Source organism: Syngnathus typhle, linkage group LG11 (genome assembly GCF_033458585.1).
Source record: "Syngnathus typhle isolate RoL2023-S1 ecotype Sweden linkage group LG11, RoL_Styp_1.0, whole genome shotgun sequence".
Lineage (NCBI taxonomy): Eukaryota > Metazoa > Chordata > Actinopteri > Syngnathiformes > Syngnathidae > Syngnathus > Syngnathus typhle.
The window spans coordinates 6979790-7084382 of record NC_083748.1 but is presented as its reverse complement, the minus strand read 5'-3'; the positions used below and the strand labels follow the sequence as shown (position 1 = coordinate 7084382).

Sequence of the window (104593 nt, the reverse complement as noted above, 5' to 3'; positions counted from 1 at the left end):
TTTCCCTTGATCCCTTTTTTCTGTGAAAAGTGAGTAAAAAAAGTCTAGTCTGACATGTCACAGCCTAACAAGTGTGACGGGGCAGAAGCTGGAAGCCATTCTATTTATGCTTATTTATACTTCAGTGTAAAGATTAATAGCTGTAGTTTTTTTTTGACGTAGTCCAGTATTTACAAAAAAAAAACTACTCATGCCATTAAAGTAAAATATTACATTAGGTTCTTATGAAAGTTATTTTTTTTAGCTTCAGAACTAAGCTTACACTTGTTTGTTTTTTTCTGCTTTCAAACAAATCCACTTTTGAGAATGGAATACTTTTTCAATACATGACGAGCGTACGGATGAGTCTTTCTGTTTACCATTCATGGTTTAATTTGGTCAACACCCACACTGATTCTGGAGCGCTCATGCAGAAAGTGGACTATTTGCAGGACTCGGGTTAACGATCAATAAACAGGAAGTGACATCACTGCACAGTGCTAAAGCTCTGCTGCGGCACGTGTGCTCACAGCACCGTGAGATGCGTCCGGTGCTCTGGTAGTTATTTGGTATTGAATGCGGCGCGGAGAGGGTCGGTCGGAGCCTATGTTGTAAAAATCAGTGACATCACCTGCCAGTTTCGACTGAGGTGAATCGAGCTAACATGAAGGAAGAATTGGATTGAATGATTTCCATCTAAATGCAACCCACTACCAATTTAAGCGACACCTTTGCAAGCGAGAGCAAAACAATGGGCCTGTTTCATGCTTCTATAAGTCTACGTGTCATAAGCAGGAAGTTCTGCAACAAAACGGACCATGACTCCCACTGAAACGAGGCGGCCGGCTGAGATCGTTTCCCGTCATCATCATCAACATCATGGCATTGAACACAAAGGCGGAAAATGTGATTTAATAAATGCGGCCGTCACATTCACTTGCATTGTGTAGCAGAGCTCAACGAGTATAATATCTCCTGAGAAAAACGGGAGGATTTTTTTTTTCTTTTTTTTTTCCATCCAAGCATTGCATACAATTCTCGGGTCTCTGTTGAGAGCGAAATAAAATACCGTAATCCAAAAAGAAAATAGACATTTAGTCACAACCCCCCTTTCACTGATGAAGAACAACAAGGCAGATGTCTTTGGCTTCTTCACACACTCCAATGCTTACCTTTCTCATTACTGAAATCAGACAAACATGTTCCCCTCGACGTTTTCTTAAACGAGGCTTATAAAACGGGAAAAACAAAACGCGCACACACTTGCGTGAATAAGCTCAAGATCTCCTCTCAGCCCTTTCAGAAAAGAAATGCATCGCCAATAAAAAAAAAAAATTAAAAAAAAGGCCATACTTGTAAAATCCCCACTGACCACTACAAACAATAAAAGCAAATGGAGCATTACATAGGTGCATAGAAACGTTAAATATAAGCTTCTGATTTTACGTCCTTCATTCTTCTTTCTACATCTTTGAGAGCAGCAGATCCATATTCACATTACAACTGCAATCCACTAGTGTGTGTGTGTGTGTTTTAATATACCAGCATTTTCCATTCTTCTTTTTATAGAGGCAACAATTGTAATGTCTGGAGTGAGGGACAAGGTTTCCGTTTGGGGGATGATCGACCCTCGTTATCGCGCCACCGCAGTGTTAGTGTCTTGTGGACTATGAAAAGTTCATGCAAGAGTTCTGGTCAAAAACATGCCATCATGCAAATCATTTCTATGCATTGAACAAGCACAATTACCTATGTTTTTGTTTTGGAAACCGTTCGGAGTAAATGTACGGAAGCCCTTGGCCTGAGTTCACCCCCCGCAATAAACAAACCCTAAACAAATTGGTGTGAAAGCCCATGTTCCAACAGAAGAAGAAGAAGAAGAAGAAGTAGAAGAAGGAAAAAAAACAACAACATTCGGACGTGGCTATATAAATAATGGGAGTTAAGTGGCATGGGCAAAATGCTAAATAGTGTTCCTTTTATATTGGTTTGCATTTTTGCTGCTCACATCAACAATTTCTAGCTTGAATAACACCAAAATTCTCCCGATGCGCTCTATTATTTGTCTTTCTCTCATTTTGCTCTCCGAGACGTTTCAGTCCTTGCGCAGTGCAACTCTGGCAAGAGTTTCCTTATCTTTCCCGAAAGGCCGCCGTCTTCTTTTGGAATCCGTGAAGTCCTCCGTTTGAAGCTCCTTGTCTCCCCCGTGGACGTGACTCATCGAGATACAATGATGTCCCAGCTGATTATGAGAGGAGTTCGAGAGCCTTCGAGCCGTCGTCGACAGTGTGAGCGCTTCCCTCTGAAGGCTGGAACGAAAAACACTGAATCTTTTCTGACTTGCAAATGAAATAATCTGTACATCCGTGCGGGTGTGAGTTTCCTGGTGTTGTTATAATTTGTGGAGTTAATACCGTGATTATTATTATCCCATCGCCTTAACATTTGGATTCCCTGACGTCTTTTTGGTTTCTTCCTCTCTCGTTCCTCCCTCCCTTGCCCTCGTTGTCGTCCTCCTTCTCCTTGTCGGGTTTGGTGACGCTATCGTACGAGGGCAGGGAGGCGGTGGAGGGCGTGGCCTCCTTCTCTTGGTCCTGATTGTTCCCGCCGTTCTCCACTCTGTTGTTGGTCGGGACCCGCTTGCAAACGAAACCCCGCCTCGCCAAGTAGACGCGGTAGGCCCGTTGGATGATTCGGGAAGACACGTCCTCCTGCTTACGCCTCAGAGTGGTGGTGATGGGCTCATAAGAGACCTTGGAGGGATTGGCCGCCACAAATCGCTCCTCCATTTGCTGCCTCAACATGTCCAACTCACCGCTGTCGCCCAGCACGCGTTTGGTGAAGGCAAACAGGATGTCCAGGCAGTGTATGCGGTCCCCGCTCACCATCGGCATGTCCATAGCGATGAGTTCAATGGTGTTGGGCTTGGGGACACGCAACGGGTGTTCAAGTGCGTCCGCAAAGTCGGAAAGCTTGGCGTAGGTGATGAACTGCGAGGCAGTGGGGTCAAACTTCTCCCATATCTCATAGAAGGTCTCAAAGTCATCCTCGCTGAGCGGGTCAGCGCTCTCCTCCGTGGCCACGCTGAAGTTCTCCAGAATGATGGCGATGTACATGTTGACCACAATTAGGAAAGAAATGATGATGTACATAACAAAGAAGAAGATGCCCACAGATGGGTTGCCGCAGTCTCCGGTGGAAGGAGTGCCGGAATTCTCCAGCAAGGGATCGCAGTCCGGAGGGTAGTTCAGAATGGGCAGGAGCAGGCCGTCCCAGCCAGCTGACGTGGTGATCATAAACAAGATGATCATGCTGTTGCCAAAGGTCTCGAAGTTGTACATGTCGTCGATTCCGGCCCCGTGTTTTACGTAGCCAAAGTTGGACATGCCGAAGATGGAGAAAATGAACATGACCAGGAAAAGCAGCAGCCCGATGTTGAACAAGGCCGGGAGTGACATCATCAGGGCGAAGAGTAGAGTTCGGATGCCTTTGGCGCCCTTGATGAGGCGCAGGATTCGACCGATACGAGCCAGTCGAATCACCCTGAACAGCGTCGGCGACACAAAGTACTTCTCGATCAAGTCGGCGAGGAACATTCCTACAAATGAAGAGATCGAAAATCAGAGAGGCATCATACTAGGAAGTCATTCAAAACCGCACTCGAACTTCCTTCAATTGTAAAATCACAGTTCTTGTAAAATAACTTCAAACTGTATCTTCCATCAGTTGACATTATTAAGAATGCCATTTCACCAAATGCCATTTATTGAGATTCATCTTCATTTGTGTAATAGTATCACCACAGAAAGTATCAAAGGTCGTCAGATTGACCCCATATTTCTTCTAAGTACTGTAACAGGTTTGTGCATACTGTTTCTCATATACTGACCAGGGGGGGTTTATTCAATTTCGATTTGAGAGGAGGCCATAGATAAGTCATATATTTTTATCTACTGTTCAGTACTAAACGTACAATAAGAGTGACTCTTAAAAGCATAGAATGAAAAGTCTATTTGACAAATTCCAATCAAAATACTTCATAAGAACACTTGTGAATACTTGCCCACGATGGAGAGGATGACCACCACCACGTCAAAGATGTTCCAGCCGTTGGTGAAGTAGTAGTGACGCAGCGCAAAGAGCTTTAGTAAAAACTCGCCGGTGAAGACAACGATAAAGATGAAGTTGACCCAGTAGAGCACGTTCTCTGTCTCTTCTGACTGGTCGTCTGTCTCCACCATCATGGTGACCATGTTGAGGCAGATGAGGATCATGATGGAGATGTCAAACACTTGCTGGGTCACAAAGTCAAACACCATGCCCTGGACTTTGTTCTGAGAGGGAGAGAAAAAATGTTTTACAATGATGACGATGAAACTTTCGTTCATTTAAAAAATAAAAAATAAAAATTACCTGTGGTCTGGGTATAGGCTTTTGCGGTTTCTTTGAGCCAAGTTTCTTCATAGCATTGTAGTATTTCTTCTGTTCTTCCGTCATGAATATATCCTGACCTCCAAAGTAAAGGATCAAAAACAAAATGGTTACAATCGTCGAGTAGACGTCCCTCAAGAAGATGCACAAGCGAGGAAAATCAAACTTATCTTTTTCTTTTGCTGGTTGAAGTTATCAATGATGACACCAATGAAGAGGTTTAGGGTGAAGAATGAACCAAAGATAATGAAGATGACAAAGTAGATGTACATGTATAAGTTGTCTTCATACACCGGCTGATCCCCCACCTGGAAAAGAGCACGTAACAGGGTAACTATAATTAAAAAAACAAAATAAGCAAAACTAACATTTTTAAATACTTTTGTAAAGGAAATAAAATAAAAAGGAGTGCTTTTTATCAAAAACTAACTCAATTTCATATTTTAAAAAAGTCTTTCAAATTTCAAATTCACTTTCAAATTCAAAACAAAGCATGATCAGAAAAAAAATACTAACCTGTTTTAAAAACTTCAAGTGGAATTAAAAAGCATAAAAATCAAAACGAAATCAAAAGTACTACACATAATTAAAAAAGAAATCAGCCCTACCGATCGAGAATCAATTGCCGCATACATAATGTCCATCCAGCCTTTAAATGTTGCCTACAAGGTTGGGACACAACATGTGAGAAAACACTTTGCATCAAGCGGGACGACCCGTCGAAAACACTCCTCACCACTTGCAGGAGCGCCAGGTAGCCTGCCCCCACATTATCAAAGTTGATCTTGACATTTCTCCACCTGACTTCCGTGTGGTTATCATTGATGAGAGCAAAACACTCCGATCGGTTGTTAACCTCGCTGGGAAGGAACACGTACTCTTCTGTGTCATTGTAGCAGTAGTAGTACTTCCCAGCAAACAGGTTCACACCCATAATGCTAAAGATGAGCCAGAAGATGAGACACACCAGCAGCACGTTCATAATGGAAGGAATGGCCCCGACCAAGGCGTTCACCACAACCTGAAGAGGAGGAATAAATGCTCAAATCACATGTGGCTTGTTTTGACCAACATAACAAGCATTGACATCAACACAAGCAGAAACTGAAATGCACATTCGCTCTCTCCTCAAGAAAACTGTCTAAGCCTAATAAGAAAAGCAAATAGAAGGTAGATTTTTCCAAACTGCATTTTATTTGTACATACAGGTACCGACAAATTATTTTCTCAATTGCCATTATTCTATTGGAATGTGCATTTTAATAACAGGTTGTGTGATGATGACACAACCAAGGAGAATTAAGGCCGCACAAAACAACACCATGTTAGAGAAGAAAGTTGTAATTATTTGAGAATAAAGTCCAAAGTTTAGAAGAAAGACTTCTAATATGAGATGTGATTTTATGTCATGTGCCTCACTCCGAAAATGGCTTATAAGTTTGTCAAAAAAATTGTATAGTCAATCTTATGTCATAAAAATCATCAGTGATACATTTATTGTGCACAAAAAAGTCTTAAGAACTCTTCAGAAAAAAATTCTTCATAAATATTTAATGATCTTATATGATTAAAATATTCATTCTTTTATTCTTGCAATATTCCAACATTTTTTGCACTTCCATTAAAAATCTATCCTGGTAACAACTTTCTTCTCCTAATTTTCCTTTTGTCATTTCAATGTTGCCCTAATACTCCTTGTGAATTATATGAATGCAAAATGTGAGAAGAAAAGAAAAAAAAGAAAAAACAAGAGCTTGTCAAACGTGAGACGACGCAGCCAACAGATGGATGGCGAGCACGGATGTGTGGGAGAGGGGAGCATATGCAACCAGAAGTTTGGTGGTCTTCCAGTGTGACAATACCAAAGCCAAACTGCCATAAGATCAGTGAACAGCACATTTTGTGACGGCGCGACAGGCAGAAGCTTCTGAGCCTAACACATTTGCTTCCCCTTTGGCACCAACGAGAATGTGACAAGCCGCCTTTCATAACTGAATCAGGCTCAGAGCAGCTATCGAAACAATTGAGCGAGAATTGCCGTGTCATATTTTTGGGGAGCAGCAACCAAGTTCATGCACAAGCCAGTTTGAGGATCCTCATATTATGACCATTGGAGATGATCTGCATCCATGCAAATAAACAAAACATTTTTACAATTTGATCCATGTCTTTTTTTTTTTTTTAGTTTATCCTTTTGTCTTTAATCGGCATGCAGAAGCAGCAGCTGCCTGGTACGCATCTTGGGCCTTACCCTCATCCCTTCAAAACGTGACAGGGCCCTGAGGGGTCGCAAGGCCCTCAGTGTCCTGAGTGACTTAATCGGGCCGAGATCGGAGAAGCCCAAGGCATTAGCTATAAGGCTGACTATAGACACCTACACAGATAGGGACAGAGGGACAGACAGGGGACAGAAGCAAAGGAAGAGAGGACCCACATGGTTAGAGGGGACAGAGGGAGAAGGTCAGGCCCTACTCATCTTGGAATTGTCACAACATCAAATGAGGAACTGCAGCTTCTGTGTATCGTGAATCGTATAATCGTCGTCGTTTTGTCTTGTTTACTTCGGTCTGTTTTGGCTGTAGTTTGGCAAGCGAGTCGAGCGACGACCGGCTCGACAGCACACCTGGAAAGAAACTTGTGGTTGGCACAGTGAGCGGGAGAAAAGAGTCCGACGAAGGGAAAATAATCGGAGGAAAGGGGAGGATGTTGTCACAGACACCCAACCAATATGACACGATAACATATACGTAGACGAGTACAAAAGCAATACAGTTGCTAGATCTCACTTAAAAGAGGACAAACAGAAGAATGCAGAAGATTGAGGAGTGTCAGGGTGGGGACGGGAGAACCTGTGAAAGTGGTAGCAACAAAAGCCTTACCGCGGGCCCTCAAACAAGAGTCACGCTTAACTTAAAGTGCAAACCTGTTTGTGAGAGAGAAGACGTTAGAGCAGAGCGTTGCATGAAACCAGAGCAACCCTTCCTGCGATGACACGATTGAAAATGTTTTGGAGTGACAGAGCCAGCTTCCAAAGAAATATTCATAACATACATTGTCGGTTTGTGTAAGTAGAAGACAAATGTACTTACATCCACAATAAAGAAGTCCAACCAGCACCAGGCGTTAGTGAAGTACTTGACAAAACCATAAGCCACCCATTTGAGCAACATCTCCAGAATGAAAATGTAGGTGAAAACCCGATCGGCGTACTCCAGAATAATACGGATGGTCTTCCTTTGCTCAATGTAGACGTCCTCAAAGGCCTACAAAGAGGCAAAGACATTAATGACTTCAACCAAAATGGAAGACCGTTCATATTGTCACGTAAACACAACACAATCCAGTAATAAAAAGTTCAACCATTTTAGAATCGATTCTGAGAGTGGGATTGTGACAACAATTCATTGCAATATCTCACTGTTATTCAAAGGAAGACAATTTCCAGACACGTAATTTGCCTTTGCAGGCCACCTAAAATGATGTATCGGCCCCCGGACCTTGAGTTCAACACCGGTGCTCTAAACCATTACAATAATTCAAAATAGATAGTTGGAAAGTTTGTTTACATTCCCAAGGTGGGTTTGTTGCATATTACAGAGAAAGAGGAAGGAAGGCCAACATTTTGCAGCATTAAAGTGTTTTCGTTTGGCCACAGGCCTCCCTCGCACCGGAAAAGCTGCAACGCTAAGCTGGATTTTGTCGGATGAAAGGTTGGTGCATTAAAGCGCTTGGCTTTCCATTAGCAACAGTCATACGGCATAAGAAGCAGCTGCGGAAGAAAAGCAGGTGCAGGCCTTCCTTGTACGTCGCATATTAAGGATGATTTTCTCTTAATCTAATGAGAGCAGTTGGCTCTGCTCAACAGGTTAGCATTATTTAAAACGGCATTTGCAGTTTAAAAAAAAAAACCCGGTTAGGAAGCACAGTTATCTTACCAGGGCTCCACTGCTAAGTAAGATCATGAAGATGATGAGTGTTTCGAACCAGTTATGTTCCACTATCAGGTAGCATGTCTTCCTCAGGAACCACCAGTGCTTCCCCCAGCCATGAGTGATGGGAACATCACAGCATTTGTATTTGGCCACACATTCTGCATGACAGATCAGTAGGCCAACGATGTAATGTGAGTTCTCGAAATGGGCAATCAATCTTGCTGATGGTGCTCGTACCACGTACCATCTGTCCAGCAGGCCTCTGGGTCAAGGTACTCCTCCACAACCTCCACCACTGCCACCTCCTCCACGTCAGGCTTAATGTCTATTGTGCTGCCCTCAGATGAACTGGTATCATCCAGCTAGGAGACAAGCCCAAACGCTCGTTTAAATAAGGCCAATATGTGTTTGTATGAATCACTAGATTTACGACCGCGATGATCTAAGTGTTATCGTAATGTATACTCAAGTGGTTCATCCTCGCTATGACTCCCTTCCCCTGCAGCTTTTAGCATATAATCAAAAGGAAGCAATTAAACGTATGCTTTAATGCTGCTATTGTTATGCATTCATAAATAATATCCCGCGGGGGTGAACAGATTTTTGTTTGAATTGAGTTGAAGGTATGGACAAAATACATTTATCTCAAATTTCTCTAGAGATTTGAAATTAAAAACTAGCATACTCCCAATGTCAAAGTCAACATGTTTGTGAATTCAACTTATGAGCAAGTGATCCTGAGCTATGCTCCTGCGCTCGCTCTCATCTCGCTTTCTCTCCAAACATCCGGATGAGTCGTTGCTTTTCTGATTGGTTGGTGGTAGTTTTGTACGCCGTCGCTTCCTGCAGTGTATCCTTCGCCTGAGAACTAATGTAAGGCAGGTTCAGGGAGCCCGGCGGAACATAAACCTGGTGTAGGTGTTAGAACAGACTGCGCCATTAGCTTCTTTAAACGAGGCCCAGACAAAGACACCACCAACCTACTTCTTAGGCTTCGAGTTAAACTTCATAAAACTTAATGAGGAGATATGTCACAGTCAACTGTAACTGTTATTAAAGAGTATTTATCACACATGTTGGTCAGACTTTGCGAATATGAGGATGAAGCGATGTTGTGTCTCACGCTGGTAAAATTAAAACTTACTTATGCTTCAAAATGAGATGACTGAGGCGGGCTATTTGAGCTTCAAAAGACAACAACAAAAAGGAAAAACTAAATTGTACCGCAACAGGACTGTATTGATTTACAATGTTCTACAGGGCACAAATCAAACAAATGAATGAATGAATGGATGAATAAATTCCTCCATCGTACTTACATCCTTGCTGTTCTCCGCATCCGATTCACTGCTGAAGTCCTCAGTGTTAAGGTTTTCAAAGTCCGACTCTCCAACGGCAATTGGAACGCACACAGTCAGGTTTGGGTTGTGGATGAAGGACATGTAGTCTTCATCAATCATGTACTTTCCAACGCTGCTTCCAATGCCGCTGGTGGTACCGTTGCCGTTTTTAGCATAGTCCAGTTCACGGTTGATGTCCACTGAGTGGTTGGCAATGCAGTTGAGCTTTTTCTCGTACATTTCATCCAGAGGTTTTTGTTCATCCTCAACAGGCTGCAAGTAAAAAAATAAAAAATAAATAGATTATTGACTGTGTCAGGCATGTTGCTTAGGCCGCCGGTAACTGTTAAACGCACTTTGATTTTCATTTAATTAGCATACACAAAAGGTTTTTTTTAAACATTTTTTTTTAGTAAGTGCCAGTACAATTTCATTTGAGCTAACCTTAATATTGAAACCTGATTGATGATCCTGATCATCAATTATTAGGGGAAGCGGGGAGGGATCGATTTTGGTACACCACCACTTTGCTTACCTTCTTGAGCACCGTGGCGACAAAGAGACGCATGTGCACCTTGAACCAGGCAATGCCGATCTTAATGCGAGCAACAGCGAGCTGGAGATTGTTTGGCTCGCCATCGTCATCTGTGGCGGCGAGGTTGTCAGCGCTGAAAGAGCTCAGCAACAAAGCTAAGAATAAATTTAAAACCTATGGAGGATTGAAATTTTAGTGAGTTGCGTTCTTTCAAAACCTTCCACGTGTGACGTTTTGTTTTTTTCAACTCACCACCAAGTTCCCGATGACCATGACCATCATGAAGACAGTGAGGCACATTGTCTGTCCTGCCACCTCCATACAATCCCACATGGTCTCAATCCACTCCCCACACAACACTCTGAATACAATCAGGAAGGAGTGGAAGAAGTCATGCATGTGCCAGCGAGGCAGTTTACAGTCACTGGCGATCTTGCACACACAGTCCTTGTAGCTTTTGCCAAACAGTTGCATGCCCACCACAGCAAAGATGAAGACAATGATGGCCAGCACCAGGGTCAGATTACCCAGCGCCCCCACTGAATTACCAATAATCTTGATCAACATGTTGAGTGTGGGCCATGATTTGGCGAGTTTGAACACTCTCAACTATGAGAGATGGGGAAAAACAAAACAAAAAAATACTTCAATATTTGGATTATGCTGCATTGTTGAGGTGGTGGGGGAGAAAAAAGATTCTACTTACCAATCGGAAGGACCTGAGCACTGACAGACCCTCCACATCTTGGAGTCCCAGCTCCACTAAACTCAGTGTCACTATGAAACCATCAAAACAATTCCATCCTTCCTGAAAGTAGTAATAGGGATCCATGGCTACCAGTTTGGCAAACATCTCCCCAGCAAAGATCCCTGTGAAAACCTGAGGATACACAGAGGAAAAAAACAAATTGGTTTTTATTGGAAATGGGTAGTGCTGTACAAGACACACTCCCAGAGTCAAAAGCACACTAAAATGAAAAAATATATTATTATAAAAATATAATCCATCCATCCATTTTCTGTACCGCTTAGTCCCCACGGGGGTTGCGGGCGTGCTGGAGCTTATCCCAGCCGTCATCGGGCAGTAGGCGGGGGACACCCTGAACCGGTTGCCAGCCAATCGCAGGGCACACAGAGACAAACAACCATACGCACTCGCATTCGCACCTAGGGACAATTTGGAGTGCTCAATCGGCCTACCAAGCATGTTTTCGGGTTGTGGGAGGAAACCGGAGTGCCCGGAGAAAACCCACGCGGGCCCGGGGAGAACATGCAAACTCCACACAGGGAGGGCCCGAGGTGGAATCGAGCCCGCACCCTCCAAACTGTGAGGCGGACATTATTAAAAATTTGGATTTTGTATTAAAACTGCTGTCTTAAATACAACCCAATTTGGGTTAAAAATCAAATCCAAGTTTCTGGGTCATTTTGCATCAAACAGTCAATTTTTTGGGACGAAACAATCCAACATTTTTTTTTTTTTTGCAAAACAACACCAAGGTTATTCAAATTGACCCAATTTCCTCAATTTTTTAACCCAGCAGTTTTAAGGGTATGTTGTGAGAGTCCTGTCGAAAAACGCTGCAATCTGCAGTTGGTGGTGCACAAAAGAAAAAGTGAGTCCCGATTACAATGGTTTGTGAATTGATCAAACTCAGCAGCTAAGACAGCAATGTAACACTATGTTCACTTGTCACCGAACTCACACGATAGAATTAATACTCGGACCCTTAATCACATTTTACATGTGATGGAGAGAACACCCAATGAGTCATACTGCACCATCCTCTACCAATCTGACCTATTTTTTTTCCTGTACTGACACTGAGTCAGTATTTGGCAAAAGAAGGCTGCAATCTGACAGACAGATTCAGCCTGTGAGGCACAGGGAGTTTTTTTTTCCCCTCATTATTTTAAAGCTGTAGACTGAGTGCTTGGTGTATAACAAAGACATCGGAGCAGAAGTTGAGGTAAGCAAGACACAACGGAAATTGGAGCCTGACATGAGTGGAGGTGATGGGGAGTGGGAGAGAATGCGGACTGGCTACATTAAAACCGAACTAAATCTTTAATGAGCGCCCATCAAAGTCCTATATACAGTACGTATGTGCAGTCTTAAGTGCACGTATGCATAAAAGGGACACACTTGCAATATTTCTCGAACTGGGCGGTAAGCAACTTAAGAAGGAATACAAAACGTGGTTTTTCTCACCAGATTGCCTACAGAGAGGACGTGCTCAAATTGCTCCGTCATTGGGTAGTGCTCCATGGCCATGAAAAGGGTGTTGAGGACAATGCAGATGGTGATGGCCAAGTCAACAAAGGGGTCCATGACAATCAAGTAGACGATATGCTTGAGCTTCAGCCACTTGGGATGGCACTCCCAGATTAGAAAGGTGTTGGCGAATTTGTACCAACAGGGGGGGCACTTCCTCTGAGATTCCTCCAATTCTGCGAATTTAAAAAGATGGAAGAAGAGTTGAAAAGGGAGAAGACGCAGGAAGTAAAAATGCATGTATGTTTGACTTTTAATTATAATTGAGGCTACCATGAAGATAGCACAGCAAATTATATAACATTGTATATCTACCATCTAAGAGAGTGTTGGTGACTACGCTCATCTGACTGTTGGCGCGGTCTTTTCCTTTGAAGGAGGAGTTAAGCTGATCCACTGATACCATGAGAGAGCCAGAGTGCTTCTTCCTAATTTCCACATCTGTGGTCTGTACTCAGAAAAGAGACAAAAATAGGTACTCACGTAAACAAATGATGATGCCCTCAGTAATTGAAGCCAAAAACACTTGGTCTCAACCCTAACTGGTTTGAGGAATTTGTGTATTTTACGTGTTTGCAAGACACATCATGTGCCAAAGTGTAACATTTGCGTTTATTCATCCATTAATTTTTAAACCTTAACCTTTACTAAAGATACAAATTTGTAAGTAATCTGAACAAGCTAGCACCTCATAATCAGAAAATACAAAAGCATGAACTCAGGTTTTTCAGACTCCAAAATAAAAAGTGGGTCATGACAACATGATATTGTTTGACTTTGATTTGTAGGGTGAAGAATTGCTTGCAGTGCCTGAGACATAGTGATGCATCATTATCACTATATCAAGCATGATGAGGAGCACAGATGCAGCTCTCAAACGTAAACTACTGATGTCGAGAGTGGCACGCTAGCTTGTTCGAGTGACTACAAATGATACCTTTTTAGCACTGACATCCTCAACATACCCTAATTCAAAGCCCGAAGCTATTATTTACTGTGCATGACATACTGACAGTCTACATGCAACGGCATGCAGGTCATGTCAAGAGAGGAATTCAAGACATTATTTGCTGCTGTACCATGCTACATCCGGACAGAGGTCAAAATAAAAACAGGTTGGCTGACAATACAACGGCGCTCTTATCATGCTAGCGAGGGATATTCTCAGAATCAAATTGAATCTTGCACCATCCAGTGGTTTGGCAGCAGTGGATAACTGAAGAAAATGTAATGGAACTGCCCGCGGAACAAGAGGAGCATAGAAGGGGAAAGAAGGTAAAAAGACAGATATCAAAAGAAGGATAGCTTGAACTAACGTGACCCATACCAGGAAAGACGCTACAACTAAGCTAGCTAAAGTCAGCAACTGAACGATTGTATAAGCATCTGACGGGATTCACTTGAACAATTCTGAGGAAAGCAACAATAGATAGCTGATGCAGAAATTCCTGTAGTATTTGTTGAAAATTAATCTACCGAGCCTTTGGCGGTTGCAGCCAAGAAATGTACTCCATTTTTGCTAGTTTAGGACATCAAGAACCACAACCAATTACGCATAATAGTATTCTTAATTGATTCTTATGTCCTTCACTCAACCTAAAGCTTTAAGTTGTTGAAGAAACTACGAGGGCTTGCTAGATATCGCTTACTGGGACAGGTAGTTGCCAATCTACAACCTAATCAACCTTAAGAACTTAAGACAGCATTTACAGCTCGGCAATCTTCAACTTGCTCAGCTGAGTCTGGCTCTCAATATCGACAATCGGGTTCTATGATTATTCCAATTGTTGCCCATCCTGGACGTGCGACACTACATCAACACTATACAACCAAAATGGTCGTATATCACGACGTAGATGTACTAATTAATCACCGAGGAGACTGTTCTATATGGTTTATGCTTTGTCTATTAGAGGACACCCTGAAAAATGCATTCCATCAATGAGATTAAATAGATTCACAGGTTGGAAGTGGAAGAAAAAGAAACTACAGAGAGAGAGGAGCAATCGCCAAGGGGAAAGGAGGTTGTGAAGGAGAAGCTGCGGAGGAGACTGAGGCCGCCACCATCATGCCTAAACTGTACCGGTTGTCCCACGGACGTCCTTACACTGTCATCAGTGGCTGCCTTATCTATTTTCACCTCAGGCAGAAGCCGTCTGCCAGGCCCCGGGCCGCTGAGCGACACCACGCCATTGCAGTCCACGGTGCTGTTCCTCTTCCCTCCTGAGTGAGGCGCCAGCGGGTGGATGCGCGACGAGCCTTGGCTGTAGCCGCTGTAGCTGTTCCGGCGGAAAGGGATGAACAGGGAACCCCGGCGGTCCTCGCTCTCCTCCACCGTACTGTGCTCGTCGTCGGCAAACTCGTTTTCCGAGCCCATGTCCTTGGAGCGGCCTTTGAAGCTGAAGATGCTGCTGCGGCTGTTGTGGCGTGACATGAAGGGCGAGCCCGGGATGCTCAGGAGTGACTGGAGAGGGAAGACGGGAGTCCTTAAATATGCGAGTGTCTATAAAAGCTGTATTTCTATGTTTTCCTTGGTACTTCACCTGGTTCATGATGGAGGTCTTCCTGCCCAGACGGCTTCCCGGAAAACGAAGGGTACTTCTCTTGCTGCCGTCATCGGACTCAGACTTGACCACCTTCTCGCTGTCACCCTTCTCTTTCTCCTGCTCTTTCTGCCGCCATTTCTTCTTGCGATTACGACGCTCCTTGGCACTCTTGGAGCTCAGCTTAGAGACCTCCGAGGAGCTACGGGACAGATGACCCTCTCCCTCATCCTCCAACGCAACCTCCGATACAGTGCCTGCCGACGTCACCATGGCGGCAGCCTGAAAGGAAGAAAAGCGTATAAACTCGGGATCTCAGCAGACGCGTATAAGAAATACGTTACCGACCTGCGTTTCTTCCTGCTGCTTTCTGAGCTGCTCCAGCATGGCTTTAAATTCAGCCTCTTTTTGCTCAGCCTCTTCGATGGTGGCCTGGTTCTGCTCCTCGTAGGCCATGGCCACCACAGCCAAGATGAGGTTGACAAGATAGAAGGAACCCACAAAGATGACCAGCACAAAGAAGATCATGTAGGTCTTGCCTGCCGCTCGCAGAGTCTGACACAAAACACAGATGGAAAGATTTCCAAGATTAGAATAGCTGACAGCTTGAGGACTCTGGGTGGGATGAAGGTTAAAACTTGCTGAGGCACAGCCCCCCAAAATACATTTCGGTTAATTGAAGACACTATCTTTACACCGTCGCTGAGCAGAAACAGAGCCCCTCTTTATTACCAGCATGTAGAGATTTTCCCAGAAGTCTTGGGTCATTAGTCGAAAGAGGGTGAGGAAAGCCCATCCGAAGCTGTCAAAGCTGGTGTAACCATAGTTGGGGTTCCTTCCGGCTTTCATGCATGTAAACCCTTCAGGACATCGTCTGAAAAGAGAAGCTGATCATTTGAATCAGGTTGCAGGAGGGAAACATCTCAAACAGGCAGAATAATTGCCCTCGAGGACTGGAGTGTGACAAACGAAGCTCTTCGAATAACCGAGTTGCAGTATTTGTAATGTGGGGCAAAATACATACAATACAATACAGTGCACTTTGAAACCATTGTAAAGCACCGCAATAAGAAACACCAGTTACATTGAAATCGCTGGGAAAATGTTCTTTTGATAGGCTGACTTTTGTTAAAACTGCGTATTGTAACTGAATCGGTTTTGCAAGTCGCCAAGCATTAAATGAGTGAAACTCAAACTTACCCTGAGTCCGAACTATTTCCACATAACATTGCATCAACCTGACCGGGGTAAAAGTAGAAGTTAGCTGTAGGAAGACAAAAAAAAAGAAAAGAAAAAAAGAAATGCCGTCATTAGCTATGAATCAAAGTATGTGTGACCTAATTTGGACAATAAAATTAGGGAGAAGATAAATAAGCCATTGCTGTATTGTAATGTTATTTGATGAAGGAACAAGATCAAAATGGCTCACTGTCATTCATGATGTATTCATCCCAGTCAAAGCCCTTGGAGCCGTTGGACAGGTACATGTTGGTGGTATTGACGGGCCAAAAGACACACTTTTGCCGCAGGTTCCCCATGAAGAGTTGCAATCCGATCAGAGCAAAGACGCTGAGGCAGAAGACGGTCAGGATCATCACGTCGGAGAGTTTCTTCACAGACTGGATCAGGGCGCCCACGATAGTCTTCAGGCCTGACAATGAATAAAAAGCACACACATACACGCATGTGCACAAGTATTCATACGTAAAAATATGACAACTCACATACGTAGATGGAAAGAAAATCAAATAAAAAGATCACACTAGTTACATGAAGGAAAATGCTCTACTGAACACTAATGTGGATTTTATCTAAGTAAGCTAACATTTCGTTTCTTCTCACATTAATGGTCGCAGCCACAGGCGGAGCTAGGATTTTCTTCTTGAGGGGGCCATGGGAGGGTCAATGATATGAGTTCCATCTTATGTGATTATTTTGGTTCCTTATGTTTTTGGGTTTTTTAATGAAACACTTTTAATCCGTCTGTTTGTCAAGCTCACCAGATTTTAATCATGTAACAAGAACATTAAGACTGTAGCAAGTTGTTGTTTAGTCACTTTAGTAACATGCTGCTAGCCAAGAATGCAGCAGGGCAACAACAGGGAGTTTATTGAGGAAAGCTAAGAATCCTGTGTGGTTTGGAAACATATTTGGCATCCAAAGTGGAAATCTCTCATTTCTAGCCATAAATAATATAAACAGAACAATAAAAATGTAGCTTGTGGGTGTGATGGCTCGAAGGTTTCCTATTTTAATGTAGGTGTGACTGCATGCAGTCCTACTTCTCAACAATTCTGATAATAATAATTTCAGATTTCTCATTACAGTTAGTTTTTCCTTTTGGCTTTTTTTTCTTTTTTAAATCATTAACCTTACCAATATTCTTAGTGCACACTAGAAAACAACTTAGAACAAGATAAAACATGCTCAAAGATCCTGATACATTCACAGAGTGTTCACTTTCTATATTTACTGTATATAAACATTCAAACTATAGTATTTAGCTACTTTTAGGGTTAAAACATCAAAAAACAAATAACTGCATCTACATGGGATGTTTCCGTAACGGGAAAATAATATTTTTACATGAATAACAGTAGACAGGAATTTAGAACAGGTTATGTGTAGTTTTTCCTCATATTAATGTTTCTTTAAAAAGTGAGCAAGGAAAAAGACTGTTAAACATCATCCACTTATGAATGGCTGACGGTAGTCAACGCGACAGCTAAATCAGTAAATCGAGTTAGGAAACATCCCAAGTTAACAAAAATAAGCTTCATTCAACAAATCACAGCGAGGGGCACACAGCGGGGAGGTGAAGACAAGAAAGAGAGGAAAGGCGAGGAGGAGCAATGGAAGGTGCCATGCAGGTCATTTAAACGCCAAGGCTGAAGACACTCACTGGGTGTCATCTGTCTAGAAAGTCAAATTGGGACTGTGCCTTCCACTAACTGTTCCCACTCATGCAGAGGCTGATTGTGCTGTGTGCACTGGTGACATACAGTGGATATAAAAAGTCTACACACGTGTGTTCAAAAGCCAGCTTTTGGGATGTTTCAAAACAATTCCCACCATTAATGTGACCTTTCTATCTGCGATGATGTGATGGCACCTGGATCTATACTCAGAATTACATAATCACATTCAATGTATATTAAATGAGGGTCAGCACACACCAGCCACTGTTTAAAGTGCCTCTGATGACACAAAAGTCAGTAAAAGCCGACTAGAACCTCAAAACTTTATTTGGAGTTAATAGGAGGCACTTTAAACGGGAGCAGGTGTGTGCCGACTCCCATTTGACATACGTGTGATTGGCCACAGCCAGCAGTTATAAGAGGGTGTGCACACTTGTGCAACCACATTTTTCTTCCACTCCCTACATTTTTTTAATTGAATCCTGCAATCCCCAGGTCACACTATAGGTGGAAAAAGGTTTGAAGTCTTGGCATCACAACAAAGGGTGTGTAAACTTTATACATGCACTGTATGTGTGTGTGCCTCATGCTGAATTATTCTCATCTGTCATGACAATTTTTAAGAGCCTGCAGAAAAAGAAAGACAATGTTTGGCATCTTGTAAATGGCTAAATTAATTCTTCTGAAAGCCAAACCTGTAAAAAGCATGTGTCTCCAAGCGTCATGCAGCACTGATCTGCATTCACATTAGGCTTGGCAGTCTCAAGCAAAGTCTTTGGAAAGAAGATTTAAAAAAAAAAAAAAAAAATAATAATAATAATAATAATAATAATAATAATAATAATAATAATAATAATAAAGAAATAGATTTCAACTGAACAGCAATGGGGTCAGAGGAAGAGCGTGTTATGGGCAAAACATTTCTCATCATCTCCCAATGCTTGATTGAGCAACCAAAAAACTGGCATGGCTGGGAAAATTGGCTCCAGAAAAATGATCCCCGGGCCACTGGAGCTGAGATTAACATTGGAAATCACACAAAGGTGTAAAAATGTTCCGACTGCCGGTAGACTGCTAAGCCTATCAAAAATGTATAACTACCATTTTTGATTCGCTAAAAATAAATAAAAAAAGCAATCAAAAAGTTGTTCCATTCGCTTCTCATAAATAAGAAAATGAGAACATGAAGCTGGCTAATTGCTAAGCTCAGCCTTAGTGTTTAAATGGGAGTCTCACCTGGAATGACAGAAATAGTTTTCAATGCTCGGAGAACCCTGAACGTTCTGAGGGCCGACACATTCCCAAGGTCCACAAACTCTGTTATATATCTGTAACGAGGTAGGACGACACAAAGAGCAGAACTCCATGACACACGACACACCACACAAGAACGACACCACGCACGCACGCATGGACGTGCAGGAGCACGACAGCATCACCACCATCGAGGACCAGGAGGGGACACCACAGTGTGAAAGAAAGAAATAGAGCGGCCCGGTCCAACTTGCGGGAGGAGGAAGACGAATGAGAAAGAGGAAAGGATAGGCACCCAAACAAAACCACAGCTAACATCAACCCGGCGACTCGCCCTCCCGCCCACACAAACACCTGGTCTCTCTTACCTGGGATAACCGATATTGTTTTCAAAGCCCTCAGAACCCTGAACGTACGCAGAGCTGACACATTGCCTAGGTTTACAAACTCTGTTATATACCTGCAAGGTGGATCAGACACAGGCATTCAGCACTCGGCCCAGAAAGACCCGATCCACACTACTCACATCACATTTGGTCGCCTGGACATACTAAGTCCAGAAAAGACGCCTTTAGGGATCAAATATTGTGCACCTTATAAGTGCACTCCATTTACGACTTTTGTATTTATCGAATTGGATTTGTCATTTTTTGAACTATGGGATCTGTCATTCAGATTTTGGGCCCATATATGGATATGCATAAAACACAGTTAAACACTTTAATGACAAATGAGAAGTTTGTCATGTAAGTTGCATTACGGATGCAAATATTTTTAACATTAGCTGTCAATTTCAATCGATTTAATCGCTAACCTATGTAAAATGCTAACTCTGCTTAGGTGCATATAGCTGCCGGCTGTATAGTTGTTGGCTTCAAATACAGCTGAAACAAGGAGGCAACAAAACATAAACATAATAAATGAAGTGTTTTAAGGCTAGGAGTGTTTTTGAGGAGATGTTGTCATCATTCAAATGACTAAAAAGTTACTATTGAAAACTCCCCCACAGTTTCAAATTGTCTTTTATAACAACATAATACTTACGCCATAGAAATGACCATGAAATCCAGCCAGTTCCATGGATCTCTCAGAAAAGTGAATCCATCGATTGCGAAACCTCTGGCCACAATTTTTGTGAGTGACTCAAATGTATAGATACCAGTGAAGGTGTACCTGGAAAAATATAATATGAGAGTTATCGCAAAGAGACAAGATTAGTTTTATTTTTTTTTAATACAAATGCAAATAAACGGGGTACTCACTCCACTTGTTTGGACCACTCTGGAGGGTCGCTAAATGTCATGAATATACAGTTGGTCAAAATGGTGCACATGATGATCATGCTGAATAACGTGAGAGGGCGTTAAGGATCCATACATGTTTGTACGTGCCGTGTGCTAATTCATCACAGAGTTTTTATTTCAAACAACGGCAAACCTTGAAGTTGAAAGGATATGAATGTATCAAAATCTTAATTGCTATTCGCCTGAAAATATTAAAAGGGCTGATGATGTACAGGGAGGGCGTGGCACTAAAGCGGAAGATTGTTTTCCCCTTGTTTAGCACTATGAATGTCTGCAGAAAGAGAGAGAGAGAGAAAGAAAAAAGAGACATGGTAATTTGCAGAAACATATGGCATATATTACAATATTTAGATCCATTTTTTTGCTTAAACGACGATTGGTTGACTGGTTGGTGAGATTATATCTGAGTCATGGGCCTCTGCTGCATTGTGTTCGCCTACCAAATACAGAGCTGCTTCTCACGAGACACATGACAAGTCCATATCGGGTATGGATGAATTAAATCGAGATTCTTTTGATGAACCTCCCCCCCCCCCTACCCAAATGCTACTTGCTTTCCACATTGTCTTCTACCTCACCCCGGCTGCTGTGAGAAAACAGCGTGTGATGTAATGGCCCTCCCCTTCACGAAGGACGCGGCGCAAACACAGCACAGCGGTGCTGCTTGCATCAGTCCTGCAGTGCTTTCACCATGACAGAGGCAACAAACAGAGAGATGCATGTGAAGCTCCACTCTGCGCTTGCCAAATGAGGCTCTTCGGCCCAGGTTTAAAGCTTTTACTGGAAGAGAACTGCAAATGCTGTCATTGATCAGTGGCAGATCTGCTGACTCCATGCTCTCAGCAACCACTCCCCACCCATAAACGGCAGTGGGCCAAGTTGAGCTGGGCACTGGAGTGTGAGTGTGCATGCGCATGTTTTTGGGTGAGATATGACACGACGGGATAAAACATATGACCCTTATCATACATTTATTTAGATAAACAAATGCAGCAATGCCTTGAGCTATGAGTTCAATTGAATACGCATGTGAGACAAAAGACTCAAATCAGCTTCCTTAGCCCTCACCCAAAAGAAGAAATATCGGTGATGTGTATTTTCATGCGGAATAGGAGCTCTCTACATAAACATACAGTAATTGCACGATAAAAAAAGAATTACATAGAATTAAACCACATCAATAAAATGGTGCTTCATCTGGTCTGCCTGCTTTGGCCACTGGAGGGCAGTATAACTGTCCTCCTTAGCGGGATACATAATTATCTCCTCTTTGAGCTCATCGTTACGCCACTAATATAAATCAGTCGACATTGAGGATAAATAGATTATGATTGCATGCTCTTGTATTTTCCGTCAACATGTTGAACTATTTATGTTCTTCAATCTGTATCTTCAAGAGGTTAAAGCACCGCAACAGTAATGCTAATTTAGCACGGCGAGTTGTTAGGATGTGCTAAAAATACAATGTGCCACATCACGCCATCAATTTTGTCATTTTCAAGCTATATCTCTAACGCACACGACAAAGGCTGGCCAAACCATAAAATCCTCTGACGCACTGTCTGAGAGTAGAAATAAAAACTTTTGTTTTAATATGCAGCCAAAATCCCAAATCCAGAATTTCACTCTGAAGTGAAATGCACAACTTATAACGTCTCGGCACCTCTGTGCTCACCTTCAATATACTCTTCACATAATATCAATAATACACCACACAATCAACACCAGATGAAAGCACATGATCTAAATTCATGTCTCCCAGAGGTCAGAAGAAGAGTTTTGCTGACAAAGCAAATACAGTGTGTGCATGGAAGGAGATATGAATAATGAGCAATTTAAAAATGAGCAAGTTACCTCACAGTGACAGCCAATGGAATTAAGAGTAATGCCGTGCCACGTATGAACTGAAGGTGAGCATCTTTGGCATCACTAAACTAGCTTTCCTTTTAAACAATGCATTATTGGGTTTAATACAACAAGAATGTGGAAATTGGACTCACAAAATTCATACAGACTATTATTTTGTTTAAAGGGATTCCTGATTGGCTGTTTTTAACAACCCCGCTAAATCTGAGTGATTTGGGGAAAAAACAGCAAAGTATATAGTAACAAAATATCCTAACAAATTTTAAAGAATAGCTATCAAATGATTTTTGTATTAATAAGAAGCTGAAGCTACATAGTGCAGTTTAAACACGATACAAAAAAAAAAATATGACGCAAGCTTGCTTTGTCCCATCTCTCCCAACAATTGACACTGTGACTTTCTGGGTAATATTTAGCAGTAAGTGTCTATAAGTGATGAATTATGAACTTCTCATTTAAAGAATGTACCCTCAAACAAAGACATTGCAGAAGGGCAATCTTTATTGGCCTGATTTGAGGCAAAGCAGTCAGACGACATTTTGCGTTTATTAAAAAAGCCACGGTCAATCAATTAGGTGGCAGAATGCAGCAAGCAGGAGTGGAGAACGGAAACAAGCGTTCAAGGTGGGTGGGACAGCAGGAAAGATCTCAAGGAAGAGAAGAGGTGGGGCCGAGGTGAGGGGTTGTGATGCGGAAAGGAAAACCGAGGAGCTGTGACTCAAATGTGGGATGGAGGGAGGGATGGATGGACCGAGGGACGGACAGACAGATGGGTGGAAAGTGGGCCAAGGCTTTTCTAATCAGCCGACTATTCGCTGTTATTATCAGTGGATATTTCTTTGAAATGACTCAAAACGACCATTCAAATTTGCGTGCGTTTAGCTCGTCGTGACTTGCAGCATCAAGCGACCTTCACCAAAGAGTAACACAGTGCAAAAAAATGACACGAGAGGCCTCTTTGCAGAATTATAACATTGTGTATTGGAAAGCATTGACATGAGCTGGAGTGGCGCCCATGCTGTCATGAGTAGCTGACAGTGGTTCCTAAATCAATGGTGCAAGCCGCAAAAATACATGGTGGGCCAAGAATGCTTTAAACGCAGAGATGAATGCTTCTGACGCTCAGGCTGACTCTACGCCATGCCTGCAAATGATCTCGAAATGCATCGTTCCAAATCTTTACCTGAACAGTTTGATGCAAAACCCCACCCTCCTTCTTTATAGCAACCACCAAGCGCGCAGTCACAGTCACACACACACAGACACACACACCACCCCATCCCTCCCTCACTCTGTTCAGCAGGGTGCTGTGTCATCAGAGACTGAGGACTCAGACAGAGCACTAAAGCCAGGCCCCTCCTCTAATTTACTACACCCTGGAAAAAAGAACAGAGGTGGTGGAAAAAAGAGAGTAAGAGACAAAGACTTTTGGTTGTCATGTGTCGTGAGTAATGTGCTGCGAACCAAACCAAAACTGCCCTTTAAGAGCTGCGTCCTTTACAGGAAGCAACGCGAGCAGTGAGCTGCCATCGTCATTTTAATTCTGCATATCCAAATGCTCATGAGTAAAAACGCGCTGCCGCATCCATCCCATCCGAGTCCTTTTGCCGGATGACTCGAGCAGCTTGTTCTAATCACATGAGGCGGTTTGAAAAGCCCAGCCAGTCTACAAGGCATCACAGGGGAAAAGAAGAACTGCAACGCTGCATTTCTCCTCCTCACCAATGGCCCCTCTTCCTCTCTTTGTGATGCACGAGTGCTGTGATCAGGTTTCTTGCATCTGACCGACACACACACACACATGCACGCACGCACACACACAATGTAACAGAGTGATGCTATGTGATAGGACAACTGTCGGTCAAGTGTAGGGGATGGTCGCCCGTGGAGGTGTGAAAACAAAAGAGGAGTGGGTGCTAACATGAAGCCACGTTTTTATTTTCGTCCAATTCATTGTACTATTTTGGATGCCTCAAGGGGAAATGACATTTTACATGCTGCTGTATATTTTTGTTGCGCCATCATACAGAGCGATAGCTCAGTGATTGCATAAACAGTGGCGAAAACGATAGCCAATCACAGTCAAACAGGGAGAGGCGGGACTTAAATAGAAGCGCTAACCGCAGCAAAACTGAAGAATACATGCAAACTGATCATTTCTAGTTTTTGCATTTGATGTGAGTTAATGGCTGGAGAAGAAGTCATACTGCACATGACAATTTGTGCCAATGTTGTTTTCCATTTCTCGGTCTGGCTGTTTATATGAATTCATTTTGGTACAAATCTGGTGTGACTTGGAGAATTGTTTCCATTCTATTATTAAATTTAAAGAAATCTGTAAAAAATAATAATATTAAGAAATGGTGGCCCTTTATAGTGCAAGATAACAATAATCGATTTGAATCGGAAAATCGGTTTTAAAATGTTCTCTTCTAGAATCGTATCACACCTTTGCATCAAGGTACATATCGCATCATTTTTTCCGAGCGATGTATTCTAATTATAAATCGGTTGGTGTTGCTGATCATTTGTTGTTGCTTTGAGTTTATTTAACTTGAATATTTTGTCATTTCGAGACCTTTTGCATAGCGTGAATAAACATGGTGACACTGGGTTGAATTGTAATCCCAAAGAATGGAACCAAATTGAAATGAAATGAATTAGAATGAATTCATTTTCCAGGAATACAATGTAGCATTTGTGTTTCAGTTGGTAAACCAGAATAAATGACTTATTTCAGGTTGGGTACAATTTTGGGAGACTTTGTGAGCAGTTACAGTCATATTATTCATGTGCAGCAGGTCTTGAACGGGCAGCTCAAGAGTCGGCAAGCAAACAAGACTGAGCTGCTGCCCAACTTACTGCCGCCCACATACTGTAGGTGTGATAAAGTCAGTAGCAGCTGCAAAAATAGAGAAATATTAAACAACATCTTTTGATACCTCACCAGCACAACTGGCTCGACAAGTATTCGAGTGCTGCATGGAGCTTTACAGGATAGAACTCTGAGTAGATATTGATGAACATGTGATTTTAAACCGGATGTTCTGGTATCAATGACAAACACCAAAACAAAGTGGCTGCTAAAAATGTTCTCTTATTGGAAAACTTTCTAATGTGATTTTCCTATTAGCCTCAAAATCCTACTCAAAACAAGAGCGCTCACCTTTGTGCTTGACGAAGGTAATCAGACAAGCAATCTACGATACACAAAGACTAGTTCCTCCCGTGGCTCACCAGAACAAAACAAGGGTACAGGTACATTATGCTTCTGTCCTGACCTCTCCACTTCCATCTGCAAAAGTTGCTCTATCGAATTTCCCAGAAACAGGCACCAGAAGAACTGAATGACCGGGCCTCACATTGGTGTTTTACTTGACCATCATTGACAATGAAATGTGCTTGGAATGATTAAAGATTTTTATATCCTTGCTATTAAGGTTAAACAATAACTTCCATTAAAAAGTGTCTTCTAATTAAGGCTAAAACCCATCAAACTCAATATATCACACACCATTTTTTTTTTCGTCAATCATAGCCACATTTACACATGTGTGGAAATACAAGGAAAGGGCTACAGTGATTCTTTAGAAGTTAGACTTGAATGTAATTTTCCAAAGGTTGGTTAAAATAAAATCCTCGCCAGATGTCATTGAAGAGTAAATTATGGGTAACTCATGTGCATGTAAGGTAAATGCTAGTTGAGGTGACGGAGAACTGCTTAGCATGTTAGCAACCAGCCAAGTAGATTAATAGCTACAATTGTAGCGTGGTCATTTGCATCGCTGCTAATAAAACGAAAATCTCATCAGACACCATATTGGATGCTCTGAAGGTCGGTGGTTAAGAAAAAAAGACATTGTGTGAATGTTGCACGATGTGAGTGACTAACTTTCTGGTTGACATAGTAGGGGTCCAAATCCTCTAGCGGTGTGGCCCCCAAGCCCTTTGGAATATCGCCATAGATGAGGGGCAGGCTCTTGCCAGCCTCCAAGTCCCGGTTGGGCTTGGGCTCATTGTCGTCTGACGTGTCGCGATGACTGCTGTCCGACCGGGGCTTGGCTGGTTTCTTGTTCTTCTCTTCATTGATGCGCTTCTCGATGTTAGCGAGCGACTCCGGGGTAAACTTCTTGAAGCTGTGAGGTCCTGGGGGTGCAAGAATGGCTGCGGCCATGTTTTCATCCTGCAGCTAGTTCTTCTTTATTTGTTTTCTATAGCAGGCATCCAGCTCTGAAAGACAAAAGCATTTATGAATAAGACAATCATTTACATCAACGGAAAATATTTATTTTTGCATGTTTGCTTAACTCGTGACCCTGAATGGGAGCCACAGTAGAAAATGGATGGAAAATTCTTTTACACTCCGCGAGCTGCTTAAATTGCTCGGCTGAACAAATGCAATGTTACGGACGTGAAATTCAATAAGCAAGAAGGAAGTCCACGGGCGGATTGATCCAACAATTCAGTACCATCACCTCAGCACCACCCAGAAGAGGAATGAACTGCGCTTGAAGTAACCCAACCTCGCTCAACCTCCAAGTATCCTTCCACCCATTGATCTACTTTCAAGGTGATTGCAAGTGGGATGCAGAAGCACGGCCGTGTCACTGTACAAGACTGTGGAAGAGTGGAACACTCATCAATACACTCATGAGTCCACAGGACAACACGTCACAATGCAATTTGAGCGGGGCATTTTTTGATTACAACCTGGCCAGACACACTCCACATTGAATCATCAATAATAAGCAATCTCAAACAAAATGCATTAAGAGTCATGTGGGTCGGAGACGAGAAAAAAAAAAAATTGCTGAGTCTCGTTTGTCTCCCAAAAAGCTTGTCGATGTTCGGTGAGCCGCTGTGTCCTTTGTGCAGGGTAAGACACACGCACATACACACACAGCACTGTCTGCATCCCATCATTTGACACAAAGCCGCTTCATTCCTCTTCCTCGGTTTGTCTAATTACCTGACATCTGATTGGAGTTGGTTGGATTTTGGTCAAAAGAGGAAGAGGAGCCACAGTTACTTTGATTAGAGACACACGCACGCGCACACACACACACACGGCTTGCAATATAAAACGCTGATCTGTCATCCCCTGCAGTCATTTCTTATTGCTGCTACCACCAAAATGCAAGCAGTGAAGGGCAAACTTAATCCAAGATGTAGACTTGAGGTTTGTATAACTAAAGTTGATTTTGCATTCTATAAATTCAAGTAATTTCAAGTTGAATTTGACATCATAATGAGAAAAGTTATTCTCTTCTCATGAAAAGATTGAGAACATGGTTTGAGTGCTTGTGACTTTTGTACATTCCAGATATTGCATTGTTATTAGAGGTGTAAATCGCGGGTTTTGCCATGATACGATATAATATCGATATAAAGAACTACGATACGATATTTGCCGATATCTTAAAGCCTGCTGCGATTCATTCACGATATATCGCGATATAGTGCTCTACGATCGATTTTTTTTTTTTTTTAATAAAAAATATGGAACAATATCCTGATTTACAACAATTCATACGCAAAATCAACAAGGTACTGCAAACTCTTTATTTAGGAAATTACAAGAGTATTGTAGTATACAAATTGCTTACTTTAACACTGAACTTTGATGTCGTGTTTTTTCTTTAAATGTGCGGCGAGATTTGTGCTCCCTGAATATTTGATCACCGCACGGCAGGATTGACAAACTGCACGTGTCTTGTCCGTTGAGCCATCTTTTCTTTGGAATCCAAAGTGCTTCCAAACGAATGACTTGAAGCCTAAAGGGGAGCCAATTTCCTTCCTCGTCTTTTTAGACACTAGCCATAGCACCAGCCCAGGAGCCGCGTACTAGTTGTCGCCTCCCCTTCCTTTCACCTGCGGGCTCTGCTCACAACACAACAACGCCGGGCGCACTGCTCCCAGAAAGAGGAAGCAAGCAACAATGAACTGGATTTCAAAATAAAGTCGCGTCTAATGTCCGAGGTCAAACACGGCGATATAAATCGATGTTCACCTTTAGCATCGATGCCAATAAATCGTAGAGCATTATATCGATTAATCGATGTGTATCGATGTATCGTTACACCCCTAATTGTTATATACAATGGCAGCGTAAATTTTGAAAAAGCATAGGCCTTAAAATTTCAAACTCAACCAACAATTTATGGAAAATTTCCCTCTTCCTTTTTTAATGGGCCGTACGGTATAATGTTGTCTTGGTTTCAATGTGGGCCGTCTTTCAACCGCCAAATTGAAACTAAATAAATAGCGCCTCTGCTGCTGCGACCAGATGCTGCACTGAATTTGGCCTCATTTTCTTTCAAGGGGAAGTCAAGTACAACATTTTCCACACATTATGTTTTACGTGGCCCCCACTAGTCTAAACACTGAATTCTATTGAATATTGATTAGTATGATTAATATGAGCCCTTGGGCATTGTGTTGGCCTTTTCAGTCAAAAGCAAGAGGTAATATAAGGCAAAATGGCCGCCCTGCAAGATGGATAAAAACGGGTGGATTATTTTTTTTTTGCTTAATTCATATTCCGCAAACACCATATTATCCAAAATACTATTTCTGGGCACTTAGAACATATTAATGGACAGAATATTTTTGACTTGACTTTGGCCTTAAGGCCCAATTAATCACCTATTAAACCCAGACAGATGATAAAAATCAGCAGAATGACAAAATTGATTCATTGAATACAGTCTTTGTTTTGTTTTTTACATTCTGTTATTAAAAGTCATCAATGTTTCTTTTTCCTTCTACGACTTCAAGGAATGTAAAGATTTTAAACCTGTTGAAATTAGATCAAATCGACTGGCAGACCAGTGTCCCCTAACAGATTGTGTTTGACCTTGGAGGTTGTACCGAATTCATTAATTTTGGTAAACCAACAATTATAATAGCTTCCACAACATTCCCTCATTAGTAAATAATTAGATAATAACCAACGGGACCAAAGGAGTTCATAATTCGTTTCCATCACCCCCGCTCCTCCAGAAATGCATTTTTTCAAGTATTGCACTGCTGTATCTTACTTAAAATCGAATAGGCCCGTGTCCAGCCTCACTGATGAGAATGGCTGGCAAATAATAAAGGCCTCAAATAACCTCCCATACACACTCACCTATGTGTGCAATTTCATTCATGCACTGATCAGTTCGGAGCATCCACCAAAATCAATGCGCTAATGTCGGAACATATATGACGCGACGCTTTCGCCCTTCTTCTCATCATTAAGATGTATCCAAAATCATGTAAGAGGCATTCGGTAGCAGCAAAGTGTCGTACAGCCAAAGTCTAAAATGACCTACTGCAGTATGGAACAGTATATTGCTGCTATGGGACCACATTAACTCATATAGGGCACCGATTATATCCTGACAACTCAAAGCAGCCCAAATCAGCAGATCTCGGTCCATACCGCAGAGAGCATACATTTATAAATAATCCTCCTCTGGGCTATTTACCACACCCCAATGGAGCACACGAGGGGGGGAATGAACAATGAACGCGGGGTGACACCGCGAGTATTCCCAAAGTAAAGACGCATCTTTTCGGGGGGACAATGGTGCAAAGATGGGGGTGATGAAATGCATCAAAAGGAAAAAAAAAATCAAGATGGAAAGGCATCATCCGAAATGGAAACAGGATAGTCACTGCGGCCACTGGGAGAAGTTTGATCACACTTTGTATCTGCGTATGCTGTGTGGACCAGTCTCATGTGTTTCCGAACATGCAAGGCCAACACCCCAAACAAACATGCTGACTCTCGCTTTACCGACTTCCAAAAAATATATATAGATCACCAGCCAGCAAACGCACGTTCAGATTAGCGACAGTCTTGTCATTATTGTACAAAGCAGAATTTGGTGAGCCCGCGCCATCCCTCCGTGGGAGACAGGAAGGATGCTGAGAGGGGGAGCGTTCTGCGGCAACGGGATGCAGTCAGTGGCCAAAGTAGGACTGCGACCCGCGCGGCGACCGAACGATGACACAAAGCGCTAAAACAGGTCGACTACTTACTTTCCCGCGCCTCAACAAGAATCCGCACGGCGTTCGTAGGAATGCAGGTGTAGAAAAGAGTGCGGAGCAACTGCGGTTGTCGCCATATTGCTGCTGCCGATGCTCAAGCCGCAGCTGCTATCTTGGCTCGGCGTGCGCGCGGCTGCCCTGCATAATTGATGACTCTGGGCAAATTGTTAGGGAGTGTCGGCAAATGCCTGCAGTCTCAACAACGAATGGAAGACCGCAGCAACGCAGGTGATACGAGTTCTAAATGCGCTGGACAGCCTGGGCGCTGTCGGGAACGCTCAACGGAAACGATCAATTTGCTTCAAGCGCAGCCCTCAAAACGAGACTTGAAAATTTAACCATTAGAGTCAAATGTTCTATCACCGAGCATGAGCGTTACAAGGTTGCACCTCCCTGGATCAATGCATGGAGAAATCCCGTACAGCGAAGACTCCGCATTACCTCGGGGCGATGTCCCACCAGGTGGCGCTGTCGGTCTTATAATATGCATTTTCTATTTAATACAGTGTCCAACCCAATGTCAGATGAGATTACCAGTTCACCTTTGACGATAAGGGCTATAGAAAATGGAGGAAAAGAGAAAGGAAAATGCATAATAATGATAGTCATCATCATCATAATAATCATTGCATTATGAATTATCTTATGGAACACGGATACATGGGAGAACATAGAGACTGAGCTCTGATTGAGCAACACAAATCCAACATGGAAGTATGGAGTAAAAACAAACACTACAAATGGAGAGATGGTGTTGGGAATAAATGAATACAATTCTAGGGAACCAATATTACGCATACATAGGCCTACACCGATTTTGGTGGTGTCATTTCTGTGGCTGAAACGGCTTTTTACTGATTTCAACGGTGAAAGCTGATATGAATGACTTGAGTGACGAGCGTGTTCAAATCAAACTCGTATGTCAATGTCACCCATTCACCCATCACTAAAGTCAAGTTTGACCTCGCCGGCAACTTATGGTTATTGTTTTATGAGCTCTTCTGCTCTCTAGCGGCTATTGATCGCACTACAGCTAAAAAGTTGACGCTTGTCAGATGAGCTTCCGGTTGTAGTATTGGCGGTAATATTAGAATATATTAGCTATTAAATATAGTGTCGGTTGCTTCAACGTAGAACAAACGAATAGACCGGCCAGTAATTCTTTCATACTGTAAGCAAACTGTAGCAGTGAAAATGAACATTGCACGATTAGTTAATGAGTTATTGTGTTTTCTTTTGAAATGTCATAGGTATTTGCGACATTGATGGTGGTGTCCAACTTAACTTGCGCAGTTATCTTTTGACAGCCAAGACCGGATGGTCACATTCTGGTTCCAAATGTCTTTTCTGATGACATTTTGTACTTTAGTCGTCAGAGTATTATGTGTGCCCTTGAACTTGCTGGAAGCCGTGGGCTTGTACAAACTCTACAAACATGTCGCTCCGTTTTGCCTGTATCGTGTCTCCAAGCTGTACAACAAGAAGATGCACGAAAGGAAGAAGGAGCTGTTTGCGTGCCTGTCTGAGTTCAAGCAACCCGGACAGCAGCTCACCATCTTGGAGGTCGGCTGCGGCACCGGCTCCAATTTCAGATTTTACCCGGCTGGTTGCAAGGCAAGGCATCTTTACAACATAGCTCAATGTGCTTGCTTCACATAGTTCAAAATACAACATTTAAAGTACAAAAAAAAAGAATAATAATCCAAGCCATTAAAAGAAAATTTGGGAGGAATTATAGAATTTAAGACATTTGAAAGCAAAAGGTAGTTCACGAAAGAACGCTCGGTGCAAGAACAAGGTTTTCGAAATGTTGATTATAGAAAAGCTTTAAAGTTTTTTATTTTTTATTTATTTAATTTAAAAGCATTCCCACATAAACTCTCTTGACAGCTAAATGTGGATTCTTCACGTTTTGCTTTGAGCTCTGGGCGTCACTAATTGACCTGAGTATGCTGACCTTACAACCCTACCTAGTTTATTGGGAAAAAATGTTTTCAATGTATTCAGAACCTAAAACATTCAGTGACTTATTCACCAGTAGGAGGATTTAAAAATCCATTCTACAGCTGACTGGAATAATATGTTCTGATCTCTTTGTGCCAGGTGATCTGCACGGACAACAACGTGCACTATGTAAAGTACCTGCAAAGGAACATGCTCGAGAACCCCCACATGACGTACGAGAAGTTTGTGGAGGTCTCAGCGGAGGACATGCGCTCATTTGAGGATGGGTGCGTGGATGTCGTGGTCTGCACGTTGGTGCTCTGCTCGGTGGACAATGTCTCGCAAAGTCTGAGGGAGGTGCGTCGCGTTCTGAGGCCTGTAAGTCGAGTTTCTCTCATAGAATTTCCCTTGTTACATTTTATACTCCTAGAGAAGCTAACTTGTCCTAGTGGCACAAAACTAAGTACAAAAAAAATGCAACAATGTCCAGATAAATGTTTAACACCAACCGATATTTTCCTTGCAGCGTGGAGCCTTCTTTTTTCTCGAGCATGTTGTCGCAGAGCCGTCGACGTGGACGTATTTCTTCCAGCACGTCCTGAAGCCTGTGTGCTACTACATTGGTGATGGATGTCAGGTCACCCGGGCAACATGGAAACATCTGGAATCTGCCGGCTTCTCTGACCTCAAACTAAGACATATGAAAGCGCCACTCATCTTCTTCAACAAACCACACATCATGGGTTATGGAGTAAAATAGATTAATGGCCCACTCACCTGACACTTGAGGCCACCTCTGGGTCCATAGTGCTAATCGCCAAGGCACTTCTGATGCTCATTTCATTTTTCTAGTTAAGGGATTCACAGCACATTTCATTTTTAATAAGAACCCTGCTCAATAATTTGCGTCTAAGACAGGTCTTGATAAAGTATCATGTGTTGGAGCCTATCCCAGCTCACTTGCAGTACACCCATAGGTTAACAAGTATTTAAAATCTCACAATGAACTATTTAAAGTCTTGATGAACCCTACGCGAATGTTTTGGAAATGTTGGAGAAAATATTTCGTTTTGAAATGCAACAGCAGAAGACGATTTAAAAAAAAAAAATCTGGTGTTATCGACACTATCTAACTCGATTTCAGAAAGATCCTGGTTGCAATGCTCAGAGTTTGCATTTTCCTGAAACAGAGTGGCTAAGTGTCAAAAGAGATTATTTTATCGTTGCACTGATGTGCGTGCGTCATAACGCTTTTATTTTGAAGGCGCCCAACGCACCTCAATGGCGGCCTGTTAACGTCATACAATAGTGGGAGTAGCAGTGGTGCAAGAGCGCTCTCTTGTGGTAGACTATTGAAGCGCATCGAACATTATCAGGCGATTACTTCGTGCGTATAATCTTTCTACGAGGCGTGTTTTCTTTCGTTTTCAGAAGTCTGACCGGGATCGCCGAGTCCTACTAAGTATGAGTTCTTTTCTCCTAAAAGCGTGCAGGCTCCTTTGCTTGTTGTTGACTTTGCCTTTGCGTCTGGCGAAGACACTTGGTTTACTCGCCGCCTACAAACGCCTTTTTCCACTGCTAGTCTACAACATCACAATTTCGTACAACAACAAAATGCACCGCATGAAGAAAGAGCTCTTCCGGAACGTGCACGGCTTTGCAAACAGCGACGGTTCGCTCCGTCTGCTTGAGATCGGCAGCGGCACCGGGGCAAACTTTCAGTTCTACCCGTATGGGTGCACGGTGCTGTGCGTGGACCCCAATCCGCACTTCGAGACTTACTTGAAGAAGAGCATGTACGAAAATAAGCACCTGACGTATGAGGCCTTTCTGGTTGCCTCTGCCGAGGACATGAAGGAGCTGGATGACGAGTCTGTGGACGTTGTTGTATGTACGTTGGTGCTGTGTTCTGTCAAAGACGTGAAGATGGTCCTTCGGGAGGTTCGGCGTGTGCTGAAAACTGTGAGTGTCTTCATATGAAGGCTTGATTAAAAAAAAAAAAAAAGACAGAAGTTTGACTTTGCATTTTTGTTACAAAAACACAAATCAGGACTTTAATAGACAGAGCAGGTATGCAGGCCTGCCTGCACGATACATATGCATGTTTAAAATGCAATTATTCATTACATTTTAAATATTGTATACAATTTATCTGCATGTTGCAAAGGGAGGCTGTGGATGCACAAACCATACTATGGACATGCTATGAACACAACATGTGTGGCCATAAAATAGATGTGACCCAATTAGCACAATTAAAAAGAAAAATATTTCTCACTGCCCTCCAGACACAAGGCTAGGCTTCATTTAATTTGTTGATGGACTAAATTTTGTTTGTAGAAGTGGAGTCCTCCTTATACCTATATATAGCTCATGACAGGAGTGGGAAACATCTTCAATGTAACCAAATGCTGAGGGACCATGCAAGCACAATCTCCACACACTGAGCAAAATTAATTCAAACCAAGTCTGATGAATTAAATGTATAAACACTAACACTGTATTTGTCTTCTAGGGTGGAGCCTTCTATTTTATGGAACATGTGGTGTCAAAGCCCTCAACATGGACATACTTCTTCCAATATATAATCGACCCTTTGTGGTTCTATATCGGAGATGGGTGTAGCGTTACAAGAGCGACCTGGGAAGAGCTGGAGTCAGCTGGCTTTTCTGAGCTCCACCTCAAACACTTTGAGGCGCCAGTGACTTTAATGATACGGCCTCATATTATGGGCTATTCCATCAAGTAAAATTTTAGACAGACTGTTCTCATCAGTCTCATGATATAAATCAATTAACATACTGAGCACTTGCTCCAACATGCAATTCATAACAATTTGACTCAATTTATATTAATATCCTTATTTTGTTGTAGGAAAAAGTTGCCTATGCCACGCTGAAACGTTCACTCATGCCAAAAAATGATGAGTAAAGATAGAGTGAAAATATATATTATTTACTTACATCATCAGCAACATTTCATACACTGTTCCACAAGGCCGCCCTTTCCACCATGAAATAACATATTACCCTGACACTGTGCAATATTTTGTCCAGATTGTCTCAGAATGAACAATCACACTGTAATTCTGTTACCCTTTATATCCCTTTGCACAAAGTATGAAAATTGTAACATCTCCTTATTGGGAATAAGAGAAATTTCTGTGTAGCAAACGTGTTCACATAGAACTAATACAGTCGATTCTGTAAATGCTGCTGGTAGACCTAAAAAAACACCAAACAGCATTTTTTTTTTCTTTTTAAACAAGAACATTTAGAAATTGAGAGTCAAAAGGTAAAAAGCTCATCATTTCAAACCTCCCAGTTTAAAAAATATACACAACTATAAATGTTATAGCATTAGTAAATAAAAAAAATAGCTGGAAAAAAAGTCCAAATTCTTTTTGTTTCGATATATGTCTATATCATTGTTACATTGAGCGGAGTAAAAAGATTGTGGCTGTCAACCTGAAGCGTTCCCAGAAACACGGCGGTGTCCAAAAAAGCTGAGAGCTGTTCCCGCTAGCACACGAGTCTCTGCACTTGCACTTTTACCCTGTTTTGACGCAATAAAGTTCCTTTAAGCTTTTCAGTTCCTCTATCAGGGTTTTGTTTTGGTTCTCGAGCACCGCCACTCGATTCTCAAGGCATTTGACATATTCCTTTTTCTTCCGCCGACATTCCCGGGCCGCTTCCCTGTGACGAGGAGAAACGGGGCAAAGTGGTGAGAAAAGCAGTCACCGAATGTATTTTTCACCATTCCGCTCTAAGATAAAGATACTGCGATGCGATCACCTGTTTTTCGCAAGTCTTATTTCCCTCTTCATCGTCGGATCTTCACTTTTGCTCTGAGGCAATCCCAGAGACGAAGCCATAACTAAAGCCTGGGGCAGAGAGCCCGATGTCGGCGTTGAACGAATTTGATACGTCTGTACTTCTCCCCCTGCATCTTAGAAAAAGAGCACAATGACTGTGGTCATGTGTAATGGCTTTAGATCAGGTCACATTTTTGGTGTGCAAAGAGGGGGAAAAAACCCCCGAAAAGAAATCATCTCTCACCCTGTACAACCACCTGGTTACTTGGTACCAATATCTGCTGGCCGTCAGGGGTCTGAGCATACTGAAGGATGGTGGTGCCCTGCTGGCCTCCAGTCGGGTTGGCCATGGCAACCTGAAGCTCCTGGATTCCATCGGGGCCTGGATTTGTCAGCTGGATGGTTCCATTTGGAGTTACGGTGACTGGAACAAGCGGAGGAAATTTGGGGTCAAAATCATGTCAGAGCCCGTTTGTCGGATGTGCGTGGAGTCGAGGAGCATTGCGTACTGTACTGGCCGGTGGTGGTCTGATAGATGGGTGCGGGGATGGTGACGCCCGACACTCCTGTGGTTGTCGAACTGTCCTTGCCCTCACTGTGTGGAACGCCCTCAGATGAAAGCTCATTCAGGATTTTCCTAAAAAACAAACAAAAAAGGCATTAAGGCGCTTTGACCTCGAACCGATGGTGTTTTGAGTAAGCTTTTGGTTTCCTCACCTGTACGACGGTCGCCTGGCCAGAAGCTCTCTGGTCTTTTGTGGTGTGGTTCCACTTTCTGATGAATCCTGTGAATCCTCACTATCTGAACCCTTTACCATGAAAGTGTGGCAAATAGTTAGCACTAAGAATCATAAAAAAAACGATGATCTAGTTGAGAGTAGTGCCGTGCATAATGGCATATACAGTACATCGTAGTGCGAAAGAAAAAACGCAATTGTATAATGAGAGACTAAATCATTTGGATTAGGACCCAATTGATTCATCTATAGTAGGCCAAAAAGAGGAAACCGTGGTTTGGTTTGGTCTACAGCTTAAAGACAGAATGGAGTAGCAACAAAGTACCAAAGATATACGAAAACCACAAAGTGATGAAAAGGGGGGAAAACCCTTTTAACAGTAGTTTCACATAAGAGCTTGTTTTCTATCTCAGACTGTCAAAAGAAAACAAAATATAAAAGAGCAAATGACTTTTAAGAGGTTTCATTTTGTCACAAGCTGATGAATTTGTGTTCCTGAAACTCATTTACTCATTATTGTTTAAAAACTTTATTTACTTAATCTGATGTATCTTTAGTAATTTTCATTTGTTTTCTAAATAAAATGTTGTGTCTTATTTTAATATTTGTTTTATAAATAATGGAGGAAATACAAGAAAAACATGCCATTTACTTTCTTTAAATTGAAGTAAAAATACTATTTTGGGCTGTATACTATTATCGGGATAACGTTATTCATATCGCACAGCACTACTTGAAAATTGCCACTGGTTTGACCTGTGAAGTGTGCGTCTGCGGGGCCTGAATGACCGACGACTGTGGAGACTGGATCACTCCTTGAACCTGTAGCTGGCCCCCTGGCAGCTGGACGAGGGTCACAGGAGAACCACCAAGTGACATCTACATGAATAAAAACAAACACACACCTCCTTCAAAACTTGATTGCTAACCTTGACACTTTGTTCAAATGTGGTGATGAAACAACATTTTGCCGATGAACCAAGATAATGTTTCAGAATACTAGTGTGCCGTAAGGTTCAATTAGCATTACTAACGTCTTTGGCATCTCTGCCTGCAAATAAACTGAAATGAGGAAGAGGTGAGATGTTGAGTAAGATCGAGAAAGCAAAGAATATGCAATTGAGTCAGCAAAGACAGAAGCATATCACGTTTCTGAGAAACATGGCCGACGGAAACCAGAAACACGGAAATTATTCTCCCCTTTAGAGTAGAAGACCCCCGCTAGTCTAAATACAATAGTCCGACTAATATTGCATTTGTGGAATAAGAATTAAGCAGAAAAAAATCCATCTTGCATACATGAAAATTTATTTGTTATTCCACTTTATAATTTTTGATGTGCAGAATTTATGGATTTTGGTCTCAGTGGCCCTTGTCCATCTCATCCTTGTTTTTTGTATCTAAAGTTTTACATTGACTCACCCCACCATACCTTGCTAAGCTCCTACACCTCTATGTTAAACATTGAATAGACATTTTTTTTCCCTGTCGCGTTTCACTCAGCATTGTTTTAGCATTCTACTGTGTTTACTGTTTTTATTTTAATATTATAATGATGTATTTGTGTTTTTTGTATCCCTGATGTTTACTTAAAACACTTTGTATGCAGCTGTGAATGTTTTTAAGTGCTTTATAGAGCAAAATCTCCACTCACTTCAAAGCATGACAAATTATAAATGAATTTTTTTTTATAATTTAATAACCAAATTTGGGGAGAAACAAGATGGATGAATTATGAGTTACTTGTCTTTTTAGGGCAATAACGTTAGAGTGCTGCAATACTTTTGGCTCATAAAAAAAAATATATTATGCTGTTCTATTTTCAGATTTAATAAAAGCAACAGTAGAGGCAGTATTTTTCCGATTTGGCACGACGACAATTTTCCAGCCACTAAAATATGGTTTGAATATTGGCCGCCTTTTTTTTTTGGCTATCAATCAGATTTTATTCAAATGATGAAGTTGATGGATTCATCGTTTTGACCCACAAGCGTGACTTCCTCTTGCGGTATTGTAGTTAGTCGCTTTTGAAATGTTCAACTCTGGATCATTATTAAATCGGAAGTAGGCCCCGCACTCTGTGACGTCCTTAAACAAACCCCCTTCCTTCCGCACATCGCAAGTTGCTGTGTTTAACATTAAAAAAAAAAAAGGTGGACAACTCCAACTGAAAGAAACGTTGGCGAAATAGTCTTGTGCGTGCTTTTGGTTTTGCAAAAGCATCTAGTTTGCCTTGTTGGTTGCAAAAAAAAAAGAAAAAAAGAAAAAAAAACAATGACAAAAAGCGGATGTTGACTCTTTGCAGCGCTCAACTGTACAGTTTGGGGGGCATGCGTGAGCCAAGTGCCGCCGCTGTGCAACACAGCACGGACGAACTTGTGTAAGTCTCTGGTGAGCGAATGTGTGCAACTCTGTCACTGGCATTCGGTTGGCCGCGTCAAGAGACGTCAGCGACACGGGGGAGCCATTTAAGCGAACTCCACCTTACCTTCGTGAGGCGCGAACAGGAGTTAAACGAAGGAACAGCCGCCATTACGACCACGGTAGAGCAGGCAGCGACCTCGAACGCAACAGTCGGGGACAAACTTACCTTTCAAAGGCCGCCGTACAGCTCCCAATCACGGCGTGGGCTTGGGAGAACTCGTATTTAGACTTTTACGTAACAAATACTGTGGAAAGTTATTCCGCGGGTTTGGTGAAAAACCTTTGGAACTCAAATTTAGAAATACACCGGGAGGTGTCGGATAAAGTAGGCTAGTATCCAGCCCGAAAATGTTCACAAAATATCTATGATCGATAATGTCCGACAGAAAAAAAAACTGACGTCATAAATTTAGGCCTCGTACGGCAGAGTCTCTGTGACAAAGTACGTCACAGAGGATGGGGCACGTCACCCCGCCTTCCGCCCGCCTCCTTTTCTTGTTCTTGTGGTTGAACGGCAGCTTACGTCCATTCGGCTGCGCTAGCGCCTCTCTGGATGAAGTCGTCACTACACATGTCTCATGTCATAACACCAATGTTTCACCAAGTAAGCAAGGCATAATCATATTATGGGTTTTATTTCTTTCATTATAATTTGTTTTAATTTTCGTTTAGAGTTTTGTTGATTAAAACCAGTTAGATTTCGTATAGAAACGCTTTGTTTTGGTTTGGTTTATTTTAATATTAATTTTTGTTTTTCTTTAATTTATGGAGTATTTATGAAGTGTAATGTAAAAATGTCACCAAGTATTGCGTAGTTAAGTATACTACAATTCTTAAACGACTACTTGCTCTATACATTTTTTTGTATAATTTTAGTAAGCTATTTTTTTTATTTCTTTGATATTAAATATTTTTAAATGTCCTAAATTGACATGTTTTGCCTTTGAATTAGTCCCTCATACTGTAGGAGCAGTGTAGTGCGATGCCTTTGAGACGCATGTGACCCAGCAAACATGCTTTAATTTGCTGTACTAAAATAAAGTGAAATGCACATCAAACACCTGTGGTGAACTTTGCCCTTTAGCTGTTTAATGGGAGACTAACAAGTTGTGCAAATGAGATCATCTGATGCGCTTCTGGAAATGATCCCGTTACATAAAACACAAATGTAGGAGTGAACGCAAGTGCAAACCACTGCACAAGGTCATCAGAGATGATTCTTTTTTTTTTTATTTCTGTTCTGTATTACTTTTACAGTATAAAACAAAATACAACTGAGCAAATTATAAAATAAATGAGAACAAACAAGGGGTGTACCACCTGGATTTCATGGAGTTAAACTGCCTCCTTTTCGCGTAATCACATTTTCATGGACGAATGAATCAATACTTAATATTTACACAACATGCTGAGGTTGCATACACAATACCAACAGAACAACTCAAGAGAGATTAATATCGCCTCATGTACTTTTCAAACATGATCAGTGACTTCATAGTAATTAAAATGTATAATTATTGTTGAGCGGACTGTGCAAGCTTGAACAAAACCGCACTGTCATAAGGTTTGCATAGTGTGTTAGAACAGACAAAGAGCAGGAAGCCAAAATAAGATGGAGATTTCTTAGCAATGCAGGTCGAATGTACACAGACAGTATCTGCTCCTCTTTGTTCATTAGGTTTATTTGAAATATATTTGATGATTTGCACCACGACACCGCCTGGTCCATCCCTGTGTTAACTGAGTTTGGTTCCCTGAATATATACATGTCTATAAAGCAATACTATTTATATATATTTATATATATTGTTCCAACCTCTGCCTCAAAATGAGACACAGCTCATTATTTTGTTAGTCCCGTGCAAACATTCCGCTGCAAAAGTAGGACACGTTATTAAAGCAAAGAATGAATTGTGGAGTGTATTTTTTCCATGTGGACTTGAAAAGGGGATAAAACACATCTTGAGATGACTTACAGTACAGAATGTAACGACAGTGCAAAAGCGCTGCATTTTCCAAGAGTACATCTTGCAACATAGTGTTAGTCAGGTTGTAATGCGACAACGTCTAAAAGCTAAAAACATTATCTACACGTGGAAAGTAAAAGTTTCTCACCGAGATACTACTGTTCAGTATGAAGTCGTTACAAATGATAGCAAAGAGCACGAGAAAAGCACACAATTGCAGGTTATTTGCAAATGCCCCCCCCCCCTCCATGAGTTAAATGGATTTTAGTCCAGTTTTGCCACCAGCGCGTGCAGATCCAGATATTAAATACATGACTTGCTGCAGACCACCCCAACGACAAACAAAACTGCAAATAAACCTTTACAAAGCTCCATAAACACAACACATTCAAATGACCTTAAAGTGGAGGATAACCGATGTCATCCTAGACTACACCGATAAAACACATATCATGAATTTGGTGCACTAAATTTGAAAATAACAAAATGACCTGGCAGCCTAAAAACAGTCATTCGATTGTTTCTCTCATTGTCGTCATTACATGTACAAGCTCAAATTGCTAGTTAGTTTGTGACCTCGCTCATCGTCAGTGTGTGTGATTGGCTGAACGAGGCGACGGTGTAAAGCGCTTTCAGTGCCGGGAAGGTAGAAAGGCGCGTTTTTAGGGCTGCCCGTTTTCTTTTTTTTTTTTCTTTTTTTTCTTTTATTGGCCTTAAACAGCAACAGTCCTACTGGTAAACTCATGAGGCCCTCATGCCAGATAATGTTCCTGAAATGTTACTTAGAATGCCTTATTGTTGTAATAAAATAGATGCTTTTGAAGAAAGTGCAACATTACATGTATCATGTCTATTGATGATTTACAAGTATTTTTTTTTTTTACCCTCTGTCACACGACTAATATTGCAAGGACCATCATTGGTTCCTTTGTTATTTACAGTCTTCTTTCTGCTACCAAGCCAACCATCGAGGATTCGTTAGCTGATGAGTGTACAATTTTATACATTTATCCACTTAAAAATAGCTTTACAGTAATAGTATCGAAAATACAAAGAGGCTTTGAAGTGCAGTCTCTTATTTGAATCCTTTGGCTGTCTGTTGGGATTGCCAATAAAAGCCAAAAGAGGATAAACAGCCGTTAAAAATAGATTTATTAAAATCAATAAGAGGAATGTATGGCTGTAAGTCTATAAGGCAGGAAATCGAGTAAATCAGGGCAGGAAAGCTGTGAAAACATTTGGCTTCAATATCTTAGGACTTTTAAATAACAAAAAGCCAAGCGGCTCATTAGTTTCACACATACATACGCGCGCGCACGCATAAAACAAAAAATTGAGGGGAAACGACGCCGGCTCAGCACATGCATGTGTGTGCATTTGTTTGAAAGCTGCATGTAAAAAAGATTTCAAGTTGAGTAAGTAGCGCTTTGAATCAGTGTCACCACTAGGAGGAACGTGTTTCAAGAGGTTTGTTGGAATCTTTTTTTTTTGTTTTTTTAAAGGCAATAATAAGGAATTTCAAAAGTGGTCTTATGTCGTCGGCCAAACCAAACGTGTAAGTCAACGCAGACTTTTGTAATCAAAGACTTTCCGGCAGCTTGGTATTGCTGCTCCGGAATGATTTGCACAAATCTATCAATAAAACACAGTGAAAATCAAACATGACAGGTCCGGTCACAGACATGCAGTACGGGTTCTGTGACAGTACACGGCAACCGGGCCCTCACATATTGTAAGCAACGTAGATGGGATCCAGCTGGTCTGCCAGGAAGGAGTCACGAAGGTGCATGCGTTGCTTCTCCCCTCTGGAGTTAATGGGTATGACCCCGGGGTCCACAATGACAACCACGCCCACAATGAGGTGATGTTCCTCCAAGACCACGTTTGTTATCAGAGGCACCAGGTCCAGCGCGTCTTGCTCTGAGCCGCACAGCTCCGACACCACCACAAGAAGGTTGGTCCATGTAAACACAGCACTAGGAACAACAAGATCATACTGGTTTATTTCCTGCATGTATGTTAATCAACATATTTTACCCATATCAAGCTAATATTTGTCAAGTGTGCACAACAGGTTGCTAAACTCAAGAACCAAAAAACGTATGATTTTTGGTGGGGGTAATTCTCACCTCTCAGCGATACTGCGATGGGCACGAGACACCGACGTCTCAATGTCAATGGGGTGGTAGCGAAGCCCTCGAAGCTCCAAGGTCTCGTCCAGTGAGCCCACCACAAAAAGAGCATCGTGACGATCTGAGCGTGCAGATACATCAGTTTGGTATTATTTGATCATGTTTATAATCTAGGATTTTCCACGAGTTGCAGGAGCGCCTATTTTACCCCCACTGGCATCCAAAAGCTCCGTCCTCTTAACAAAGCCCAAGTAGCCAGTTCTGGCCCATAAGGTTTGTGGGTCACCAAAGCTGAGCTTGGTGTTAAAGTGGTCAGCCTGTAGACTCTCCTCTCCATAGATGGTGTAGTAGCCGCTGGCATTGTGAGGGCTATTCACCCAGATCTACAAGAAAAGAAAAAAAAAAAAAAGCAGACCACTTTAACTGATGCCCCAAAAATTAAAATGCAAGTTTGGGGGAGGCTGTTTACTTCTCCCAGATGAGAGTCTCCAAGCGGTCCTCTCGTCTCTGGATTTACGATTATGACTCGGACGCCTGGCAATATCTGGGGGAAGGGAGAAAAAAAAAAAAGGCGAGTTTGTGAGGTTTTTTTTTTTATGTAAAATTTGTTCCATGGCTCAACTAATGTACCTTGCCAGATTCCATCAAGGGAAGACTTTGAGGTGCTCCTCTCTCCACTAGCCTCACTCTGAAATGACAAGAGAGATAACATTTACGTTTGATTGCATTTGAACGTGTTTTGCTGTCAAAGTTATGCCTTTCAAAAAAATAAAACTAAATATGAAGAAAGCCTTTTTCCGTTCATTGCTGATGTTACCTGTCATGGCGGAGGGACTTCATGTCCACATAGACTGTGCAGGGATCAGGGCCAGTGGTACCCTAACACAAACACAAGCGTGTACACAGTGTTACATCATTTACACAATGCCCTAGATTGTTGTTTACTGAATCACTTTTCAAGCTGACCTACCTGCAAGCAGACAGCCAGGTTAACTCTGGAGCCAAAAGCAGTGCTGACAGCTCTGGTTGACAACCCTAGATCTTTAAACAACTTGGAGAAGGAATGCGTGAGGGCCAGGCGAGGGCGCTCCTCTGCAATCACTACACAACTGCGCACGCATGACAGGTTGACCCCACGGGCCTAGAAAAAAAAAACACACAAAGTATTCCTTTTATGAATACCAGCACAAAGTTGGACTCTATGACATAGATGACAGCCTGCACCTTGAGCAACTCTGTTTGCGTGCCCAGGCCTTTAGTACAAAACTCCATGACGGAGTAAGAGCAGAAGGTATCTCTGACGCGGTACTGACTGAGGCTGCTTAGCCACAGAGACAAACAGCTCTCCAACTCAAAAGGAGGTATGAGGATGGATTGGTGACCTGAGTAAACACTGCAAGACAAGAGAGAACAAAGCGGGTTGCCATTAGAGGATGGCAAAGTAAAGGTGACTGCAGGTTTAATTTATTGTACCTAGCGAGGCACCACAAGACAAAGCCCAGACCGCAGTAAGGATCCAGGCAGATGGCGATTTGGCGAGAAGAGTAAAGCTCACACTGCAGCTTGATAGAGCGGCACAGCGCACTCACGGCCGCATGCGAGATCTGAACAACAAAGTGGAAAACAGCACTTAGTGCATGTGTCTATTAATACCGATATCGATTTGATGGGCCGAGCAATAAAACCGCATCGATTGTTAAAATGAATGAACAATTGGACCACTAGACGCAAGCTTCAGTGTTTCGTGAAAACAAGGCACGGGTTTAATTCCTATAAACTAACATTTATATTATTGTAAGCCATTATAGACTATGCACAATTTTAACATTGACACTGCATTTAAATATAAGATAAAAACATGACTTAATGATTTGATGAAAATATATTTTATTTGCATATTTAAATACAACTGAACTCTACTTAAAAAAACAGGAACTGGATTAAAAGAAAAAGTCTATTGTTAAACATTTAAAGTGTGATTCTATTGTATACCGCCAGAGGGCGCCAACGCACAGCAACGTAGTGCCACACTTAGGGAATTATTGAAACTGGACAAACGTATCATTGATCTTGGACCAGAAGGGGACAAGCTGAGGCTTTAACTTGGATTTCCTCCAAACAAACCCTTTGAAACACATGTTTGTTCATATTTAGAAGAAAATCTTGTCTCATCTCACCTTGACCCCAGTGAGCATGCCTGTCGTGGAAACGCTGAAGTCCAGATACGCTATCATCTCCGCTGTGGGGGGTTTATAGATTTGAGGAGGTCGACGGCGAGGAAGGTCGTCTGAAAACAAATGGATTCAGCAAATATGATACGATATGAAACAGCTTAAATCTGGAAATGAATTATAGGTCGTGTAAAGAAAAGTTAAAAATATAATAATCGGGTATGTGTTTGAGTATGTTTGGAAAAAATTGCAAGTAGCTTACCAGTGTCGATGATTGTTGGCCACGTTTTAATGTTTACAGATGCAGCAGCCTCCTTGGAGCGCAGTATTCGCATGAGATTTTGAGTGGTGAGGATACATGCCGCTTTACTGACCTGGTGACAACAAGATGAGAACTAAATTCCTTCAAGAAACATCTTTTTGCAACATTGAGTCAAACTTTTGAAGTTTAGAACAAAAAGAAAAAAGCTGTCATGTAAATCTACTTTGCATGTTATTGTTATTCAGATATTTGAATTTCTTGAACGTAAGAAAAAATGAATAAATGATTATCGACCGTGCTACTGAAGTAAAATCATCACAAATAAACACGCGTGAAGAAACTTACATCAATGATCATACGGACAGTAGGCAGTGTGGCTCCCAGGTTCTGAGGGTGAGGAGGCCTGACGTTTACCGGGACACAGCCGGCGTATAGGCACCCGTAAAATGACGCGATCAAATCAATACCTTATCAAATGAGAGTTCAAAAAACAAAGTCAGCAAATCAATCAAACCAACTGGAATAACCGCAGCAGAACCCACCAGGAGGATAAAGAAGCACCACGTTCTCTCCAGTGTTGATGCTGCCTTTCTCCATGAGTGCGGCGGCAATCTTCTCAGCTCGCTTGTGAAGTTGAACGCAGGTCGCCGTGCTCACGGCCACACCCTGCAGGATATCGCGGAGGGATTGTAACGAAATGCTTTCACTCATATCAGTATGATTTGCCAGATCAACTAGTTACCTTAGCGTTAAGAAGAACATAGAGAACATGATCTGCATCCGTCTGCGCCCTCCACTGTAGAGCCTCTGTCAAGTATTGATGCTGGGGGGGAAACATTTTTGTTTCACTGGTAGGTCAACCTTATTATGTTCAATGCACAGTCACCAGCCACAATAATATAAGGTACACTCGCAAAATAACATAAGGTCAAATTAAATCCGACAAAGAAATAATGTTCACCGTTGAGTGGTCTGGATGGAACTAAACCTTAAACATCTACACAAAGCAAAAGCTGCTGCATTCCTAAACATACAGCTGCATAGCATGAAAACAAAAAATCCAGCTCATAAATAGCAAATTGAAAATATAAAACAAAGGGTAAAATAGCCTATGTGACATGAAAATGCACATAGTTCTGCATGTGTCAAACACAAGCAACCAAAATGAAAGCACAATACAGCACTAGTTAGAGCGTGAGCAAAATAAAAAAAAGGGTTGAAGGAAGATGCTGGAAGGGGCCAGAATTCTTACCATGACGGTGGGCCACATACAGAGCTACATCCACAAAGACAAGTAAAAACAGAGAGAATGTCGTTTTTTTTAACATTCCGATCTGACCTAAGGCCTACAAGAGAGTCTCCATACCGCACGCTTTAATCATGTACTCGATCCTTCCGAGTTGTGTAAAAGACGTTTAAGAGTAAGCAGCTGTTTACGAGCGGGAGGTCAAATTACCTTGCGGACGAGATCCTGGTCGTCGATCATACCGAGCTCTCGGCCTGCCGCCTGAGCAATCCTCTTCCCTGCCACTAGATTGCCCACCATCACAGATGCGGGACCAACACCAACTATAAGAAACATTTGAATAGTGTTATTTATTGTAAATGTTATTGCTGATTAAAAAAGAAAAAAGCAACTTTTCTTTTACTGGGATGTTGCTCAGCACACATACCAGGCTGCTTCTGACGGGGTTTAGGCAGGTTGGTGACACAAGTATGCGGACACATGAGGATATTGCAAGGGTGCAGGTTGCCCTCTAAGAAGAACTGCTTGGTATCGGAGATGTGGATGCCCCCCAGAGGTGTTTTGGGTAAAGTGTTGGCTGGGACCAGAGCCAGGCAGTAGAGGCCCACCTGGTGGATACTGTCAATTGCCTGAACAGGAAGAAGGTGGAGAATACTGATTGTTTGATTTGACAGAACGTGATAATCAAAAGACTAAAACATCTGGGCCAGTACCTGAAGGACTCGGCTCATCCATTGGAAGCTGTCCTCTTCGCTGGCGTCTGGCCTCTGCTCAGCCACAATCACAACTCTCTCGTCATAGAACACGGTGACTGAAAACACAGCGATCCTGACAACACACACACACATGAATAGTAAATTGATACTGTTTTCAAAATGACTCAATGTTGACAAGCCATCCACACACAGATATTGAAATGAGCAACATAGTGTCTTAGTGGAGCATCCACCCTCTCACCTCCCACGATACACAGTCTTGACCGGCTCCACGGCGAGTGCAGTCGCCACTAAGTCATCGGCATTGTGTCGGCGTCCGCTCACTTGGAGGAGACCCTCGATTTTGCCCACGACAAAAATCAGACTGCCCTGTGAATGCACAGCCGGGTTTGTTAGAACCTAAGGGAGGACGGCTCAGGTGATCAAATATCCAACTTACTGGCCCAACAAAGCCCAAGAGTCCTGAGCGCACGAATGGAATCTCTCCGATGGGAACTCCATTAGCATTGACCGGGATCACCTAAGCACCAGGATGGAGGGGGTGGTAAGATAGAATAAATGAAGCAATGTATGCAGGCGGAACTTTGAACTCCACGTTCATACCTCAAAAGTGTTTTTGGTGACCCCTGGCAGGCCGTAGTACATGGTGCCACCAGCCCGGGAGTTAATTATGATCTCACCAATCTCATCTGTTTTACACAACTGAGGAGGTCCGTCTGGTTTGACTATGCACATCAGAGCTGGATACACACAAAGTGGAGAGGGAAAGAAAGTTATTTCCTTGAGATCATTTTTTTTGTGTATTAAGCTCACCTCCTGGCATGACGTGCCCCACGTCTTGCACGGTGAGGGCAGAATTTTTGTCCTCCGTGTTGACCCTGATGACGCCATGGCTCAGGCCGCCCAGGGAAAGCACGGCACGGGCAGGAAGGGGTGCACCCGGTAATCCAGGTCTACATGAAAGATATGATAAAAAAATCTAAACTAATTCACTGACTGGAATTATTTTGATTTAAGAATGATTCAACTGAGCCAGGCTCCAATACTGAGAACAAGCGCTATCAAAAACGGATGGATGCAAAAGTAGGTCAATGAAAACACCTGCGTATTGCTACTGTCATGGCCTCAGGGGATGTGGCGCAAGGACAGATGACTTCTGGCTTCAGCCCGTGGGATTGGAAAACGTTCAGGAAGGCATCACAGGAAGAAACCGACCCTGCAAACAACAAGGATGAAATAGGCGGGGCTCAAGGTGTGACTTTGCAGATTGGAAGAAAAGTTCATAAGATTTTCTCACAAGGATTGGCGCCATCGGCGACGATCAGCATACGTAACGATACCAGGCTGATGTCTCTCTGCTCCCGGTGGGCCATCATGGCCCAGTGCAAGTCCCGACATTTCACCAAAGCTAATCGGGCTGTGGAAAAATAGTTTATATACTGTCGTGTCTCCAGCGAGTAATTCTCAAGGTGATCCTGAAGTGTTTTTACCTTTGTGGATGTGAACCCGCTGTACCCAGGAGAGCGGACACGCCTTCATCACTGCATAGGGAACACTTATGGTGTGGATCCTGTTCATCACAGCCTGTTACCAAACAACATGTGGTTAACAAAGCACCCAAAGGGAAAATAATAAACAGTGTAAAGAATTAGGCTGACATATATTGTGATGGGAAACCAAAAAAACAAAAAGAAATCAAAGAGGTGTGCCCCAAAATGTGCCTTCACAAAAATTAATATATATCTAAAATTAAGTTTAAACAAAATATTTATCTTATTTAGCAACATGACACAGCACTTGCATAATGTAGAGTGCACGATCAAACAGCACCAGGGAAGAACCGTATTGGAAACAAATTTATAATTTAGATATTAACAACAACAAGGGATTCATTGTTTATAATGAGACACTTTTCCATAACTAATCTTTTTGGCGCTACTGCTGTTTATGAATATGAAACTCACCGTGAGCACCCCATGCCAGAGACCCATGTCCTTCTTACAGTCTAAAACATTCACTAGCGTTTCACCTGCGACAGATATAGGACATCAAATTAATAACGACTGCCATGATCCAAACTCTAAGACAAAAGCACACCCTTCAAAAACTCACCCTCGCAGTAGTTGCAGGCCTGTGTCAGCGCCTGGCAGTGGGTTAGCATGGCAACCTTAGACACCGCCACGCCGACCACCGTGCCTTCTTTATTGGCCTTGTACTGTGCAAAGGAGGAGAAAAGGATCGTTTCAGATCAGGTGAACTGCTTTTTGAATCATTTTATTGTCAAGTCAGCAAAGTTTTAGCCCGGGGTCACCTCAATGTAGGCGGGGTCTGTGTTGGCCGTCGGAATGTGAGGCTGCCAATCTTTCGAAGGCTTGGTCAGGTACTTTGAGTCCGTAATAACCCACTTCATTCGAGGCCAGCCTACCAGAAAGGTAAATGCTTTATTTAAAAAAAGAAAAAAAATCCCAGATTGAGATTATCCCTATCTGGAGTCAATATGACACTGGCATAGAAACAGAGAATCTCACATCTGATGATAGCTAACATTTAATTGTTGCTCATTGAAATGTAGCCAAATGTTCATGACGTTATTGCCTTAACAACCTTTGAACTGCATTATTTCTCCAGTGGGGGTCTTGGGAAGACCCTTCAGACATATCTCGCTGGTCAGCGCAAGGCCCACACCACAGCTGCCGAGAAGAAAGCCCACTTGGCTGATGCCCGCATCCTACATGTCCAACACACAAATGTTAATTGTCTTCACCCCGAATAAACAAAAACATTTCCCGGAGAAAAAAACCCTCACCTTGCGAGAGAGTGGCACCTCTATCGGTACAGGTATGACCTCAGCGAGGAGGCAGCCATAGAAGGCCACCCAGAACATCCCTGGGTCACTGTTGGGGTACACGAGTGCCACCTACAAAGTCATTAAACGGACATTGTGTTGTTTTCAAAAACATAAAACACCAGTTTTGCTGCAAACTAACAGACTTTACAAAGGTAACAATATCATTTTGTGTCCTCACCCTGTCGCCGGGTTTAAGTATCTGCTCGTTTTTGTTGCCCAATTTATTTAGGAGCGTGTAGGCAAGTTTCACACTGCGACTCCAAAGTTTCCCTAAAACGGATGGAGAGTGACACGCAAAATCAATCTATCATATAGTCTCAGATTATGAGCCATCTTTGCTTGCACATTATTATTGAGATACGGATAGAATCAAGTCTCACCGTAAGTCAGCGTGTAGAGCGGTTTGCCCGTGATGTCGAGAGCTGTGAGGGCGGGGCTTTTCCCCTGCGTCGCCCCCCATCGGGCCAACGCGGCTTGCAGGGCAGGCGGCCAATTACTGACCACCCCTAGGGGCTCGCCTTTCACCGGGATGATCTGACGCCCTTCTGGTTTGGGTGTGTTGGGATCCGGCTGGGGCACTGAGATAGACAGAACATCAGGACGGTAAAAGTCCAAATAAGCGTGGTAGTGGAAAGCAGATGTGGGGAAAAAAGCAACAAAGAAATTAAACTGTAGTGTGTAGAATGGTCATTGTTTGTGTGTGAAATGATCAACAGCTATCATGTCTCACCTTCTACTATCTCCTCAGAGTCATCGGTGAAGAACTCACTGAGTGGTGGCCTCTTTGGTCTCTTCAGCGTGTTGAGAAGTTGCTGGATCTTTGTGGACACTCTGCTGTTCACCGGAACTCCTACAAGGCCAAGGGAGAGAAACGGTGGAGATTTGCACGACACGGTCACACACACTCGCGCACACACGAACAAAAGTGTCATTTGAGCGTCATATCTTCTCACTGTCTGCTGCTTCTCAACCCACAAAATGTGACTCATCAAACATTTGGAATGGCGTCATGGTTGGGAATGAGAAAGCAGCACACGTTGAGTGGGATCATCACGAGGAAAACGAGGTGAGAGTTGGGTCAAGAGTGTGTTTTTTTTGGACTGGGACTGCCATGTCCGCTGTGTGTTTTGATTTTTGTGTGCATTTCTTACAGACAATAGGGAGAAGTAGGGTCAAAACAGCAAAGACACAAGGCTGCGGACAATACACATGAAAGCGTGTTCTTACTCTGGAGATTAATTCTTCCTACCAGCCAGTCAAAAACATGTGACAGAGCAGAAAGAGTGAAAGCAGAAGTAAGCAGCACAGTACGATTAATGACACAAGTGGAATTTAATTGAGAGAAAGCCTTAAGAGGTTGCTAGAAGAAAATAAAAAGTCGCAGAGTGGACGATTACCGTCTGCAGTCTCCATCATGCTGGAGCGACTCTGCCCTCGACTCATTCCACGGGCCGTCGTGTTGGAGGGCAAGTCGACCCGCGGGCCTCTGGCTGGAAGGGCGACTGCCGTCACATCGGGAGGTGGGACGCTGTTCTCGTGGTGGGCTGCGGGTAGTGGGATGGTACAATGACCACATTTGATAAAAAAAAATATATATATATATATACTTTATACGTATGGAGAATTATTATTTCTTTTTTACAAATTGTATTTTGTATCTCACCAATGCGACTGTGAGCCATCATGTCGGTGATGGCGGCGGCCGTGTGCGGCGGTGGCGGTTCGTGCTGGGGCTGCGGCTGATACTGAGGCTTGTACAGAGGTTGGTACTGAGGCTTGTACTGAGGCTGAGGCTGGTTGTGAGGCTGCGGCTTGGCCTCTCCGTGGGACAAGGTGGAGGAAGCCGATGAGGATGTGGACGAGCCCTGGGCTGAGCGGTTGATCCAACAATCGGGGCTCTGTTGGTTGGGATTGAGCAAAGGGATGGGGACGACCACCGACGACTGCCTGCGCACCGACGTCTCATCCTCAGAGGCCGATGAGGAGTCTGAGAGAAACGATGTGCCGTTGGTATGAAAACTGGATTCTGCGAAGGCCTTCCTTTCCTACCTGGTGGCGTTCGTGTTTCGATGGGGGACGGCACATAAGTTGAACGTCGTTTTGTAGGCATGGGCAGTGCCATCTTTTCTTCTTTATGTTTTGCCAGAGCAGCTTGTACTGCTTCAGAGTGAATATCTGATAAAAAGGATATTGAAATGATAATGAACTCAAATATCTTTGCTGGATTGCAACTTTCAGACACATTTGCAAGAGTTCTCAACCAACAACAGATTAAATACAGCAGTGTTTGGTACAGAAAAACCTTTATAAAAACATCCTGTAACATTTGCCATCATTTTAGTTTTGCTAAATAATCAGTTGTCAAGGAAGGAACGGAAGAAAGGTTGCACTTCCTCTCTGGAAGCGTAATCACGACAAGAGGAGGCTAACTGTTCATTAGCCCACACACATAATTGCAGATGCTTTCACTTGATGACACCCACAGGCGCATCAGGAGGACTTAAATGGGCAGCCACGCGTTCGCAGCGTGTACGGAGGCAACCCACTCGGTGACACACAGCATCTCCTCGACTGACTTCACTCAGGCATCAAAAGAGCAAAACATCAAATGCAGCATCACAGTTACACAACTGCTGAGCGTTGTGGCTGCCACAGGATGATTCTTTTGGCATCTGAGAGGTTAAATAGGTTTCCATGGAGATAACATGCTGGGGGATCCCGACATGTTTTGTTTCAGAATCTGCTCTTTTTACAAACACTAGCTATGATCCAAGTCCAACATGCAAATAATTTCCCAATTGGACTTGAACAACTCTTAATATTCTGCTTGAACACTTATTGAGCACATTTTCAGTCTTAACCTAATAAGCTTATTGGGCTAATTGTGCCAGTCGGAGCTTTTTACACCCAAGTGGAAGTTAATAAATACCTTTATCCTATTGTTTCTGAACAAAAACGGGTCAGCGTGGTATTTAAAATGTCTTTTGGCCATGGGAGAGTTTCTAATAAGAATTAGATGAAAAGTATATTGAAGAAAGTGTGTGTCAATCCGGAGGGAGTTTTATTTTACAGTCTCACATCTTCTGCTTGCAACCCACTGCTGAGCTGTCTTTTCCCTCTTAGATAAACATTCCTGTGTTCTCTACAAGGCCTCCTCCTACATGGCCAGGGAGTGATGACATTTTGCAAAGGAGGGGGGGGGGTCTTACTGATGGGGTTCCCCAGCTGTTCAATAGTCTCCGAGGAGAAAAATGACTTTCGAAATTCTAAATTTGCATTCCGCACCTGATCTGTAACGGTCATCCCTGGTTCCGCCATTGCGATGCGTCTTTCGGGAGCGTCGTTCACGGTAGCGGGATGAACTAGAAGGGGGAGGACCGTGGCTGGAAGAAGAACTGGGAGCGGGTGGCTGCACATTGTTCTTCGGGGGTGGTTCGACTGCGGGGGGACAAAATATAATATTTACATTCAAGAGTGTAGTACATAACTTGCTTCTAAATGCTGAGTATCACTGCCAAGACTCCGGGCAAGAGTTCAAAAATGAGAAGGAACGCTCAATAGAAAGTCTCGACACGGTCGAGTGACGTTTTCTATGGCTTGGATCAATATCTTCTTGTTCCACTTATCTGCTCACTCAAGAATGAATGTCCATGTTAAATTCCAAGAACGTTCCTGCATTTTTGTAGCTGCAGCACACAATGTGCACAACTGCAATCTGCAGATAATTATTGAAGAACTTGGAAAAAGCATCGCCAATACATCCATTCACTACTTTTGCATCCAAACTGGTCGAAATTGGAATTTGTCATCTGATCAGCAAAAGTTCTTTTTCTGTCTGGCGTTGAAGAAGTTATGAGTCCTGACCTCAACCACGTTAAACAGTTTTGTGGTGGATTGCAAGGCAGGACTTCTTATCCAGCACCAGTAACCTCAGAAATGTTCTTCTGGATGCACGGACAAACATTCCCATAGACACGTGTTCTTCTGTGGCGGGTCAAAGCTGCTATAAAGCTGCAAACGACGAACCGACTCAATATCCACTTTTAATTTCATCGTGTTGGTTGGCATAATGTTCAAACTGGAAGTTCCTGCTGTGGTCGTGATCATAAATTATAATTCTATGGAAACCTCCCATAGTGGTTGGTAGTTTTGTGATGCCACTAGGGGGCAGCAATCACCACAGGCCTTGGGGATGATAGTGTTGAATTTCCGATTTTTAAAAATATACATACATGAAGCTGATCAATAAAATAAAAAGGCCAGTCACCTGGGGTGTGGATGATGTACGGTGCCAGGAGTTTGGTCCTTTTCTTCTCATAGCCCTTCTGTGTGATGTCACCTGAGGAAAGAAAAGACATGATTTCAAATTTTATTCAGTAACGTTTGTTCAACAGTGCGTGCAATGGTGACCAAAACAACAACAACAACAACAACAACAACAACAACAACAGATGGATGCCCATAGACAGATGCTGAAAACTCAAACATGCTCCACACTGCAACACAAGAGGAAACAAAACAACCCTCAATTTGGAAACGTGGAGAGTGAGCAAAAATAAGGATGATTCAGAGAGTTTCGATAAAATCACAAGGACAGCGATCCATGAAAATGAATAAAGGCCTAAAAGCAGTAAAGGTTGGAATCATGTTGGAAAATTCTAATCTTCAAGCACAACTTATCTATATCTTATCTATATAAACAAGTAGAACCAAATAATCAGCAATCTAGTAGAAACAATACCACGCTATCTGGACAGAACGTATTTGAAAAGATTGAACTCCCACTCCATTCGGAAATGTTGTGTTCACTGGGTTCAAGGGGGGAATGGGTCAAGAAATTCATGACTTTGTGTTCATTGATAAAAACACACAACTGTGACTTTGCATTTTACTGGTATCTCGATTTCTTGCGATGTGTGTCTCGTGGCTTGTTTTAACATGACATAAAACGCAACACACAAGCTCAGGTTGTGACAATCAAGACGAACAAGTTTGATTTTTGTTGTTGTACTCAAGCTGTTTAACCCTTCCAACCACATCATGGAGGTTCTGCTACGCTGACACCCGATTCACTGCCAGCCCAATCACAAATGGATCTTTGACGTCTACAGACGTCAATGGGAGTGAACAAGTTATAAAGGTCAGTCATGTCACATTTTTGAATACATCATTATCCCCAATATTCGAGGCAATAAATTAATAGTAATAAATCCTCTGCCTATTGTCTCTTGCACACAATTAAACTAAAGTTAAGCTTTGACTAATAATTTAAGTGTTCACACAAAGAGCCTGACAGCACAACTGTTTAAGGCATGTGGATCTTTTTTTTTTCCCTGGGGGCGGGGAATGGATAAAAAGTAAACACTGCCATAAGTAATGCATGAACAGAATGGTTGGCCTTACTCAGTCACATGATTTATTTTTAGCTCATGTGAATAGGCAGTTTCACTGCGGAAGGAGAGCGAGAGATGTCGTCTTTGTGGGGGGAGGGGTCTGGACAAGCATTAAATGAGTCTCTAAGTAATCACTCTTCCATCTGGATGATTTGAAATTCAGCTGCACTCTATGCCACTTCCATTACGCTCTCCTGGTTCCATCAAAGGCAGCTGAGGAGTTAAACCGATCGGCAAACTATTGAAAGGTTCCCACATGGTGATCAACCGCCAATTGGTATATTAGCGATGAAAAAATGTAATATCTGTGCAAGAAATGTAATAACATGAAGTATGCTGGTTGAATTAGCCATTGGCGGCTTCGTGCAAGGTAAGCAAAGCTGCACTGAGTTTTGGAGAATGCACAGCGGCACTTTGGCTTAGTCTTGATGTGTGGGACAGCCAAAAAAAAAAAAAAAACCCTCATTGAATGATTTAATAAAAGAATCTTGTGTCTACTTGGGAAGCAACACACTTCTCTGCTGAGGTTGACGAGGCCCCGTCCCGTTAACCCAAATTCCCACAAAGACCGTGCTGCATCCGCTCTCCGGTCAACAATCAAATGTTTCCGAGCTATAGCGTGCATTCATCGTAACAGCGAGGAGGACTGAGTTTAATTTTTAACAAGCAAAAAGAGAGAAGCGTGAAAGCGGTGCAGTTTCCCAAGGTTCACTCGTTGCTCAGCTCAGATGATTTAAATTGCAATGACTCCCTCTCCCTGCACCCTGCAGGCACTCAGTCTGAATTGTAATTATCTGCCGACTATTCCCCCCCCCACCCTATTGCTTTTTCCTTCATCACACACTCGCTTGCTTTGTCAGCAACATGACAAAAATCTCAACAGACACCCGCACAATGAAAAAGATCTGAACACATGCCTGAATTTTACAGCTGTTATTTCATAGAAAACGGAGCCTCCCGTTGGATGAGGAGATGCTCTGAGGCAGCGTGCAATAAAAGCAAAAACCTATCCATGTCTACAAACAGACTGTCTGACTTTGAATGTGCCCAAAAAAATGCAACAGCCTGAATTTTAAGGAACCAGAACACAACACTCTCTTCCCTGATTGTTGCTTATTTGCTAAACAAACCTCAACTTCCCAAAATGCAAAATTTGTAAGACCCAAAAAAGAGACCAAAGCAAATAGCTTCACACAGGCTACAAATAATGTTTTGTTTTTATCTTGGCTGGAGTCACTTTCCTGGAATTTGGAATCTATTGTAACAATAAAACGGTCTTTTTGGCTTTCTGTGTCCTGAACAGTGAAAAGTCCTCTTAATTCATATCTGTCACATTTAGGGACATAAAGCAACGGTTGAATTCAGGATAATAATTCATTCTTAAAAAAAAAAAAAACACACATCAGGCTTATCAGTGACATTGTGTATGTAAATAGACAGTATACAGAGCACGAAAATAAAATATTGCAAGAATAATAAGAGAAATACTGAATACCTTTAGAGAATTAAAAACTCATTTACAAAAAAAAAATATTCAAGCGGAAAAGGAAGGCTTTTTAAAAGCAACAGACGTGTGAGACAGAAGTGAGTGTGAAGGTGTGGCTATAAATTCAGGTGACTCAGGTTTCAGTCAGCATGCTAAGCTCAGCTCAGCTCAGGATGGCAATGCTGACACATCATGCGTAGTCACACATAGACTCCACACACACACAAATTCATGTAGAGGGCCTCGGGGGAGCAGGAAAGGAGTGGAGGGCGTTATCGGAAAATTAGACGTGACTCCACTTCAACCGTGCAAGGAGAGACAAGAGGTGTGGTTGACACACCTGACACACTACACTTCACACACATTAACACACACTATGCCGCTGCATAGTCTTGCTACAAATGCTTCACACAAAAAAAAAAGCATGCTACAAAAAAAAAAAGTCCACTCAAAAGTTTAGGGGCACAACTAGTTCAACTCTGGTCTGTTTTTTTTTTTTTTTGCCCATTCATTGAATGCTGATCTTCTCAAACAAGATTTTCGGTTGTGACTGATGTGTGAATAAAAATGTAATCTAATGCCAAGCTAGTCACTTCCAGGGAATTCCACAGCAAGCTTAGTTTGAGATTGAGAAATGATGGAAGAAAAATAATACTTTTTTTCCTGAACATTGAACAACTGTTTATAAAGAGGTGTGAATAGACTTTGAAAAAAGTACAGACTCAAGATGTGGGGTGAGTTAACATTTCCCCTATTAAGAGCCTAGCGAAGTCTTCAATTGCTTCAATCAAGGGCTTATAGGAAATTCTAAATAAGAGAGAGAGAAGCTGGGGGCTGGGCATGGGGTCCATAGTGACTAACACAATGTGGTGCTGACATGTCGGCCTGCATTACTCTATAATGATGTACACATATAATGCTCAATAAAGGGAGTCATCTTTATTTATATAAAAAAAAACAAAAAACTGATGTTCGCACACTCAGTCCCCACATATCAGAGTAATTATTAGTTTCAGTGTAAAGACAGGAATCTTATATATTGTATCTGTTGAGTTGTGTTTTGAAAAAGCATCGAGTCAGAGATGTGATGAGCCACAAGGAGAAGAGAAAAATGAGGAGGTCCGACTGTGAGTTTGCTAATCCTCCCCCAGTTCACTGTGGAGTTGAAAGCAAGAAATGTCCGTGACCCAGCTGACAGTGTGCGTTTGTGTGGAGCGTTCATTTAAATTATTCAGGCTTTCTTGTCCACAAAGCCTTCATGCGTATCCCTCCATAGTGCCTGTTGGTGCTGTGTTTACGTGTGGGAGCTCGCATTTATGCAAGATGAAAATAGACGGTTAAGATGTTAGGTAACACTTTGGATTCATTTTCCAAAAAATAGCATGTGCCTGTGTGACATACGGAGCGCAGCAGAGGTCCGCCTGGTGGCCTCGAGCGGCACAGGAACAGCCTGTGCACTGGCAGCTCTTAATGAGATTTTAAATGGATAGACGAAATCAGCTTCACTTCTGCCCATGCAAAAACTCATCTAAAGTCAAGTAAAAAAAAAAAAAAAAAAGGCAATGCTCAGGTCAGTGGACTATTTTTTGACAGTTATTGTATAAACAAATAACTCCAAACAAGACTGAGGCGAACAGAAAGAATGGTTTTGATTTGGGGTGGGAAAAGGTTAAAGGTGAAACAGAGGAGCAAATATAGACAAGGCCTCGGTGATGTCACGGTGGTAGCTGCGAGATATGCGTCGCATCCTGGCCCAGTGTGGCAGGATTGTTGCCCCCTGATGCTCTGTGACCTAGATTAAGAGACGCAGCCAGGACCGTAATCTCTCGCCCCCCCCCCCCCCCCCCCCTTCCACTATGGCTCGGGCTTCTAACGAGGAAGACTAGCCTTTCCGCCACAGTTTTCAACATGCTAACATGTGAAGCCTGTGACTGTACAGTATGTACTGTAGCAATTGATGCTGGATTAAGGGATTGTTCTTTTTTTTTTTCTTAGATAAGGAAAAAAAAAAAACATGAGTTCAGAGTACATCCTTTGTTTTTTTTCTTCACCGCTAAGCGTCACATTGCATCTGAAAAATTAAGTGATAGCGACCCTAAATAGATTCCAAACAGGGCTGCGCGCTAGCAAGTTGAGCAGCTCTAAATTGCGGCTCACAGCTCGAAATTCCAGTCCGACTCAATCACAAAGTCTTTGATCCCCTCAATGGCTTTCTTTGTGTCTTTGCAAAGACGTTAAAGTGGGTGGTGGTTCACTCGCACACACACAGGCTAATACGCGCGCACACACGCAAACTACTGAAAACAACCATTTCAGTGATGCAGATTTTTCCTCTGCTTGTTGCTAAGGGAGTCCCGCTTCAAACAACAATGGGAAGATTGTTGCCGGAAAAAGATATCCATGAGAGAGCTCTCGACGTTTTGTGAGGCCAGATGCTGCTCGGACCGGCCCGAGCAGAGCACACTACTGATCCAGACGGCCGACGCAATTGACGGTTGGGGAACATGTGGCAACGAGCAGAGGGCATCTGGACAGCGCAGAACCTTTGGTGTAAAGTTGCAAGCAAAGCCACAAGCGTCATCGTCCGAGAACTGGGACAACCCCAATCAGAAACAGTTACAAACTAGGCCTCGGTCTGACATGTTCAGATTTCTCTACACATGTGGAAGGTGATGATCTAATGATCCATGTTAAAACTACATTTGTGCATATATGACGCAATGATAATTAAGATTGCATTACGGTTAGTTTGGATCACGATTCCTCTTGGAGCTCAGTACCAGTGGGCTCCAGCGTTGGGCTCTTCATGCCAAACATGACATTACTCATCCACCCTCGGGCACCTGAGAGCTGCACAGCACCAATCAGGCTGCTGCACTGTGATTCACAGACTTGCATAACAGTCAGCACCATATTCCATTTTGTTTTCTCGCATTCAAACAACAAGTAAGCTTCTTGTGCTGCACATTCGGGGCAAAGATGGATTGTAGGTGCATGCAGCATCATGTCTTTAGCTGCATATAAAAATACTGCATGTAGGGATATGCCTTGCACACAGAAGCCCCCCCCCCGGTTAACTAACTTGACCCATTTTCTCTGACATAAGTGTATGCTCATGGAGCTGGGATTACACATCAACACAATAAGAGAACCGTGCCACAAACAACTAACGTGTCAAAGTCTAGCAATAATATTGATATACAGTCAGTCAACCATATTAATCAAAGATGATGTTGCAAAAGAAAGCTAATGCTTAAAAAAAAAATGTAAATGGAGGCCAGTGATAAGAGGGGGATTTGCAATCCTGTCCTGATCCAAAGGCAACACTACACCTGCTGGCAAAGCCGCCTTACCTTCGGACAGCTCCAGGTCCAACTCCGCCAGCTGGTCCCTGACCTCTTTTGGCAGAGCCGACAACTCGACGCCTCGATCGGCCATAGCAGGAAGCTTGAGCAGCCTGCGGGGTGTTCGTGATATCTCGGCCGATGGAGGATACAGTCCCGCATGAAGGTGGCAATGAAGACTCAAGAGGCTGCTGCTGCGGCGGCGGTGGTGGTGGTGATTACTCCATCCCGGAGACTCCCGGACACCGCCATGACTACTGAGGGACCAGGGGAACAAGTCGACGTCGGTGGTCACGTGACCGAGCACTGGAGTACGGCATTTGAGCGCTCTCTAGTGGTAGCTTTGTGTTACAGCAAGCACCGTGGGCACGATTCACCCGATTTGACTGTGCAACCGCGGATTGGTGACGTCATCAACAATTTAATGATATGCAAAATATAAATATTGGAACCACCCAAAATTAACAGAAAAATCATGTTGATCTGTATAACAATTTTATGGAATACAAGCATTCCACTAAAGTATTACACAATAATGCAGTAGCTGTTTCTCCAAGTTGCTGTCACTAACAGTCACTAACATAATTTATGACAACTGTGACTTTGTTTTGTAAACTGTAGAGGCCCTGAGTACAGAGAAACTAAAGCTGAATTAAAACATCATGGTGAATCTGTCTTTTTCGATTAAATTATTTTATTTGCCCAAGACAACGAATTATACACAAGTAGTTCTCCCACCTTGAGGCCTGAGTATTTGAGAAACTCCCTCTGAACAAATATTTACTGGAGACATGTGTATATGGTTCAACCTCTGTTAAATAAATGTAAGACTGGTAAAAAAAAAAACTAAAAAAAAACACACAAAGGGGAAAATACAGACAGTGCAATTTATATTTAAAAAAAAAAAAAAAAAACTGAACCGTATGACAGGTTGTTTTAAAGGCGACACAGTGACAAGGGGCAGGATAGGACAATGTTGGAAGTACAATGTGATATAAAATAAACTCCAATTAAAAACAACAATTCAAAAGAAGCACCTTGCACAACCACTTTTGTCTACTTCACAATATAAAACTACTTTCCAAATGTTGTGAAGCACTCAGGAAATCTGTAATGCTCCACAGACATGGATAAACAACCACCAAGGCTCACTCATTCAAAACAAGTTTCACATTTTCTCTGGTCAACCGCATTAGACCACACCCCTCTCAGTGGCTGGGCTAAACGCAAAAACATTGATAATCGATAGAAAAATATATTGCACTACTCGTTCCTCAACTGAAATGTCTGGCGAAAGGGTTAAATATTTGCTTGTTTGAATTCTTTTCCATTTGTAGAGGCCATCTAAAAGCTAACCATTAGAATTCCTTAATGTTATAAAATTCCTAAATTGCAGCTCAATAAACTGACACTGACAAAAAAGTGGTACACCTCAACTTTCAACAATCCATGCAGTCATCATTTTTACGTCTGGTTAAAAATGGCAAATTGCTTGTCACGCAATAACCTGTTCTGTCACAAACTAGCTACTACCTACCAAAAACTGCCTGACAAAAAAAAAAAAAAAAACATCAACTAGATTTAACTTGACAAACCGGTAAGTATCATCACCCATTGGATAATTACTACAGTGATTCAAAAGTTTCAGCTGGCTTCAACTTATTTAACCCTAACTAATGAGCAGTGTTGGGAGATATATCTTCATCCTAAATGGTAGTGGGGAAGCTTGCACTCTGTTTAAGAGAGAGTAAATGATTGACCTGGATAAAGAATAGTCAAACACAAAGTGAAACAATCATTGAGAATCGTCAGCTTCCAGAAAAAAAAACCTGGTGAAAGTACAATAATGTAAATATTTAGTGATTTCAAATATTTAAGGGGGGGGGGGGGGAACCAATTGTTATCTCTAGCAGTGAAAGAATGTTTTCACAAATGACGTGGAGAACTCTGGGGATTGTGACTTGGGGGGGAAAAACAACTACAGTAAAAATATTGTCAGTAGATTAATGCTACTTTGGGTCTGGACGGAAAATAATGTTCAGGACATTGCATAAGCTTATCAAATGCCACGGCGATGTATTTAAAGCAAGAGGCAATCGAGCTAACTTTGACGGTCACAGGAGGTCGGAGGGGGGGGCACGTAATTAAAGTGTCGGATAAAAAGATAAAACACAAGGAAGGTAGGAAGTCACAAAAGCTTGCAACATGTCACTGCATCAGTACCTACGTAGATTGTTTGAGCACAAAGGAGAGAGCCGAGCCAGGCCAGTGAATGATATCCCAGTCAAATATTTAACTCAAAACCTGCTTTGGGGGTCACGCACAGACAGGCACTGAATTTTGTGTGGGACTGAAGTGATCAAAGACTGATGACGATTTTGCATTCGTACTTTTCATTCAAACATGTCTCATGTGAGTGTTTTCCCTATTTACATACACACAGAGGGAGGAGGCCTGATGCTGTCTTTGTGTGATTATCATTGGCCGTGAGGGGAGGAGAGGGTCTTAATCTTGGGCGGGGGGGGTTAGGGGTACTCCCTTAGTTAAACACATGGCACCAGTCCAGCCTCCAAAATGCCACTCGAGTTTATACTGGCTTCCTGCGTCAGCGGATCATCTTGGGGTTGACTGGGACTGCGTCACCATGACAACCCCTCCCGGCTGGCCCGATCCCATGCCGGCCAAGACCGACATGGCCACCGCTTCTGCGGCGCGGACGCTCATGCCGTTGATGGTGGGTCCTGGGCTGGAGGGCGGGGCCAAGGGAGACGGTCCACGCTGGATGACCGCCGCCGGCGATCTGATGGACTCAGCTGAAATCTCCCGGGACGCTTCCTCTCCTCCTGCAGCTAAAGGCAGAGAAAGACATTCACCCTTAGAGAGGTGAGCGAGTAAGGACACATTAGATGGATGAGATGATGGATGGATGCTACAGAACATGTACATGTACACTGCATGACAAATGGTTTGGTTTAGTAGCAGGCTCACCTAAGAAAGCAGCTTTCTTCTGCATAAGAGTGACGGGGCAGTCTTTGTGGGCTAGGAGGAGCTGCTTCAGCTGAGCCACTTCATTCCTTAGGAGCGTTACTTCATTCTGGTAAATTCAAATTCAAAATTACTAAGATTGTGAAAAATGACTAACAAGTGACATTTGTTCTTTCCATTCCAGTAATCATTTGACCGCCCTGTTAACAATTTAGCCTTCAATGACTGAACGCTCACCGTTAGCGAGACATTCATGCTGGCAAGATCATCTGCCTTCTTTTCTAAAGAATTCACCCACAGCTTCCTCTTCTGCCTGCAGCGCGAGGCAGCTGCTCGGTTCCTTTCTAGAAAACGCTGCCTCCTCTCATCGGGATCCATCTCAGAAGCTCGCCGCCGCCGGCCTCCAGTTGGCTGCGCAGGGGATACCTGGGGATGGGGATTGCCTGCATAAGAACTGTGTCAAGAATTGAATGACCCACTCGTAGCCCAGCTGCAGCTGCAGCTGCTCCCCCAACAGTTCCTTTAACTAATCTAATACCAATGCGTCGTAATACAAAAGCTCCAAGAAGTACTCTGTCCCACATTGTTTGAAGAAGGTTGACTACCTGTGGTTGGGCCGGTGAGGGTGCATCTGAATTTTGAGTAGGCTGCTGGCTCTGTTCCTGCTTCTGGGGGACGGCTGGGAAGGATCCTGCCCCCCCGCCACCATCGTCATGTGCTCCAGAGCCTTGATTACTTAGGGCTGCTTTCAAGCGCTGCAGACACGCAAGCAATGAGTTGCGAGTTAACCCGAAAAACTGCTGATGAGGTCTAATGTGATGCATCTCATGTGAGTGGGCTCATCTTGACACTTCTCACCATCTTGGTCTCGGATTGCAGATGGCAACCTGATGGGGAGGATGAATTACTGCTGGCCCCGCCCAATGGGGGTCCTGGGATCCCAGGAATGTTGGGCACAGAGTTGCCAGGCCTTGCCAGCTTCACACAGCGTTAAATAACAACAACAACAAGGTGAGGAGCTTCAGACTGGATAAAGCACAGCATTAAAAGAATATGAATTAAAGGTTTACTCTTCCACGTTTACACTGAGAAAGACTCACAGATATGACTGAGGTGATCTGCAGAGGACTGGGCAGAAGAGGGACTGTTTGCCCATTCACGAGGTGCCTCATGAGGGGATAAGAGCTTGTCGGTGAGCTGTGGACAAAATAAGTCAGGGATTTGATCGATTAATGAAAATGACGATTTCTTTCAGAAGCAATTACGTTCAAAACATGAAAAATAATGCAATTTAATAACTATTTGGGGATGCCTTGTGGATCTATAGAGGACAACTTAGACTACCTGACTTTGATTACCTGAGTTGTCGGTTGGAGGGCGGCGCCTGCGTGATGACAGATGTTGGAGATGGCAGCGTAGGGTGTAGAGAATCATTGCTTATGTGTAGAGGCAGAGAACCTGGACGCACAATGGTTGGAGTCGGGGTAGAACTCACTACCGGCTTTGTCAGAATCTCCTGTTGTCAAATAAACAATGGCAATTAGTTGAGCGCAACACAATTTTTAGTCAGAAAGAAATGTCCATTTAGGATTGTATGGAAGCAGTGTTTGTGACTATTAAGTTTGCCCCTCCTCACCCTTGAATCTCTACTTATGTCTGACATGCTGGAGGAAGAGTCCGGACTATCGGGAGGAGAGGAATCCACTTCTAAAGGATCTTCATCTTCAACCTTTGCTGCACATTTTGTTTGTGAAGTTGCACATTGTGTTTGTAAAGTTGAAGCCTTCAAAGGAAAAAAAGCATATGAAAATTGCCTTAAAAATTATTCACTAAAATGATATCTTATTATATATATTATATATATTATATTTTATCTGACAATTTAGGTCAACTAAAGCTCATTATTTCAATGTATTTCCATTCTCACTGTGTTTTTTGTCCTGTGATCCTCTTCCTGTACTTTACAAAAGTCCTGTTCAAAGGAATTGGCCAGGTCATTGAATAGTCCAACTTCCTCGCAGTTCTTCAGGAAACGTGTGGGTGTGGGGGTCTGGTCTGAGGATGTTGAAGTAAAAATAAAAGTTAACTCTAAGTCAAGTTTCATAGCCTATATAATTGTGCAAGCCCAAATAATATTACCTGCTATAATAACAGAGTCTGTTCTAGCAGGACCAAATTTTAATGTCATTTCATGCTTGTGTTTATGCACAGAAAGGTGATCTTCATTGGTGAATCTCTGCAATAAATAGAAAAGCAAACTGGTAAAATGTGTATTAAAACGTGTATATTATGTACATGGATTAAAAAATAAACGAGCACATAAATGATCAAATTACCTGCCCACACCCAGGGGCAGTGCAGACGAATGGGCGGTCATCCCCCATTATTCATTGAAGTTCTGAAAAATATTTCAAGATAATGTATCAGTAATCCAAAATCATGTTTATTTAGAAGACATTTGCTTGGCAAGACGAATGAATTGTATCCCAAAGTGTCTTATTTAAGAAAATACAGCTTCAAATTGCTTAAATACTTGACAGATCATCTTCGGTCTATTTAACTACGGATGCCGAGGCGTCAATTAGCGCACGATGATACAGACTTTACCTCTCTGACATTACACATTCACAAAATATGATGACAAAATTGTTGTGGTAATATTTGTGACGAAGAGCTACCAGGCATTTAAAAATGGTGAGTAGTTTACAATCAAGTGCCAAACCCGGGAACGTTTGGGACAGGCCCAGGGCTAACATACGCTTCTTTGACAGCCATGTCGTTGCTACGTACGTGTAAATTAATATCATGGCTACTTCCAACGCACTGTGGGGACTAAAGTAGCAAATATAAGCACCAACATTGCCATTATTAATTCGCGGGTCTGCTCATGACAAAACGTCAGCTAAGAAATAGAACGACTAGCTTACGCTCGTTAGCTTCGGGCTCTCGTTTTAACACAGCAGCCAAGTGAACCACTTAACATTAGCACGCCTCTATGGTGAGACGATATTGAAGCACACCCACAAATCCATTACAACGTGTTGCTTATACAACACATGTCTGATGATCCAAAAAAGGGGCTCACCAGGCTCACCCGAAGTTCGAGCAGCCTCGTCTCTCCCCTCCCTGCTGTGTCCGGACACTAACGCTGCGGTGCTGTCGTCTCCTCGTTGTTGACACTTGACATTCCCATCCCCAAAATCTCGCGAGAGCTGGAACCCCAGCCCAGTGTTACGTAAAAGGATCGCCGCGGAGGCATGTAAACACCACCCATTGTCGGCATTTGCGGTTCAACGTAAAAAAAGTCAATTGACGTGAGACAGTTCAAACGTTATCCATTCATTGTTGATTAACCCAAAATCCGACAGTGTGGACGCACATACTGAATTTTAAAAAACCCAAACAAAAAAAAACAACAACACACAAGTGCGCAAGCGCGCGCGCACAAGGCGAACTCTAAAATAAAAACAATACATGCCATACCAGTACGGATATTTCACTTACAAATGCTTCAGTGATATGTCTAGAGACACTTAACAGACGACTTTAACCACCAGCAAACAATAATTGCTCAGAGATAATGGTACACTTCTAATGAAAAAATAAGGCACTTGAGGTTGCTTTCAATGTGATTCTAAAATAATAAACAGAAGACCAAAACTAGAGGAATTAAAGGATTTACATTTTTTTTAAATGTTCCAATTCCAAGTTTTCCATCTGTATTAATGCAAGCCCACTTAACTATCAGATTCATTGAAGTTAAAAAACAAAACTGCAAAAAAGCATTGATTTATCATGCCTAGAGATCAAAATAGTAAATGGACAGTTAAGTACATCAAAATATTTCTCTGCTAACATCCATATGACTATTTATAAATATTCAATACAATCTGAAGTTATACATTGGAACAACACACAATAGACATCTATTAGTCATAATTACAGTAAAAAATGGTCTTGGCTACTACCTAACGACAAAACTAAACTTAACAGTGGTACACCACTAAAGACATTCATTCAACAGTTTAAAAGAAAATCAGTGGCTAATTACATGAAGTTAAACCTGACAAAACGTGTGACGTGTCGATTACATTTACATTTGATGTTTCATGAATGTCTCATTCATCACCCAGGTTTTATGTTAGTCGAAATATTATTAGATCATACTATGTTCAAAACAAAGTCTGATCAATCAGGGTATCAATCTTGTGGTCTTTTGTCAAACAAGAGAACTGACATCGTATAGCCGTTGCGAAATACTGTGAAAATCACATGGGACTGTTAAGTGTGACAAAGGTATGTATATATTTTTTTATTGTGATAAGATTAGCTCCCTGTCATTTCTATTAAATGAAATGTTTTTTTTTTTTTTTCCCATAGTATTGCCTTAAATTGTTATCCTTGTCACTCAGAAAAAGTGGCAATCTTGCTATGTGCCGATCCCTAATGAACAGCCGGCTACCTCGAGAGTTATTTACTCTGCACTTGACCTTAATATTTTCCAGAGTGTTCCCTTAACTTGCCGTAAATGCGGTCCTCGTCACAAACTGAGGAAGACAATGTGATCGCTTGCAAATCAGCAACAAAGCGATCACTCACAATTCAACCGATATTGTAATGCAACACACAAAAGCTGCCATTAAAACTGCAAAACAACATAGCAAAATAGCCCAGTGGAAAGACCGCACCTGAGAGATGGGCAAAATACTTTGTCAAGTCTATAAACATTGTTTACATTTCAAAACACCTCATTTCAGAAGTTGACTGCTACCATTTCACTCTGAAACTGCACTACAACTCAAAGTGAAAGACACTCACAAAGGGCCACTAGACTTTGCAAATCAGACATAGTTGCACGTCTCTAACATCACACTGGCAGCAACAAATTACAACTTCTAAATTCAGTCACTCAAATCCTCACCTGTCGGGTCCCTATTTCAATTTTCTCTTTCTAGTTCAGTTGCACTTCATGTTGCCGACTTCAGACTTTATATGCCAGATTCAAGATACTGGAAGATCAGCAATGTATTTTTGGAGAAGTTATACATTTTTGGGATCACTGCAATGGTTCTACCAGTCACTCATACTACATAAATGACTAAACCTAGTTCACATGCCAGGATAATCAGCCCAATTTTAGCCCTCAATCTCCCTTCCCAACAATCGTAAAGATGTGCTGATTACCGTGATAGCTCAAAAATATCTTAAATTTGAGTGGGGATATTTAACTCAATGCCTCCTTCTCATTCCATTGTTTACTCCAAAGTATGAATATTCACGAATGAACCCTGGCGATAATTTTAATATCTTGTCATGTGAACCAGGCCTAATAAGGGCATATATAAAAATGTAGGTCGCCCATTCTTGCTAACCCAAAAACTGAGCACGGCTGACAACCATGGAGAACTAAAAAATAACTCGCATTAGCCATGAAAAACATTTGTCAGAAGCAACGTTAACCTAAAATATTCCTATTTACAGACTTTTTTTTTTTTTATATAAGATTAAATATTTACACAGGTGTCCCAGTTTGAGGATTGTTGTGTTATTTTGGTGACCTTGGGGGAATGTTCTGTTCCTTGCCACTCTTTCGAAATCCATGCTGCGGGGAACAGGTTTTGCCCGTGTACCCACCCATGTTTCTGGGATGCTCCCAACTCTTCATCCCCGCACCTCCACTTCGGCCGGCGCGATTATAGCCGTAAAATGTACGTGTGACTTGGCGAGGAGGGCAGCTGTCTCCACCTTTGTCTGATTTATTCACAGCATCCCTAGGATTGGCTCGTGGCTCCTCCCCTCTATTAGCCTTGAGCTCCTGAAGAGGCTGAACAGCCGTAGAGACAGGGGCCGGCGGAGAAGGTGTCTGTGCTGGTGGTCCATCTTTAGCAAGTCGCTGGCACACTTCGGCATAGCTGAGCTTTTTCGGCTCCTGGTTCAAGAGGTAAGAAAGGAGATGAATATCGACCATGATTACTTTGTACAGTATGTTCAGTAGACATCTAATGAACACTATGTGTGTGTGTGTGTGGGGGGGGGGGGGGGGGGGGCTGGGTTGTTAGGAGGTAATATTGCAACAAGCTGACCCAAGCAACCAGTGGCTCTTTACCTGTTCTGAGCTGTCAGCTGGTGGAGAGGCCACTTCAAGAACACCGCGGCTACACGAGGAAGATGCTTCTGTTGGACTAACAGGCTTGACGGTTGGTGACACTTTTTCATTTGTCATAATGTCAGCCTCACCCACATTCTCGATCGGTGAGGAACTGCTAAAGCACAAAGAAAACATAAGTACCTTGCAATTATCTGATTCGGATTGAATACTTGGTGTAGGGGGGAAATTGCACCTTCTAATAGGCTGGGCTGGTTTTTGCATCACCTCTGCGCTAGGTGTCACATCTGGACTAACAGGACTTGGAGCTGGAGGCTCTGAGACATTTGAAGGTTTTATTTCGTCTACCTTGTTGCATACAGCCTTAAAAAAAGTACAGAAGAGGGTGAATACAATATTGACAAGATTCTCCAGAAATCTTGGACATCTGGTTATCAGAGAGAATGATCAATTACCTTGCTGGTGACTTTTAGACCACGTACTACATCAGAGAGCCGCATCTCTGGTGTCTTCTCCTCTGTTAGACTAACCGCAGATCCCGGCAAAGGAGGGAAATTGGAAGCCGCCAGGTCAAACTTTGGTGGCGGGGGCACCTCGACTTCTGTCTGTTTCTGTTTTGGAATTTAGGTAAATGGTCACATTTTAGATGGGTAAAATATAAAGCGTTTCAAATCTGATTTAAAATAGTCCAAAGGTTGCTGACCATGGGATGTTCATCCTCTCTTTTCCTCCTCATGCCCCTGTAGTTGTTAGTTCTCCTGAAATAAAACCAAAATTGTTTATGGCGTTCCCCAGTTAAAGAGGTCACCTCAACATGAATTAACAAGAGATTTACACACCTTGTTCGGACATCCATACTCAAATCCCCGCTGGGCGTCGTGTCCTTCGGAGAAGTGCTTTTAGGTCTTAGGGAGGGAAGGCTAACTGAAGTGGTGGCCATCAAGGTCCCTGGTGTCTGAGGGGGTTGTGAGGTCAAAGGTCTCAACAGGCCATCCATCAATGCTGGGGGAGCCATTGATGGGGCTATTTGTGTGTCACAAGGCCTAAAGTGTCCCTTTAAATGATTCCTAGGAACACAGAAAGGATTCATTTTATTAACTGTACATCTGGATATGACTAATGTATGCGCACACAGTTATTAGGAGGAAAAACAAGACATGAACGGGATTAAACACAGTTGGAGTTGAACAAACTAAACCAATTAAAAGCGTTCTACTTGCTTTCCAATAAAATGTATATTTGACATCTTGTTTTCCATTTTATGATGGTAAAAAGACATTGTATAATCAACTTAACGTTTTTGACAGTCAGGGGAAGAATAAATAAATAAAAATCACAAAGTCATCAATGTGACCTACCGGGTCCTGCACAAAGGAGGATTACAGCTTGAAGTTGCTTTATAGTTCCCCACACTGTTGTAAGCAGTCATAAAGCCGTTGTTTGGGAAAGGTGCCTGGATGACACAGAGGAAAGGCAAAATAAAATTAAGATCAACAGTATTAAATTGTGACACGCTCTGTGTACTTTCAAGCGAGTGAAGAGTACTGTTACTGTACATAATTACTGCACCCCTATTACTACTAACCTGTTCTTCACAATGGTCTATGATGTCACATAATGTATTATGCAACTGTATATAAAACAGTACAATTTGTTGTCTATTTTATTTGCCAGGTCAGCATTGCAAATAGCAACATCAATTTAATCATTTGAAGAAAAGAAAAAAAAAAAAAGTTGAATAAAATAAACAGAAGTGGTAAATGCTCTCACCAGTGGCGTTTCAAAGTAAGGCATTGTTGTTGCATTCCAGGACTGGGCAAGAGCTGGATAGACTGGGTATTGCTGCTGAGCACTGTACACCTGCTGCATGTACACAGGGGAGCCAAATGCAATGTGAGGCTGGGCCTGCTGGTTGTACACACTTGGGTCCACGGTGCTGAAGCCCGGCTTACTAAAGAATGTGTTTATTGCCTTGATGCGGGCCTGGAAGGACAAAGCAGGAATGACATGACTTGAGGCTTTTTTTTTTTTTTTTTTTAATAAATAGCACAATTTCTGGTGATAGAAACATAATTGTCATCTTTATCCCCTCAGATCTCATAATCTCACGGTCATTAGGCCATAAAACACTGCCCTGACTAGAGAGGTGGGGTGGGGTGGAAAGCGGGATAAGGGAAATGATGGGAAGATGAAGATGAGAAGAGAAGAAGGAGCGAGAAGAAAACAGACAGAGAAAAGCAATGTTCCCTCCTAGCCAGCGTCAGTGCATCTGGGTCCTTCTAAGCGCGATACTGATCATCACTGGGGGTCATGGCAGTCCCACTCAAGGCAGAATTTTTTTTTTATTTCATCTGAAATGAGATCTACTTACCAACACTCCCATTTAACAAAATGTCAAAACACTTTTGCCAGGAGCAATAAGATCTATTTGCTTATCAACTTACCATTATTGGCTTGCCCTGAAACACTTTCACTTCCTCCCGTAAATATTTGTAAGCCTGAGGACAGAAAGGATTCTTGCACTTAACACAAGTTGAATAAAGTCCAATTTGAAATTGAAAATGCAATTGCATACCTTTAGCGCATCCATATCTGACTGGAACGTTATGTACCAGTTGCTGTTGTGGGCAAATTCGGCACTTATCATATTTGGGCACTCTTCACTTTTAAAGAGAGCCTCCACCTCCTGCAACAGTTGCAAAACACGTTTTACACACATCTTCACCGACTTTTTCCCAGAACAAATATTGACCGAGGCAAAATAATATCCTAAAAATATGTTAAGCTCTAGTCACATCTTCACCGACTTTTTCCCAGAACAAATACTGACCGAGGCAAAATACTATCCTAAAAATATGTTAAGTATCAAATGATCCTTTTTTGCAATTTTCATCTTTACCTCTACTGGTGTAGTCTCTGGAACCTCTCGCAGAATAATAATTGAGCGACTGTGATTTGGACGAACTTTCTCTCCGGCTTCATTGACGTGAACCAGTGGCAATTCTGTCAGAGAGAGAGAAAAGTTGAAAACCTCATCTGAAGCAATCGCTGACATACTTTGTTCAACAATCGGTGATGCAAGCGTCAGTTAATAATTTACAAAGTGAACCAAGCACTGCTTTTGATATGAAACGGGTACCTCGCAGTACATCCACGATGAGATCCATATCATTAGTGAGGGCTTTGATGTCCTCCATGCACGCTATGGTCCAGATTGGAATAAACTGCTCACTATCCATCTCTGATATCAGGTACTGGTCAATTGCTAAGTTCTCCCTGGAGGGGAAAAATTTTTTCTGAGTATGATCCGGGAGGAGAATTAGATCCATCTAATCTGTGACTACGCAGTCACACAACCCACCTTGAAAAGTAGAACTCCAGTTTTTTCTTCAAGGACTCCCTGAGACTCTCAGACATTGTTTGTTCTTTAGTTTCACACACAGTTGACTCGCTTTGGGGGTTAAGGGCTAAATACCCTACAGCAAAGGGGTCAGTATCGTTCACAATGCCCTCTGGAGGCACACAGGCGTAGTCAGTGTTATCAGCAAAGTCAGAATCGCATCCTTTCCCCCCGAAAGAGAGAACATCAGGGTACTCTGAAAGGAAAGGAGAGGAGAGACAGGCTAGATCAGTGCTTCTCAAATAGTGGGGCGGGCCCCCCTGGGGGGGCGTAGTGCGATACCAAAGGGGGCGCGGGAACATGTTTTTCTTTTGGCTGTATTAGATTAAAGGGTAATTACACATCCACTGCAGTAGGTGGGGGTGGCGGGATCACTGGAAGAGTATTTGCTCTACAGCAGCACTTTGAATCTGTTCTGTTACAGACTAAAAAACACTGTTATTAATAAAGTTATTCTTTATTGTAAGTTGATCTTTCTTTTTTATTTATTTTTTGTTTTTCCTTTAATGTTAATAACATGGGGGGGGGGGGGGGGCGCAAAATGTTTTCTTCTTCCTAGGGGGGGCGTCACAGGAAATAATTGAGAAGCACTGGGCTAGATCAACATTTTTTTTACAAATGCATAAATATTTAATTAGCTTTTTATGGTAAATAAAAATACGACATTTGTTCTGTCGGGGAGCTAAACTTGAAAGACTATAAGGTAGCTCATACCTTCAGTCATGACAGCGTTGTGAGGATAGGTCTGCAGCCAAGAGGAATTGTCTGTCCCCTCAGAGATATCATTCTGGTGGGCAGGAATCTCCTGCCACACTTTGGCATTGGGGTTCAGAACGGTTTCCTTGGTGGTGACCTACATTAGAAAAGGACATGCACTTTGTTATGAAGGTGAAAGCAATCGTGCGAAAAATCCAGTCTAAATTTGATGTCAATTTAAAAAATATGACTCCAGTGCATTTTTATCACCAAACTGCATCCTAACACTGGCAGTATAAAAATCTACTGCTTAACATCAAGCACATGGTGCTGCACAAAGTCAAGATTAAAAAACAATCTTCTATTACACCGACGTAACGCGACATACCATTCAAATGCTATCGAATTAACAACAAGCCTCAGTAAAATGACATGATCCACATTCCGATTCTGCCGTCCACGTAAAGAGACTGGTCGACTACTTAACCTGAGCTCCAATAAATCCGGTTTGGTTCACACACAAACTACGCAGTGACAAAGCTGAGCCTCATTGGTTTCCGCATGCCGGTTCAGCCGGCCTATCAGACGTTCCATTCAACACGCAAGTCTTTCATCCAGCCTGACTACAAGACGGGCGTGTGCATACGTCACTCAAATAAGCATTTGGATCATTTTGATATTTCGAAATGTATTCTAATTGACATTATAATAAAGACGAGGCTCAAACAGACGCCATTGTATGTTTAGCCATCGTCTTATTTAAAGCGCGGTGCGCGGCTGTTGTGGAGCGTGTGGGAGCACATGGCACTGACGTAAAAAAGGCTCCAAATGACTCCGCTAGGCCGTTCAAGTGAAGCCCGGTGGACATTTATCTGCAAATATTATAAAGGGCCCGGGTTCAATTCGAAACAAATGATCGGATCTTAATCCCGCTCCCATAGCACACCGTAACCTTCATATCTCAACTGCCTTTGATAGCCACTTAGCTCGCCACCTAGCTTGAGTTGTATAACAGCTAACACAGCAAGTCACGTGTAGGCCCGTAACACACTGAACATTATGCATGGATTCAAACTCGAAAGTTCAAAGAAAATGGTTTTCTGCCGAGGTCATGTCATCATAAACATACACGCTACGAGAGTAGAGTCGGTCCACAAATGACAATTTGATCAAGGCGCAGTTTACCGAGACTCGAGAACAACACGGAGCCGCCATGGTTAGCTAACTGTCTTGTTTACTAGTTGACCGTGACTTGTTGGTCACCTTTTAAAGGTTAAGCACCCGGCATTTGACTCGACCAACATCTTTAATAGATTCATCGCAATTTAAAACAAAAACGTCAGCAAACGATGAACGTTGATATCAAGTTACAAGAACCGTCTGGCAGTTTTAAGTGTGGTTGATGCATGCGGGTGATGTATTAGAAAGGAGGAACAGGTTGTTGCATGTTAGCTAGCGTCCTTGCTAGGCCAAAAAAAACTTACCATGTTTGGATATGATATTAAGACGACGTCCGCTTCAGTTTGTGGTTGTAAAATAACGTCCGAGTGCCTTGAGACTTGCGATTGAGGCTCTCGACCACACTTCTTTAGAGTGCGGCTTTTTCCTCAACTACCGTCTCCCCGGTAACACGCCAAACACGAGCACGATACACTTCAGACTACGACTTTAGTAACACGAACGGCTACCTTAGTTATTTAGTCAAAAAGAAATTGCCATTTTATGACGTTATCCTCATTCGAACCGATTGGCTTCGATGAACTCTTCGTGCAGCATGTGACAGCTATGCCCTGTGCGTGTCGTCCTCTGCTTGCAAGTAAGTACGTACGTACGTACAACGGTTCCGCAGAGGCGCACTGGCACTTCGGTTCAACAGCGACATCTACAGTCAAAGATGATGCTGCATTCGAGGAAAAATGGAACATTTGATTTTCCCACTTCCGACCGCTAAGAGTTCAGGGCGAATATTCATTATTTTCTTCCTTAATATAAATATAGAAACATTAATAGCATTTGATTCATTTCACCAAATAACTTAATACGGTCGGAAACAGATAATGCGGTGTTATTTTTTAAATGAATGTAATAACGCTAAATATGTTTCAAGTATTGTAAATTCCTTTAATCAATTCTCTGAACTGGTCGCTAACCAATCACAGGGCACACACACTCACAATCATACTTAGAGACAATTTGGGGTGGTCGATCGGCCTCCCATGTATGTTCTAGGAAAACCCATGCAGGCACGGGGAGAATATGCAGAATCAAAGCCTGCGCCTCTTAACATTGAGTTGGATGTGCTCTAATATGCCTGCATCCTACAAATGAAATTTCCGGTGAACTGAGAGTTCTTTTTTTTTCGCGACTTCGCAACTCGGACTTCCCAATTCAAATGGGTGTTCGACTGCACTTCGTTAGGAGTCGGAAAAGTCCGACTTCCCACTCTTCTCCAATGCAGCATAGTGTGTTTATTATGAAACACTTCAAGTAAAAAGCTTTCTCTACTATAAATAATGTGTTGCTGCCACCTTGTGTAACTTTCCACAGTAACGGAAAGGCACCTTTCCTGTCCACACTTATACCACATATAAGACAGATGAACACCGAATACTTCTGCACAATCCAAATTATACTTAACTCGCTCCCGATGCCTGAGATTGTGTATTCCGTCAAACACTTCTGTTGTTCCCGCAAGTAGAAAAAATAGGCCTTCACCTTGAAGACAAGACGTGCTCCCTCTGACGAACACGTCTAGTTAGTCACACCCCCACCAATCAAGCGTGCTTTCAGCTACTACGTCACCAAGTACTAAGCCCCTCCGTTGAATCGCATCACGGCCGTTCAAAGGCTGCGCAACTTTACATATTTACCTCTACCAAGGAGAATGTAGGTGCGTCACTGTTCATCAGCAAAAATACGTAAAAAATACAATGAGAGGGCGGGGCATGCTGATACACAGAGGTGGTACTCCTCAAGTAGCCTACTTGTATTGGGGGGACAACTGGAAAAGTACAAACTCTGAAGTGTACCTCATTGCAACTGTTTTGACAACATTGCAAAAAATTTCTATTTCCAGTTTTTACTAACTTGCGCACGCTGAGAAATAAAATCACTGGACACTGCTTTGCAACAAGCTAAATGATGATAGGCTAATCATGACTGAACCGACATCTTATTGTGTTTATTTTGTTTTAGTAGCATTTAAACCATTTTAAACCAGGAGCAAAACAAAACATCCTTTAAAAACATTACGTATGAGTTTTTATGTTTGTTTTCCTCAGATCAAAATTGTTTTTTTTATTCCCGATGCTTGTGTTTTTACGCAGACATGGTATATAACAATTGTAGTGTAAGGCTGTACATCTGTGCTAGGACCACTTACAAATGGGTCACAAAACATTAATGTTCACCAACCCTTTATTTCCAAATTATGCAAGAAGAGATTGTATAAAGGTCAGTGCAGGACATTTTACAGTTCTTTTTCACACACACACAAAGCATTCATTTAAGTGTTGTCACGATTAAGCCTTGGTGCTGGAAGCCTGTTTACTCTGTTGTAGCTGTTGGATCTTCACATTCATGACTTCAATGACAGCTGCAAGAAAGCAAAAACGACAACTTGTCAGCAACAAGTTAAAAGCGAGATTGTCAGTTGCTTCTACATTTGTGATGACCGTTACCTTGTTTCATGGCATGTTTTTCCTGAAGGGCGGGCTGAATTTTCTCAATTTGCTTTGTCAGGAAGTCTAGTTTTCGTTTGAAGAATGCCTTGGAATCTGCTACATTCTACAAGAAAGCCAAAGATTGCACTTGAGTTTTGCATTTTTGAATTAGATTTAACAATGAATAATCCTGACATAAAGCAGAATAGAATGGAATACATTAAAACACCTACTTACCTTTTCAACATAATATCCTGTTCCCACATCGACTAAAACATGCTCCACGTCATTTAATGTTCCAGGCACATACATCTAGAATACGTTAAATTAAGGACAATGGCTGACTGAGACAGAATATAAAATACACTGTAACAGGAAAATGTAACCCACACAGCATTTTCTTTCCAATTTATATGTATAGGAAAAATACATTCAGTTTGGAAAACATGCTAATAATATAACTGTTAGGTAGGTATCTGTGTTTGGCACAGAAAAGGTCATCTATGGCAAACTATAAATCAGATAAAAATACAAACACACTGGTGATGAATATAATTCAAGGATACAGAACTTGTGAGTGGGACGAGTAATTCCTTGCCTACGTGAGGAGAGAGACAGTTTCATTAACCTTGGCTGAATGCACAGAATCTAAAAACAGATTCCACCCACCTTGATTTTTTTTGTTTAAGGAATTCAAATTATCTTTTGCTTCAACAAATTTAGCCTGGACGACTTTAAGCTGGCTTATTGAGGACGTCAGGAACTCGACCTCCTGCAAAATAAAAAGTTGCACAACAGCGTCAATACTGTCCCGCAACTACATACGTTTAGACATGCATTTACGTTAATTTGTTAATTGTCCAAATGTCTGTGATCTGCCATGCATGTGATCTGCATGTGAATTTAGATTATGCCGATTTGCATTAATTTACAAATGTGTGTGAGCTAGCACGCCTTACTTATCTTTAAATAGTCTTAAACGTAGGGAGGGGTGGAGGGGATACATCAGAGTCTGGGCATGCTACATTTAACACAACTCTCCCACGGTGTATTCAGTTCTATTACCATCAATACAACAAAATATTGTATTACAAACACAACAATAATACACAAAAGTAAACTTGCCTGGTCTAATTGGCTTTTCAGTCCCTCAAGCTGAGGGAGCGATAGGTCCGCAAGATTGATCGCCATGTTGGGAACCTGGGGAGTGTGACGTCAGGGATTGCTTCCGGTTCAAGAAAAGTGGTGTGTTCGTTTCCGTAAGCAAACGCCCCTAGTGGACGTTAGAATGCATGCAGCACAAATTATTAGAAACTCGCTCGACTTGCTGTGGCTTTCAAACTGTTGATATGAATTCAAATCAATCAATTTGTAAATTGGCACTGAATCTGTATAATAAATTTATATTGCAGCCGTGACAACTCATTGGTTCAGCATGTTAATTCAAGATTCAAGAGTTGAATGCAGACTTTAATGACAGTAATCACGATTAAATAGGGACGACTCAATCCAAAAAATTCAAGTGAACATTTATTTAAACTCTTTACTCAAAAATCACAATTCAAAAACAGGCGTTGAATTTGAGAGTAAAATGCAGTTCTTTACAATGATTAAAATCTTCAGTTGAATTGCAAGTTCAAAAACCTCACAATGAAAGACTAGAAAAAACAGAAAAATACTGCAGTGTAGAATATGAGTAAGTGATTCTGTTAGCAGCTGACTGGCCTCCATTACCGCATGTGAATTGGTAAACCATAGACCACCGGTGCGGCTCCTATGAGATATTGCAGGTAAGTGGCCTGGCGTGAAGGGCCCATATAATCCAGCAAGGCACTTCCGGACTCTGATGATAACCAAGATTTCAGCAGAGCTTTGGTGAAGCGATCAATATCCCGATCAGTTACATCCCACAGGTTTCCCAAAACAAAGGGGCTATGGGGGTAAGGAAGGGAGGAAAAAAAAAAGAGTCAGGACAAATATAGTAAATGATATAGTGCACTGAAATCTTGTGCTCTACAACTGAATAAACTGTACATTACTCACATCACTTTGTAATTTTCTACAATTCGATGTAAAATTTGAATAACTTTTCTCACCAGCCTGCTATGAGATAACTGAGGATGATTCCTTGCCCCTCCTGATCCCCCCGCACAGCCAGAGCAGCACTGCTGCAGCCGAGCAGTAGGGAGGCGGCTTTCATTGGTCGCATCAGGACCGCATGGCTGTCAAGGAAACGTGCCCCTGCACCATGGCCCAAATAACTGGAGAGTCCAAAGGGATGGAGTAGCATGATACACAGGACAAGGGGGGAAACCAAGGTTATTCCGGACAAGGGGGGAAACCAAGGTTATTCCAATTACGATTACGATATACACTAGTGGCATATTTTATTCTTGTATGTATATTAATAGGTTGTCCAACAGTTATTAGATTCTCACAAACGTACATGTATAGATCCTTAGCTGCAACAGCTTCTTCCAGCTGTCCCGTTTCTGGAGCATGTCCACACACACCATTCCAATCCGGTTCACTAAAATTAAAGACAATAAAGTAGAAAGTGAGGAAAGTCAAGAAAAGCTTTTCAAATGTATTGTTTTTAAGAGTGGATGGATGGTCTCACCTGCTGAACCACTCTTGAAATTCTTTCTTTGAGTTTTGTAAATTGCCATCAGGGTCCAAAATATAAAATGTATTCTTTGGGTCCACACCGTGCTTCAAGATAGACTGAGGGTCAGTCTGAAGGAGGATAACAGACTGTATTATCCCGATGACAGATTTCACACAATGTATCGATACAGTTATTGGGATAAAAAAAAAAAAAAAATCATACCTCTTTCTGAATACTCAGTCCAATTAATGACTGCAGAGACGGCATGCGGCTCATGGAACGGAACTTCAAGGTGGGGATGCTTTCCCAGGGCAGCTTCTGAAGGTACTGTAGAGGACAAGACAGTTTGGCATAGAGGATGATCCAGTCAGAGGTCAGACACATTGTTCCACGTGACAAATAACCGCTCAGTTTTAGTACCTTGTCCAGAATGAGAACCACATGACCACAAGGCTCCTCTTTGTCAGCAAAAAGCAAACCAGCCGATTGGAGAAGCTGCTCACAATTGTCATCCCATTCGGGACAAACTCCAAGAGCAAAGCTTTTCAATTCTTTTGGGGACAGTCGAGGGACTGCTGAAAGGAGAACCTAGACACAAGGCGATATAGTTACCTGGGTGCTTTGGAGATGCGGAAAAAGAAAACACCACAAACCTTTAACATTTCTTCACTGGCTGTCACTCCCTTGGCGCACAAAGTCTTGCAAAGGTGCTGGGCCTTTGTGGAGAGCTTGGGATCCGATGAAAGAGGCAGAAGGAGGCTCTTCCAGCAGCCCAACAATTGCTCCATGTCTTTCAGTAAACACTAAAACACACACACACATATATATATATATAATAATGATTATATATATATATATATATATATATATATATATATATATATATATATATATATATATATATATATATATATATATATATATATATATATATATATATATATATATATATATATATATATATATATATATATATATATATATATATACATACACACACACACACAATAAAAACCTTTGTTATCCAAGTAAAAAATAAAAATGTTCACATTCGAGCGACTATTACATCACAGCCTTTGCAGCAGCAGTGCCCTTGTTCCTTACCTCAACTCGAGAGTTGAGTGCCCTGCGGCCCTCCCACCACTGATCTTTGTTCGACACACTGCTCAGAGCCTTTTGATCCACCAGAATACTATCCATCTCCTGGACCAGCCATCTAATAGAGCGCTGTAAATCAGAAGAGAATTGTTAAAAGAAAAGTTAAACATTTCCCTTTGGCTCGGAGACCGACTTGATTTTGTTTTCTAATTTACAATCCCCCTGCAACTACGTTTTATCATGCTTACCGGCTCGGTGGACGTGGGAATGTGTACAGTCACAGGAGCCGAGCCCTTTTCAAGACGGGAGAGAAGGATGCTGTCCCCCATTTCGTGACCTCTGACTCCAACCACTGACATCACACACACAGTCACGCCTGTGGCAAAGAGAAAGAAACATGTGGAACCATTTTGCTTATCCCCTCACAGTCATGAAAGAGGTTCCAGTAAATCGGAACATCACCCCCATGTTACCTGAAGGAAGGTGTTGAAGTTGCTGAATCAACTCTTGACAGTGGTTCTGAGGGAAGGCTGAACCATCAGATGTTGGAAAGGAAAAGATGTCCTCCAACTGAGACAACCTCTGTTCCGTCGTAGTCGTGGCACTCGACTCGTTGAGACTTAAGCTGTCCATTTGATCTGCTAGCTCGCCGGATGTTTTTTTTAGCTTCCTATGAAAAACACACAACAAATAACCAACTTAGAAAGCGCACTTGCCTACAGAACAAACGTTACAGCACATGGAGAATGCACTTACTTAAGAGAGCTGGCGAGGTGCCTGATGGTGCGATGCCGGCTTGTGATGCCCAAAGACTGGGAATGTAGCATTGCTGTAGTAACGGGATCCTGCTGCCCCGTCGATAGTGCCAGAAGGGCACACAGGTTTGGAAATACGGTGGGAGAGGGGAAGTGCTGAAGAGCCAGCCAAGCTGAGCGGAGTAACACTTGAATATCTTCAAATGAAACATTGTCTGACCCAAAACAAATAATAAAAATAATCAATCCGCTGGCAAAACACTTTTTTTGGTATTTCAGGGATTGTCCAAATCTCTAAAACCTTACCTGGTGTGAGGTCCGGATAAGGAAGAGGGGTTTGAGGACCTCTTGCTTGACGTCCACATTTCTTAGTAGACAAGTCATTCCCCTCCAAATCGCAACACAACTCCCTCCGCAACACCTCAACAAAATTTGTGTCTTTAAAGACGAAAAGCGCAAACAAAGTTATAAGGCATTGCTCGCGTGACAGTGCGGCAGTTCAACATCTTACCTGAAGCAGCAGAATCTTTTGCCTCTTTGTCCGACGTCCTTAAATACTCAATGCTCATGTCCAGAATTTCATTTATTTCCTCCTCAATGGCCCTCATTTTTTCTGGCTCCTCCTCGAACGCCAACTCCTTGGCAGACACCTTTCTGGCTCGTCCACGTCTTGTTGAGGACGCTCGATAAGCGGAAGTTTCATCTTCGGACGAGGTGCTCTGAGGCAGTGCGCAGCTCTTCTTCTTCGCCTGCCTTGTCGGTTGGATCTTCGTGGCAGAGGCAGCTTTATCTTTACATGTAGCTTGTCCTGCAGTGTTTTTCTTTTTGGACAGTTTTTCATCCGGTACTTCCCGAGGGTTATACTCTGCGTCACTCTCATCACTAAACTCCACCTGAATTAAGACAGTTCAAGTAATTATTAGTCCCGTTATTAATTTAGTCCTCTAATTTGATACCCACCTTGAATCGAGATTTCTTGGTGCGTCTTGGAGCAGCAGGTACGGGCTTAACTTTGTCTTGAGTGGGTAGGAACTGATCAAACACCTGAAACTCCACCTTGGGCGCAGTTTTCTGCGCACTCTGTACTGAGGCCGGGGCTTTATCTTTCTTTATTGGAGTACAGGCCACTGTGCTGAAGTCAAAAACGCTAAGCTCCTTTGCAGAAAACCTGGACTTGACGACTGGAGTCTTGGGAAACGGACTCATTGGAATAACTGGAGCCGTGGGGCCCAGGCTTTTCCCTTTGGCTGTGTAGCTTGGCAATTGGAAATTTATCTGCGAGGCCTTGACCTTTGTCTTCTTTTTTTCAGACTTAGGCAAACCTTCAGGCTCCTTGAGTGAGCATTGCTGCAATTTCAAAACTTTCAATTGTTTTGGCGCCTTCCACGTCCACACATTTGAGAAAAGTTCCTCCAGCTTGCATTCTTTTTTTGTAGATAAGGTAACCAATAATGCAATGGCTTTGGTTACCATGAGACCTGCTTTCACAGCTCGGAGTTGTGGGGAGCGCACAGAATCAACCAAAGCTAAACCAGCTTCCAGTACTTTCCATATGCTGCAAACCTTACCCTGTCTAGCTTCAAGGCCAGAAACAGCCATGTGAAGGTATGCACGGCCCATCACATCGTGCAGAAGCAAGGTCTTTGCGGGGCTCTGCTGTGGCATGAATTCAGTCAATTTAGCCTCAAGTTTGGCAGTGACTGTCTTGCAACGAGCCAATGCCGCCCAGTAAAGTTTAAAAGCATTTTCGGCTTCAGAAGGGTCAAGCTGGAGAACCATATCGGCCTGTCCGGCAGCCCAGCGGGCGGTGACGCGTCCTAGGAAGGGCTCCGAGCAGCAAGGGCACTGGCAGGTTGGTTTGTGCGTCAGGCAGGAGAGCCAACGACGTGGTTTGGTCTTGAGCGGTGGCGAGCTACTTTCATCTCTCACAACTGGCTCTTTGAGAGTCCACCTTGTACTCAGGATGTCCTTCAGGTCATCATCCTCCATCACAGGAAATGGACGAGATTTCTGCGACGGCCGACCTTTTCTTGGCTTGATTTTAACCTCCGACTTGGACTTTGGGTCTGGAAAATCTGAACAGACAAAGCTCATTTGAAACTCAACATCAAATAAAAAGGCACCAGGGAACTGATCTTGGTGCCCGATTCTCGCCATTAAAAGTAGCTACTAATTTGTGCGACCTGTGTACATTTCCAGAAGGTTCTTGACTTTGTCTAAATCAAATCCACTTTCTGCTGTCTCCCCTTGCTTTAGTTCCAACTCAGCTTTCACCACCAACAGCTCAGCACATCTAAGAGAATCCAAATAAAATGCACCAGGGTTATGGAAGAACTACACAATCCTACGAACTAAGTGCATGGACTTACTGGCTCAGTGCTTGCAACTTGATGGCCAATTTCAGGGCTTCCCGACACTGCAGCCGAGCATCACTGATGGCACCGTAGCTGGTTCTCATCACAATCACTTTCATTGAGCAGTTCAACAGTTCTGATAGCAGCCGCCATTTAAACATCAGATTATTTCCTGTCGTAGATCAAGAGAAGAGTCATAATGGCCCAAAACTAAAAAATGTTGATCATTGTCATTTAACATGCCTGTGTTGATGAAGCGCACGTCGGCGGCACTTCCAGGACTCCCATACAAGCCTTTTCCCACAAAAGTGACCAGCAGGCCACTGAGAAGCTTCAGACTTTCCCCCAAAGCAGTATCTGGGCTTTTAAAACCTGAGATCCAAAAGCAGAAATCATCATTGTTTAAATGGCTATGATGAAAGAAGAAACGAACTAACTTACCATGTTGTGAAATGCGGCTCCGCTGGGTTGGTGGCAGGGAAGCCGTGTCCAAACTGAAATAGGAGCTGCAAGTCTGGAGTGCTTGAGCTCGCAACATATACCAGCCCTTAGAACGTTTCTGCTCACTGGTCTCTTTAAGCACGTCACACAGATAAGAAACCCCACGATCCACCTGTGAAAAAGGAAATACTTATAAGTTCAAAATAATAACCTAAAAAAAAAAAAAAAAAAAAAAAAAAAAAAAAGAACAGATTTCATATCTCTAAAACTTCAGATATGGGAGCTGCAGCCGGGCACCTGTTACTAACCTGTCCAGTACTGTAACAGCATCGAGATTTCAGCAAAATGATGACCAGCGAGAGAATGAAGGGTTCTTCTGTGCTTGCATCAGTGATCACCATTTTTTCTGCTTGTTCAGTTTGAATCTGAAAACACAAGTAATTTCTGATCAATTGAAAAATGACCCGGATGTTTATCGTGCCTTGAATTTTTTTTTTTTTTTTTTTAAAGAAAATGGCATTACCAAAGCCAGTTCAGAGGAGCCCATTTCCAAGAGGAGGCTAGCCGACTGACAGAGGGCATATGCGCATCCTTGAGTGTCACCAAATTGGCGGGAAAGTTCAATAGCAAGTTGATATGCTTCCAAAGCTTTAAGAGGCTAAAATGGAGAAATGCAGAAAGGAAAATTGATCAACAAAAGCAAAAAGAATAGATTATACATAACTAAGTCACACTGACTTGTTTAAAATGGGTAAAGTCTCTTTGGAAATGCACTTGTTACCTTTCCCATGAGTTGGAAGAGAGCTGCGGTCATCGCAATAGAATCTGATGTCTGTTTAGGATTCCTGATGGAAGGCAAAACTGGTGTCCGCACAAGAGTAGCCCACTCAGTCAGCGCTCTTTCCAAAGGTTGGCAAAACTCTGTGGAAAACAAAAAAAAAAAAAAAAGAATCAAATTTCACAAATCGTATGTACATAATGGCAAAGGGCTTCACATTTAACAATACGTACTGTTCTGAGCAGACAGGCTGAATTTCAGACCATCGTATACCAAAATGTTGTGCTCATTTTGCTGCTTGTCTTCATAATCAAAATCATTGGTCCCTACTGGATTTTCCACACAAGGAGTCTGCTCACGCATCTGCCGAAGCTTGATGTCTCTTTCGATCGCCTAGCAAGAAAGAACATCGCAACACTCAGACGTAGACGTGCTTCTACGGAAACATGTTATCTACTCGAAATGACTTGTCCGAACCGTTACGGCGAATTTCAACTTTTGTGTGAGAAAATCCAACACACACGTTTTAAACTTAGTAACTCGGGCCATGCGCACGCACCTCCTCGAGATTCTTCTCAAGAGTGCAGATAAAAATCCAGAGCAAAGCTTGAGCCTTGTTGTCCTTCAGTTGATTTGTGTTTTCAGGAGTCTCCATTTCTTCTTCCAGGAGCCGTAAAGCTTCATGGGCGAAATCAACAGCCGCACTGTTAAACGGAGCATACGCAAACGTCATCACGAGACTCGGCACGTTAAGTGTCCTCAGACATTGAACGGAAGCGCTCACCAATCTGTCTGTTCACTGAAGTCCTTAAAACAAACAACCTGGGCCATTTCGCAGAGATAGACAGCACGCAGGTGGTTGTGAGCGCTCTCCTCATGACAGATGTCCAGCAGATCGCAAAGAGTGTTGTAGCGCTCCTGCGAGGTGTCGCCTGCTTCCTCCTTATAAGCACGCAACTCCTCATCCAAAAGGCAAAGCATTATTCTTTCATCGGGAACCTCGTGACCAAAACCATCACGTATAGTCCTAGGAGATTACAATCAACACCGTCAAAGAAAATATGAACTCCACGGAAAAGATTGAATTATTAGAACCTGAGTCGGATGTCCTCTTCAGAGTTACGAGCGGCGTCGATCTTGGTTTTCACCCACAAAGAGATTGGCTCCGTCATATGCAAAGCCATTTTATTCCCCAAGACCTTCAGCCACAGGATGACCCACTCCAGCGCTCGTTCCAGGTGCCCCGCTCGCCGGGAAGACTGCACAGCTAGCATGAAGGGTCGGTTCAACTGGGGGGGGGGGGGGGGGGGGGGAGTCCAAAGACATTCCATTACTGTCTTAATTAAAGAGATTGAGCACAGTGGCAAAGCTTACCCGAGCAGTAGAGAGCGAAACAGGACAGTTCTTGCTCAGATCGCGACACAGGAGCTCAAGAAGCGTGAAGGCCTGATCATACAGACGACGATTATACAAGCCACAGCCTAAGTTGCTCACCTCAGCCACTACACAGACACAACAAGGAAACAATGTATGATGCTCAGATAGTGTGCTCTTCAAAGTCAATTCAAACATTATTTTCTTTTTTTCTCCCCAAACACAGCTCCTAAGCACCTGCTTGGGCGACAAAGTCTTCATCTGGCAGTTTGCACATTTCAGTCATCATGTGTCCAGCTGTGGCTTGGCAGTAGAGCAGCACTCTGGCCAGAGTCTCACTGTCATCCAGCTAACAAACATGACAGAAAAAAAAATTATATATACATACATTACATGAATCTTATTTAAACATCATGTATGGTGGTGGTGGGACTTCACCTGGGACTCTAACAAGCTCTTAGAGGCAAATCCAAAGCCTTTGAGAATACTGATGCAGAGGCTCTGCTGCAGACTGCTGCGCTCACTTTGTAATATTGAGCTCTAAAAATAAAAGCAAATGAAAAGACAGAACAAATAGATTGAAGTGCTTTTGAGCAGAGCTAACGAAAGGAAAGTAGTAAATATTTAAAGAGCACCAACCTCCAGGATCCTCTTAATCAGGTCTTGGTGCTCCTCAAGAAAGGAAAACCAAGCCAGCAGCACAGGGCTACTAAATCCCTTCTTATGGCAATTTTCCACAACCCACATCACCAGTTGACATCCTTCCAGGACAGAATGAGCTTCACGTTCACCCAACTTTGGTGGAAGAGACCTCAAGGTCCTGGCACACGCTCTCAAGAACTTATCACTACACTCAGCAGGTGTCCCCATAGAGTGGATTTCAACTGCCCGTTTCCCGAGCTCCAGAGGTGCAACACGACAATCGGCATACTTCCTCACCTTAACCCCCATTTCATTCAGAAAGGTGGAAGCCAAACTATGATACCCAGATTTACACAGCATCTTGATTATGACAAGCACCATTTCAAGAAGTGCGTAAATGCCTGTTGTATCAATAGAGCCATCCATCTTGCAATCTTGACTACCACTCCATCTGGAGAAAAGAGCGTGCATTTCGTGGAGAACAAAAGAGGCATCCTTTTCATTCAGTGCTTCACGACTTTTTGAAAATTCAAAGATGGCGCTCGCTATGTATGCAGGAGCTTTAGAAAGATTAGGAGTTTCTGTGTCCAACAACAGACGGAAGTTGAGGGCTTGGAACTGGCAACGAAGTTTGTCTTGGGGACTGAGGACCTTCTGATCCATGGTAGCAGCGAGACTGTTCCACAAAACGGAGAAGCAGCTCCGCGCAAGAACATAATAGTGCTCATCCTAAAGACAATGTAGAATAACAAGCGTTATTGGAAGACGTAGTATGTCATAGAAAATAAAAAAAGAAATAAATCACAGTACAAAGTCAAACCTGTGATTTTGAGGTCAGCCTGGTATACAGCAACGCAGCGATACGGCCGCAGAGAGTGTGGACTTGAAGAGAGCTTAGGTTGTTGACTACATGGAAAATGATCTTTTCCATGTATAGTGGACTGCTTTGGTTGAGAGAATAGACATCATAGCCATGAACGGCAAGCTCCACAAGCGTTACCAATTGGCTTATGTGATCAAACTCCAGCGTTTTAAGTCCAAATTGATGGTTACAGGCTCTGATGACCCTATCACATAGAGTGCCCCCATAAAGTGGTACACGCTTGGCAAGTCTCTGCAAAACAAAGATTTATTAAGTAAAGTTCAAATCACATGTTGAGAAAGTTTCCGAATGGTACATCACCACGTACATCAACATTCAAATTCACCCAAACGATAAAATAACGCGATTTTCTAACTGCAAATGAGTTCAAACGTTATCGACGTCAAACTGTAGCGTCACTTTGAAAAAGTTGATCATGCAAACCTCGAGCTCTTGACATAACAGCAGTGTCCCGCTCAACGAAGCTGTCCGGTTGATCAAATCCTCGACGGCCAAACACTTCATGACGTCTGAAGATAGCTGGAGAAAAACATGTTAACCACATTGAATACATTTTTTAAGCTAACGATCAGACGACACCGAAGAACACGACGCTACGTACGTAACTGAGTAACTTTGAGAAACGATGTAGCAGACAGTAACTTATTTCGAGTGGAAATCCTTGGGAGTAATAGCAGTAGTATTTAAATTGCATCAAAAGACATATTGATATTCATACTCACACAGATCAGCAGCGAACACGTCCAAAGGAGAAGAAACCATCAACAGCTACCGCTCACTCGATTTGAAAAGCACTTGTTAACCAATCAAAAAGCTTACCCGCCTTACCCGGAAGTACAAGGTATCATGGGTAGTGTAGTTCTTACGTATTTGTTTTCGTCAGCACTCACAATACGTCTTACATTACTTTTATGTGGCCAATATTGGCACTCATTTATGCTCTAAATTCTTGCTTAATTTTATGCAATGATGTATAACAATAATTGTAGATTTAATGAACTAATTATTAGGTGGTCAGCACATCTGTACTTGCATCTATGTATAATAAAATATTAAAATCTATTTTTATATTTTTTTATATATTTTTGTCATGTTTTCGTTACTGTTATGTCAGCCATCAAAATATTTCTTTTTATTTCAGGCTTGGAAATTGTTCTGAGCATTTAAATGTTCACTTAGCAAATGTTGCTCAAACATCTCAGTGGATCAGAAATGTGTTGTATTACCATGCACATTTTCTAACAAATATAATTACTTATTTTGATGTAAACCCTTATCATCAATTGCGGTTGGGTAACAAGTTGCTTTTGCTGGCTGCTTTCAATAAAATGCAACAATGTCTTTTAGATAATTTATTGCTCTCTTTATTTTCATTTCATCATTATGTTTTGTTTTTAAGCCACAGCTTTTGAGAGCTACAGCCAACACAGGAGTCACGTAGAGTTCTGATGGCATGAATAACTACATGCAAAAACTACTTATGAACTTTTCTTTTGAGCGATATGCTCCATTTCAGCCATGTTGGAAGTGTCCAGGCGGGTGTCATACTTGGCCAGGATTTTTAAGACGGGCCTCAGCCTCATCCACCATTGTTCTTTCGGAATACGATGTCTGCGGAAGAAAGAAGAAGTGGAAAATAGAAAATCCATGTTCAGTATTTAAACTGAAACAATAAAATGTCTTACTCGAAGTCAACGTGTTCTTTCAGCTCCGTCAGAGGCTGGAAAATCAAAGACCTCTTCTTCATTCCCAACACGCATGCGGTATCGTGAGCATTGGCGAAGATTCGACCTGGAGAGTTGAAGTTTCACACACATATTACAACATCAAGCACCAATCCTTCTTTTTAGCATTTTGTCTTTCGGTCCTGACCATGTCGGGAGTGTTCCTTCACTTTTTCCGTCAACCATAGGATAGACTTGATGCCCATCTTGGTGGCAAAATTCCTATCAAAGGGGCTGGGGGTTCCACCCTAAAACACAAACAACCGTTTTTGCTGTACTCATAAATTGACAATAAACTAAGAATGCCATACCTGCTGCATATGTCCAAGAACATTCTTCCTACAGTCAAATATACCCTTTCCTTCTTCAGAGTACAGATTGAAGAGAACATCCGTGGTGTAGTTTTCATTGCATTTCTCATTTCTGAGGAAAAGAAGGACAGTAAACCCTTTGAAGAAGGAATTTGTTGGCATTTCATTCAAACCTCAGAACAAGTCCTCTCTTTACTGTTGTCTTCATCTTCTCCGTCAGATGCTCCACATTCATCTATGAGCAAGTTGAGAAATAAAAATGATTTACTGTAATTCATAAGACTAAATGTCTTCATTTCCTGATAGTCGTGATGTTTTATTTTTATACTGTATATTATATATTCCTTCTACTCAGACCTTCAGGTCCTTAATTCCAAAAGGCTCCTCAAAGATATACGCATTATCAGCTCCAGCTGCTAAGCCGGCCATGGTTGCCAGGTATCCACAATATCCTCCCATGGTCTCAACAATGAACACTCTTCGCTTGGTACCGGCTGCCGATTGCTTGATCAGGTCACATGACTAGAAGAAATAAATATGAAAAGAAGAAGGCCATTATAACATTGTTAAATGTTTGCTGGCACTTTTTATGTGAGGAGAAAAAGAAATGTAGACCGAGGTTATGGTGTTAAGAGCAGTGTCCGCTCCTATACTGAAGGCCGAACCAGGAACATTGTTGGAGACGGTAGCAGGAATGATGACAAAAGGGATACAAAATTCCTCATAGTTCTGTCTGGCCTCCACCATCTCCAGTCCCCCAACAAATGCCTATGTGGAGAACAAAACGTGTGAAAATGAACTTTTATTATGACACACAAGTTGTTTCTATCTTTTATGGTTCATTACAGGCATCATTTAGTCGAATAAAAACACTGCTCAAGCTACCTCAAAGCCGCCGACAAGGACGATTCCGTGAATGTTGAACTTTGAGATGTTCTGGCTTATCTCCTTGATGAACTTACTTGGCAGGGATCTTCACAAAAAAGGGAAGAATCAGGGTTGTGCATTCAACATGTACGTTTTGGAACCGTCTCACCTCTTAGTACCGAGGAGCGAGCCACCCTTTCCAATCCACCCGGCCACTCCAGTCCAACCAATAGGCTCGATCTGCGTAAGGAAAGCACATTAGCCGAAATTATCTCCTGAAATATATCCTGTGGTGTGTTTAGGTAATGCATTCATAACACTATAAGTGTGTAACATAAAATGACCTGGCCATGGGCTAAACCGTCAAATCCATCATGCACGGCCAGCATTTGGTGACCTTGGAGGAGGCCAGTTCTGACAACGGAACGAACTGCAGCATTCATCCCAGCGCACGGTGCTCCCACATTTAAAACGGCTATGTTGACATTGCTCTGGTGGGTGGAAATTCACAGGAACATTTGTCAGACATCCAGTCTCAAGTGGGTCATATAAAAATCATATCTTGCCTTTGTATCTGGAGGATGAATGTGCGACAGCATTTTGTAGGCATTCCAGTTGTGCTCGAAGCTCCTATTCTCAAAAGGTTGCACAAATGTAGGGACATTAAAAAGTAAATGCAATATTCAACGTTTTCCAAATGGAGAAGCATAAAAGCGGATGACTCACCTTCCCCTAAGGTTCACTGCATCTTCAAACCTTTTTTCAGCCATTGCTTTGGTGACATCCTTTGTCTAAAATTGTCCGAGAACATTGTTATGCACCCAGATGCTTCATATAACGCTTGTTGTGTCAATATTTTGTGCGACATACCACTTGCACACACTCCATCAGAGGCAGTCTGACAGCCATGTTTCCCGACAAGCTGACCACACTTGCAGGAGTATCGGGTGTGGCTTCTAACAGGGCCATCACTGCCTGCATACCCATCCTGCTGGCCTGATTGATCACAGAGCAGACTTAAAGAAACCAATAACCCCCCAAAAAAACATTTTATGTAAATATTTTAAGTCATGAAAAAATACCAGGATTCTGTCAAAGGCGGAGGGGGTTCCTCCTCTCTGGACATGGCCCAATATGGTGGTACGGGTGTCGAAGCCAAGCTTTTTTGTCACCAACTGAACCAAAATGTTTTGGATTCATGAACAGATGTATATTTCTAACAAAAATATGCATCGTAAAAAAATGATATTACTGACCTGTCTGACATACTCACAGGTGATGGGCTCGCCATTGAGGTCTATTGCACCTTCTGCTACGATGATAATATGCAAACGGTTGCCAAGATTCCTTTGCTAAGAGGAAAAAGAAGATAGTAATTCACCAACAGTATTTTTAGGAATTATTGCAAATAAAACCTCAAATTTACCTGAGTCAATCGTCTGCACAGATGCTCCTCCCAGTCCTTCTCTGGGGGCATCTCTGGAATGAATACCCAGTCAGCAGCACATGCCAGAGCTGTCACCAAAGCCAGGTAACTGTAAGTCAAAGGTTAAAAGTTTAGGTCTTGTTTGTAGAAACACAGACCGACGACACAGGTTTTCACCATGATCACCACATCTGCTCACACAGATGCTTGACTCACCCACAATGTCTGCCCATCACTTCCAGGATGAATGTCCTCTGGTGACTGCATAAAGAAGCAAATTAAGCTAGAGAGCCTCGAATCATGTGAACAGAAATATTTCTCTAGACGTAATCTACACACTCCTCCAAATGTGCGGCTTGGATTTTATATTTTAAATACATCTTTTGAAACACCAGTTGTGGAACGTTTCTGACATGTTGCATGAGATATTTAAATGCCCACCTCTGTGCTGTGGTGGCAATTGCATCCACGATCTCCATGATGCGATGCAGGGCAGAGTCTGTGCCGATGGTCATGTCAGTGCCGCAGAAGTCGTTGTCAATGGAGCCCACCATGCCGACAATGTTGAGATGGGAGGATGCCTTTGCTTCATTTGCTGTGATCTTACCTGAGGACAGGTTTAAAATAATCCTGGTCTCAAATGTTTTCAAACATCAACAACTTTTGAGAATATCCATAAATCCTCACCAGCTTTGATTAAATCTGCTAGTAGCTCACTCCACTCAGTTCTGAACTGGTTGGCACCGGTGAGACTGCCATCACCTCCAATGACGCACAAGTTGGTGATGCCCAACTTGACCAAGTTGTAGGCCGCCTTGGTACGACCCTCCTTGGTGCGGAAGTCCTGACAACGGGCACTGCCAATCACAGTTCCACCCTGAGGAATGTGTCATGGTCAATATCAGAATCAAGGAGGTGGAGAGGCAGGAGGCTCATTCAAAGCACCATGCACGAGTGACTTTGGCTGTCTAATGAACTCTGGCATTTAAATGCCAATCTCATTGACATACACATTTAAACCGTCAAGGCGTTGCTAGAATTACTGACCAAAAGGTTAGAGTGTCACTGTGACCTGATGGTCACAGGTTAAATATAGATACAATTTGTATGGTTGTATTTAAAGTCTTTGTAAAATGAAAATACATTTTTGGTGAAGACTGTTGTTAATAAGGCTGCCAAATTTGAATGAAAAAAAAAAAAAAAAAAAAAAAAAACTTAAATGAGAATCCAAAACACCACCTAGCTCCACGTGCCACGACGATGCATTTTCAGCCTAGCTTGCTAGCTAACTGCATGACGTACACTACCGTTCAAAGGTTTGGGGGTCACAAAATTGTTTGGGTGACCCCAAACTTTTGAACGATAGTGTATATATTTATTTAGATAATTATTTATAGATTATATATATAATCTTCCGTGTAAAAAGTCTTATAATATATATGTATACTTATATTCATTGATTATGTATAATCTTATACAAATATAAGATATAATGTTTAATATTTAATTCATAATATTTTATTATAATAATATTTACACTACCGTTCAAAAGTTTGGGGTCACCCAAACAATTTTGTGACCTCAAACTTTTGAACGGTAGTGTATATTGGTAAAATTGTTTGTTATTATTACAAAGCCCAAATGCATTGAGAAACAAATCACTAGAATCAATCTTTAAATGTAGCCTTTTGTTTTTCTTCTCACCAGCTGCAACATCATGGACACACTTTCCCACGTAGCAGGGCGAATGTTGTCTCCACCATCTACCAGGCCCTGATAGCCCTGTCAATAAAGAGAGAGAGCGAGCACATTATTGCCTCGGACTTGTCGAAGTTTTAGGGTCTCATTCCTGGCTAAATAGTCTTTTCAGAAAAGCCGTGGCCTTTATTGGTTCTAAATTCTAACACTAATCAATGACATTACCTCATGGACAAAGAAGACTTTGGCTCCGGTGTATATTCCCATTCGAACTGTGGCCCTCACAGCTGCATTCATGCCTAGAGAACACACATTAAAGTTGCTTTAATAAGATTGGAAAACGATACAGGGAGAGGAGGGGGATAAAATGGATGGATGGATAGTTTTATACAAAAACATAGATTGCGAAATTACAGTACCATGCAAAATATTACTTTGGGCCTCTCGCTCAAAGTGTCACCTGCGACCCTAATGAGCAAAAGCGCTATCAAAACTAGATAGATGGATTTTCTTTCATGTATAGTCTATTATCTAACAAGCCATTATTGACTTTTTCCGTGACAAGCATTTTTTTTTTAACTTTGTAGAAATGAAGAAACCTACAGGGAAAGCAGTTGCTGCACCGTCATGACTCAGGGGTCACTTAAAGGGCAAGAGGTGGATAGACTGACATTGCATCTGCCAAGAGTATCTTGCCTTATGTTATAAACAAGAGCAGAAAAGTGTGGTGTCGCTCACTCACTTTACTTCAGAGATTTAATAACACATGACAGAGAGGTCATGATTCTATAATTAGGGAGAAAAATAGATCCTGTGTCACAGGGAGATGAGCAAGAGAAATTCTGCAGATGGAAGTGGACCTGAACAATTAATTGAACTCAAATTAACATCACAAAGTAAAATGCAATCTTAGTCTCTTAATGAAAACAATTCCAAATAGTTCAGATCTCTCGCAAAAAAAAATAAGGTAAGGAGCGGAAGTCGATTTCCACAAGCATCATCTTTTGTTTAAATTGATTATAGCAGGTTCCGTTATTGAACAGTTATATGTCGACATCTTTTTATTTATTATTTCTATTCTCTAGTCTTAACTTCTGACTTTGTCCAAACATTGAAACCCCAGCACTTACCCTGGGCATCACCGCCCGAGGTGAGCACTGCAATCGCCCGACCCTTCCCCAGCTTGGTGGGGTCACCCGAAAGATGTTCCGCCATTGTCTTGGAGCTGAATATGGCCGAGGAAGATGGTTCTTCACAGTGACAAGCCCTGCAGCCCTTCTGCACAAGGTGCCTCTCACATCTAACTCAGACCGTAATAGCATTCGCGACGCTTGCACAACTTGACATACGATGAGCTAGGCATAATTGCCAACACATTTCGACACACACATTTCAAGCCAGTCATTCTCGTCATGTTGTGTATTTTTACAACATTTAATCCAAGGGGGGGATACGAGGGGATGCAGTGAGGTTATTTTTAGAACCACAAATACGGTATCAACGACAAGAGTTATTTTGAACACTTCATTGTCACATCTCATAAATCCACCGTGTGCCACAAATGCTGCCTATGTGATTGATGTTTACTACCGAGATGGACTCACTGAAGTAAAGTTTTATATGAGGAAAGAATTCCAACAGTAAGAGTGCCATCAGAAATGAATAGTAATAAACAAAACAGAGACTTGAATTTACTTGAAAATTCCTGCCTGACAAATATATGTCAATTAGTTCATCAATTTTTGCCAATCTTGTATAAAAATACAATAATTATTTATAATTAAAGGATTACAGTGAAAATGATATTGACACGTGAATTTAATCATAAATTGATACAGACAGCATCGCAAAACAAATAGTGGACATTTTTTAATTAAGAAAAAAAAAATCTCCCCTAAAAATCCAATAAACCTTTTGACCACTTGGGGGCAGCAAAAACAAGTACAGTACTATGGTAAATCTTGGACAACTATCGGCATGTTTGAATCGTAACGCTTGTTAGACGCTGCATTAAATATTTATTAAGTAATCACTTTTTCATTCTGAGATTGATTGGTGACTGATTGGTTTTGGAGTCTTTTCATTCGAAACAGATTGCAGTGGTGGAAAACAAAGAAGGCACTCCTCAGTGGGATGCAGTAACAAAGCAACCTGAGAAATTACACGGAGTTTAGCAGATGACGCGGTGAGGTGGTGAAAGTATACTCACGCATTTTGGAAAGAATATAGATAATTTCATAAAGCAAATTTTACAATTTAATTTAAAGTATACACTGAAATGCACTCTATGCACAAAAGTAAAAACGAAATTTTACAATCAGTTATATGCAGTGCTTTTATTTTGATAGCTTGGCACAAGTCAGTCATGCCTTGATTGTTTTTCCTCAGGCACAGAAGTTTCGTAGAAGTCAAATCAGAGGTGCTCAATGGGGTCAGACAAATGTTGTTGTTTTTTTTTTTAACAGATCATATTAGAAATGCAGTACTACACTCGGGTCATGCTGACATTTTTAACATACACGACAAAATGTATTTTTATTCCAAAATCACAATTTAAATGCTCAAGTAAAGTACTTGAATACAGAAAGAAAGTTTTTAAACTTCAATAGTCCCTACCACAAAGATACATCCCATGAATGTAAATTTATCGAGCAATTTCCCTCAGCCTCGCACAACTCGGAATCAATTCAGAATAAAAAGTCCAGTTTTGCCCTAATAAGGATTATTATACCAATTCAAACTACTAGTACAGTCAACAAAATCGTACCTTTTCCGCACATGTCCTTTAAGGAGGTTCTGATTCCTTATCCCTTCAAGATGATAACCTCTGAATCACTTAGGTCCCTGTAGACAAAAAGACGATCATCAACACACATCTCAGCTTGGGTTTTTACCTTTTTTTTTTTTTTTAAGTCACATCTATCCAAGCCCAGGCACGTTGAGGGACATGCAGTCCTCTCCCGAGGCACAGCCCCGAAGCGATCAATAAGGCCATTTCCAGATAATCACCCCTCCTGTCTTCCTGGACAGTGTTAACACTTGCACAGCCTGTAATAAACCATATGGATCAATACGACATCAGTTCTACATGGAACTTTTCCACCTCAGCTAATGCAGTGAAATGTGAACTGGATTTTGGTACAATCTGACCTTCTTTCTGCTCCAGTTATCAGAATCCTACTAAACCTGTCAAGATCACCAAGTGAAACAGACAGCTCTTGTTACATAATCATACACGCGTCTCACTAGCTGACTGACAGCACATCTCCACTGGGGTATGTTTTATTCTATGTGCTACATTAAATTGTCAAATGGTTATCTTTTGTCTCTTTCATTTCTAAAAGGCATTTTGAAATGACATGAGTTAGTTTATACCGAAAAGGAACAAGATGACCCGAGGGAGTCCAAAAAGACTGAAATGGGGGAAAAGTAATAAAAGGTACAAAAGAAACTAAAGTAAAATCAAATTACCTTCATGTTAATTGATGACTAATAATATTGTATGTTGCAGATCAAAACGTCAACTGTCAGCTGGCGGCCATCTTGGTGATTATCGACATTGGGGAACCGCGTACAAAGCCTTTTCCTCTAATAAATCACTCACAGAAAGTGTCGCTGCAAATGTTGCCAGGTTTCATTGCAGTTTAATCAGCTCAATGAATGTTTTAATAGGCTGATATTTCAGACAGCGAATGGCACTGCAGTGATTAATGGCGAGGGGTGAACTCTTTCCCTCCCTCCAACGCTGCTTCTCTGCCAAGGATCACTAAAGAAATATCTTATCTCTCTACTCTTGTATTGACATCACACATTTATTTGAAAGTTAACAAGCTCATCTGCAAACCAATCTTGTTGTAATTGGCTAATAGGTGACGCGATGTTTTCTGTCTGATAAGGCTGCACGTTTTCCTAAATATATTATCTGCATGTTTTTCCCTTCTGCGGGTCTTTTATGAATTCATCAGGAGGCCTCATCTCACTCCCTGGCCTCCTATACCATTTAATATGTCTTTACCCCTCCTCCTCCTCTCTCGGAGGATTGCACTGTTTCTCAATTTGTCATCCCTGATACCCCCCCCCCCTCACATTATGTACATATCTTAATCAGCCCGTTTTCCTCCTCTCCTCCGTTTCATCACTTTTTCTACCCTTCTTCTTTTGACCTTCAGTTCCCCAGCTTCATTACTCTCCTCCTTTCTCTGAATTTCCTCCCAACTCTCCTTGGTGGTAATGGAATGTAAAATCAACACGGTTGTGACATTTTGGGCATTTCACCGACCAACCTTTTGCCCCCCCCCCCTCCCCCAATTATGTATATTGTTGTCTGTATGATACGTAGCGTGACTTTTGTAACAAGGACGTGGATGGGATGATGGAGGCGGTTGGGGGATTTAATTAAAGACCAAAGGGTCACAGTGAATAAGGCAGGTTGGGTTTTCGGGAATAAGGAGGGGGGGGCAGATGGTTATCTGCCATTGGAGTGATAAATCAACCTGCCCCTTCAGCCGCCCTCAACGCAACATCACGCCACTGCATTGGGTCCCCCCTCCCTTTTCCAAAAGCAATTCCGTCATGTCTTGTTAGCTCATTCGTCTTCATCAGTAGCAGTGGGAGGTTCGAGCCCCCGCACCCACCGCTTCACCTCGAGCCACCCTCTCCCCCCCATCCCCAACCAATGCCAAGCCCCACTGATCAAAGATGAGCCAGCCAGTGCATTGGCATGGGTTTGCACAAAAACACAAATTGTGTGTGTGCAAAAGCTTAAACAGATTGCAGTTAATAATGAAGGCAGGGCAAGCACACACACTAATGGCATTTAAGGCCAATTAAGACATGACTAATTAATGAGACATTTCCTGTAAGACTTATTGATGTTTATTTGCAGTCACATAAATCACTGAATTGTATTCTCTCTAAATGATACAGACAGTTGATTTCAGTAAATGAATGTGTTTATCAATGACAAACGAAGCTAATATATATGAGTTGATGTATTTTAGTTAAATGAACATCAATGATGAAGCCACGCAGTGCGATTATTTTGTTCTATAAAAGTGGACTGACTTTAGGTTTTGAACTATTTTTCTTTTTTTTACAAATGTTTGGGTTTCCGCAGTTTCTCGAGTTTCTTCAATTACAAGTGCAAAGTTAGCACTGATTGGCGTTAGCTAACTGTCTTACTAGCATGATAACGTCAACATCATGGAATGACCTCAGTTTTGTTTGAGTTAAAGGGTTCCACCTTGGAATTTAATTTAATTTAATTTAATTTAATTTAATTTAATTTAATTTAATTTAATTTAATTTAATTTAATTTAATTTAATTTAATTTAATTTAATTTAATTTAATTTAATTTAATTTAATTTAATTTAATTTAATTTAATTTAATTTAATTTAATTTAATTTAATTTAATTTAATTTAAAGTTGAACGGTTCCGATGTTCCACTGTACCGACTTGTATTATATGGAAAATAATGACTGTTTCAAATCCGATTTACACAAATCGGTATGTGGACAAATTGGTTTAAGGAATATCTTTGAAATGAAAATCATGTATTTATTGTCTTTTGCTGTTTTTTTTTTTCTTTTTGTCTCCCACCTCATACCTCACTGATGGCCATTACATCTGCAAAGTCGCAGTATGCAGTGAGAAGATGGGTTTGATGTGGACACTATGTCATTAGTAGTTTGCTAGCAGCAGTTAACAATAAACACAGATCAACAATGAAAGTCCCTGCGCTGGTACAACAAAGAAAAGCTCACTGCTCTGCCTTTCCGCCACTAACAACAACACAAAGAAACATTTTGTCTTTAACTGGCGACACATAAATGACGCCATTAAATGAGCTGGCTTTCCGGGCTTTGGTTAAGTAGTAAACATGCTCATTTCCAAGTGCAAAAAATAGAAAAAGATGGATATTTGAAGTTCTAGAAACATATCTTGAACATATTTTATAACAGAGTGATTTTGGAGTTTTATTTTGGAGAAATGTTGATAAAATGGTGGTGGGGGGGGGGGAAATGAGACAGCTCTGACATTTCTAAATGATGAGCATACTCTTCTAGATAAGCAAACACACCAACAACAACGCAAACTGTCCATAATTGTTCCCCCTGGTGAGACACTAGCTCAGACTTTGATTGACAGCTGTCAATCCGGGCCATGAGCGTTGACTGAGGAGGTCGCAGCCGTGGTCCCGGGGGCTCTCATGTGTCATCAAATAGGGCCAAGGCTGGAAGGGGATAGAAATAGACAAGGTCTGCTGTGGTCCACTGAGCTTTGCTGCCCCGCCCAGCAAGTGGAAGGGAGCGACATGGAGAGGAGGGAAATGCAAAAAGCCCCCCCGGGATGTTAAGAAACCGTTTAACTTGGTGACAGCGAGCAGGAGTGGCATCTGTGAGGACTGCACAGATTCATAATCGTGTAATGCCACACACACACAACATTGTCCAATTGATGAAGACTACAAATCTTAAAAAACAATTTATGATTAAGAGATGAGAATTTGTACAAAATGACTTCAAATTGTACAAACGCTATGAATGCTAATGTGAAAAGCAACTGTACAAGAATAAATATGCTATATATAATGACATTGACAAAAAAGATATGGGTGGTGGGGTGCTGGATCAATATCAGACAACGTGATAGTCTGCTTGGGGGCTTAAATGAGAGAATGTCAACACACACACACACACACACAGCAGTCCCAGCATCACCTTTTCACCGATTCATTAAAAACAAGCTCGCCGGGCCTCATTAACAGCGGGACACACAGTGTTGCATCCATAACCACAACCCATAACATTACTCAGCCTCCTTTCTTTAATTCAATCTATCTATCTATCTATCTATCTATCTATCTATCTATCTATCTATCTATCTATCTATCTATCTATCTATCTATCTATCTATCTATCTATCTATCTATCTATCTATCTATCTATCTATCTATCTATCTATCTATCTATCTATCTATCTATCTATCTATCTATCTATCTATCTATCTATCTATCTATCTATCTATCTATCTATCTATCTATCTATCTATCTATCTATCTATCTATCTATCTATCTATCTATCTATCTATCTATCTATCTATCTATCTATCTATCTATCTATCTATCTATCTATCTATCTATCTATCTATCTATCTATCTATCTATCTATCTATCTATCTATCTATCTATCTATCTATCTATCTATCTATCTATCTATCTATCTATCTATCTATCTATCTATCTGACTGTCCATCTATATGCATATATCCATCTATCTTTCTATCCATCCTTCAAATAACCACAACACCATACAAGGGGGGACAATGTCAAAAGGAGAAATCAACAAAATGGGTAAAACAGCAGAGATGCTCCACTGCTTGCCTGACTGTTTTGAGTCTCTGCAGACTGAATGGATGCAGGAGAGAGTTGTGTGGTGCGTTCAAGTCCCTCCTCTGCACCCCCATCCTGCAGTGAGAGTATATGGTTGGCTTCCCCTGGTTTCTTAACATTCCTCACCATCCTCCTCCAAAGCCTGGGAGACGACTGAGGCAGACAGCAGCGCTTGTTATAGTCGCAGGCCTCAATCCAGTGTGTGTGTGTGCGCGCACACGCGTGTGTTTGTGTGTGTCTGAGCATCCCTACTATACACGAATACAAATTGTGTAAAAGGAATATGTATTTAACTGCATTAATTTGTGTATGAATCCCAAGATGTCAGCTAACTTCATGTTTTAAAGCGTAATATTGAAATTGGAATTCCTGTGGGTAATATTACAAACAAGCTTGTAGTTCATTCGATGAATATATCTGAATATATCACAATATGAATAATTCTGGTAGTCAAATATCAGGTTTTAGAGATTCTGATCAACTGTGTCAGTGCTTTTTGTTTTTTAGGGAGGAGGCAATTCTTAGCTGGAATCTTTTTTTTTTTTATGCTGATTTCTGCCTCTGAGGGAAGTTGTCTAAATTTACAGCAATATGTGGGAAAGCCCATTATGTATTTCTTTTGTTGTTCAGGTAAAAAAATGTTTTAATTATGTACACAAGGAGCCCTAAATGCGATTTTTTTTTTTTACACAAAAGAAATTTTATAATACAAAATTGTCCTTCCACCAAATCCATACCAAGTGGGATACAAATGGGAACATTTAAATTCTAATAAGATGTGCATCATGATGTATGAGGGTATTCCTCCCTTATGTATACTGTAGGCACATGTGTATTGCATGTGTGCGTTGACTGTCAGTGCGAATGAACTTGGAGGGCTTAGCTGGTGGACAATATTGGCAGAAAGACTCCAGTGACTCAAGAAAGCTTAGAACGTCTCACCCAGGACCTCAGTTGGAGGCTCCACCGACATTCGCCCATAAATTATTCACCAGGTCTCCTTGATGGGACAGAAATTTTAATGAGAGAAATGTTATACAGGGAGACTCATTCGTATCACATGCAATAAATGTAGACAGGTAGCATGACACGTCATATGTAGAGGTTGTTTGCTTGGATCTACGTCGAAAATGACTAATTAGCTTCAGTGTTGCCAGACAAGACGAACGATTAAGTCTTGTGTAATTAAGTCTCGGTGGGAATTTAGAAAAACATCAGTTGCACTGAGTTACAAGGTCACCGTAGGATAAATAATAGGAAAGTAGTACCACATTGTAACTCTTGTGTTGCATCAACTTGTGTTTTCTTGATTTTGGTTTTGTTTTGTTTGCATAATGCCGCTCCATTTACCTGGAGCAGCCTTGTTGCGAGACACAACGACGCAAACATACAGAAGCGCAGTTGACACAAATACGCTCCCATCTCCCTTTCCTGTCGACTTTTTTGCTTCTTCTGCTAACAAGCCCCAAGCCCCGAGCAGCTCGTGCTGTCTCCTTCTCTGTTACCTTCGAGTCTGGCCGTCATGCTCCTGTGGCTCCACTCGAAAGGTTACGCCGTGTAGCCACCGTCACTGCCTGTCACCCCATCGCCATCAGACTCTCTCTCGCTCTCTCTCTTGCTCTCTCTCTCTCTCTCTCCCCCCCACTGACTCTTGTCTTGTCAACAACACACTTAACATTGAGCCTTAGTGAAGACAAAAGTCAAATTGGGTAGAAATCCATCTCTTTTCTAATAAATCGGAAAATGGTGCAAAATACGTCCATTCTAAAAAAAATTAATTTTAATTTTAATTTTTAATTTTAATTAATTAAATTAATTTAAATCAAGAGTATATTATGCAATAGAGGTTGAGAGCTTAAAAATAATAATCATCGATATACCCACTTTCTATTGTGCTTGTTTTCTTTAGTATTGAAGTCATCCAAAACTAATTAAAAGTAATCCAGTTACATGACTTTAAGATTATGGCAAGATTATGTTAGTAGCTACACTTTTAACAGATGGTAACCAAATTTCTGTGTTTCTGTGGCCAAACAAAATGTTTTCAGCACAGCAGGTCAGTCATGTCTGTGATGTTAGTTTGAAGTGCTCATGAAATGTGTTCTTTTCCTTATTAACTTCGGACGCATCATGGTTTGATATCCACGTGAAGTTGAAGTAACGTTTAAAGAATAAACATTGCTTCTTCACTCATCTGCTTCTCTATCTTCTTCCTCTTATCCCTCCACCACCTTCTGTCTCTTGTTCTCTGTGGGCCGTCTGTGAAGTGTTCAAGCGCTCTGACGACACGCATCGCCGACTCCTCAACATCTTGTCCCGTCATGGCAATTACACCCACACAATCGCTCGCGCACACTCAAAACGCAGCTCTCAAAAATATTAGGAACAAATATCTCCTCAACAGTATTGCCTTGCAAGTTTTTAGGATTTCAGTCCGTACAATTGGGTTGACCTTGGCTGCTTAAGGCAGACAAACAGTCACAGACACCTCC

At 42.1% G+C, this 104593-nt stretch overlaps 10 protein-coding genes and 1 long non-coding RNA gene across 15 annotated transcripts; 3 read left to right on the top strand and 8 right to left on the bottom strand.

Moving 5' to 3' along the window:
* Positions 1-1233: 1233 nt before the first annotated feature.
* scn8ab (sodium channel, voltage gated, type VIII, alpha subunit b) lies at positions 1234-30722 on the bottom strand. The gene is made up of 28 exons (XM_061291843.1): positions 30406-30722; positions 26270-26607; positions 20664-20782; positions 20470-20559; positions 20252-20380; positions 19576-19667; positions 16465-16686; positions 16236-16299; positions 15768-15909; positions 15384-15590; positions 15036-15317; positions 14633-14956; positions 12808-12940; positions 12430-12668; positions 10924-11097; positions 10470-10826; positions 10218-10391; positions 9662-9955; positions 8587-8704; positions 8346-8500; positions 7500-7673; positions 6662-6784; positions 5147-5431; positions 5019-5072; positions 4581-4718; positions 4393-4497; positions 4043-4313; positions 1234-3577 (listed from the first exon to the last, which is right to left on the bottom strand). The coding sequence occupies exons 2-28, from the start codon at positions 26549-26551 to the stop codon at positions 2418-2420; spliced, it is 5907 nt and encodes a 1968-aa protein (XP_061147827.1). The 5' UTR covers positions 26552-26607; positions 30406-30722; the 3' UTR covers positions 1234-2417.
* A 992-nt stretch (positions 30723-31714) lies between these two features.
* LOC133162585 (N6-adenosine-methyltransferase TMT1A-like) lies at positions 31715-33540 on the top strand. The gene is made up of 3 exons (XM_061291873.1): positions 31715-32028; positions 32518-32736; positions 32885-33540. The coding sequence occupies exons 1-3, from the start codon at positions 31732-31734 to the stop codon at positions 33116-33118; spliced, it is 750 nt and encodes a 249-aa protein (XP_061147857.1). The 5' UTR covers positions 31715-31731; the 3' UTR covers positions 33119-33540.
* A 255-nt stretch (positions 33541-33795) lies between these two features.
* LOC133162586 (N6-adenosine-methyltransferase TMT1A-like) lies at positions 33796-35949 on the top strand. The gene is made up of 2 exons (XM_061291874.1): positions 33796-34320; positions 34874-35949. Exons 1-2 carry the CDS (start codon positions 33823-33825, stop codon positions 35105-35107), a joined length of 732 nt encoding a protein of 243 aa, XP_061147858.1. The 5' UTR covers positions 33796-33822; the 3' UTR covers positions 35108-35949.
* atf1 (activating transcription factor 1) lies at positions 35293-39817 on the bottom strand. Of its 2 annotated transcripts, none has more exons than XM_061291871.1 (7): positions 39500-39817; positions 37666-37788; positions 36890-36981; positions 36682-36809; positions 36417-36596; positions 36153-36306; positions 35293-36053 (listed from the first exon to the last, which is right to left on the bottom strand). In XM_061291871.1, the coding sequence occupies exons 2-7, from the start codon at positions 37786-37788 to the stop codon at positions 35909-35911; spliced, it is 822 nt and encodes a 273-aa protein (XP_061147855.1). In that variant the 5' UTR covers positions 39500-39817; the 3' UTR covers positions 35293-35908. The 2 variants fall into 2 exon arrangements, with proteins under 2 accessions (XP_061147855.1, XP_061147856.1); XM_061291872.1 differs by having other exon boundaries at positions 36153-36300; positions 39500-39814.
* Positions 39818-40540: 723 nt separating this feature from the next.
* dip2bb (disco-interacting protein 2 homolog Bb) lies at positions 40541-61201 on the bottom strand. The gene is made up of 38 exons (XM_061291864.1): positions 60908-61201; positions 54943-55014; positions 53961-54113; positions 52725-52850; positions 52339-52662; positions 52073-52219; positions 51406-51525; positions 51056-51253; positions 50854-50945; positions 50634-50744; positions 50432-50555; positions 50139-50248; positions 49940-50042; positions 49792-49856; positions 49318-49411; positions 49125-49244; positions 48929-49043; positions 48641-48780; positions 48431-48567; positions 48267-48347; positions 48069-48196; positions 47825-47939; positions 47539-47740; positions 47322-47434; positions 46608-46688; positions 46408-46531; positions 46211-46332; positions 45866-45977; positions 45610-45719; positions 44906-45036; positions 44657-44825; positions 44403-44573; positions 44250-44311; positions 44063-44120; positions 43902-43976; positions 43641-43815; positions 43430-43553; positions 40541-43276 (listed from the first exon to the last, which is right to left on the bottom strand). Exons 1-38 carry the CDS (start codon positions 60990-60992, stop codon positions 43024-43026), a joined length of 4842 nt encoding a protein of 1613 aa, XP_061147848.1. The 5' UTR covers positions 60993-61201; the 3' UTR covers positions 40541-43023.
* A 371-nt stretch (positions 61202-61572) lies between these two features.
* On the bottom strand, positions 61573-67410 carry atf7b (activating transcription factor 7b). The gene is made up of 12 exons (XM_061291870.1): positions 66969-67410; positions 66220-66281; positions 66023-66119; positions 65811-65938; positions 65520-65666; positions 65242-65399; positions 64984-65080; positions 64742-64861; positions 64489-64638; positions 64121-64309; positions 63887-63992; positions 61573-63747 (listed from the first exon to the last, which is right to left on the bottom strand). Exons 2-12 carry the CDS (start codon positions 66265-66267, stop codon positions 63512-63514), a joined length of 1476 nt encoding a protein of 491 aa, XP_061147854.1. The 5' UTR covers positions 66268-66281; positions 66969-67410; the 3' UTR covers positions 61573-63511.
* Positions 67411-67552: 142 nt separating this feature from the next.
* Positions 67553-75933, bottom strand: larp4ab (La ribonucleoprotein 4Ab). Of its 4 annotated transcripts, none has more exons than XM_061291867.1 (15): positions 75570-75933; positions 74104-74242; positions 73351-73585; positions 73129-73265; positions 72889-72992; positions 72565-72675; positions 72434-72487; positions 71760-71972; positions 71348-71442; positions 70829-71056; positions 70693-70747; positions 70445-70600; positions 70225-70352; positions 69990-70146; positions 67553-69812 (listed from the first exon to the last, which is right to left on the bottom strand). In XM_061291867.1, the coding sequence occupies exons 1-15, from the start codon at positions 75570-75572 to the stop codon at positions 69429-69431; spliced, it is 2199 nt and encodes a 732-aa protein (XP_061147851.1). In that variant the 5' UTR covers positions 75573-75933; the 3' UTR covers positions 67553-69428. The 4 variants fall into 4 exon arrangements, with proteins under 4 accessions (XP_061147851.1, XP_061147850.1, XP_061147849.1 ...); XM_061291866.1 differs by lacking the exon at positions 75570-75933 and adding an exon at positions 75271-75387 and having other exon boundaries at positions 69990-70143; XM_061291865.1 differs by lacking the exon at positions 75570-75933 and adding an exon at positions 75271-75385.
* Positions 75934-77484: 1551 nt separating this feature from the next.
* Positions 77485-78983, bottom strand: pfdn5 (prefoldin 5). Its single transcript, XM_061291210.1, has 6 exons — positions 78873-78983; positions 78417-78519; positions 78314-78345; positions 77985-78059; positions 77766-77871; positions 77485-77680 (listed from the first exon to the last, which is right to left on the bottom strand). Exons 1-6 carry the CDS (start codon positions 78936-78938, stop codon positions 77607-77609), a joined length of 456 nt encoding a protein of 151 aa, XP_061147194.1. The 5' UTR covers positions 78939-78983; the 3' UTR covers positions 77485-77606.
* Positions 78984-79259: 276 nt separating this feature from the next.
* Positions 79260-89501, bottom strand: espl1 (extra spindle pole bodies like 1, separase). The gene is made up of 32 exons (XM_061291202.1): positions 89403-89501; positions 89104-89199; positions 88618-88911; positions 87795-88526; positions 87594-87695; positions 87393-87504; positions 87156-87283; positions 86877-87070; positions 86566-86808; positions 86341-86485; positions 86015-86174; positions 85785-85924; positions 85527-85661; positions 85312-85428; positions 85004-85175; positions 84806-84934; positions 84578-84734; positions 84392-84501; positions 83169-84283; positions 82720-83101; positions 82515-82646; positions 82210-82423; positions 81927-82123; positions 81702-81829; positions 81460-81582; positions 81009-81158; positions 80776-80943; positions 80578-80682; positions 80368-80483; positions 80194-80277; positions 79844-80008; positions 79260-79679 (listed from the first exon to the last, which is right to left on the bottom strand). Exons 2-32 carry the CDS (start codon positions 89182-89184, stop codon positions 79478-79480), a joined length of 6432 nt encoding a protein of 2143 aa, XP_061147186.1. The 5' UTR covers positions 89185-89199; positions 89403-89501; the 3' UTR covers positions 79260-79477.
* Positions 89502-90017: 516 nt separating this feature from the next.
* On the bottom strand, positions 90018-96027 carry pfkmb (phosphofructokinase, muscle b). Its single transcript, XM_061291203.1, has 22 exons — positions 95837-96027; positions 94932-95005; positions 94713-94790; positions 93696-93885; positions 93450-93615; positions 93225-93269; positions 93009-93117; positions 92839-92934; positions 92665-92757; positions 92453-92578; positions 92309-92373; positions 92149-92212; positions 91927-92073; positions 91752-91822; positions 91601-91688; positions 91331-91483; positions 91073-91237; positions 90889-90950; positions 90716-90827; positions 90553-90652; positions 90366-90471; positions 90018-90291 (listed from the first exon to the last, which is right to left on the bottom strand). The coding sequence occupies exons 1-22, from the start codon at positions 95919-95921 to the stop codon at positions 90159-90161; spliced, it is 2328 nt and encodes a 775-aa protein (XP_061147187.1). The 5' UTR covers positions 95922-96027; the 3' UTR covers positions 90018-90158.
* A 1361-nt stretch (positions 96028-97388) lies between these two features.
* On the top strand, positions 97389-98768 carry LOC133162187 (uncharacterized). Its single transcript, XR_009716192.1, has 3 exons — positions 97389-97981; positions 98051-98145; positions 98218-98768. It is a non-coding gene; the product is annotated as an uncharacterized LOC133162187 (long non-coding RNA).
* The last annotated feature ends 5825 nt before the right edge of the window (positions 98769-104593 follow it).

Coding starts and splice junctions, on each gene's coding strand:
- scn8ab (XM_061291843.1), bottom strand. CDS start 26,551: ATGGCCGCAGCCATTCTTGCACCCCCAGGACCTCACAGCTTCAAGAAG. Junction 16,300..16,464: donor TGAATACATCATGAATGACA/GTGAGCCATTTT, acceptor GTCTTCCTACAG/CTAACTTCTACTTTTACCCC. Junction 11,098..12,429: donor TCCTCTCTGTAGGCAATCTG/GTGAGAAAAACC, acceptor GTGTATCCTCAG/GTTTTCACAGGGATCTTTGC.
- LOC133162585 (XM_061291873.1), top strand. CDS start 31,732: ATGGTCACATTCTGGTTCCAAATGTCTTTTCTGATGACATTTTGTACT. Junction 32,029..32,517: donor TTTACCCGGCTGGTTGCAAG/GCAAGGCATCTT, acceptor TCTTTGTGCCAG/GTGATCTGCACGGACAACAA. Junction 32,737..32,884: donor TGCGTCGCGTTCTGAGGCCT/GTAAGTCGAGTT, acceptor TTTTCCTTGCAG/CGTGGAGCCTTCTTTTTTCT.
- LOC133162586 (XM_061291874.1), top strand. CDS start 33,823: ATGAGTTCTTTTCTCCTAAAAGCGTGCAGGCTCCTTTGCTTGTTGTTG. Junction 34,321..34,873: donor TTCGGCGTGTGCTGAAAACT/GTGAGTGTCTTC, acceptor TTTGTCTTCTAG/GGTGGAGCCTTCTATTTTAT.
- atf1 (XM_061291871.1), bottom strand. CDS start 37,788: ATGTCACTTGGTGGTTCTCCTGTGACCCTCGTCCAGCTGCCAGGGGGC. Junction 36,597..36,681: donor GACCACCACCGGCCAGTACA/GTACGCAATGCT, acceptor CGCTTGTTCCAG/TCACCGTAACTCCAAATGGA. Junction 36,307..36,416: donor TAACCAGGTGGTTGTACAGG/GTGAGAGATGAT, acceptor TCTTTTTCTAAG/ATGCAGGGGGAGAAGTACAG.
- dip2bb (XM_061291864.1), bottom strand. CDS start 60,992: ATGGCCGATCGAGGCGTCGAGTTGTCGGCTCTGCCAAAAGAGGTCAGG. Junction 54,114..54,942: donor GTACATCATCCACACCCCAG/GTGACTGGCCTT, acceptor GTCCCCCCGCAG/TCGAACCACCCCCGAAGAAC. Junction 43,977..44,062: donor CCTTGATGGAATCTGGCAAG/GTACATTAGTTG, acceptor CCCTTCCCCCAG/ATATTGCCAGGCGTCCGAGT.
- atf7b (XM_061291870.1), bottom strand. CDS start 66,267: ATGGGGGATGACCGCCCATTCGTCTGCACTGCCCCTGGGTGTGGGCAG. Junction 66,120..66,219: donor CTGCCCCTGGGTGTGGGCAG/GTAATTTGATCA, acceptor TATTTATTGCAG/AGATTCACCAATGAAGATCA. Junction 64,310..64,488: donor CCTCACCGGCCCAACCACAG/GTAGTCAACCTT, acceptor CCCCATCCCCAG/GTATCCCCTGCGCAGCCAAC.
- larp4ab (XM_061291865.1), bottom strand. CDS start 75,300: ATGGCGGCTCCGTGTTGTTCTCGAGTCTCG. Junction 71,057..71,347: donor CCTCCTTTGTGCAGGACCCG/GTAGGTCACATT, acceptor CTGTGTTCCTAG/GAATCATTTAAAGGGACACT. Junction 70,147..70,224: donor CCAGCCCAGCCTATTAGAAG/GTGCAATTTCCC, acceptor TTTGTGCTTTAG/CAGTTCCTCACCGATCGAGA.
- pfdn5 (XM_061291210.1), bottom strand. CDS start 78,938: ATGGCGATCAATCTTGCGGACCTATCGCTCCCTCAGCTTGAGGGACTG. Junction 78,346..78,416: donor CTTAAACAAAAAAAATCAAG/GTGGGTGGAATC, acceptor CTCCTCACGTAG/GCAAGGAATTACTCGTCCCA. Junction 78,060..78,313: donor TCGTCCCACTCACAAGTTCT/GTATCCTTGAAT, acceptor AACGTATTCTAG/ATGTATGTGCCTGGAACATT.
- espl1 (XM_061291202.1), bottom strand. CDS start 89,184: ATGAAGTGTTTGGCCGTCGAGGATTTGATCAACCGGACAGCTTCGTTG. Junction 85,925..86,014: donor CAGCCTGTCTGCTCAGAACA/GTACGTATTGTT, acceptor TGTTTTCCACAG/AGTTTTGCCAACCTTTGGAA. Junction 84,284..84,391: donor CCTTCTGGAAATGTACACAG/GTCGCACAAATT, acceptor TTGTCTGTTCAG/ATTTTCCAGACCCAAAGTCC.
- pfkmb (XM_061291203.1), bottom strand. CDS start 95,921: ATGGCGGAACATCTTTCGGGTGACCCCACCAAGCTGGGGAAGGGTCGG. Junction 94,791..94,931: donor AAGTCTTCTTTGTCCATGAG/GTAATGTCATTG, acceptor CTTTATTGACAG/GGCTATCAGGGCCTGGTAGA. Junction 92,935..93,008: donor TGTGCAGACGATTGACTCAG/GTAAATTTGAGG, acceptor TTTTCCTCTTAG/CAAAGGAATCTTGGCAACCG.